The following is a 144,179-nucleotide window of genomic DNA, read 5'->3' as shown; positions in this document are numbered from 1 at the left end:
CCCCCCCATCCCCTCCCTTTCCCCCCCCCCCCCTGCTTTTCCCCTCTTCCCTTTTATCCCTTCACTTCCCTTTTTTCCCTTTTTTTCCCTTTTTTCCCCCCCTCCCCCCCCCTTTTCCTTCCCCCCTTTTTTTTCCCACTCCTTTCCCCTTTCCTTTTCCTCCCCTTTATATTTCCCTTTCCCTCCCATTTTTTTCTTCTTTTTCCTCCCTTCCCCTCCCCCCCCCCTTTTTCCCCCTTTCCCCCCCCCTAACCTCCCTTGCCCCCTATTTTTCTTGCCCCCTTGTTTTTCCCCCCCCCTCCCTTTTTTTCCCCCCCTTCCCTCCCTCTCCCACCCCTTTTTTTACCCCCTCCTTTTTTCCCCATCCTTCCCCCCCCTGATCCCCTTTTCCCCCCTTCCCCATAAATTATTCAAAAATTTATTTAAAAATCCTTTTTATACACTAATAACTATTATTTTCAAGTATCTTTCTGGTAAAGGAAATGCAAAATAAAACTAGGCTCAAGGTGAAGTGACTTTTTCAACTTTCACCCAGTATGGGATAGTTCCAGGACTCTATTGCACCACAGTAAACTATCTTCTAGCTGAATGAAGAAAATATTTACAAAGTACTAGGGTCACCATAAATTGGGAAATATTGCTTCATATGATGTTCAGTGCATTACCCAATAAAGCTGACTGAAAGGTCTTGATGATTCAGTGGGTGGAAACCAATTCCAGAATAAAGACCTCTTATCTTGAAGAGGAACTTGAGGATATTCTGAAAGTTCAACTGGAGGAAGTTGCCAAAGGTGAACAGAGGAGCTGGACTTGGAGGATTTTTTTCCCCATTCTGCCTCTGTCTCTCCACCCAAACAGAATGATGAGGGAAAAAAAAAACACAAGTCACTAGATGAGAGATGGCAAATCCCCACAGGCCCATGGCCCCATGGGTGGATCCCAGAGCAGATAGTTTCCAGCTCATCTGCCCAAATTTATTATGTCTTATAGAAAAAGAGTGAGAATGAGGAGTCAATGATAAATCTGGTATTTTGAAGGAAGCTGAAAATGGAATCTTATCATTTTAACTAAGTTAAAAAGTGAATAAATATTTTGAAAAGCATGTTGTTGTTGTTGTTTTTTAATCTACTACATATGGTTTTTATTTTATTTAACTGACCAAGAATAGTTAATAGCAAAGTTCATCTCTTTCTATTTATTATTTGTTTATGTGTATTTGACTCTTTGGGGGGTTTTCTTGGCACAGAGACTGGATTAGTTTGTCCTTCCAGCTCATTTTACAGATGAGAAAACTTGTACCTTAAAATTTTTTTTATAAAACTGATTGTTTATTTTTGTAATGCCTCCATTTCAAAATAAATTCTTCCTTGCTTCCTTGTCCAGCAAATCATCTTTCTTTTTGAATTTTTTTATTCTTCTTGAACTTAAATACCAAAAGATAAAAAAATTTCTATCTACACAGCACAACATGAGAGGATTCAGTATAAAACCATAAATTTTCATTACTTTATTATTTTCTTAAGAACCTCATTTATGGCTTGTCCAATTTCTTTTTTCTAAAATTACAATTACACAATGTCCATTTCCTTCTCCCCTTCATCAATTTATGTAATGTTTGGGCTAGCTTTCTGTAGGAGCTCAGGAACAGCCTTGATCTTAGTGAAGGAGGGCAGGAGAGCCACCAGGAGGATGGTCAAAATGGAATGTCTCATTTCCAGTCCTTCTCAGCCCTTAAATGTCTTGATATGATTACATCATTACAGTATACACTATGAATGTGTGAACTAGAGAACCATTACATCACCATGCTAAGTACTAAGTATATATGTGAACTAGAGAACCATCATCTCATCAGTTCCACTGAGTTAACACCTTGTTGTAAGTATCCTTGTTTCAAGTATACTTCTCTAGAATTCTGGTCCTCTACATCTCCCATTTTTTTTTTAGAACACAGGTGGTCACGCCCTCCCTGACTTCTCAGGAAGAGAGGTGAAAAAAACAAAAAAGGAGGTGATAACACCCTCCCTGACTTCTCAGGAAGGTGAGAACACCAAACCAGATATTGTTAGTAGGGTTCCTCTGGACTGAAGGGTCTTACTTGAACAGGTATACATAAATCCATCAGCATGGGAGGTATTACACAAGTACATAGTATTATAACACGGGGTAATAGTGGTGTAACAAACAACATAATACATGTCCATATGTCCTAGAAGGAGGATATATAAATAACAATCACACATGCATCTCGTTCAGCAGCCAAGAGATAGTCCAAAACCATTCTATTGTGCATTACTTCATTTGTCAGGGAATCCAATTATTCCTGTGGGTTCTGAAATCCTACAACAGTCTCATCATGTCTCAGGGAATTCAATGATTCCTGTGGGTTTTGGTGTCCTGCAACAGTCTTATCAACAATTTTTGATGTTCATGAGTCATGATTTTTCAGTGGCAAACATAGTCAGAGATGGAACCATCTGATGTTTCTTGGGTCCTCTCCTTTGCCCCCAGGGTCCTTTTCCTTTCTGTCTCTCTGATGGATGAGGTGAATATGGCTCGTTGGCACCCATCTGATTCCTTCCTCATCTGTAGAGATACAAGCAAACCCTCTCCCCCAAGCAGTTAATTTATCTGGTCCCTTCCATTCACCACTTTCTGGATCTCTTCATATTGCCTGGAATTATCTAAAGATAGTGGAGCTGCTCGCACTGGACACTGCCCTTCAGGTAGGTTATAAAACCTGTCTGCCGGAGCCAGTCCATCTTTGTCAAAAATCAAGAAGTTAATTGTTTAAAGAGCTAAATTTAGAAGTTCTCTAAGGTTATCTGTGGCTCCCCCTTTCTTTTGTTTTTAGAGGAGCATCTTGATGTCTCTGTTTCTCCTCACTACTATTTCCTGACCTTGAGGATTAAAAGGTATGCTCGTGGTGTGTAAAATCTTATACTGTGCACAAAAGGATGCAAAATGTTTAGAAGTATATGCAGGTCCATTATCTGTTTTTTATTGCTTGTGGCACACCCATAATTGCAAAAGCTTGTATAAAGAATTCAGTGATCACTCGGGCTGTCTCTTTTGCTGCTGGTATTGCAAAAGTAAATCCTGAGAAGGTGTCTACTACAACATGGATAAAAGACGACCAAAAGATTTAAAATAGGTCACATCCTTTTGCCAAATTTAATCGGGTTTCAAACCACGAGGGTTGTTCCCTGGAGGGAGTGTAGAAGTGTGGAAAGGAAGGCAAGCTGTATAGGCTTTTACTATGATCCTAGCTTCCTCTTGTTATTTCAAATTGCAAATGTAAAGCTCGAGCAGCCTGATGATATTTAGAATGAGATTCTTGAGCTTCCTGAAATAAAGGAGTATTGACCAACATAATTAGAAGGCTATCTGCCTTGGAATTACCATCAAACATAGGACCTGGAAGTCTTCTATGAGAGTAGATTTGGTACTTCTGTCCTTGATACCAGAATTGCTAATGATGGTTCTATTTCTATGAGATAAGTAGCACAGCTAAAAAGTATTTGTCACAGCTGCTTTTCTTACTCATCTCCCAACCTTTACTCACCATAAAGTTCTAAACTTGTTAATAAATCATACTCTTCTGTTTCAAGGAATCTTAGGTATTATAGATTAGATAGGAAGGAGGAAGAGAACTAGAAGAGAGGTACAGTGTCAAGAAAATCCAGGGAAGAGAACTATTGACCCAGAAGGAAAAGGTAATGAATATATAAAAAAGGTCACTCAAGTCAAAAGAAGACAGATAAAAGGCAACAGAACTCCATGGGGCAAGGGAATGAATGAGGTATTTTGATGTGGAGGTCAATTTAAAGTGGACCTGGTTGGCTCTTGAGTTAAGATGCTCAAAGGAAGAAAGGGAGAAAGAGATGGAATGAAACAAAGACATGAAGTGAAAGGGAAAGAGTAGATGCAGAAGGTGTGAGCCACAGGAAGAGATGTGTTATAGTGGATATAATTCTGTAAGTGGTGTGAAAAATATAGATCCGACATCTGCTTAAAATTCTTTAGAGCTGTGTGGTTATGGGGTAAGTCCCATAATGTCTAAGAACTTTAGGCAACTCTCTCAGATTTAGCCACTCAACTATAGTTGAGTTCTGACTTGCTCTGGGATTGTACCAATGAAATGATAGATGCTTGAAACATTGATGTATCATGTTGTATTGTAGAATGAAACTGATTTTAGGTGATTAGGACCTAAACTTTAGAAGATTTACAAAACTAGAAATGTATGGGTTCATCAATGGATAGTGACTTAATCACCTTTTGCCAATCATCTAGCCAATAACAGAACCACAATGGTGTGGCTGTCACCAGGGAGTGGTTCTTTTTTGTATATAATCTTAGAAAAGGATTCACTAAAGCAAAACTTCTTAACCTGTGTATTGGGACTCACTATGGGGTCCCATAGCTGAATGTGGAAGTTTCACAAAATTTGGTGAAAATAAAAAGATATCAAATATTCTGCCAAGATTTAATTCTTTATGTGAAAGTAAGCAAGCATATACATCTCATTAGTATGCAAATTTACTTTTGTCTTTGATAAATGGCAAAATTATATGTATACCAAAGAAAAATTTTAAAATAAATTTCTTTTGATTTATCATTTTTATTTTTAAATATTTGATTTTATTAATTTTATGTACCTATCTGTTCAAAGTTGTGAAAAAATTCTTGAGCAAAAAAGAGGTCATGAGTGGAAAAAGTTTAAGAAACACTAGACTAAAGCATGGATGAATGGATTATTTCTAATGATCAAAATATTATTAATAGAGAATCAGTAGGAAACTCTGATCTCTTGTAATCCAACCCATTCATTGTTGAGATGAAGAATCTGATGTGAGAATAGTTATTAGCATTAGAAGCAAGATTGGTTCCAAGTTCTTGTAATCTCAAGGTCAAGGCTCCTTCCATATTATGCCGATTCTGAAATCATGAATCCCTAATGTATAGAAATGCGGGCGCTCATTTGCATATTAGGTGTTATTAACAATTCATCTAGGTTTATTTTACCCCAACTTCATGAACAAGATTGATGTAATACAAAATAAGATGATCATTGAAATTATTTGAAAAGTAGAAATTAATATGAATTTTCTGGGGTATATTTTCTAATCTTCCTCCATACCCCAACACTAAAATTGAAGGTATGAAGTAGAGCATAATTGAAGAATGTTGAGAGGTTTGCACACGAATGTCTATAAAGCTGCCCCTATTACAAAATGACATCAAAGGTACTCTGCCTACCTGTCTTCCCTGGAAATTAATACCCATTTTAATCAATAGGTGAGAATTTTTTTTTCCTCAAGGGGATTTCAGTACAAAATATGAGAGTATTTTTTGTCTTCTTCTTTAGAGAGGAAGAACGGATAGTTGGTAAGGTATGGGACAGGGAAGACTCTTACCCAAAATGACTACTCAGAGATCACTCAAAGTAGAAAGCAGAAAAGATTGTTTATTAAATTCTCATGAGAATGAGCAGTCCCACCACAAGACAAAGGGAAAGTGCTCATGGCAGGAGGGCTAAAGAATTAGTAAAGATACACAGCTTTTGTAGATTTGTTACAAGAGATTACATCACAAGAAAGAGAGCATTGTGGGGGGGCATCTAATTGATTGTTGCTATCTGGAGAGATTGGAATGGAAGGTTTGTTTCCCCAAAATCACTTGATTTCTAGGAAACAGAAAATCAGGTCTTCAGGCTTTAGGTAATCAAGCAGACAGTATTTAAACTAATAGTCTAAATATCGATAAATGTCAAATACTGGTAAATGTCATCAGGTCAGGTTAAGTAAATATGTCTATAGCTGGCCAAGGTTCAAGTAAATATAGACCTACACATATTGTACTTATGCAGGTCACGGAGACACAGAAATAATGAAAATAAAATACAGAAAAAGAATTCACACATTCCTGTAAGTTCTTCACCTTATCTCTCTATTCCACACAGTAATGTGTTAGAACATTGGTGAACCCAATATGATTGGTTTTCATGCTAATTTCCAAGGATGGATGTCCCTAGGAGAAAATGGGTCATTGCTAATGCTAAGATTCTCTTCCTTAGCATCCTCCTTGAGACATAAGCTGATATACATATCTGATGAATGGTTTAAATCAAGATGATAATATCATCACCAACACTATCAGATTCAAATGAAGACATCTTTATTTGACAATGATAGCTGAAATAAATATAAAAGATGTAAGGTCTGCAAATCACTTGACATTTTTTCATCTGATGCCATCTAAGGGAGATGTAGTTATTATTTCCATTTTACAAATCATAGGATAATAGATTTAGAGATCCATTTTATAAATCATAAGATAATAGATTTAGAGGTGGAAACCTCTAGAAGACACATAATTTATGATCCGCATTTTTCAGGTGAGGAAAATGAGGCTTAATGACTTGACTGAACATATACAGATAGTGTCTAAAGAGAAATGTAAACACAATTTTTCTTCTTTCCTATCTATTAAGCAATAGAGAATTATCCCATTACTCCTGCTGAAGACTTTGTGTTCTTGACTGAGATGAAGGACACTGAGCACATCTGAGAGTCATGTTAGGTAATAATATCAGGCAGATACTCCACACAGGTGTATTGGACAATCCCAGGAGACCAAGAAGTTAAGTGGTTATTCCTATTTTTGTTCCTACAGCAAAAATTCATGAAGAAATTTATTGTGTGATTGACATAATTGAGTTCCTTTCATAAAGGACAGACAAGACATGCCCCATATGGATACTGTGGGATATGAGGTGCATTGATCCCATACCTCTCATTATGAGAGAAATTTTGACATAAAATGGTAACAAAATGGGAAGAAAATGTTGATTGTATATAAGCCAAAATGATTTCTGAATTCATTTGTGGGTTTGGGGGAGGCTTCTGTAAGTTTTTCAATTTTCTCCAGGAGCAAAATTCAAGCTATCCTCTTCCTGATTAATTAATCAAAATTTATTTTGATTTGCAGTGCTGTTAAGGGAGATAGTTATAGCTAGCATTTATGACAATAGCTAGTATTCATATAAAATTTTAAAATTAACAACTTGCTTTAGAAACATAGTATTTTATCTTTATAACTATCTTGGGAGAAAAATAATATCGTCCCCATTTTGCAAATGAGGAAACTGGGGCAGACACTGATAATAGCACTTGTCCAGAGTTACACAACTAGGTTATGAAGTTAGCTTTGAGCTTTTTGACTCTAAGTTCTGCTCTGCACTCCATTTCTCCTGATTAGAATTGATTTTGTTTGGATTTGTTTGCATATTACTTCCCCATTAGATTGTAAGCTCCTTGAGGACAGGGGCTATCTTTTACTTCCTTTTATGTCTTTGACACTCAGCAAAGTGCCTGGCACATAATAGATACTTGATAAATGTTTAACAATTGATTACTATCATCATTCTAAAATATGCTATCCTTTTCCAAACAGAGAATCCTAGATCAGCAACTCATCACTCAGCAAAGCAGAACTCTCCCAATCTCAGATAAAGAACAGGGTCAGACTAAACAAAGCCCAATTATTAGAATATCAATGATTTCCAGAGAGGACACAGTCAGACTCTATTTGATGTTTCTTCCTGTGCTTAGAAGAGAGTGGCCTGTAAGAAACCTTCTAATATAAATTTTACTCAATAATCCAGAGTTTTTCATATATATATATATATATATTTCCCTGTATCCTACCTGGTGCATTTGTAGTCTTGAAGGTTGCTGGGGTCCAGTGTCTTGATGCTTCTTCACTCTTTCCAAAATGAAATATTTCATTTCCTCAACATTTTAAAAAATCACTTATATTCTCTAGGAAGGTACATTTGAATGTTGGTAAAAATTTGAAGAGATATACTCCAAAACCCAAACCCAAACAAACACACGAGTTTATTGTCATAAAAACTTTAAATCTCTAACTATTCACTAAGTGGGATGGGGTGCTAGACCCCCCCCTTACCCAAATTGACTGCTTGGAGGCATCTCTAGATACAAACAGAAAGCATTTGTTTGGTCCTTGCAAAGAGAGGTCCAAGCACATCAACTGGACAGTCCAGTATGGTGTGTGGGATATGGCAGAAATAGAAAATGGATTATATTCCAGAAAACATGTGAGTACAAATTCCCCTTCGACTGATTTTTAAATTCATTGGATGGAATGAAAAATAAGTAGCAAATGACCAATGGTCAATAATGCTGTCAACTTTCTGAGGGTCATGGGACTTCCTGAAATTTAGGCCTAAGGTCTGGCCTACTTTACCTATAGTCTCTGAGAAATTTTCACCTGGTCCCATTCACTCTCTCTTTTTTATTTCATACCTTTGAAAATTCCTCATACCAATCCTGATACATTTCTCCTACTAGGACATCCTTATCATCTAAGCCTTCAGGCTCTTCAGCATCAATTGTAACTGCTCTCTAGCATTCAGAGCCAACACCTGTACATTAGTGGAAGCTTTCAGGAACCAGAGATCTTGCTTCCACCAACTCTTACTATTTGTCTAGGATTTGGCAGCCAGTGTCCCCAAATTCCTGCTTTTGTTTCCTCAAAGGAGTAGGGGCAATGGATGGAACAGTGTGGTCTTAAGTGAGTATGATCTCCTTTAGCAAAAATTCCCTTTTCAGTCTTATAAGGGAAGATTTTTACCAATTAGTACAGGTGTTAACAAAATCCAAAAGCCCAAAGCCCTGCCAGGGAGCATATGTGCAAAACCCATCTGCCAATCCTTCCCTAAGTATGTAATCCTCCTCTAGGAAGGGCCCAGAATGGCGGGGGGAGAGGAGGAGGTAACAGCCCTTAGAGATTTTACTTGCCTGAGAGCTATATGAGGAAATATAAGAGTCAGTAGTTGGGGAATTAAAAATGCCATGGTCAGGGGCAAACAGGCAGTAGCACAGGCAGCTGAATCTGTAAGCCTGTTTCCTTTGACCTGAAGTGAATCCTTTTTCTGTTGTCCTTTATAAACCATAACAGAAACCTCTTTAAAAGTCTAGGGACAATTTGCAATAATTGTTCCCCTGCATATTTAATGGGGGACTATTTGGCTGTCAAAAAATCTCCTTTCTTTCTTTATAGCCTTCATGAGCATGCAAAACATAAAAAGACATACTTGGAGTCAGTATAGATATTTATTCTGATTTCTCTGCCCAATTCTAAAGCTCTGTTAGAGGTAATTATGCTCTCAGCCTGATGGGGAGTTAGAATCTCCAATAATTGGCCTAGGGTAAAGCTAGAGGCTTCTTCAGTTAGGAAAACCATGACAGTCACTGCTCAGTGAGGGATCTGGTCCCTCATTTCCTCAATATACAGAGTAAAAGGCTTTAAGTAGGGCTAAAGTGGGGTAGAGGTCAGTTTAACTTTCAAGGTCTTAAAAAGCCTTGATCTTATTAGGGCCTTGAGTAGAATCATGGAGGGGCATGGCAATAACAAGTTAGGTATCCAGATTCTACAAAATCTAGCCAAGCTCAGGATGTATACAGCTGTTTCTTAGAGAAAGGTTCAGGGACTGATAAGATTGTCTGCTTCCTCTCCACAGTGAGGAAGGTGGGGAATTAATTCCTGGCCCCCAAACTTAATAGACTGATAGGCAAAGTGGATCTTTAGACAAAGAAACTATCCCCCCATGAAGCCAGAAAGTTAAGGGTTTTTATGGCAGCTGCTAGAGAAGCCTCTTGGGTTGGGCAGCAGATCAAGATATTATCTACATACTTGTATTGTGATCATGGATTCTATTGACCAGTTGCTCTGATTATAGAAATTTGCTGTAAGAGGAAACAGTAGGAACATGATTATAATAGTGTTAAAAATGATCCTTCAGGCTTCAGCCTGAGAGCACATACATAATAGGATAAAGCATCCTTAGCTCTGTTTGACAACCCATCATGCAATAACAATTCCACCCCATAGCCAGACTCAGGAATAATCAGGTGGGAAATAAAAAAACAGAACTGAGAAACTGAGTCAGAAGGAAATCACCTTAAGCAGAGGCTAAGGTTGTACTCCAAGCTCTTGCCCAGATAAGACATCCACCTGTAACAGTTCAGAAAGGCATCCCTCTGAGTAACTTATGGCATTTCTCCTAAAATGGTGGGCTACTGATTTAATGAACCATCAGGCAATCAGATCAAAATTCAAAACTCAAAACAATATTAGTTAACAGTCCCAAGAGAGTTCATCTCAATAGCAAGTTTGACCAATCAGAGAATTTAGGTCTATATATTAAAAAACCTTACAAACCATTGAGCATAACCTATCACATGTGCCTACAAGACACAGTCTAAACTAATGCAGGGATATCAAGTTAAAATCCTGCTTAAGATACTTCAAGAAAGCTATAGGTATTTATTAAATTAGGAGACCATTATGCACTTAAATAAATATTAAATAATTTTGCTGAAGACAGATGATGACTTTAGTAGAAATAATCATTTTCAGAGAATTTACAGGTCTAACAAACCTCTTACAAGTTTCTTGCATTGCTAAGTAGTAGAAAATGACTTTGCCTTAAAACAGCCATGAACTTGAGAAATAAAAAAAAGTTCAGTTTTTAACACTATGCAAACATAGGTCATTCTGTTAGACAATAGAAGCAATTAATGTTAAGGAATCTAATTTAACCCACAGTTAAATTTGGTCCAGGGCAGGGTTTATATTCTTGGCTATTTCCCCTATTTTGTAAAGGGTTAAGGAGAAAGGGCTCAAATCAGGGCATAATTATTTCCTCATATTCCAACTGATCCAAAGTAAAACCATGAAATCATGCAATTTTCAATCCCCAATTCCGGATAACTTACAAAAAGAAATTTATTCAAAAATTTTTTAGAAGTGATAGCCAAATTCTCACTTGTATTTTATTTCAAGTATGGAAATTTCATATTCTCTATCAAGCTTACAATCTGATACACATTAGTTGCACTACTTTTGTTTTAAAATTAACTTCACAAAACAAAACTTACAAATTGCACAGAATGCAATAGAATACTTTATGCAAACAGGTGACCTCATTAGGTTGAGTAAGTTATCGGAGAATAAACAGAGATTTAAATTTCCAGTAGTAATGCTTCAATATTTGCTCACAAATTTCTAAGATCTTGTACTTAAACAAATTCACAATTCTAGCACATACCAATAAATTGTGATAGTCTCATAATTATATGATTATATGATCATATATATCATATAATCACATAATTATATGAGATTGTTTCATATAATTATAATAATAAGAGAATCGTTATATAAAATTTACAACTCATCTGGATATCTAAGGAGGGTGGCCTTAAGTTCAACATTCCTGGTTTAAAAGCCAATCATTTGAAATTGTTTCTACTAAACAAAGTTGTAGATTATCAGTAAAATCATTCCTTTATTTGAACCTATGTAACTCAAACAAGTCATTTATCAGAGATAATCTTACTCACAAGATAGTTTTAAGAAACTTAAAATTTAAGAGCAATTCCACAAAAACTTTTTTCACTTCCTATCTGTTTACTTTCTTTGACTGACATCCTCTTTCTTTGTTTTCTTTTATTTCCCTCCAGTTCAGAGCTACATACTCTCAGGTCTCTATGCTTTTAAAGTGCAAACCTGATCCAGATAAGGTTTTTTTTCCTTAGATACCAACTTTTCATTACAAGCTAAATTTCAGTTCTAAAATTTTGAAAAGAAACCTTTACCTTTTGATTGTTTTTGCCAGTCCACAGAATTTCTCTTTCCTCTATGAATCAGAAAAGGCTAAGTGCCTGATGATGTGAACTAGGCTGTTTGCTGCCAAGTTTTAAAAGCAACCAACTGCTTTTCTGTTTTTCCTAAAATTTTCACATTCTCAAATCTTCTGTTAACACAGGTAGTACAAAGAAATTACAATTTACATATCTCTTTAGTGAACTTTGATTAAGCTCCTTTAAAACTGCTTTTACTATTATTATCTCAAATAATAAATTTTGTTGAACTTTTCTTTCTCTCCCTCTCACCCCTTTGTCTATGTATTCCTGATACAGTCAGGGAATAGGGGAAGGGAGAAGAAAGAGAAAGAGACTCTCTTTACTCTATTCACTATCCTCTTCACCTTAGGAGATCTTAATTTAGTTAAATTTGCTCCCAAATTATTCTATACACAAACACAAAAAATCATTTATATCAACATTAGCTTTGTATGTTGGTAACATCTAAAAACTCATATAAAGTTATCAATTAGGATGCAATTAAATTCAACGCAAAAAATCATTTATATCAACATTAGCATTGCCAAGCTCCCCAATCATTGCTCTCATAAATGAGCTAACTTTATTTTTATAGCCCACAGCTTTGCCAGAGCTGGGGTCCATGAGAAAAAAGTCAGGCTTTTTTTTTTCCTCCTAAGGTGGGAGCCAAGGATGTTAAGAAATCTTTCCCAAGAGTATAACTACAGTGTAGAATTTTTTCTTCTTGCTGGATGCATTTTAAATCTTTCCATGTAACAAAATCTAGCTCACAGAACAGACACAACATAGACATTCTGCAGAAAGACAGACACAGACACATACAAAAATGACATCAAAGGACTGTCCCATTCCCACACAAAACAGCAATATCTCATCATTTTATTGCAAGGCGACATCCAAGCACATCAACTAAACAATCCAGTTTGATGTGTGGCACATGACAGAAACAGAGAATGGATTATATAGTAGAAAAGACACTGGTACAACCCCACTTCCTGTTAATTTTTAAATTCATTGGATGAATTGAAATTCATTGATGAATTGGAAGTAACCATTGACCAATGGTCAACAGTGCTGTCAACTTCCTGGGGGTTACATGACTTCCTGAAGCTTAAACTTAGGGTTTGACCTTTTCTGCCCTACAGTCCTGAGAATAGAGATCACATAACTCCTTGAAATTTAGACCTAAGATCAACCTACTTTATCTACAATCTCCGATGAGACTTCAACTGGTCCCTTTCATATACTCTGATGCTTTATTAAAGTGTTGCATTTTAAAAAAAATTCATTAAATTTTTCATTAGCATAATGTTGTTTTTTGTTTTTGTTCTGTTGTTTTTGTTATTGTACACATTGGTTCTGCTCAGTTTGTTGGAGTTCAGTTTTTTTTTCAGCTGTGTCTGACTCATTGTGACCTGGGATTTTCTTGGCAAAGATACTGGGGTGATATGTTATTTCCTTTTCCAATTCATTTTAGATAGACAGCAGGATTAACCCACTTGGCCAAGATCACACAGCTAGTAAGTTCTGGGTCCAAATTTGAACCAAGGAAGAGGAGTTCAGAGAAACCTGGGAAGAAATGTGTCCACACAACTATAAGCCCTCTCTCCCATTTAATGCCTTTAATGTCTTTTCTTCCTTTGCACTTCATTTGTATAAATCTTTCTTTTGAGCTACCCAATTACTAATGTCTTAAACATATGGTATATGTTTCCATGTAAAAACATATATAATTTGTCCATGTTATGTTCCTTGAAATTAATATTGGACATTTGTCTCTTATATGTTAAATTTTCTATTGAATTCAGATTTAGTTGACAGAAAGTCCTGAAAATCTGCAAGTTCATTTAATGTCCATTTTTTTCATTGAATATTATGGACAATTTTTCTGGATATAATATTTTTGGCCATAGGCCTAATTCTTTTGATTGCCAATATATATGATCCTACCTTGTGGTCTTTTATTGTGACCGCTGATAAGTCCTGTACAATTCTAACTGTAGCTGCAGCATATTTAAATTTTTTTCTTATTTCTTGCAAAAGTTTCTCTTTGATTTAGCAATTTGGAAATGTTGCAATAATATTCCTAATTTTTTTTCCACAAAGGATCTCTTTAAGTTGGTAACTGGTAGATATTTTTCTATTTCTACTTTTTCCACATGTTCTATTACTCCAGGACAATTTTTTTAGATTTCTTCTGGTATTATTTTGTCAAGGTTCTTTTTATAGTCATAGCTTTCAGGTAGTACAATTATTCTTATATTTTCTCTTTTTTTGATCTGTTCTGCAGATCTGCAGAAATATAAGAGATATTTCACATTCTGTTCTATTTTTCATTCTTTATATTGTTTTGTTATTTCTTGGTCTCATAGCTTCTCTGGATTCCCCTTGCCCAATTCTAATTTTCAAAGAATTATTTTTGTCTTTACAACTCTGCATCTCCTTTTTTAGTTGGATGACTTTTTCATAATTTTCTTATTTTTCTTATTTGGTTTTTACTTTTATCTTTTAGATTTTCCTCAATATCTCTCATATGATTTTTAAATTTTTTTTTGAATTCTTCTATAAATTTTTTTCTGGGCAGGGATCCATTTAACATTATTCTTTTAGATAGAAGAAGTTTCCTCTGAAGATGAACCCCATCATTCTTATTTCCGTAGCAAGTTTCTATGGTTAGGTTCTTTCTTTTTTGCAGGTTCATTTTTTTAAAAATGAGAAGTATAAGTAGCTCTAATCTTGGGAGGGGGAGGTGCTTCTGCCTTCATTTCAGCTTTCCTCTCTGACCTAGAACTCCAAACCAGGAGTTCCACCCTCCTGTAAGTGTCTGCAGCCAGCAGTGATACTACTCCACTGCATCTGCACTCCTGGTGTGCTAGTTCTTTTTCTCCCAGGCTGCCTTATTTCTGCATCATAGCTGATCATGCCATTCCTGATCAGCCAAGGTTCCTTCAGTCTGTCCAGATTCAGACCCTTGACTCCTCATACTATCCAGGAGGAGAAAGTTTTTGTGGTTCTTGTTGAGGCTCCAGCCAAATCCATCTAGTCCCAGGCTTCCCCACTTGGTGTTTGTGCAGAGCTGGTCTAGAGTGTTTGCACTTCACAGTGAATTATTCCCGGCTTGGAGTCTTTCTTTGGATCTTCTTGGGTTGTGCCAGGAGGATCCTGTTCTGCCCCAAGTCTTTTTTTTATTATAGCTTTTTATTTACAAGATATATGCATGGGTAATTTTTCAGCGTTGACAATTGCAAAACCTTTTTGTTCCAATTTTTCCCCTCCTTCTCCCGACTCCCTCCCCCAGATGGAAAGTAGACCAATACATGTTAAATATGTTAAAGTATAAGTTAAATACAATATATGTATACATATCCATACAATTATTTTGCTGCACAAGAAGAATGGAATTTGAAATAATGTACAATTAATCTGTGAAGGAAATCAAAAATGAAGGCAGACAAAAACAGAGGAATTGGAAATACTATGCAGTGGTTCACACTGATTTCCCAGAATTCTCTCACTGGGTGTAGCTGGTTCTATTTATTATTGAACAAATGGAACTGATTTAGTTCATCTCCTTGTTGAAGATAGCCACGTCCATCAGAATTGATCATCATACAGTATTGTTGTTGAAATATATAATGATCTCCTGGTCCTGCTCATTTCACTCAGCATCAGTTCATGTAAGTCTCTCCAGGACTTTCTGAAATCATCCTTCTGGTCATTTCTTACAGAACAATAATATTCCATAACATTCATATACCACAAGTTATTCAGCCATTCTCCAATTGATGGGCATCCACTTAGTTTCCTGTTTCTGGCCTCTACAAAGAGGGCTGCCACAAACATTTTTGCATATACAGGTTCCTTTCCCTTCTTTAAATCTCTTTGGGATATAATCCCAGTAGTAACACGGCTGGATCAAAGGATATGCACAGTTTGATAACTTTTTGAGCATAGTTCCAAATCGCTCTTCAGAACAGCCGGCTGGATGTATTCATAATTCCACCAATATATCAGTGTCCCAGTTTTCCCACATCCCCACCAACATTCAGCACTATCTTTTCCTGTCATCCTAGCCAATCTGACAGGTGTGTAGTGGTATCTCAGCTGTCTTAATTTTCATTTCTCTGAATGATAATGACTTGGGGCATCTTTTCATATGACTATAAATAGCTTTAATTTCTTCATCTAAGAATTGTCTGTTCATATCCTTTGACCATTTATCAATTGGACAATGGCTTGATTTCTTATAAATTAGAGTCAGTTCTCTATATATTTTGGAAATGAGGCCTTTATCAGAACCTTTGACTGTAAAAATGTTTTCCCAGTTTATTGCTTCCCTTCTAATCTTGTTTGCATTAGTTTTGTTTGTACAAAAGCTTTTCAATTTGATATAATCAAAATTTACTATTTTGTGATCAATAATGATGTCTAGTTCTTTTTTGATCACAAATTCCTTCCTCCTCCACAGGTCTGAGAGCTAAACTATCCTATGTTCTTCTAATTTATTTATAATCTCATTCTTTATGCTTAGATCATGAACCCATTTTGAGCTTATCTTGGTGTATGGTGTTAAGTGTAGTTCATTCCCTAGTTTCTGCCATACTAATTTCCAATTTTCCCTGCAGTTTTTGTCAATGAATCCTTATCCCAAAAGCTGGGGTCTTTGGGTTTGTCAAACACTAGATTATTAAAGTTATTGACGATTTCGTCCTGTGAACCTAACCTATTCCACTGATCAACTAGTCTATTTCTTAGCCAATACCAAATGGTTTTGATAACTGCTGCTTTATAATATAGTTTTAGATCTGGTACAGCTAGGCCACCTTCATTTGATTTTTTTTTCATTAGTTCCCTTGAAAGTCTTGACCTTTTGTTCTTCCAGATGAATTTTGTTGTTATTTTTTCTAGGTCATTAAAATAGTTTTTTGGGAGTCTGATTGGTATACCACTAAATAAATAGGTTAGTTTAGGTAGTATTGTCATTTTTATTATATTTGCTCCACCTATCCAAGAACATTTAATATTTTTCCAACTGGTTAGATCTGTCTTTATTTGTGTGGAAAGTGTTTTGTAGTTTTGCTCATATAATTCCTGACTTTCCCTTGACATTAACATCTTTTAGTAAAAAAATTCTGTGACTTTAATCTGTCTTTATCTTTTGACTTCCTTGAAATATTTGATATTATTGGCCATAATCTCCTTCTGAGTCAGTAGTTCTCTCTGGATTTTCTTGGCACTCTACCTCTTTTCTAGATCTCTTCCTCCTCATCCCTGCCTTCCCATTGTGATGAAGATCACTTGAAACAGAAGTCTATGCTCTAGGATCAAGTTTAGAATTTTATGACCTGCCAGGGTGGGAGATGTATGGGAGCAGTAGCCATGAAAACACTACTTTAGCTGTGTTAGTTATGTCATAGAAACACTCAGAGCCATCATTCACAATTCTGATATAAGAGACAGAAATGCTTTGAATTGCCAAGGAAATTGCATTTTAATGAGAAGACAGAGTCCTTGGGAAACTGCAAAAGACATTACTGGAGTAGACAAGAGATAGAGATCAAAATGAAGAGTAATAAAAAGTGATTAAATTATTCCTAAACATTGACATCTGTTTTGGATCTTATAGTTTTAGGCCATGTTATTTGGGCAGCTAAGAGGTTAAGGGATCTCCCTAGGGTCACATAGAGGGAACATGCACCCAACTTTCTCATGACCAAGGTCAACTGTGAATCCATTATATTATGCTGCCTTCCTCTTTTTCAATTTCCTTTACTGGGTCTTCATCCAGGTGATCCCTACCAACCATAGGTTCCCTCCCCCCAAATTCTGTTACAAGCCTTCTTCTTTTTTCTTTATATACTTCCTTGGCCCAAGGACCAAGGAAGAAGGCCCATGGATAAATTCAGGGTGTCTGTGGATTTGGTTGAGGACAGTTTCACAATACCCACTATTTATTGAATATATTTCAACCTGGATGTCCTATACACATTTCAAACTTAACATGTCCATAACTGATACATTTTATCCTTAAGCCTTCCCTCCTGAACTTCCCAAATAATGTCTAGATCAGCACCATCTTTTTAGATACCCAGATTTACAATCATCCTCAAGTCCCCTCTCCTATTAATCCCCAATAGCTAATTGTTTCAATCTTCATGACCTTTATATATATATATATCTATATATATCTACTCACACAGCTACCACTCTCCTTCAGGCCTTTTTTAGCTCATGTCTGATATCATACAATAGCTTTCTAATTGGTTACCCTAACTTACCTTTCTCCCCACTTCAATCCATGTTACCAAGTCCCATTGACAAATAGATTTCCTAAATTCCAAGTCTGATCATTTGTATAAAGAACCCTAATTTAAACATAAAATGTTCTGTTTGACTTTTAAGATGCATCACTACCTCACCTTTTCTTATATTTCCAATCTTCTCATTTTTCATTCCCCTCTCTAGTCAGTTATTCAGTCAATAAACATTGTACTAGGTACTGTGCTAAGCGCTGAAGATACAAAAGTAAATAAAATACAATTCCTATCTACCCTGAAAGAACTTACACACACACATACACACACACACACACACACCCCACACACACTCAAACACACACACACACAGAGCCTATCTTTAGTATAAACTGGAAAAATTGTCATAGCCCTAGAGCTAAGAGAAATTTGGAAATCTTTCTTTAGCAGCTAGGATTTTAGCTAGGACCTAAAGGAAGAAAAAAGACAATAGATGGAGATGAGAAAGGAGAACATTGCCTGGAGCTGAGATAGTGTCAGCTGTGTTGAAAATCAGTGTCACTGGATCAAAGAATATGTGTTAAGGGAGTATGGTATAAGAAGACTGGAAAATCAGAAGAAGCTAGATATTGATGGGCTTTGAATGGTAAAGATATTAGTCTGTATTTAATCATAGAGGTCATAGGAAGCCAATGAAATTCATTGAGTGGTGTGCATGTGTGTGTGTGTGTGTGTGTGTGTGTGTGTGTTTGTGTGTGTGTGACCTGATTAGACCAAGATTTTAGGAAAATTACTTTAGGAAAATCTCTCCCATTGAGTGGAGGATGAATTGAAGAGGGGAGAGAGTTGAGGCAGGCAGACCCAACAGCAATCTACATGCAATTTTCCAGGAATGAAGTACCTGCCTCTGCATGATGGGAATGTCAGAGGAGAGAAAGGGCTGTTTATGAGAGAGGTTACAATGGTGTGAAGTAGAGGCAGCATTCCCCAATGAACACTTCAATAGGCCCCTCCAAACAACTTAAAAATAATGTGTCAAATTGAATTCTGGAATAGCAAAGCTGAGAAAAACTTGAACTGATGCAGAATAAACAGATGAGGAAAACTATATGAATAGTGACTGTGACATATCTCCTAAATGGAGAAGACTCATGGTGGATAAAAGACTTCAGAGAAATTATAAATTGTCAAAGTATTGAAGTGTCATGCATCGATGGGGAGGCAGAGACATTCTAGGTACCAGAAGACAATCCCTATTTGCCCCAAACCACTAAATCTTCAACTATTTGTCCACCTCTTCTCTGTATAAAAACATCTCCTTGATCAACTAGAGCTTCCTTGAGGATGTAATACCCATATAGCATCACAACCTGCTGAGTTCCCATTTAAAGAGTATAGATGGGGCCATAATTTCTAGCCAGCTGTGAAAAGAATATCAATAAATAGGATGAAGTTCAATGTGAAACTTTAGAAAGTTGAAATTTATACACACAACTGCTTCATAATATATGTCATTGCTAATGGAGATATCACTTATAGAGCCCTTAAATCTATCCATGACTTAGTACTCTAAATCACTTTGAGTTCTGATTGAATTTGAAACCTTTGGGTTTATACCCAAATACAACTCCTTGACCTGTGAGAATGATGCAGTCACGGTCTTCAAATCTAATTGCAAAATATTTCCAAGAAACAGAATAGGAGTTGGACCTGGTGGGAGCTTCTTGTTTTTGAATACTTGGTTCCACAGAGGCAAGAATATCATGCACGTTTACATGTGTATATCTATGTGTTCATAAGAGCATATGCAGGAAATGAATTCTAAGTATAAAAAGCATAATGTATTAGACAGCAAAGTACTATTTTCATTCCTTTTAGGTTTCTCTTTGGGAATCCCTATCATAAAGCACAGTACTTTTCTCAAGTAGATCGTGCTTCATTGGTACCTATCTAGTGTAAAGATATCTAGCTCAGGTGTCTCTCCTCCTTGAAACTTGTTTGGGGTCCAATAATTATAAGTGCTTTCTCTCTCCTTTAATTACTTTCCACTTGAGTGCCTATGATTGTATCCCTCTGATAGAACATAAGCTTCTAGAGGACAGGAAATATTACCTTTCAAGGAAAAATTGTTTCATTCCCCATAGGTTTCTCTCATGCCTGAAACAATGCCTGGCACACAGGAGGTACTACAGTAGGTTTCATTAATTGAATGATTTATTTTTTCTTTATATCCCCAGAACTGAGTATGATGCATTACACATAATTCATATTTGGTCATATTGTTGAATTTCTTCTGCTGCTACCAGTTCTGACAAAACAATCAATGTGCTCCTGACGTCATTGCTAATGGAGATATCACTCAGAGTCCTCAAATCCCATCCATGACTTAGTACTCTAAATCACTTTGAGTTCTGATTGAGTTTGAAATCTTTGTGTCTCCACTTACAAACCCACAGCTAGGATCCAAACCCCAAATACAGCCCCTGAACCTGTGAGAATGAAGCAGTCATGTTCTTCAAATCTAATTGCAAAATATTTTCAAGAAATGGAATAGGAGTTGGACCTGGTGGGAGCTTCTTGCCTTTGAATACTTGGTTCCACAAAGACAAGAATATCAGGAAAAGAAATTCACTACCATCTTCTTATCTCCTAAGCTACATAGTTTAACTAGTTTCTTAGCTATCCTTGTTCTTTTTTCACCTTGAAGAGCAGTCTTGAGATAGAATAGGGCAATGATTAGATACTGATATGCTCTGTGTTCTTTCTGTCGCGTTAAATAGTGATCTATTTGTTTTAGGTGCCCTCCCCAATATCTATCCTTTCTAATTCTTCTGGTTCAGACCTTTGGTGTTCCCATCATTTTTACATCCCTGAATGTTTTTGAGCTTTAATCTTCCTAACCCTGAACTTTCATATTAGTGCCTTTTCTAGGCTATATCAATATTTTATTATACTCAATTTCTGACCATGCTTGATGCCCTCATATACTAAGGACACTTCAAGCAGAGCAGGAATAAGCCATTCTCATTCTCTCTCTTTTTTAAAAATTTTACTTAATAGCCTTTTATTTACAGGTTATATGTATGGGTAACTTTACAGCATTGACAATTGCCAAACCTCTTGTTCCAATTTTTCCCCTCTTTCCCCCACTGCCTCCCCCAGATGTAAGCCATTCTCTCACAGACCTTCATGGATTACCTGCCCCATTCTAGCTTACAGAATAACCAGAGATCTTAAATCAAGGCTGTGACCATAGCTATTATTATTCTTTCTGGTCTTCATACTCGTACTGATATGGAACACATTTCTTTGTTTATACTTGCTTTCATGTCAGGTGCATCGCATTAGAATTTATGCCTTGCCCTATCATTGCTTTGCCTATAGAGCTCTAAGATTCCAAATGAACATAATGTGTCCTCAATGGTCAGCACACAGAAATCAATTTAAGAATGATTCTGTGAAACTAATTAAAATTCATTTATCACTATCTCATCCTTTTACAGAAAGTTTTTACCTGCAAAGTTTGTCTAAAAGTGCTTTTCTGCAATAATCTCTTGCTCTGTTGGGACAAAAGAGATTTTGAGAGTTCTAGAAAGAAAATAAAGAAATAAGATTCCTGTCCAAAAGTATGCTAGAGCCAACTCAATCCATCTCAAGAGACATGGTGGTTACATTCTAAATGTGACCATTTATACGTTGGACTTCTGACAGATGCCACAAATCATAGCTTGATTTATTATTTTAAATGTGATGCAGAAAAAATATTAATAGTGCAAATTCAACTTATAAATGTGACAAATACATGTTAATTGGGAAGTTGACTGTTAAACATTTACCAGTTCACCTCTGACTTCTGCATCTGTAGAGTATTTCTGCTTGAACTATGGACTCACATTAAACTAAGATGACCTTTTTTTTTTTCTCTTTATAGGAAACATGGATCCTGGTGAAATTGCATGGACTCTCTTGAACTTGACATGGACTTTTGAGCAGATTTAAATTTCTTTAAAACTTATCTATGTACCTAACCCAGCACTGTTATTACTCAATTCTTTCTAATTAGTTTCCCACTGATGGAAGTTTCCCATGCTTGCTTGATGCATGGAAAAGAAAATTACATGAATTCTGGAGAGAAAACTTATTTTAAATGAACTTTTTGATCATTATTATCAGGGAGACACATACTCATGAATAGCCAGAAGGATTCCATTTGATTGATGAGGTTCTCCAGGGGTTAACCTAGTTTGGAGATAAAATGGCACTGGATATATTATACACTCAAACTTTATGGAGTGTATTGAAGAAGATACAATTCTACTTCAATTTCTATACTGAGGTGCAGTTTGGAGGCAATAATGAAAAAAGCTACATCAATATGAGATCTTTATATAGATTTTAAACTCATACAAAGTCATAATTATAGTACTTTATTGAGTAAAATGCATCTCCTTTGATCATTACAAGTCTCCAATGAAACCAGCAGTGAACATAATGAGGGGAGTTGGTATCCTGGCAAGGTACTTAGATTTGGAATCAGGGGATCTGTTTTCAAATCCTAGCTTTGCTAATTACTACTTAGGGAATCTTGGTCAAGTCACTTGCCCCAACTAGGGCTTCATATCCTCATAATTCAAATGAAGCCAGTAAACTCAATGATTTTCATGCTTCCATCCAGCTCTAAATCTCTACTCTCTGACTCTCTTTAGCACTTTATGGTTTACCAAACACTTTACAGACTTCATTTTCCTTAATACCCTTGAGAATAAATTAGGTGAGGTGCATAAGTATTATTCATCTTGTTTAAATGCAAAAACTCAGATATTGAGTGGTTTGGTGACTTAGACAAATATATGTTTATATATTTGTGTAATATATTTACACAATTTGTAATTTGTGTACACATACACACAGGGACTTGTAGGGCAGGATTCGATCACATCTTTTTAAACTCCATATAAAGCTTCTCTGCCATCATGGTTGGAGTATGACCCACTGAAGATCCAGCAAAGGAAACTCAGGAGGAATCAGACAGATAAGAGAAGCACCTCAGGAAGCAGCCCAATATAGTGAAGTCAGGAAAAACTTGGCTTCAAGTTTTATGCATCCTTTTAATGCATATTTTCCATGTGACCTTGAAAAATCAATTAGCCTCTCCATGTCTTAAGAAACTTGAAATAAAACTATAACATGCAGATCAGATGTGAAATTTAAGTATTTTATTTATACAGGTTATACATGTGCAAAGTAAATTATAAATACAGGTTATACATGTGCAATTATATAAAGCATATTTTCATATTAGTCTTGTGGTGATTGAAAACACAGACCAAAAAAAAAAACAAATAAGAAAGATAAAAAAGTTTTTAAAATATACTTTGGGAGACAGCTAGATGGCACAGTGGAGAGAGTACCAGCTTTGAAGTCAGGAGGACCTGAGTTCAAATCTGGTGTCAGACACTTAAAATTTACTAGCTTTGTGACTCTGGGAAAGTCACTTAACCCCTATTACTTCAGCAAAAACAAAAATGCTTTTGGTCTCCATAAAATCACTTCTTTCTCTGGAAATAGATGATATTTTTCATCATGAATCTTTTGGAATTTTGGCGGATCATTTTATTTCTGAGAAAAATTAATTACAATTGATCACTGTAGAATATTGCCTTTATTGTGTCATATATTTCATTTTTGATCATTTCATTTCAAATCAGTTCATGTAAATCATTCCAAGTTTTTTGAAAAGCATCCTGCTTTTCATTTCTTATAACACAGTAGTATTCTATCATGATCATAAACCACAACTTGTTCAGCCTTTCCCCAATTGCTGGGCATTTCCCCAATTTCCAGCTCTTTGACACCACAAAAAGAGTTGTTATAATTATTTTTGTACAAATAGGTCCCTTTCCCTTTTTCAGTCTCTTTGGGATATAGACTTAGTAGAATTATTACTGAGTAAGCAAAGAGTTTTAGTCTTTCGTATATAGTTATAAGTTGCTTTTTAGGATGATTGGATCAGTTATGAACTGCACCCACGATTCATTATGGTCTCAATTTTCCCATGTGTCTTCAACATTTATTAACCAATATGACAGATATAATGTGGTACCTCAGGGGTGCATTTTGCTTTTTCTTATCAATAGTCATATAGAGCATTTTTTCATATGACTATATATAGCTTTGAATGCTTCAACTGAAAACTTGATAGTCATATTCTTTGACCATTTATCAACTGGGAATTGGTTTGTATTCCTATAAATTCGACTCACATCTTTATATATTTGAGAAATGAGGTCTTTATCACAAACACTTTCTGCAAAAATTTCCCTCAAATTTCTACTTTTCTGCTAATTTTGCATTTTATTCATTTTCTAACATTTTGATTTTTAATTTAATAAAATAAAAATATGAATTTTATATCTTATAAAGCTCTTTATTTCTTGTTTTGTTGTTTCTGCCAAACAATTTTTCCAGTATTTCCATAAGTTTTTTTTTTGGTCAAATTGTGAGTTCCTCTCCCCAAAGCTTGGCTATTTTAGTTTATAAAACATTTAGATTATTGTGGTCAGTTGCCACTGTGTATTGTATACTTATGATCTGATTCATCACTATATTTCTTAGCCAATACCATATTGTTTTCTTGAATACCACTCTGTAATACAGTTTGAAGTTTGGTATCATTAGGTCTCCTTTCTTAACATGTTTTCATCAATTCCCTTGATATTCTTGGCTTTTTGCTCTTTTGGATGAATTTTGTTGTGATGTTTTTCTAGCTTTAAATTTTTGTCATTATTTGATTGGGATAGCACTGAATAAGTAAATTAATTTCAACAGGGTTGTACTTTTTATTATATTAACTCAATCATAAGCATTTAATATTTTTCATTTCTTCAGACATAAATTTATTTTTGTGGTAAGTGTTTTATAATTGTGTTCTTATAGTTCCCGGGTTTGTTTTTATCAGGTAGACTTCCTAGCATTTTCTTTTACCTAATTATTTTAAATGGAGTTTTTGTTTTCATCTCTTGTGGCAAAGAGTGACAGTTTTGTTTTCCCATTGGGGGAGGATGTATAACCAGCCTAGAAAAAAAAGGGTGAAGCCAGACTGTGAATGACTTTAAGCGCAGAGGAATTTATATTTTATCTTAAAAATAATGTGATGCCACTGAAGCTTCTTGAGTAGGGCAATGATCTGGTAAGTCTTGTATTTTACATGTGTTAATTTTGCATGTTTTTGAAGGCTTATTGAAAGACTGAATTCAGATAGAGCTGTTAGGAGAGAATTGTCATTATCCATGTGAGAAGAGATGAGAAATTGAATTATAAGAGCTGTGGTACATGAATGGAGAGAAGAAAGAGTTAAGGATTATTGTCATGATGAGGCTGGAGGTGGGGAAAGAAAACTAAAATGGATGCAAATAGAGTTAAATGATTTGCCCAGAAAACATAGCCAGTAAGTGTCCCAGATTGATTTTGAACTCTAGTCTTCCTAACTTCAGCCCCAGTACAACCTATGTACCACCACCACCTAGCTGCCTCTAATCTGCACTACTAACATGTCCTGATTGGATATATATAAGGCTGAAGGACCAATAATACTTCACTGGAATGTTGCACTGATGTTCTGACGGCAGCTCTGTGTAAATTCTCATTACTTGTGGATATGGGATATGATAAATTCTATGTTTTCTGAATTGGCTTATGGACTTTTAGTTTCTGAATCTGCCATTCACTGCAATTAATTATTCTGGGTCTAGTGAGTATTTACAATAATAGTTATATAATGCTTTGATGTGCCTTACAAATATCATCTCATCTCCACAACAACAGATGCTATTGTTAGCATTTTATAAGTGTGGAAACTGACACAGGCAAAAGGAAGAATTCTGAGATGGCAGTGCTACAAACTGTTTATCAGTTTGTGTTCCTCTGACAACAATGATAATGATAATCAGAAAATTTATTCAAAACTTCCTCTAGAATCCACGTTATGCTTTTTCTGTCCTTGCATCATGTATCTTCCATCCGTGTGAAACCAATTAGCAGGAATTAAATAATAACCGTGTTGGATTAGATACACAGATCAATTGTAAAGAAATTCAAATTTGCCCAGAAATTCATGCCAACTTCAAAAGAGAAGTCACCAGGATTCATGTCTTCTATAAACAACAAAAAAAGAAGTTCATTTCAGTTTTAGTGAGTCCATAGTTCAGGCAAGATCTCAGCTCTGCCTGCCATTCATTGGGTCTATGGCCTTGTGTAAATACCTTCAGATCTCTGCTCAAATTTCTAGATCCTTAAAATGGATGAGAAGGATTTATTAAGGAGTGAAGGGAATCACAGGACACAAGGGTTCATCATTTGAGAACAAGAACTTTTAGTTCAACACTGTCAGTGATCAGGGAAGGAAAATGAGATCTAGGGATAGGAAAGAACTTGACCAAGATCAGCATAGTAACAGGGGTGATGGCATTTCTGCTGTTATCCTCAAATTACTTAACCACCATTTGGTTCAGCTTCCAGAGCTGTTAAATTGAGATAATAATAGCCCCTAATTAGATGGATGCTGTGAGCATTAAATGAGACATAGCTCATGAAGCTTTTTAGCAAAGAGTCTGGACATAGTGTCAAATTTATTATTATTATTATTGGACACATCAAGAGTCATGTAATTGTTTCAATGAAGGAACTCTTAACAATGGAAAAGGCAGTTCTTATTTAAGTAGTCTTCCATGGAGGCAGGATGTAGGATGGTAATTGTTTAACAGCCAGCTTCCTAGAGAAAATATATCTGTTACAATATTACATTTAATCTACACATTTTCTTTACTACCTTTTAAGATCTAAAAATAAAACAATAAATCAGATTATGATTCTGGTATCTATCAGATGTCCAAGGTGTAAATGGTCACATCTAGAATTTAATAACAAGTTCCATTGATATGGACAGAGTTAGTTCTAGTGCACCTTTGGGAAAGTATCTTGTTTCTTTATGTTCTTTTTTCTGAATTTATCAATCTCCTTTGTTCCAAAAGAGTAAAAAGTTTTTGTAAAAATAACACATTTAGACAAACTTTCCAGGCAATAGTCTTTCTGTGAATGGAAGTCAGAGAGCAATCAGTGAATGATGATTAGCTGAGAGCCTGCCTCTCTGTCCACTGTCCATTGATGACACACTAAGCTATCTTTGAAAATTTAAAGATATGTGAGCAATTCAAACATAGGGCAAGACATACATTCTGATGTGATGCTCAGAGTCTTGCACATGAGATGAAAGCAGAGGTCAATATGAAAAAATAGGCTCCATATCAATTCAAGTGAGAAAACTAGAAGGAATAAAAGTACCTATAGTCATAATCAACCTGAGGTCTGTGTTTGTCTCCAAGCTAGGATAGGGAGGTCTGAGAGAGATGGGTTCATGTTCTGCATGACATGTTATTAGTAGATGAGAGCATGTATCATGGATGGGCAGAGGGCTAGTCTTATCAAGGACTGATACTAGAAAAGACATTAATCTGAAAGATCAGGGTCAGGAAGATTAAAAGCTCAGAAGACATTGAGGAATGAAAAAATGTTGGGGACACCAAAGGTTTGATCAAGAAGAATAAGAAAGGAATAAATATTGGCCAGGACTACTAAGGCTACAGGGTCACTACTTAAAGAGATAGAAAGGAGATAGGATATATCAATACTTATTTGGTTGCCCCTTTCTTTCTCAAGCAGAATGTTCTTCAAGGTGTACAAAGAACAAGCATGGCAATTAAGCCCAGTGTAGTTTAGGAGATAAGAAAATATCATCTGACCTTTAATATGAGGTCAAGTTTGCAGACTTTTGGAATCTGGATTCTTGAACTACCTCCTCCAAGACTGAATTTGGATATTTGCTCTTTCCTTAGCTCAACAAAGCCCCATAAACCAACAGAAATTTGATTGTTGATAGTCCATGAACCTCCAAAAGATAAGACAAAATCCTTCCCTATACCAACTTTCCCTGTGTGATTTAAGTACCAGGTTTGTTCCAGAAACAGATTCCAAAGCAACAATTATCTAGATATTTCCTTAATCACCTCTTGGTGGCTTGGTTAATGGAAAACTAATTGTAATGCCTGCAAAACTCTCCAGTTATTGGCTGGACATTCCCACCCCTTGTTTTCTATCAATGATTATAAAAATCCAATACTTGAGCTGATACCTCTTAGAGCTGTAGGACCATCTCTCAGGGCAATGGATCCTTGGGGACTCACCACTTCTGTCCTCCTGGCTTGTGTTCTTTTGCTGATCTTCTTGTCTCTATGGAACCAGAGACTCAAAAGTGGAAAGCTCCCACCAGGTCCTACTCCTCTTCCATTGCTTGGCAATATCCTGCAATTGGATTTCAAGAACATGATTGCATCATTCTCGCAGGTAAAAAGACTGGATTTGGGGTTTGAATTCCAGCTTATTGGGTTGTAGAGGGAGACACAAAGCCTTCAAATGTATCTTTAAATCAGGACTCATGGAGATTTAGAGTCCTAGTTAATGAATGCTCTGAGTGATCTCTCCGTTAGCAATGATGTTAGGCATTAATTGATTGTTTTGTCAAAATATTGGTAGCAGCAGAAGAAATTCATTATTTACTATGTGTAATGCATTACACTTTATATACAAAGGTAAAAATTAATCACTCTATTAATGAGAACTTCTTTGGCACTTCCTGTATGTCAGCACTGTGACAGGAGAGAAACTTATGGAGAATAAAACAATCTCTCCATAAAAGAAAATAGTTCTTGTCCTCCAGAACATAAGGAGGGATTCTCCATGAGGGATACAATAAATTCATAGACAAGTAAATGGAAGGCAATTAGGGGACAGATTATGAATCTGGGACCCCCAAAAAGTTTCAAGTAGGAGAGAACATGTGAACTAAACCTTGAAGGAAGTAACAAATTCTTATCAGAAGAGAGGGTGGGAATGAATTCCAGGTATGGGAGACAGGCTAGATGAAGACAAGAAGTTGGGAAATAATATAGCTAGCAGGGTTGGTTAGTACAATTTGAGATGGGGAGGAATATAGGATAAATCTGTACACTTAAGTTAAAGCCAGCTGTGGAGACATTTAAGTGCCAAGTCAGGGAGGCAGTAGGAAACCCTTGCAGGCTTTTGAGTGGAGGAATGTAGTCAGAAAAGTATCATGAAAATATTAAGTTGTTAGCTATGTGGATTATTCATTTCAGAGGTGAAATATTAGAAGAAAGGAACTGATCTTGGAGGCCAATGAAAGTAGGGATAAAAATATCATTTATGAAGTGCCTACGATTTGCTCAGCAATGTGCAGACAACAGAGTAAGAGATTTCAGCTGGAAAAATCTTGTGCTCTTTAAAGCACATTAATAAAACATATGGTAAATCAGCATATTTAAAGTCAATTCTATGATACAAACCATATCTTTACCACCAGCCTTGAAGTCAGGAGAACCTGAGTTCAAATATAATCTCATATACTTAACACTTTCTAGCTCTGTGACCTTGGGCAAGTCACTTGATGCCAATTGCCTCAGCAAAACAAAACAAATATATATATCTTTTCTGATATTGAACCATGCAACAGTGACACTGTTTTTTTCTCTAAGTGTTCAGTAACTGAGGATTCAGCACTTACAGAAGTTGTCAGGGTTTTCTTTCCAGGACTAATGTGAAAAAGGTGGGATCAAGTAGCAATAGTTATATGAAAGGCAGAGTTGCCCAATCCTGGGAATTTTGGAATTATGTTCCTGCTAGAATCAATTGTTTAATAGCTGGTAGTTGTGGTGGTGAGAAAAGTGGCTCCCTTCTCCCTAATGATCCCTCCTCATTTTAAGGATGCCTGTTTGGCCTGTGCTGAAAGCAAATTCAGTGGTCTTGGGGCAGGAGTCATTGACATGAAAAGATTGATCACAAAGGCTCTTGAGTAACAGTTCTGGACTATATCTATTTTCAAGGGAACCTGATGGTGATTTGACTTTCCTATCATATTCCATGTTCTCTTTCTCATAGGGTGACTTATTGGTTTAACTAGTTTAGATGCCTGTCTCATCAATCTATTACAGTAGTCTAAACAAGGTGGGGGTCAGCAAACATGTAACGAAGCAAGATGAAATAGATTTGGGGGACCTGAAGATAGAATCTATTATACTTGACCATAGATTATTGTAAGCATTATAGATATAAGTAAGAATTAAGTCAACTATAAATCCATGACTGTAATTCAGGGTTAATGGAATTATATTCAAGAGAAGTCCACCTCCTGGGTTCTCAAGGGAAATGGGTAAGTTTGGAGAAAGAAGTTTTATGGGGCAACTAGTTAGTTGATTTATGGATGTATTATTTGCAATGCCAATAGGATATCCATTTTGAGTACTTCTAAGCCACTGGTTTATGTGGAGTTCAAAAATTATAAAGTCTATTCAGAGAAATGAGAGTCTTCTGCTTAGAAATAATCACTGAGGCCATAGGTGCTGAGATAATCTAGTTAGAAAGTGTTTGGCATTTCATGAGATCTCTAAGGAAGTAGAGAGAAAAGAGAAACCATAAAACGGTCTTTGTAGTCAGGAGAGATATGATGATCCAGCAATGAGGATTGACAATAAGCAGCCAGACATGAAGCAGAAGAAACAGAAGAGACAAGTGTCATGGAAACCAAGAAGAAAAAGATCTCCAAATATTTCTTGGTTGTCCAAGCTCCTACTTCTTCCTCCCTCCATTTTTTGGGGGATATTTTGACACTTGTTTCATTATTTCTTGATGTCTTATAGAGTCATTAGCTTCAAATCACTCCAAACTAAATGGTAAAAAAAGAAAAAATACTTTGTAAAATAAAGGCAAATGAAATTTACATCAAAAGATGTTTGGAAACATCGAGGAAAGGACACAGTGATGACAGTGAGTCATCCTATCTTCATCAAGTACAGAAAATTCTAGGTTAACTTCATGTCCTTAGACAAAGTTAGGAAAGTGACACCTCAACTGCACAAATTGCACAACTACATAGGATATGGAATATGGGGATATCTTTTACATAGGAATAAAGAGAAGTTGCAATGTTTGTTGTTGGAAACCATAGTTTAAGCTTCAAAAATATCTCCATTGCAAATGTATATGAGAATGTAGATCTCCTCCTCCTCCTCTTCTTTCTCCTCCTTCTCTTGTTCCTGTTCCTCTTCTTTTTTTTCAGAAACTTTTTACCTGAAGGGCTAGATAGTAAATATTTTAGGCTTTGCAGGTGAAAAGGATAACATGGACATTATGTAAGGACTTATGTAACAAGCAAAAAAATTCCACAAGTTTTTATTGATGGAATTCAAAATATAATAATGCTAATTAAGTAAGTTATGTTTTTGTGATTCCATAGACAAGCTCAAGCTCAAGCTCAAAAAGGGACATAGGTGAACAGGACAGTTTTGCTGCAATCATATTAATTCACATAGATTGAAAGAGAGAGAGAGAGAGAGAGAGAGAGAAAGAGAGAGAGAGTGTGACAGAGAGACAGAGACAGAGAGACAGGGACAGAGAGAGTGAGTCTATGTAGAAGTGTGCTCTAGAAAACACATTTGGCAAGGGGAAATGTTGGAATCTTTACAAAGTGTTAAGCCATTAGAGTTGATAGAGACAATAATTATCTAATTTAGCATGGTTCAATATGATTGATTTGATCTTAGGAGATATTTTGGGCCAGAACTTGAAACAAGGTACTAAGTACAACTGATAGAAACGATGCTTGTGTTCACACCTTTAGACAGCTCATAGAAGCAAGAAATATTTAAGTACTCATTGGAGTTCACATGTTTGGGAGATTTCAGGGTTTAGAAAGAGATCTGAATTCACACCTTCCTTGAAGCTCTTAGGGCCAGAGAGCACGCTGGGAAATATCCCACAATCCCACTCTCGGAGAAGCAGCATAAATACAGCTCCAGTGAGCCACTTGAGAGAGTTACTTGGGAACATTCCCAGGGGTTGGAGAGGAGCACTCTAGGAGGAAGCCCACAAGCCCTCTGTCTGAGGCAAGAGAGATTCATTACAACTTTCACCTTGGTGCTGGCTGGAGGCTAAAGATAGCAGAGGCAGGAGCAAAGGACAAAGCTGCAAGAGCTCTTAGAACCAAGCAGAGAGATAGGCCTCTGAGCTGGTTAGCTATATTGAAGGACACAATAAAAGATTTGAACTTTTACCAGCTGGCTGTGATTTTGGGTGATTATTTACTTGTACCTGAAACTAAAGCTGCCTCCAGAAAACCTCCCCAAGAAACCTCTCTCCCAGAGAAAACCATCTTATTATTATATTATATTTAAAGAAGAAAAAACACCAACAGGGAAACTCACATTCTAGGATAAAAAAAGGATTCTTGGAGAGTTTTTAAGTTTTTTTTCTTCAAGAATTGTGAAGTTTTTCTGGTGGACTCCTTATAAAGCCTTGAAATTGCCTTTCTTTATCAAGTCATGTCCATGAGTCAAGAAGTAGACACTACCATCATTATTCCAATAATGTTTCTAGGATACTTATGGAAAGTTCCAATATTTTTTATACTTTTAGAAGTTCAAGAGGTCATCTTCTGACCCAGGAAGAAAGGGAAGGAAACTGTAACCATTGCTTACCGAAGACCCTTCTAACTCTAAGGAAATACTTTTTAAGGACTTAGATATATATATACATATACATAGGAGAAAGAGAGAAGAGAGAGACAGAGAGACAGACCCAGAGAGAGAGAGAGAGAAAGAAAGAGACAGAGAGACAGAGAGAAAGAGAGAGAGAGAGAGAGACAGAGACAGAGAGAGAGACACAGAGAGAGAGACAGAGAGTCTCAATATGGAAGTGGGCTCAAAAAAAATTTAGCAAGTTCAAATCCACATTTTGAAAAAGACATTATTATGCAAGTTCATTCTCTCTCTCTTTTTAAATTAAAATTTATTTATAAAACATATGCATTGATAATTTTTCAACATTAACCCTTGCAAAACCTTCTGTTTCAAATTTCTCCCTCCTTCCCCCACGCCATCGCCTAGATGGCAGGTAGTCCAATACATGTTAAATATGTTAAAGTATATGTTAAATCCAATATATGTATACATATTTGTACAGTTATCTTGTTGCAGAAGAAAAATCGAATCAAGAAAGGAAAAAAAAACTGAGAGAGAAACCAAAATGCAAGCGAACAACAACAGAAAGAGTGAAAATGCTATTTTGTAGTCCACACCTGGTTTCCACAATCCTCTCTATGGGTGTAGATGGCTTTCTTTGTCACTGAACAATTGGAATTGGTTTGAATCATCTCATTGTTGAAGAGAGCCATGTCCATAAGATTTGATCATTGTATAGTCTCATTGTTGCCATGCATAATGATCTCCTGGTTCTGTTCATTTCACTCAGCATCGGTTCATGTAAGTCTCTTCAGGCCTCTCTGAAATCATCCTCTGGTCATTTCTTACAGAACAATAATATTCCATAATATTCAGAGACCACAATTTATTCAGCCATTCTCCAATTGATGGGCATCCATTCAGTTTCCAGTTTCTTGCTACTACAAAAAGGGCTGCCACAAACATTTTTGCATATGTGGGTCCCTTTCCTTCCTTTAAGATCTTCTTGGGATATAAGCCCAGTAGTAACACTGCTGGGTTAGAGGGTATGCACAGTTTGATAACTTTTTGAGCATATTTCCAGATTGCTCTCCAGAATGGTTGGATCCACAAACCATTGTTCCACAAACAATGCATCAGTGTCCAAATTTTCCCACATTCCCCCCAACATTCAGCATTATCTTTTCCTGTCATCTTAGCCAATCTGACAGGTGTATAGTGCTATCTTAGAATAAGTTTAATTTGCATTTCTCTGATCAGTAGTGATTTGGAACAAATTTTCATAAGAAATTTCATAGAAATAGTTTCAATTTTTTCATCTGAAAATTATCTCTTCATATCCTTTGACCATTTATCAATTGGAGAATGGCTTGATTTCTTATAAATTTGAGAGAATTCTTTATATATTTTGGAAATGAGGCCTTTATCAGAATCTTTGACTATAAAAATGTTTTTCCAGTTTATTGCTTCCCTTCTAATCTTATCTGTATTCGTTTTCTTTAAACAAAAGCTTTTCAATTTGATATAATCAAAATTTTCTATTCTGTGATCACTAATGATCTCTAGTTCTTCTTTGATCGCAAATTCCTTCCTCCTCCACAGGTCTGAGAGGTAAAATAGCCTATGTTCTTCTAATTTATTTATAATATCATTCTTTATGCATAGATCATGAACCCATTTTGGACTTATCTTGGTGTATGATGTTAAGTGTGAGTTGATGCCTAGTTTCTGCCATACTAATTTCCAATTTTCCCAGAAGTTTTTGTCAAATAGTGAATTCCTATCCCAAAAGTTGTAGTTTTTGGGTTCGTCAAACATTAAATTGCTATAGTTATTGACTATTTTGTCCTGAGAACCTAACCTATTCCACTGATCAACTAGTCTATTTCTTAGCCAGTACCAAATTGTTTTTATGACCATTGCTTTATAATGTAGTTTTAGATCTGGGAAAGCCAGGCTACCTTCATTTGCTTTTTTCCCATGAATTCCCTTGAAATTCTTGACCATTAATAAGGGGAAATTTTATATCTCTAGATGCTTACTTGCATAAAATAGAGAAAGAGAAGATCGATGGATTGGGCTTGAATTCAAACTAAAAAAATTAGAAAAAGAGCAAATTAAACCCCAAATGAAATATCAAACTTGAAATTCTAAACATAAAAGGAGAATTTAGTAAAATTGAAAGTAAAAAACTATTGAATTAATAAATAAAACTAAGAGTTGGTTTTATGAAAAAAAAACAACAAAATAGATAAATCTTTAGTTAATTTGATTAGAAAAAGGAAAGAGGAAAACTTCATTGTTAGTCTCAATAATAAAAAGGAAGAATTTTCCACCAATAAAGAGGAAAGTAGAGCAATAATTAGGAGTTACTTTGCCCAACTTCATGCCAATAAATTGATAATCAATGTGAAATTGAAGAATACCTACAAAAATATAGATTTCCCAGATTAACAGAAGACGAAATAAATAAATTTGATTGGTAGCACTAAATAAATAAATTAATTTAGATAGTATTGTTATCTTCATTATATTTGCTCAAAGTACCCAAAAGCACTTGATATTTTTTCCCCTTATTACCCCTTTGGCTGCATCCCACAAATTTTAGTATGTTGTCCGATTATTGTCATTCCCTTGGTTGAAATTATTAATTGTATCTATGATTTGCTGTTTCATCCATTCATTCTTTAGAATGACATTATTTAGGTTCCAATTGCTTTTTGGTCTCTTTTCCCTGGCCTTTTATTGAATGTAATTTTTATTGCATTATAATCTGAAAAAAATTCACTTACTATTTCTGCCTTTCTGCATTTGATTTTGAGGTCTTTATTTTTTAATATATGGTCAATTTTTGTAGAGGTTCCATGAACTGCCAAGAAGAAAGTGTATCCTCTCTGTCTCCATTCAATTATCTTCTGCTGGTAATTTGTTACACTCCCGATATAGGTGGATTCTGCCAGTCCAGAATTAGAGGCTGGATTTTGTAATTAGTGTAAGGGTAGCAGAAGGTCAGAAAGAAATGTGTGTCCTCTCCACCATCTTGTCTCCACACTAGAAGTCCCCATTATGAGAGTTTTAAAGTTTTTTTCCTCAAGTATTGTACAGTTTTTCTGCTGCACTCCTTGAAGGTGCCTTTCTTTATCAAGTCATGTCCATGAGTCAAGAGGTAGACACTACCATCATTAATCCAACAATGCTGCTAGGATGCTTATGGAAAGTCCCAATATTTTTTATACCTTTAGAAGTTCAAGAGGTCATCTTCTGAGCAAGGAAGTAAAGGAAGGAAACTATAACTAAGTAGAACCTCCTAATTCCAGGAAATACCTTTCAAGGGCTGGGATGAAAGTCTTTTACCATTACTTTGATGTTAAAATTAAACAGATGTTCAAATCAGATCTTCCCATTCTTAATTGGCTTCCGATTTTCCAGAGAATTTATGGGCTTTTACAGTAAAATGGTCAAAAGAAGTAGAAGCATTGCATGTTGACAGGTTTTTTTTTATCTGACTTAAGTTAAATCCTAAGAAAGATTTGTGCTACAGTGGATGGAACACTAGGTCTAGTATCAGAAGTCCTCTGTATTTTGCTACTTTTAGAACTTTGGCACCATCCCTTTACATCACTGGGTTTTAGCACCTTCTTTTGTGAAACAAGATGACTTCCAAGGTTTCTTTTCTCATTAGATCTGTTCCTATAGTTTGAGCTACCCATGCCTCCCTCCACATTCTCCCCATTTTTGGGTAACAGTTGTCTCTATTCCAATTTCCCTACATAAAAGGGATATAATTTTTAATTTTCAATTGTGTTTTCAGTAATTTTCCCAATTGTTAGGAAAACACTTCACATAGGAAAAAAAGGCAATGCTGAATCATCTATGATTTCACTATTTTCCCTTTGGTGAGTCACCATTCCATAATCATCACCTCACCTTATCTGTTCTCCTGGGTCTTTTCTGCAAGGTCCACAAGTCTAACATTTTTAGGACTAGATGTTAGCTTAGGCTTTTTTTATATATAAGTGTACTATTTGTTTTCTAAATGGTATAGCTTTCTTAGCCTTTCTCACTCTATTTCCCTTACACTTAATTCCAGATTAGTATCAGATATTCACAAGGAAGATTCCTTTTTTCTATTATCTTTCTCTGAAGACATCCAAATTTATGAAAATATGAGATTCTAGACTGATGGAAATATATTTTGATCATGGCTGTAGGAAAGATTTTACTGATTTTTAGACCCATGACTGAACTTTAATCACTCTAATATCCCAAAATTTATCCCCTAGTGTTAGAGAGTGTCAAATGTGCATCCAATCTGCAGTGGGGGAGCAGTCTGGCTTAGCAGTGGGATAGTATGATAGTACAATGATCCAGGGAAGCTTACTCAGAATAACTCAGCTCACCAATAGATCCACCCTGTAATTTGTGATTTGTGAACCTTTTTGAGGGTAAATGCCAAATGGTTCCAGAGTTGTAAGTTGTCCTAAGGACATATTTCCTTACATATAGGTCTCACTGCAATGCTACAGTAATTTTGTGTTCATTCTCTTCTTGTAGAACTCAAAGAATTTTAGCAGCCACCCCTTTGAGGCTCCAAACTTCTGATTTAGCTACAGAATGGGGAAATGAACCAATAAATGAATGAAACAATTTGTAAAGTAAGCTTATAAAAATGTGTTGAAAATAAATATAAGGTAATATCTGGGGAGGGGAAGGCACTAACAATTTGGGGAAAGGTTAGGAAAAACATGCAAAGAAAGTGTCATTTGAGCTAAGCTTTGTGAAGATTAGGAATTCTAAGAGGCAAGGAAGAAATGGATCCTAGACATAGGAACTACAAAAGCCTTGTAGCATAAAGAATGTTGTGTGAGAAACATCAAGACTACCATTTAGCCTAAACCATAAAACAGATGAAGAAGGATAAGGACACTGGACAGGGTGGGTTCTAACTGGGTTGTAAAGCATTTTAAATGTTTATAAAAGATACATTTTATCCCAAATGTAACAGGGAACCACTGAAGTTTGTTAATTATGAGGTCAAACCTATTCTTATATACCTGTACTTTAGCCATAAGTAAAGAAATTTGAACGATTTTTAGTGAAAGGATAAAGTATTTTATTTTATATTTTTTTGGTATAGGATTCCTAAGTATACCTAAGGATGATATTAGTTCAAGATGTATAGATCTGTGAGCTATGGACATAGTAGTTATGAGATGACCAAACATAAAAATATGGAAAGAGAAGAGAAGATGGCCCAGAACAATACTATGGGGAAAACTAATGGATGTGTGGTCAAATATGGACTATAATTCAGCAAAGGAGCTTGATAAGTGGAAATGAGAAAGGGAAAGGGAATGGGAAAGGATACAGACAGAGACAGAGAAAGAGGGACAGGGAGGCAAAGAAGGATTGTAGAAACCCAGAGAGAAGAGAGTAAAGAGAAAAGAAGGTAGTCAAAAGAGTAAAATATTGTAAAGAAGTGTAGAAATATGTGAATTGAGGTAAGGCCACCAAATTTAGCTAACCTGAGACCTTTAGTAACTGGAGAGGTCGGTTGAAAGTGAGTGTTGACTGAAAAATTACTACAAATATTTCAGGAAGGTGAGGAGAGACAACAATAGTAGACAGCTTTTGTTAGAATTTTCCATAGGTCAACTACTCAAAATCAAATGCAGGTCTTTTTACAATATTTTTACCTAAGATAGGTACCAATGGAGCAAATGCTACCTGAAAAAAATTCTTTGCCATTTAATGACAGGGATTTCCAAAAAGCAAACTAAAAAAGAATGAGAATAAAAATTTGTTATCCCACAGCTTATGTCCTTTTATACTCAGGATTCATATACTTGGGATATGACACATAGTGTCCTATGCATGTATAACTACACATACATATACATGCATATGGACTATCATGAGGTAGTTGTGGGGGTAAATTCCAACTCTCTTTCTTGGCATTCTTTTCACAGCTGGCTGAAAAATATGGCCCCATCTATACTCTTTATTTTGGAAGTCAGCGTATTGTGGTGCTACATGATTATAAAATTATGAAAGAAGCTTTAATTGATCAAGGAGATGGTTTTGTAGACAGAGGAAATATTGCCATATTTGATGATATAATGAAAAGAAAAGGTAAGTTTAGTTTATTCAAAAGAGTAACTGAAAAGCAAAAAGATATATCAGAATTATATCATGTAATATCTTTGGCTATGAAATGACATTTTCCCAGTAGAATGGAATACTTTAATCCTGAGCATAGATATTGGTTTCATTTTTAATGTTCTGTTTTCAGCACCTAAGACAAAGCCTTCATGTGGCAGCAGCATTGCATTTTGGTTTGAATTGCAAAAATTAAATTTGATCAATGAATTAGGCCAAAATCCCATGGCCATCATGTACACTGTACTCTCCACCACATTCAGTGTTAGAATGATCCATGTCCTGTTCTTCTCTTATATCTAGGAATTATTTTCAATGATGGAGAGAGTTGGAAACAAATCCGTAGATTTTCCCTTATGACCTTAAGGAACTTTGGGATGGGAAAAAGAAGCATTGAAGAAAGAGTTCAAGAAGAAGCCCAATGTCTGGTGGAGGAACTCAGGAAAACAAAGAGTTGGTTTTCTTTTCTTTCCTCCTGAGGATGTGGGGTCCAATTACCCATCCCCAGGCCTAAATACTATTTGCTTTGGGAATCATTGTATAAGGTGGTCTTTTATCACTGACAAGGTAATCACTGTGCTTGAAAACTCCAGAAAACTCCCTTCTCTCTTCTCATACTCTAATACCACAAGTTAATTTAGTTTTCTGTAAGAGTAAAGGAAATTGTTCAGGAGAATAAAATCTTCTAATCTTAGAGGAAATAAAAACATAGCATGGGCAGAAGAAATGTCTGGGTTCTACATAATTGGAAACATTTCTGTTAAAATTGTTTCTTTTTTTCCTTTTGTTCACTTTTCTCTACATTAGGTCAGCCCACTGATCCCACTTTCATCCTTGGCTGTGCCCCATGCAATGTGATCTGTTCTATCCTCTTCCGTGATCGATTCAAGTACAATGATGAAAAATTTCTATATCTGATGAAATTGTTAAATGAAAACTTTCAGCTCCTTAATTCACGATGGGCACAGGTAAGACCAAAGCTATCTTCATATTTTGTGATTGTTTGCTCAGTTTCAGCAACAGGACTAATGTACCATAGATTTTCAACACTTAGCAAATTCTCCAACACACAGGAACACACACCCTTTATATATTATGTACTCAAGGACAATAACATCATGTAATATCTTTAACTCTGAAATGAGATATTCCTTTCCCAGTATTATCTGAATTACTTTAAGGTTGTATAAATATTTGAGGTATAGAGATTAGATTTTAGGATATTTCAAGTATGATGATGCTCATACATGTGGGCAAGTACAATAGTTATTAACAAAGAGCCTGTCCAAATCATTCTGAAGGATTAGGGTGGACAACTGGCCAAAACTTAGGCAAGTAACCTACAGATTCTGGAAGTGTTATGGGTTAGTCTCCACAATGGATGGACATGTAAGATCAAAACTGTCATTCACTGAAACCAGAACTAAGGATCCTCATTCCTCCTCTTTCTACCCACTAACGGTGCCTTCCTCTCACTTCAAATACTGAGCTTCCCTGACATTTTCTGGTCTCTAATTAGTTGCCCCTCTCCCCAGTCCTAATCACCAGTCCTACTAGAATTTAGCTGCATTATACTTTACTAATGTCGCATTACTGGAAGACAAGGAAGCATTGTCTCCTATTCATGTTTCTCTCTCTGTTCCATTCAGTCAGAGAAATGAGATTATTACCACCTGAAATTGAATAGCTTCTGACTTCCCTAGTTCTATTGTATCTTATCCTGAAATTTGTTTTGTCCAATTAGGATGTTTTGTTTGCTGATGGCTGGTACAAATTCTCCCTTTATTCAAATCAGTACCAAGTCCTCTCTGAATGGATGCCTTCAACACACATACACACACACACACAAACACGCATGCACCACATGCGTGCATACACACACACACACACACACACACACACTGCTGTTTTCCTGTAAAGATTGTTTGAAAAATTGGTCCCAAATAGCATTCTCAAAAAAAGTAGAGAAGTCCTGATTTTTCCTCACAAATATTTCAAAATGTATTTAAACAAAGGTAAATGTCATACATTAGAGGGATTGTGGGAAAATCAGCATATTGACAAACTGTTGGTGTAGCTGTGACACCTGAAAAGTAATTACGATCTATCATTCTCAAATTAGTATATGTATCTGTTCTATGAACTAGCAATATCATTATTTAGCCTGTATGCCAAAAAAAAAAAAAGGAAGAAAGTATATAAAATTGAAAGTTATATGCAAAAAAATTGAACAGGTTTTTTTTGGGAGCTTCAAAATACTGGAAACTAAGGGCTTTCATTAATTGGGAATAACTGAATAAATTCTGGTATATTCATATAATAGAATTTTATATTTTGAGAAATGATGAAAAGCACAGCTGTACACATGGGAAGACTTTATGCATGGATAGCAAAAAAGTCAATAGAACCAATTTGTACAATGACAATAACAATGGAAAGCTAAATATGATGCAAGGCTCATGTACTTTGATTGATATAAGAACACACCATGATTCCAGAGGAACCACAATGAAACTTGCTACCCTCCTTTTGACAGAGAGGTGATGGACTCAAGATATAGAATGTGAAATGTGGATTTGTTTTACTTGACTATGTATACAGGTTTCAAGGAATTTATTTTCCTTTTTTCTCCAAAATGTGGGGAACATAAGAGAGAAAACATTTTTTGTCAATAAAAATGAATAGCATAGAATAGTTTATAAATAGAAATACAAAGTTGTTTCTTTATGATCGAAAACTCACATATTTTTGCTTGGGTTTTTTTTTTTGGGGGGGTGGGTATAGCTCTACAACTTTTTACCGGGATTCAGAGTGTATCTCCCTGGAAAGCATAATAGAATTTTTAAAAACGTGGAAGAACTGAAACATTTTATTTTGGAAAGAGTGAAAGAGCATGAAAAAATACTAGACCCCAACAATCCTCAAGACTTCATTGACTGCTACCTCTCCAAAATACAGCAGGTAAAATACATTGGGGAACAGCTTGTTCATTGAACATTGCTCATATTCCAAGATTCTTTCAGGCCACACTCTTCAAACTATGTGGGACAGTATCTATCATTAAAAAAAAATCTGAGACTCTCAGAGTAAGAAAAAGCAAAAAGGCTTTATTATGATCTCATGAGAAAGGGAATCTCCACCTGACAAGATGTTTGTCAGCAAAGGGAGTGCAAAGCATAAACAGCAAAACACCAGAATGAATACCCTGAATGCAGAACCCTTCCCCCAAGACCCTAACCACTTCCCAGCCTGGCCTTTTCCCATTGTTTGGAGGAGTCTGGGATTACCTTCTAATCTTGGAAATCTAATCCAGAAACAAAAGAATAAATTGCCTTTAAAAGAGATACTTAAATACTAGTTAATAAGAGGTGGTGGGAAACAGGTGGGGACAGACACCTGCAACTTTTTAGCTTATAATTATATTTGTTATTATAAAGGGTCAAGTCACAATTAAGGTATAATTTAAGCCTATATTCGTTCACATAATTCCAAATCATTGGAAGGGACATCAGAAAATATCAAAGAATCCATTTTCCCTAAGTTGTTCATTGGTTTTCTAGTAACTGGTCTCTTTGGTATATTCCTGTCCTTTCTATCAACTTTGTAAGAGAAATTGGAAGAGTTCTGAATTGCTAGGACATGAGCTAATGATCTAGGCTTTTTTGTTTGGAAGAAGGATATTGTATTAGAGAATAATAATGGGAATCAATTAAGCAATATTTAGTAAGAGCCTACTATATGTGCCAGATACTTTATTAAGGGCTGAAAACAAAAAGCTTACAATTAAATGAAAGAGACAATATACAAAAAAAACATAACAAAGCAAGCTCTAAATAGGAGAAATGAGTTGACTTTAGATCCCAGTCAACTTCAGATACTTCCTAGCTATGTAGTCCTGGGCAAGTTATATTACCACTGACTCCCTCAGTTTCTTGTGAGGATAAGATGATATATTTGTAAAGCATATTGTTAACTTTAAAATAAAGGTAGCAGATGGCTCAGTGAATTAAACACTGGCCTGGAGTAAGAAAGACCTAAATTCAAATCCAGCTCAAACACTTGCAAGTTGTTAAGTCACTTAACCTCTCATTGCCTGAACATAGTTCCACTGGAAAAGGAAAGACCAACCACCCCAGTATCTTTGCCCAGAAAAGATGAAATGGCTTTAGAAAAGAAACAGACCACAAAACTGAAATAATACAAATGCTAGCTACTATTATAAATGCTAGTTATAACTAGCAGCCACAAAACCATTCATAATTAATTATTTTCAGGAATAGGATGGTCTTTAGCTTGCTCCACAGAAAAATGAAAAAGATACAAAAGCCTCCAAAAAAATGTGCAACTAAATTCAGAAAACAAATAAAGCACTTATAGTATCCCATTCTTTCCCTGATGATAAAAATTTTCTCAGATTTTCCAGGACATCAGTCCAACATTCCATTTAATCCTCAAACTATCTTCCCATCTTACATAGTTCCACTCAGACTGATAGAGGAGCTAGAAGATAAGATGGATAGAGTATTGAGCCTGAAATCAGACCCTTAGCTTCATAACATTCAATTAGTTGTTCTCCCACTAGTTTCCACATATTTGGCTCCAATTTTTCTTCTTAGAGAATCAAGGAGACATGCACTCTGATATAAATATATATATGTATATATATATATTTTAAAAATAGCTTTTTATTTACAAGATATATGCATGGGTAATTTTCAGCATTGACAATTGCAAGGCCTTTTGTTCCAACTTTCCCCCTTCTTCCCCCCACCCCTTCCCCCAGATGGCAGGTTGACCAATACATGTTAAATATGTTAAAGTATAAGTTAAATACAATATTTGTATACATGTCCAAACAGTTATTTTGCTGTACAAAAAGAATTGGACTTTGAAATAGTGTACAATTAGCCTGTGAAGGAAATCAAAAATGCAGGTGGACAAAAATAGAGGGATTGGAAATTCTATGTAGTGGTTCATAGTCATCTCCCAGAGTTCTTTCACTGAGTGTATCTGGTTCAGTTTATTACTGCTCTATTGGAACTGATTTGGTTCATCTCATTGTTGAATAGGGCCACATGCATCAGAATTGATCATCATATAGTACTGTTGTTGAAGTATATAATGATCTTCTGGTCCTGCTCATTTCACTTAGCATCAGTTCATGCAAGTCTCTCCAGGCCTTTCTAAAATCATCCTGCTGGTCATTTCTTACAGACCAATAATATTCCATAATATTCATATACCACAATTTATTCAGCCATTCTCCAATTGATAGGCATCCACTTATTTTCCAGTTTCTGGCCACTACAAAGAGGGCTGCCACAAATATTCTTGCACATACAGGTCCCTTTCTCTTCTGTAAATCTCTTTGGGATATAAGCCCAGTAGTAACACTGCTGGATCAAAGGGTATGCACAGTTTGATAACTTTTTGAGCATAGTTCCAAATTGCTCTCCAGAATGGCTGAATGTATTCACAATTCCACCAACAATGTATCAGGGTCCCAGTTTTCTCACATCCTCTCCAACATTCCCCATTATCTTTCCCTGTCTTTCTAGCCAATCTCACAGGTGTATAGTGGTATCTCAGAGTTGTTTTAATTTGCATTTCTCTGATTAATAATGACTTGGAGGATCTTTTCATATGTTTCAATGTCTTCATCTGAGAATTGTCTATTCATAACCTTTGACCATTTATCAATTGGAGAATGGCTTGATTTCTTATAAATTAGAGTCAGTTCTCTATATATTTTGGAAATGAGGCCTTTATCAGAACCTTTGTAAAAATGTTTTCCCAGTTTATTACTTCCCTTCTAATCTTGTTTGCATTAGTTTTGTTTGTACAAAAATTTTTCTATTTGATATAATCAAAATTTTCTATTTTGTGATCAATAATGATCTCTAGTTCTTCTTTGGTCATAAGTTCCTTCCTCTTCCACAGGTCTGAGAGGTAAACTATCCTGTGTTCTTCTAATTTACTTATAATCTCATTCTTTATGCCTAGATCATGAACGCATTTTGACCTTATCTTGGTGTATGATGTTAAGGGTGGGTCAATGCCTAGTTTCTGTCATACTAATTTCCAATTTTCCCAGCAATTTTTGTCAAATAATGCATTCTTATCCCCAAAACTGGGGTCTTTGGGTTTGTCAAACACTAGATTATTGAAGTTATTAGCTGTTTTGTTTTTTGAACCTAACCTATTCTATTGACCAACTAGTCTATTTCTTAGCCAATACCAGATGGTTTTAGTAACTGCTGCTTTATAATATAATTTTAGATCTGGTATAGCTAGGCCACCTTCATTTAATTTTTTTTTTCATTAATTCCCTTGAAATTCTTGACCTTTTGTTTTTCCATATGAACTTTGTTGTTATTTTTTCTAGGTCATCAAAATAGCTTTTGTGGAGTCTGATTGGTATAGCACTAAATAAATAGATTAGTTTAAGTAGTATTGTCATCTTTATTATATTTGCTCACCCTATCCAAGAACATTTAATATTTTTCCAGTTGGTTAGATCAGACTTAATTTGTGTGGAAAGTGTTTTGTAGTTTTGCTCATAAAGTTTCTGATTTTCCTTTGGCAGATAGATTCCTAAATATTTTATACAATCAGTAGTTACTTTGAATGGAATTTCTCTTTGTAACTCTAACTGTTGGATTTTGTTAATGATATATAAGAATGCTGATGACTTATGTGCGTTTATTTTGTATCTTGCAACTTTGCTAAAGGTGTGGATTATTTCTAATAGCTTTTTAGTAGAATCTTTGGGGTTCTCTAAGTATACCACCATATCATCAGCAAAGAGTGATAATCTGGTTTTCTCATTACCTATTCTCATTCCTTTAATCTCTTTCTCAATTCTTATTGCCAAAGCTAGCATTTCTAATATAATATTGAATAGTAATGGTGATAGTGGGCAACCTTGTTCACTCCTGATTTTATTGGGAATGGTTCCAGTTTATCCCCATTACATATGATGTTTACTGGTGGTTTTAAATAGATGCTACTGATTATTTTAAGGAAAAGTCCATTTATTCCTAGACTCTTGAGTGTTTTTAATAGGAATGGGTGTTGGATTTTATCAAATGCTTTTCTGCATCTATTGAGATGATCATATGGTTTTTCTTAATTTGGTTATTAATATGGTCAATTATACTGATAGTTTTCCTAATATTGAACCAGCCCTGCATTCCTGGTATAAATCCTACTTGATCATGGCGTATTATCCTGGGGATGATTTTCTGTAGTCTTTTTGCTAATATCTTATTTAAGATTTTAGCATCCATATTCATTAGGGAGATTGGTCTACAATTTTCTTTCTCTGTTTTCAACCTACATAATTTAGGTATCAGGTCTGTGTCATAAAAGGAATTTGGTAGGACTCCTTCATTCCCTATTTTTTCAAATAGTTTATATAGCATTGGAGCTAATTGTTCTTTAAGTATTTGGTAGAATTCACATGTAAATCCATCTGGTCCTGAGGATTTTTTCTTAGGGAGTTGATTAATAGCTTGTTCTATTTCTTTTTCTGAAATGGGACTATTTAAGCAATTTACTTCCTCATTTGTTAATAAGCATTTCACTTAGGTTGTCAAATTTATTGGCATAAAGTCTGGCAAAGTAACTCCTTATTATTGCTCTAATTTCCTCTTCATTGGTTGAAAGTTCTCCCTTTTCATTTTTAAGGCTAACAATTTGATTTTCCTCTTTCCTTCTTCTAATCAGATTCACCAAAGATTGATCTATTTTATTGGTTTTTTCATAAAACCAACTCTTAGTATTATTTATTAATTTAATAGTTTTTTACTTTTAATTTTATCAATTTCTCCTTTTAATTTTAGAATTTCAAGTTTAGTATTTAATTGGGTTTTTAATATTTGGTCTTTTTCTAACTTTTTAAGTTGCAAGCCCAATTCATTGATTTTCTCTTTCTCTATTTTATTCAAGTAAGCCTCTAAAGATATAAAAATTTTCCCTTATTACCACTTTGGCTGCATCCCACAAATTTTGGTATGATGTCTCATCATTGTCATTATCTTGAGTGAAATTATTAATTCTGTCTATAATTTGCTGTTTCACCCAATCATTTTTTAAGATGAAATTATTTAGTTTCCAATTACTTTTTGGTCTATTTACCCCTAACTTTTTGTTGAATGTAGTTTTTATTGCCTCATGATCTGAAAAGAAAGCACTTACTATTTCTGTTTTCCTGAACTTAATTTTAAGGTCTTTGTGTCCTAATATATGCTCAATTTTTGTATAAGTTCCATGAACTGCTGAGAAGAAAGTATACTCCTTTCTGTCACCATACAGTTTTCTCCAAATATCTATCATACCTAATTTTTCTAATATTCTGTTTACCTCTTTAGTTTCTTTCTTATTTGTTTTGTGGTTTGATTTATCTAATTCTGAGAGTACAAGGTTGAGATCTTCCACTATTGTAGTTTTGCTCTCTGTTTCTTCTTGCAACTCTCTTAACTTCTCCTTTAGGAAGTTAGATGCTATACCACTTGGTGCATATATGTTTAGTATTGATATTGCTTCATTGTCTATACTACCCTTTAGCAAGATACAGTTTTCTTCCTTGTCTCTTTTAATTAGATCAATTTTTGCTTTTGCTTGATCTTAGATAAGGATGGCTACCCCTGCTTTGTTTTTTTTAAATTCACCTGAAGCATAATAGATTCTGCTCCAACCTTTTACCTTTACTCTGTATGTATCACCCTGCTTTAAATGCGTTTCCTGTAAACAACATATTGTAGGGTTCTGACTTTTGATCCAATTTGCAATCCGTTTCTGCTTTATGGAAGAGTTCATCCCGTTCACATTTATGGTTAAAATTATTAATTCTGTATTTCCTGCCATCTTATTATCCCCAGATTATGCTTTTCTTTTACTTACCCCTGCCTTTCCCGAGTATTAAACTTACACTGATATTTTTAAGAGTTGAATGATCTGCTTCCAAGTTACCAACAAACTTTGCTTCTTTATTAACCTAATCATACTTGCTACATACTTTGATTTTAAAATTTTCTAATCTCTTCTTTGATTTTTCAGAATGGAGTAGTCCTGACCTATTCAAATTTATTTTTCTGAAGAGGTCAAGGACTTTCTTTGCTCAAAAATACTTCTTTAGTGTTGAAGATCAAATGTTTGAGCACTAAAGTTCTTAATGTATTAAACTTGATGCTTCTTTGTCTTGAATAGTCTCGGAATTCTTTCTATCTATCTATCTATTTATCTATACTTTAATCCTCATTTTTTAAACAATTGTGCATTTTCCATTATTTAAGTATTATATACAGGATTAAAATTAATTTTCTATTCCTACACATAGAAGATTCTTAAAATTGTTCATGTCTGATCTTCAACATTCTCTTGGCTTGTAGAGAGCCAATGTGTTCTTCCAACATTGTTATCTCTACATTTTGTGTCAAAATTTCTCTATTTTCTAGTATTAAATCTGCAAGCTTTATCTTAAAAGAATTTATACAGTTTTAGACACATTATCTATTATATGTTCTAAATTGCCTATTCCCTTTTTAATTTTTGAGACATTGTTTAGGCCACTCTTCATCCTTTTTTCTTCTTTTAATTCTTTTTTTCATTGTGAAACATTTTAATAATAATAATAGCTATAGTGTTTATCTCACACTTCAATACCTCTAACAAATTTTATAAATATCATCTCACTTGTGCCTCACAACAATCTCAGGAAGCAGGTGCTATTATTATTTCCATTTTAGAGATGAGAAAATGGAGTCATACAAAGATGAAATAATTGGCTCAGAATCATAAAACTAGAGAAGTTTGCAGCTAAATTTGAACTCAGGATTTGTTAACTCCTGGCTCTAGTGCATTATTCCTTTTTTTCTGAGAGTCCTATAATGCTTACTGCATTGTTTTCTGTTTTATCAGAGATGTTTAAATAGTTGTTCTTGATTACATCATCTAGATTATTTTTGAATATCATGGTCTAAATTATTTGCTAATTTCTCCATTTCATTCCAGTTGAACTGAGTAGAAATTGACTTCTTACTTTATCTCAGCCTTTAAAAAAATTATAATATGGGAGCTTCATTTATATTTCAGGTAACCTAATATTAGGTCTTCTCCTATTTGGGCCATTCCATCTTCCACTCCTTTCCAATTCTTCTGTGATCTTAAAAAAAATCATCTGATTTTTCTAGGCCTCTATTTTCTTTGCTATAAAATTACTGTGATCTCCAAGATTCTTCCAAACTCTAAATCCAATGAACTTGCATATTTCATAGAATTTCACAGCATCTGTGAGTTGGAAAGGATCTCTACAGCCACATAATTGAAAATCTGAAACAGAATAATTTTCCTTCCCCACTGCCAGGTTAAGGATGCATAATAATGCTTTGAAGTTGCAGAGACACATTTCATTTCTACACGAAAGGAGTAATGTCCAAGGCTGAATGAAATTTTTCATTAAATAACAAGTTTCTCACCTGAGAAATAATTCAAGGTGAGTCTAGATAACCACTTAAGGGAGATTGAAAAGGAAATTTCTGATCATTCGCAGGTTGACTGGATGAAATTCACTTTCCTTACAGCATTTGAAATTCTGTATCTCTACCATAAATTTCACATTTTGAAAATTGAAATTTCTTCTGTTGCTTCTTGTTTTATTAAGGTGTTGTCTTGTTTGGGAGTGAAAATAAAAGCATGAGGGCTCTCTTACTAGTTCATTACAGTTTTGCATGAATTATTTGATCAGTGCCTTTCCCTACCTTACATGTCAATGAGATTAAGTAGAGAGCTGAAAAGGATCCAACTCTATCCTGTTACCTACAAGGAAGCTCAGAAGAATGCAATGACTTTCCCATGGCCACATACATGCATCTTAGCTGAGGCTAAATTTAGGTCCAGTTCTTCCTGATTCAAAGTCTTGTGCTCTATCTATTATGTCATATTGTTTGAGGAAAAGAAAGTTCCTTGGAAAGGGCAAACCTATGGCTGGGCAGTGGAAGCCTAAGGACATCAGGCAGGTTCTAGTCTCTTGGAGTTGGCAAAAAGGTGGAAGAAGGTTCCTAGGACATGTATTTATGTACTCACACATTCCATAAGGTTTCTAATGATAGCTTCTCTGCTGCCTCTCATTATTTCATCTGTTTGGACCTCTACCCTAGGAAAAAGATAATCCCCACTCTGAATTTGACTTAGAGAATCTAATAGTAGCTGGAGGAAACTTATTTACGGCTGGAACAGAGACAACCAGCAGCACTCTAAGATATGGCCTGCTGCTCATTCTGAAGCATCCTGAGGTCCAAGGTAAAGTACAAGAATTGCCATGCTTGCAGACCAGGCTTACTTTCCCAGCCCTATACTTTGCTCAGGAGTTAATTCCACTTTCCCACTTTTGAGTTTGTATGACTTCCACACAGAGTAGCAACAGGTTGGATAGTAGCATAGAACACTTGGGCAAGACATAGTTATTTAAATATGTGAAGTTCTGTCAAGGGGAATTCAATTCCCTTTAACTAACATGTATAAATTGTTTACTGTGCACTTTAGCTCTATGCTTAAGACAAAAAGAATCAAATGAAAGACCACCATTCCACAATGACATATTCTAATAGTGCTGGTTCTATGGGAGCAGAATTAGGAACCAAGGAGAGAAATTACAAATTGATAAATGGAAACTTCATTTAGGGAAAGATTTGCAAACTATTAACATTGTCCCAAAACCCATTTAGCTATTTAGCTGCCCTGGAGGTAATGAGTTCTCCTTTACTGAAGGTTCTTAAGCAAAACTTCAGTGACCCTTTGTTCATTTCATTAGAAATCCTGTTTCTAATTAGGAGAATTAGAGAGTCCAATTAACAGGACACTGGCTCTGGAGTGAGGAGAACCTGACATTTAATACTTACTAGCTGTATGGTCCTAGGTAAGTCACTTAAGCCCGATTCCTTTAAAAAATACAGTTATCTATATCTATAGATAAATAACATATAACAGGCTGTTATATAATCTCTATTATATTATAATATATATTACATAATATAATAGAGATAATATAATATCTATTATAGATAGATAACAGCATAACAGGCATGGATGGCCATAGGTAAAAATGAGTCGTTTCAAATACTGAAAGTCCCAGAAACTTAGATGTTGATCAGGAACTGAAATATATATATATGGTGAATGGATTAAATCAAGATGATGATGTCATCTCCAGAACTATCAAATTCAAATGAAGACATTTACTTAAATTGAGAATACTGAATGGCATTAATATAAAGGATGTAGGATTTGCAAAGCACTTGATATATTATTTCATCTGATATCCTCTAAGGGAGATGCAGCTATTATTTCTATTGTACAAATTATAAAATTAGATTTTTGAGGTATAAGGAACCTTGGAAGACACATAATTTATGACCCCCATTTTTCAGATGAGGAAAATCAGGATTAGAAAGGCATAATGATTTGGCTGAATTGACACCGATGATAGTATAAAGAGGAATACGTAGTTATTCCTGATTCCTAATTACTGAGGCACAGAGAATTATCCCATTGCTGCTGTTAAACCCTTTGTCTCCTTGACTAAGGAGAAACAGGACCCTGAGCTCCTCTGAGAATCATTGCAGATCATATCATCAGGCAGATACTCCACACAAGCTCTGTTGGGCATTTTGAGAAGACCTGGGAATCCAGTGATTATTCCTGTTTTTATTCCTGCAGCAAAAATTCATGAGGAAATTGATCATGTGATTGGACATAATCGAGCTCCTTCCATAAAGGACAGACAAGATATGCCCTATATGGATGCAGTGGTACACGAAGTGCAAAGATTTGCTAACATCCTACCTCTCAACCTGTCCCATGCAGTGACTCGGGACATCCAGTTGCAACAATATGTCCTCCCCAAGGTCAGTAATCATGGGGGAATGGGATCTAATGTTGGAAGACATCTCAATTATAATCTGATTCAATGATCTCATTTTAGACATGAGAAAATCAAGTCCCATTGTCATGATCTCATAGGAAGTCTTCTGTTACATATAGCTAACTTAGATGCTGTGCTGAATGAAGAATGAGAAAAAGGTATTTCTTATCTTGTTTCTTCCTGCTTCCCAGTCACCACAGCAACAGCAGAGAAAGCAAATGTACAGGGAAAATAATGGAAAGATTTGCTCAAAACAATTTCCTTTTTTTTTCATTTCTTCTTACTAGACAGTGAAATGGATTGGGGAAATATTATTATCTGTCCCATTTTGCAGGTGGGCACACTGAGTTTCAAGTCAGACGAATTGCTTATGGTCATTTTAAAATGTTGGCATAAAGATTAAATCCTAGTTATAAATTCCCAAATACTGATTTTCAGAGTTACTAAAAACATTGATTGAGTGAACTTGAATCAGATTAAGCTTTCCTAGCATTGGATCAGCAAAATTATTCTTCCTCAAAGATAGAAGAAGGGGACATTCCAGCTACTTTCACATTTAATATACCCCATTGAGTGCATTGTTCAGTTCAAATCTTCAAGGCTTCAGAAAGAATTTCCTGTGTAAGGATTGCTGAGCCACATTCTGCTGACACCAGAAAAGAACTGAAGGTTGTTTGACTGTTGAGGACCTTGACTTCTCTTGGAGAAAGTATGATTTAGCACAAAAAGTTCCAGTCAAAGTATCAATTCTCTTCTTCAGATCCAAGTTGTGACTTGATTGACAGAATGATTTTCTGTTGAAGAAACTCCCTCAGCAGGAAGTCTGGTCTGTTCCTGCTTTCCTTAATCATTGCCAGGGACACGGACATTTCTCTTATTTTGCCCATAGTTGCACAGGCATTAGGTATATACACAGTGCATAGATCATGGAATTGACAGGAGTGGGAGCACAAAGAGTTCAATGTCTTAATCAAGGCTTCCTTGGTGGTACCCAAAGTCAATATGTGAGGAAAATTAGGAATTCTAAAAGGATGAAGTGAGCAAGGTGTGCCTTCTAGCCATGGGCCACAAGTATTATAAAGGCATGAAGAGCAGAGAGGGAGCATTGTGGATGGGAAATGGCAATTGGATGAGTTTAGGCTAGAATCCCAAAGAAGGTGTGATGAGGACAATAATGCAGATATCAACGTGAAAAGCTCGACTAGAACCTGTGCAAATTCTCAGCAGCTAGATGTCCCAATTGCCACCATACAAGAGGAATGTGTATTTTGTACTAGAGACAGAAGGGTCCTTGGGATTGACATAGCAAGGATATTCATGATTATGATTGACTCGAATTTCTTCTCTTTAGGGCACAACAATCTTCCCACTTCTCTTCCCAATGTTGTTTGACAGCAAAGAGTTTCCCAACCCTGAACGGTTTGACCCCCAACACTTCCTGGATGAGAATGGGAAATTCAAAAAAAGTGACTACTTCATGCCTTTTTCCATTGGTAAAAAAAAACCCTTCCCTTCTGCACCTCTCACTCTAATGGGAGAATCCTGTTCCCTCTCCAACCTTCCTCTGGATGAGCTTCCTCCCAGTGCTCCTTCTGAAGACAGTCCACTATAGCATGTGACACACATTTTTCCTAGTCTTCCTATACCCTGACTTCTTCTGCCAGTCCTTGACAGATGAGCTGAGCCTCTTGGCTGCTCATCTATCCCCTTCTTTATGGAACTATGACTCCATTGCATGATCTCCCCAAAGGGCTCACCGTGGGAAGAATGGTATGAAGAGGGAACTCTTTTTGGCCCCTAGTGAAAGTTAATGATTGAACTATATGTCACAATAATAGATCTCACCATTTCTGCACATCTACCTTCTTCTCTTTTACTTTCCCCCCACAAATGTCTAGGTCCCATGAGTCTGTTTCACTTTGGTTGATACTATGATATCATGTGAAGTTTTCTATGTATAATTTTATTTCTTTTCAGGAAAAAGGTCTTGTCTTGGAGAGGGTCTGGCAAGAATGGAGTTGTTTTTGTTCTTTACCACAATTCTACAGAAATTCACCCTCAAATCAGCTGGAGATCCAAATGAAATTAGCATGAAGACCAAGCAGGTTGGGTTCATCAACCTTCCACCATTTTATGAACTATGCTTTCTTTCTCGCTAAAAAAAAGAAGACAAAATTGATTTGAAAACTTAGCCAGTTGGCATTTCCTTATAGATCGAAAATTCTCATTTTTTTTGCTGGAATCTCCTTGAGAGTGAGAAACATTCTCACTTTTTGATTAAAATGGATCTTAATTTCCAAAGACAAGAGAAGCTAGTAGAATACCTTGTATGTCATTACATAATAGGTGTTGTTTTATAGACATTCATGTTCAATCCCTCTCATTAATGCCTTCTGCCATGCTCTAATTCATACTCTCTGTTCCAGTATTAGGTTTTAGAGGAAGATCGATAAAATATCCTTCTAAAATCCATATTAGTTCATGCTTTTCAAATAATCTCAAGATAATCTTATTTTGTAACATACAGCTTTTCTTTATAAATTTGGAGTACAATAAACATGGTTAGATTGCTAATAACTCTATGATATGAAACCATGTCCCTGTACTTGCACACATTGAGGATTCATAACTTCAGAGGCAGCATGGTAATATGAAAAGAGACCTAAGCTTTGGGGCAGAGGACCTGGGTCCTTTCCTGCATCTAATGTTATCATAGGAGAATACACTGGGGATCGACTTCTATGGCTAGGATGGTCAGTAGGTGACTAAGTCACTATCCATTGATGGATCCATAAATTTCTAGTTTTGCAGAATCTTCCACAGTTTAGAGTCCAACCAACCAAGATTATCCTTCTACAACTCAACATAACACATCAATGTGCCAAGGAACTATGTATTCATGAAGTTGCAGAGCTAGTCAGAATGAAGCTAAACATAATTCAAATGCAAAATCTGTGGTATTTACCTAATTTTCTTGGGCATCATGTGACTTGCCTGTGCCCACACAGCTTTACAGCATGCTAAGCAGAATTCAGACCTATATTTCTGAGACTCTGAGTTCAGTATTCTATCCACTATAACACATTGCCTCCTTTTCCTATGACTCACATCCTCTGCACCCATGCTTTTCTCTTGGTTTCATACCTCCACCTTTTCCCAGATCATCACTCTATCTCTTTGGTCTTTCTTTCAGACTCTTAATCCAAGAGATAAGCTGCTCCATCTTAAATTGATCTCCCTGCCAAATTTCCTTGTTCCTTTGTCCTATGGAGACATGTATAGTTAACTGAATTCCAACAAGGAATTGCTTCTTCCAATTGCCTTCTCTGTTTCTACAGACTTGCTATTGAAAACAGAATCCTTTTCTGACTCCCAGGCTTTCACTTTTCAGCATCTATTCTAAGATGTCTTTTTTCAACTGATACCTCTTACATCATCCCCAGTCTTCTTACCAGAAAACTGAATTCAGTATTTCATTGAAAAAAAAATGAGATTATTTAATTGTTTTTCCTCAAAAATAATGATTCTTGCTGACATTAAAGTGTCTTTTAGTAAAAAAAATTCTGTACCTTTAATCTGTCTTTATCTTTTGACTTCTATGAAATATTTCATATTATTGGCCATACTCTCCTTCTGACTCAGTAGTTCTCTTGGATTTTCTTGGCACTCCATCTCTCTTCTAAATCTCTTCCTCCTCATTCCTGCCTTCCCATTGTGGTGAAGATCACTTGAAACTGAAGTCTATGCTCTATGAACAAGTTTAGAATTTCATGGTCAGCAAGGATGGGAGATGAGTGGGAGCAGTAGCCATGAAAATACTACTTGGAGTTTGGAGCAATAATTAGGAATTACTTTGCCCAACTTTATGTCAATAAATTCGACAATTTAAATGAAATGGAAGAATACCTTCAAAAATATAGCTTGCCCAGATTAACAGAAGAAGAAGTAAATATCCTAAACAGTCCCATCTTAGAAAAAGAAATAGAACAAGCTATTAACCAACTCCCTAAGAAAAAATCCCCAGATTCAGATGGATTCAAATATAGGCTCCTGACAATTTTAAGAAAAAGTCCATTTATTCCTATGCTCTCAAGTGTTTTTCTTGGGAATGGATGTTGGATTTTATTAAATGCTTTTTCTGCATCTATTGAGATGATCATAAGGTTTTTGTTAGTTTGGTTATTGATATAGTCGATTATGCGAATAGTTTTCCTAATATTGAACCAGCCCTGCAATCCTGGTATAAATCCTACTTGGATTCTACCAAACATTTAAAGAACAATTAACTCCAATGCTATATAAACTATTTGAAAAAATAGGGATTGAAGGAGTCCTACCAAACTCCTTTTACAACACAGACATGGTACTGATAGCTAAACCAGGTAGGCTGAAAACAGAAAGAAAATTATAGACCAATCTCCCTAATGAATATTGATGCTAAAATCTTAAATAAAATATTAGCAAAAAGATTACAGAAAATCATCCCCAGGATGACTATGACCAAGTAGGATATCATAGCATATGATCATATGAGCATATCAGTAGCATAATCAACTATATTTAAAACCATCAGTAAGCATCATATACAATGGGGAAAAACTGGAACCTTTCCCAGTAAGATCTGGAGTGAAGCAAGGTTGCCCACTATCACCATTATTATTCAATATATCTTGCTAAAGGGTAGCATAGATAATGAAGCAATATCAATATTAAACATATATGCACCAAGTGGCGTAGCATCTAAATTCTTAAATTTAGATTTAAGATGGAAACTGTGAGGGAATTTAGGAGGAAACTAGCCTCAGCAATAAGAGTCGAGAAAGAGATTAAAGGAATTAGAGTAGGCAATGAGGAAACCAAACTATCACTCTTTGCAGATGATATGATGGTATACTTAGAGAACCCCAGAGATTCTACTAAAAAGCTATTAGAAATAATTCATAACTTTAGCAAAGTTGCAGGATATAAAATAAATCCCCATAAATCCTCAGCATTTTTATTCATCACCAACAAAATCCAACAGCAAGATATACAAAGAGAAATTCCATTCAAAATAACTGTCGACAGCATAAAATATTTGGGAATCTATCTACCAAAGGAAAGTCAGGAGTTGTATGAGCAAAATTACAAAAAAACTTTCCACACAAATAAAGTCAGACTTAAATACTTGGAAAAATATTAAGTATTCTTGGATAGGCCGAACGAATATAATAAAGATGACAATACTCCCTAAACTAATCTATTTATTTAGTGCTATACCAATCAGACTTCCAAGAAAATATTTTAATGATCTAGAAAAAATAACAACAAAATTCATATGGAATAATAAAAGGTCGAGAATCTCAAGGGAATTAATGGGAAAAAAATCAAATCAAGGTGGCCTACCTGTACCTGATCTAAAACTATATTATAAAGCAGCAGTCACCAAAACCATTTGAAATTGGCTAAGAAATAGATTAGTTGATCAGTGGAATAGGTTAGGTTCACAAGACAAAATAGTTAATGATAGCAATCTAGTGTTTGACAAACCCAAAGATCCTAACTTTTGGGATAAGAATTCATTATTTGACAAAAACTGCTGGGATAACTGGAAATTAGTATGGCAGAAATTAGGCATGGAACCACACTTAACACTGTATACCAAGATAAGATCAAAATGGGTCCATGATTTAGGCATAAAGAGCGAGATTATAAATAAATTAGAGGAACATAGGATAGTTTATCTCTCAGATTTGTGGAGGAGGAAGAACTTTGTGACCAAACATGAACTAGAGACCATTATTGATCACAACATAGAAAATTTTGATTACATCAAATTAAAAAGCTTTTGTACAAACAAAACTAATGCAAACAAGATTAGAAGGGAAGCAACAAACTGGGAAAACATCTTCACAGTTAAAGGTTCTGATAAAGACTTCATTTCCAAAATATATAGAAAACTGACATTAATTTATAAGAAACCAACCCATTCTCCAATTGATAAATGGTCAAAGGATATGAACAGACAATTTTCAGATAATGAAATTGAAACTATTACCACTTATATGAAAGTGTTCCAAATCACTATTAATCAGAGAAATGCAAATTAAGACAACTCTGAGATACCACTACACACCTATCAGATTGGCTAAGATGACAGGAAAAAAATAATGATGAATGTTGGAGGGGATGCGGGAAAACTGGGACACTGATGCATTGTTGGTGGAGTTGTGAACAAATCCAACCATTCTGGAGAGCAATTTGGAATTATGCCCAAGAAATTATCAAACTCTGCATACCCTTTGACCCAGCAGTGTTACTACTGGGCTTATACCTCAAGCAGATACTAAAGAAGGGAAAGGGACCTGTATGTGCCAAAATGTTTGTGGCAGCTCTTTTTGTGGTAGTTAGAAACTGGAAAATGAATGGATGCCCATACATTGGAGAATGGTTGGGTAAATTGTGGTATATGAATGTTATGGAATATTATTGTTCTGTAAGAAATGACCAGCAGGATGAATACAGAGAGGCTTGGAGAGACTTACATGAATTGATGCTAAGTGAAATGAGCAGAACCAGGAAATCATTATATACTTCAACAATGATACTGTATGAAGATGTATTCTGATGGAAGTGGATTTCTTTGACAAAGAGACCTAACTCAGTTTCAATTGATCAATGATGGACAGAAGCAGCTACACCCAAAGAAAGAACACTGGGAAATGAATATAAACTGCTTGCATTTTTGTTTTTCTTCCCAGGTTATTTTTACCTTCTGAATCCAATTCTCCCTGTGCAACAAGAGAACTGTTTAGTTCTGCACACATATATTGTATCTAGGATATACTGCAACATATTCAACCTATATAGGACTGCTTGCCATCTAGGGGAGGGGGTGGAAGGAGAGAGGGGGAAAATAGGAACAGAAGTGAGTGCAAGGGATAATGTTGTAAAAAAATTACCCTGGCATGGGTTCTGTCAATAAAAAGTTATTATAATTAAAAAATATCTCTCTCATTGAGTGGAGCATGGATTTAAGAGGAGAGAGAGTTGAACCAGGCAGATCCAACAGCAATCTACATGCAATTTCCCAAGTATGAAGTGCTGAAGGCCTGCCTCTGCATGATGGAATGTCAGAGGAGAGAAGGGGATGTGTATGAGGGAGGTTAAAAAGGTAAGGTGGAGTGGAAGCATGATTGCCCAATGAACACTTCAATAGGTCCCTCCAAACAACTTAAAAATAATGTGTCAAATTGAATTCTGGAATAGCAAAGCTGAGAAAAACTTGAACTGATGCAGAATAAATAGAAGAGGAAAACCGTATGAACAGTAAATGTGACATATCTACTACACGGAGAAGACTCATGGTGATGTTAGTAATTTCTGCTGGATGAAAAGACTTCAGACAAATTATAAATTGGAAAAGTACTGAAGTGTCATGCACTGATGGGGTAGTGGAGGCATTCCAGGTACCAGAAGACAATCCATATTTATCCCAAATCACTAAATCTTCAACTGTTAGTCCATCTCTTCTCTGTATAAAAACATCCCCTTGATCAACTAGAGCTTACTTGATGATGTAATACCCATAGAGCAACACAACCTGATGAGTTCCCATTTAAAGAGTATAGATGGGTCCAAAATTTTTAGCCAGCTGTGAAAAGAATATCAATAAATAGGATGAAATTCAATGTGAAACTTTAGAAAGTTGGAATTTATCCCCACAACTGTTTCATAATATGCCATATGCATGTTTACATGTATATACCTATGTGTTCATAGAGAATATGCAGGGAATTAAGTCTAAGTATACAAAAGCATAAGCTGTTGGACAGAAAAGTACTATTTTCATTACTTTTAATTTTCTCTTTGGGAATGCTAGTATTTTTTCTCAAGTAGATCATGCTTCATTGGTACCTATCTAGTCTTAGAAAGAAAATAAAGAAATGAGATTCCTGCCCCAAAGTATGCTAGAGCCAACTCAATCCATCTCAAGAGACATGGTCATTACATTTTAAGTGTGACCATTTATACCTTGGACTTTTGAGAAATGCCACCAATTATAGTTTGATTTATTGTTAATGTGATGAAGAAAATGTTAAGAGTGCAGGTTCCACTTATAAATGTGAGCTATATATTTTTTTGATAAGTTGACTCTTAAACATTTACCAGTTCACCCCTGAATTCTGCACCTGTAGATGACTTCTGCCCAAACTATGGACTCACATGAGACATGGATCCTGGTGAAATCTCATGGAATCTCTTGAACTTGATGTTGACTTTTGAGTAGATTTAAATTTCTTTAAAATGTAGCTATGTTGCAGCACTGTTCTTGCTAACAGTAATTCTTGCTAATTAGTTTTTCACAGATAGAATATGCTTGATGAATGGACAAGAAAGTCGTGTGAATTCTGGAGAGAGAGAATTCACTTTCTTTTTTTTAAATAACTTTTATTGACAGTACATATGCATGGGTAATTTTTTACATTGTCCTTTGCACTCACTTCTATTCCAACTTTTCCCTTCCTTCCCTCCACCCCCTCCTCTAGATGGCAGGCAGGCTTATACATGTTAAATATGTTATAGTATATCCTAGATTCAATATATGTGTGCAGAATCTAACAGTTCTCTTGTTGCACAGGAAGACAGTGACATTGAGGAATGAATAAAAAATTATAATAATAGTTATATAATTGTGCTTTACAAATATCATCTCATCTCCCCAACAACAGATGCTATTGTTAGCATTTTATAAGTGTGGAAACTGACACAGGCAAAGGGAAGAATTCTGAGATGGCAGTGCTACAAACTATTTATCAATTTGTGCCCCCCAAACAACAATGACATTGATGATCAGAAGGTTCATTCAAAGCTCCCTCCAGAATCCACATTATGCTTTTTCTGTCCTTGCATCATGCATCTTCCATCTGCGTGAAACCAATTAGAAGGAATTAAATAATAACCATGTTGGATTAGATACCCAGATAAGTTGTAAAGAAATTCAAACTTGCCCAGAAATTCGTGGCAACTTCAAAAGAGATGTCAGCAGGGTCTGTGTGTTCTATAAACAAAGAAAGAAGTTCATTTCAGTTTGAGTGAGTCCATAGTTCAGGCGGGATCTCAGCTCTGCTTGCTATTCACTGGGGGGTGACCTTGTATAAATACCTTCAGATCTTTGCTCAAATTTCCAAATCTTTGAAATGGATAGAGATGATTTATTAGGGATTGGAGGGAATCACAGGACATAGGGGTTCTCCATTTGAGAACAAGATCTTTTAGTTCAACATTGTCAGTAATCAGGGAAGGAAAATGAGACCTAGGGATAGGAAGGAACCTCACCAAGATCACAGATGTAACAGGGGGAGAGCCAGGATGACATTGCTACTATTCTCAATTTACTTAACCACCATTTGGTTCAGTTTCGTAACTGTTAAATTGAGCTAATAATAGTACCTACTTAGATGGGTGGCAGTGAGCATTAAATGAGACAGAGATCTTGAAGTTTTTTTTTGAATAGCAAAAAGCCTAGACATAGAAAGTGTCAAACTTTATTATTATTAATATTATTATTGTACACATCAAGAGTCCTGTGATTATATCAGCAAAGGAACTGACTCTAACAATGGAAAAGGCAAACCAGTCACACTTTTGAAGAATAGGTAGTTCTTGTTTAAGTATTCATCCACAGAGGCAGGATGCAGGATGGTAACTGCTTAACAGCAAGCTTCCTAGAAGAAAAATATATCTGTTATACTGTTACATTGAATCTGCACTAGTAATATTTTCTTTGTCACCTTTTAAGGTCTAGCAATAAAAAAATAAATCAAACCATGGTTTGTGGTACTTGTCAGATGTCCAAAATGCGAATTGTCACATCTAGAATTTAATAGCAAGTTCCCTTGAGAGGGGCTTAGTTAGCTTTAGCAAACTTTTGGGTTTTTATTTTCTTTCTGAACATGTCAATCTCCTTTGTTCCAAAAGAGCAAAAAGTTTTTGTAAAACAGCATATTTAGACAAAGTTTCCAGGCAATAGCCTTTCTGTGAATAGAAGACAGGGGTCAATAACTGAATAGTGATTAACTGAGATCTTACCTCTCTGTCCACTGACCATTGATGACACACTAAGCTATCTTTGAAAATTTAAAGATACGTGAGCAATTCAAACTTAGGGCAAGACATACATTTTGATATGATGATGCTCTGAGTCTTGCACATGAGATGAAAACAGAGATCATTATGAATAGAGAAATAGGTTCCATATCATTTGAAATGAGAAGACAAGAAAAAAATAAAAGTATCTATAGTCACAATCAACCTGAGGTTTGTGTTTTTTCTCCAAGCTACATTAGGGAGGTCTGAGAGAGATTGGTTCATGGTCTGCATGACATGTCATTAGTAGATGAGAGCATATATCATGGATGGACAAAAGGAGAGTCTTATCAAGGATTGATACCAGAAAAGACATTAATCTGAAAGCTCAGGGTCAGGAAGACTAAAAGCTCATAAGACATTGAGGGATGAAAAAATGTTGGGCACATCAAACATTTGATCAAGAAGAATAAGAAAGGAATAAATATTGGCCAGGACCACTAAGGCTACGGAGTCACTTCTTAAAGAGATAGAAAGGAGATAGGGCATGTCAATATTTATTTGCTTGCCCCTTTCTTTCTCAAACAGAATGTTCTTCAAAGCGTAGAAAGAACAAGCATGTCAATTAAGCCCAGTGTAGTTTAAAAGATAAGAAGATATCATCTGACTTCTACTGTTAGATCAAGTTTGCAGAATTTTAGAATCTGGATTCCTTAACCACCTCCTCTCAGACTGAATTTGGACAAAACCCCACAGGCTGACAGAAATTTCATTGTTGATAGTTGATAAACCTCCAAAAGATGAGACAAAAATCCTTCACTGCCCCAACTGTCTCTGTGATTTAGGACCAGGTTCAGATTAGGAACTGATTCCAAAGGAACAATTATTTAGATATAGCCTTAATCACCTGTTGGTTGCTTGGTTAATGGAAAACTAATTGTAATGCCTGCAAACATATCCAGTTATTGACTAGGCATTGCCACCCCTTGTTTTCTGTCAATGATTATAAAAATATAATACTTGAGCTGGTACCTCTTAGATCTGTAGGACCATCTCTCAGGGCAATGGATCTTTGGGGACTCACCACTTTGATCCTCTTGGCTGGTGTTCTTTTGCTGATCTTTTTATCTCAATGGAGCCAGGGACTCAAAAGGGGAAAGCTCCCACCAGGTCCTACTCCTCTTCCATTTCTTGGCAACATCCTGCAATTGGATTTGAAGGACATGACTGCATCATTCTCACAGGTAAAAAGGCTTGATTTGGGCTTTGAATTCCAGCTTATTGGGTTGTGGAGGAAGACACAAAGGCTTCAAATGCATCTTTAAGACTCATGAAGATTTAGAGTCCTAGCTCATGAGTGGTGAGTTAAGGGCTCTGTGTGATCTCTCCCTTAACAATGATGGTAGTCATTAATTGATTCTTTTGTCAAAACTTTGGCAGCAGGAGAAGAAATTCAATATTTACTATGTGTAACACATTACACTATATATATAAAGATAAAAATCACTCAATTAATGAGAGCTTCTTTGGCACCTACTCTATGCCAGACACTGTGACAGGAGAGAACTTTATGGAGAATAAAATGATTTCTCCATAAAAGAAAATAGTTCCTGTCCTCCAGAAGCTTATGTTCCCCATGAGGAATACAACAAATTCATAGACAAGTAAGTGTAAGGCAGTTAGAGGACAGAGAAATCACTCATAATCTGAGACCCCCAAAAAGTTTCAAGTAAGATAGAATATGTGAACTGGACCTTGAAGGAAGTAACAAATTCTTATTGGAAGAGAGGGTGGGAATGAATTCCAGGTATGGTGGACAGTTGATAAAGACAAGGAGTTGGGAGATAATATAGCTAGCAGGGTAAATTAGAGATGAGGAAGAATATAAAATAAATCTGCACACTTAAATTGGAGCCAGCTTTGGAGGCATTTAAGTGCCAAGTTAGTGCAGACTTTTTGAGTTGAAGTAGTCAGAACTGAACCATGGGAATACTAAGTTGTTAGTTGTGTGGATTATTCATTGCAGAGGTGAAATACTTGAAGGAAGAGATTTATCTTGGAGGTTAAAGAAAAATGGATAAAAATATTCATCAAGTGCTTACTATGTGCTCAGTATTGTGAAGATAACTAAGAGATTTCAGCTGGAAAGACCTTGTGCTCCTTAGGGAACATTAACAAAACACATGGTACTTCAGAGCATTTAATGTCAATACTACAGATAAAATCCATATCTTTCCTGATGTTGAATCATTCAACAATGACCCTGTTTTTCTTTTATAGTGTTCAGTAGCTGAAGTTTCAGCACTTACAGAAGAAGTTGTCAGGCTTTTCCTTCCAGGACTGTGTGAAGGCTAGGATGCAAGTAGGAACAGTTATCTGAAGGGTAGGGCTGCCACTGCTGAGAATTTTGGACTTACCTTCCTGCTCGAGTCAGTTTTTTAGTAATTGGTAGTGGTGGTGGTGAGAAAGGTGGGTCCTTTTTCCCTGATGATTCCTCCTCATTTTAAGGACAACTGTTTGGACTGTGCTGAAAGCAAATTCAGTGATCTTGGGGCAAGAGTAATTGACATGAAAAGATGGATCACAAAGGCTCTTGAGTAACAGTTGTGGACTATATCCATTTTCAAGGGAACTTGATATGCTTTGACTTTCTGGTCATATTCCATCTTCTCTATCTCTTGGAGTGACTTGTTTGTTTAACTTGTTTGGTTTCCTGTCTCACCAATCTATTATAGTAGTTTAAGCAAGGTGGGGGTCAGCAAACATGTCAGGAAGCAAGATGGAATAGATTCGGGGGACCTGAAGATAGAATCTATCAGACTTGACCATAGATTATTGTAAACATTATAGATATAAGTAAGAATTAAGTCAAATATAAATCCATGAATGTAATTCAGGGTTAATGGAATTATATTCAAGGGAAGTCTACCTCTTGGGTGTTCTCAAGGAAAATGGGCAAGTTTGGGGAAAGAATTAGTCTTATGAGAAAAGTAGTTAATTGAATTATTGATGTTTTATTTGCAATGCCAATAGGACATCCATTTTGAGTACTTCTAAGCCACTGGTTTATGTGGAGTTCAAAAATGATAAATTCTAGTTATATAAGCATGGGAGTCTTCTGCTTGGAAATAATCATTGAGGCCATAGGTGCTGAGATAATCTAGTTAGAAAGTGTTTGGTACTTCATATGATCTTCAAGGGAGTAGAGAGAAAAGAGAGCCCATAAAAGAGTCTTTGTAGTCAGGAGAGGTATGATGATCCAGCAATAAGGATTAGCAACAAGCAGCCAGACATGTAGCAGAAGAAACAGAAGAGACAAGTGTCATGGAAACCAAGAAGAAAAAGGAATCCAAATATTTCTTGATTATCCAAGCTCCTACTTCTTCCTCCCTCCACTGTTTTGAGGGGATTTTGACTTTTGTTTCATTACTTCTTGATGTCTTATGGAGCCATTAGCTTCAAGTCATCCCAAACTAAATGTTACAAAAAGGAAAAAATGCTTTGTAAAATAAAGGCAAATGAAATTTATATCAAAAGATGTTTGGCAAACATTGAGGAAGGGACACAGTGATGACAGTGAGTCATTTGATCTTTATCAAGCACAGAACATTCTAGGTTAATCTCATGTTCTTTGACAAAGTTAGGAAAGTGACACCTTTTCAACTGCCACAACTACATAGAATATGCAATAATGTGATATCTTTTACATAGGAAAAAGAGGAGACTCAATGTCAAGTTGTTGGAACCATAGTTTGAGCTTCAAATATATCTCCATTGCAAATGTATATGAGAATGTAGATCTCCTCCCCCTCTTCATCCTCCTCCTGCTCCTCTTCCTCCTCATCCTCATCTTCCTCCTCCTTGTCCTCTTTTGTCCTACTCCTACTCCTCCTACTTCTCTCTTGTTGTTGTTGTTCTTCTTCTTCTTGTTCTACTTATTGTCCTTGTTGTTTTCCTTCCTCCTCCTCCTCCTCCTCTTCCTCCTCCTCCTCCTCCTCCTCCTCCTTCTTCTTTTTCTTGTCATGTCTGTGAGTCAAGAAGTAGACACTATCATCATTATTCCAGTAATGCTGCTAGAATGCTTATAGAAAGTTCCAATATTTTTTATTCTTTTAGAAGGTGAATAGGGAATCTTCTAACCTAGGAAGTTAGGGAAGGAAGGTATAAACAAAGCTTATCAAAGACCCTCCTAATTCCAGGGAAATACTTCTAAAGGGCTTGGATGAAAGTCTTTTTTTTTTTTACCATTAAATTGATGTTAAACAGATGTTCAAATCAGATCATCAAATTCTTAATTGGGTTCAGATTTTACAGAAAACCTATGGGCTTTTATAGTAAAATGGTCAAAAGAAGTGGAAGCATTGCATGTTGATAAATTTTTTATCTGATGTGTTAAATACTGAGGAAGGTTGTGTGCTACAGTAGATGCTACACTAGGTCTAGTGTCAGAAGTCCTCTGTACTTTGGCCCCATCCCTTTATATCACTGAGCTCTAGCTCCTTCTTCTGTGAAACAAAATGACTTCCAAGGTTTCTTCTCTCTTTAGAGCTGTTCCTATAGTTCAAGTTACGCATGACTCCCTCCACTTTCTCCCCCATTTTTGAATAATAGTTGCCTCTATTCTAATTTCCCTACATAAAAGGAATATAATTTTGACTCTTCAATTCTGTTTTCAGTAATTTGTCCAACTGTTAGTGCCTTCACATAGGAAAAAAGCAATGCTGATTCATCTGTGATTTCACTATTTTCCCTTTGGTGAGTCACCATTCCATAACCAACACCTTACCTTATCTGTTCTCCTGGGTCTTTTCTGCAAGGTCCACAAGTCTAACATTTTCAAGCCTAGGTGTTAGGTTAGGCTTTTTTTTTAGATAAAGGGATTTGTTTTCTAAATGGTATAGCTTGCTTAGCCCCTTTCACTCTACTTCCCCTACATTTAATTCCAGGTTAGTATCAGATAGTCATATGGAAGATTCCTTTTCTTTCTATTAGCTTTCTGTTTAAACATCCAAATTTATGACAATATGGAAGGAAAGCTTTTACTGAAATTTAGACCTGTGAACAAACAAATTTACTCACCCTGTTCTCCCCCCAATTTATCCCCTGGTGTTGGAAAGGATCAAATGTGCACCCAACCTGAAGTGGGGAAGCAGTCTGTCTTAGCAATGGGATAGTGTGAAAGTACATTGATTGAGGGAAACTTCCTCAGAGCAACTCAACTTATCAGTAGATGCACCCTCTAACTCATGATTTGGGAACCTATGTGAGGGGAAATTCCAAATGGTTTCAAAGTTGTAAGTTGTTTTAACTACATATTTCCCTGCATATATGTCTCACTGCAATGGTACAGTAATTTTGTGTTCAATCTCTTCTTACAGAACTTAGAGAGATTTGGCACACACTCCTTTGAGGACCCAAACTTCTACTTTGGATACAGAATGGGGAAGTGAGCCAATAGGCCAATAAAACAATTTGCAAAGGAAGCTTATAAAACTATGTTGAAAATAAATGTAAGGTAATATCTGTGGAGGGGAAGGCACCAACAATTGGAAAAGCCTAGAAAAAAACCCGCAAAGAAAGTGTCATTTGAGCTAAGCTTTGTGAAAATTAGGAATTCTAAGAGTCAAGGAAGAAATGGATCCTAGGCATAGGAACTACAAAAGCCCTGTAGTATCAGCTAGCCTGAACCATGAAACAGATGAAGAAGGATAAGGACACTTGACAGATAAATTCTAGCTGGGTTGTAAAGTACTTTAAATGTTAAAAAAAAAAGTTACATTTGATAGCACAGGTAACAGAGAACCATTAAAGTCTGTAAATTATGAGGTCAAATCTATTCTTATATACTGGTACCTTAGCCATAGGTAAGGAAATTTGGAAGATTTTCGTGTAAGGATAAAGAATTTTATTTTATACTTTTTTGTTTTATTATTATTATTATTATATCTTTTTATTTACAAGATATATGCATGGGTAATTTTTCAGCATAAACAATTGCAAAACCTTTTGTAACAATTTTTCCTCTCTTTCCCCCCCACCCCCTCACCAAAATGGCAGGTAGACTAATACATGTTAAATATATTTAAGTATATGTTAAATACCATATATGTATACATATCCATACAATTATTTTGCTTGGTGTATGGTATTAAATGTGGGTCAATGCCTAGTTTTTGCCATACTGATTTCCAATTTTCCCAGCAGTTTTTGTCAAACAGTGAATTTTTATCTCAAAAGCTGGGGTCTTTGGGTTTGTTAAACACTAGATTATTAAAGTTTATTGACTATTTTGTCCTTTGAACCTAACCTATTCCACTGATTAACTAGTCTATTTCTTAACCAATACCAAATGGTTTTGGTAACTGCTGCTTTATAATATAGTTTTAGTTTGGGTACAGCTAGGCCACCTTCATTTGATTTTTTTTTCATCAATTCCCTTGAAAATCTTGACCTTTTATTCTTCTAGATGAATTTTGTTGTTATTTTTTTCTAGATCATTACAGTAGTTTTTTAGGAGTGTGATTGGTATAACACTAAATAAATAGATTAGTTTAGGTAGTATTAGGTTGTTAGGTAGTAGTCATCTTTATTATATTTGCTCAACCTATCCAAGAGCACTTAATATTTTTCCAATTGGCTAGATCTGATTTTATTTGCATGGAAAGTGTTTTGTAGTTTTGCTCATCTAGTTCCTGATTTTCTCTTGGCAGATAGATTCCCAAATATTTTATACTATCGGCAGTTACTTTAAATGGAATTTCTTTTTGTAACTCTAATTGTTGGATTTTGTTAGTAATATATAAGAATGCTGATGACTTATGTAGGTTTGTTTTGTATCTGCAATTTTGCTAAAGGTGTGGATTATTTCTAATAGCTTTTTAGTAGAATCTCTGGGGTTCTCTAAGTATACCATCATGTCATCTGCAAAGAGTGATAAATTGGATTCCTCATTATCTACTCTAATTGCTTTAATCTCTTTCTCAACTTTTATTACCAAAGCTAGCATTTCTAATACAATATTGAATAGTAATAGTGATAGTGGGCAACCTTTTTCACTCCTGATCTTATAGGAAATGGTTCCAGTTTATCCCCATTACATATGATGCTTACTGATGATTTTAAATAGATGCTACTGATTATTTTAAGGAAAAGTCCATTTAGTCATATACTCTCAAGTGTTTTTAATAGGAACGGATGTTGGATTTTATCAAATGCTTTTTCTGCATCTATTGAGATGATCATATGGTTTTTGTTAATTTGGTTATTGATATAGTCAATTATGCTAATAGTTTTCCTAATATTGAACCAGCCCTGCATTCCTGGTATAAATCCTGCTTGATAATGGTGTATTATCCTGGGGATGATTTTCTGTAGTCTTTTTGCTAATATTTTATTTAAGATTTTAGCATCAATATTCATTAGGGAGATTGGTCTGTAATTTTCTTTCTCTGTTTTCAACCTACCTCATTTAAGTATCAGTATCCTGTCTGTGACATAAAAAGAATTTGGTAAGACTCCTTCGTTCCCTACGTTTTCACATAGTTTATATTGCATTGGGGCTAATTGTTCTTTAAATGTTTGGTAGAATTCACATGTAAATCCATCTGGTCCTGAGGATTTTTTCTTAGGGAGTTGATTAATAAATTGTTTTATTTCTTTTTCTGAAATGGGACTATTTAAGCAATTTATTTCTTCCTCTGTTAATCTGGGAAGCCTATATTTTTGGAGGTAGTCATCTATTTTACTTAGGTTATCAAATTTATTGGCATAAAGTTCAGCAAAGTAACTCCTTATTATTGCTCTAATTTCCTCTTCATTGGTTGAAAATTCTCCCTTTTCATTTTTAAGACTAACAATTTGATTTTCCTCTTTCCTTCTTCTAATCAGATTTACCAAAGGTTGATCTATTTTATTGGTTTTTTCATAAAACCAACTCTTAGTTTTTTTTATTAATTCAATACTTTTTTACCTTCAATTTTTATCAATTTCTCCTTTTAATTTTAGAATTTCAAGTTTAGTATTTGATTGTTTTTTTTTAATGTGGTCTTTTTCTAACTTTTTAAGTTGCAAGCCCAATTCATTGATTCTCTCTTTCTATATTTTATTCAAGTAAGCCTTTAAAGATATAAAATTCTCCCTTATTGCCACTTTGGCTGCATCACACAAATATTGGTATGTGGTCTCATTGTTGTCATTCTCTTGTGTGAAATTATTAATTGTGTCTATGATTTGCTGTTTCACCCAGTCATTCTTTAGAATGACATTGTTTAGGTTCCAATTACTTTTTGGTCTATTTACCCCTAGCTTTTTGTTGAATATAGTTTTTATTGCATTGTGATCTGAAAATAATGCATTTACAATTTCTGCCTTTCTGCATTTAATTTTGAGGTCTTTATGTCATAATAAATGGTCAATTTTTGAATAGATTCCATGAACTGCTGAGAAGAAAATGTACTCCTTTCTATATCATTCAGTTTTCTCCAAAGATGTATCATATCTAACTTTTCTAATATTATATTTACCTCTTCATTTCTTTCTTATTTGTTGTGTGGTTTGATTTATCCAATACTGAGAGTGTAAGCCTGAGATCTCTCACTATTACAGTTTTGCTGTCTATTTCATCTTGCAACTCTCTTAACATCTCCTTTAGGAAGTTAGATGCTATAACACTTGGTGCATATATGCTTAGCACTGATATTGCTTCATTGTATATACTACCCTTTAGCAAGATATAGTTTCCTTCCTTATCTCTTTTAAATAGATCAATATTTGCTTTTGCTTGATCTGAGATAAGAATGCTTTTTTGACTTCACCTGAAACATAATCGATTATGCTCCAACCTTTTACCTTTATTCTGTATATATCTCCCTGCTCTAAATGTGTTTCCTATAAATAACATATTGTAGGGTCCTAACTTTTGATCCATTTGCTATTTGTCTCCACTTTATGGGAGAGTTTATTCCCTTCACATTTATGGTTAAAATGACTAATTCTGTATTTCCTGCCATCTTATTATCCCCAGATTATGCTTTTCTTTTTCATTTCCCCCTTATCCCCCTCCCCAGTATTAAACTTATAGGCACCATTTGTCTCACACAGCTCTCCCTCTTTAGAATCCCTCCCACCCCCTTTGAGTCCCTTTTCCTTTCTTATACCTTTGCCTTATTAAGCTTTTCCTTTTCCCTTTCCCTCTCCTACTTTTTAATGAGGTGAGAGAAGTTTCTCTGTAAACCAAATAGGTCTATTATTTTCTGTTTGAGCTGAATCTAATAAGGGTAAGATTCACACAATGTTCCTCCCCCTCCCTAAATTCCCCCAGATATGATAGATTTCCTTTGCCTCTTCATGGGATATAATTTCCCTCTTTTTATCTCCCCTTTTCCCTTTTTCAGATACTATCCCCTTTCAATTTCTACTTCCTTTTTTATATCAGTAAAATCAAATTATGCATGCATTCTTTATGTATGCCCATAACATAAATACAGTTCTCAGTTGTTCTTTTTACCTTTTTCTGCTTCTCTTGAGTCCTATAGTTGGAGGTTAAAATTATTGTTTAGCTCTGGTTTTTTCTTTTCTTTTTAAAAAAATAATTATAACTTTTTATTGACAGTACATATGCATGGGTAATTTTTTTTACAACATTATCCCTTGCACTCACTTCTGTTTCAATTTTTCCCTTCCCTCCCTCTAACCCCTTCCCTAGATGGCAGGCAGTTAAATATGTTATAGTATATCCTAGATACAATATATGTGTGCAGAACTGAACAGTTCTCTTTTTGCACAGGAAGAATTGGATTCAGAAGGTAAAAATAACCTGGGAAGAAAAACAAAAACGCAAACAGTTTACACGCATTTCCCAGTGTTCCTTCTCTGGATGTAGCTGATTCTGTCCATCACTGATCAATTGGAACAGAATTAGATCTTCTCTCTGTTGAAGATATACTTCCATCAGAATACTTCCTCATACAGTATTGTTGTTGAAGTGTATAATGCTCTTCTGGTTCTGCTCTTTTCACTCAGCATCAGTTTATGTAAAGCTCTCCAAGCCTCTCTGTATTCATCCTGCTGGTCATTTCTTAGTGAAAAATAATATTCCATAACATTCATATGCCACAATTTGCCCAATCATTCTCCAATTGATGGGCATCCATTAATTTTCCAGTTTCTAGCCTCTACAAAAAGGGCTGCTACAAATGTTTTGGTACATACAAGTCCCTTTCCCTTTTTTAGTATTTCTTTGGAATATAAGCCCAGTAGTTAACTCTGGTTTTTTCATTAGAAACAAATAAAATTCACCTATTTCATTAAATGCCCATTTTTTTCCCTGGAAGAAAATGCTCAGCTTAGCTGGGTAGTTTATTTTTGGCTGCATTACAAATTCTTTTACCTTTTGGGATATCTGATTCCAGGCCCTTTGATCCTTTAATGTAAAAGCAGCTAGATCCTGAAAGTTCCTTATTTTGCTCCTCGGTATTTGAATTGTTTTTTTTTTCTTATTGCTTGTAATATTTTTTTTTCCTTAGTCTGATAGTTCTGAAATTTAGCCACAATATTCTTTGGAGTTTTTAATTTTAGGATCTTTTTCAGAGGGTGTTTGATGAATTCTTTCAATGCCTATTTTATCTTCTGATTCTATTACATTTGGGCAGATCTCTTTGATGATTTCTTGTAAAATAGTGTCTAGACTCTTTTTTTCATTGTAATTTTCAGGAAGGACAACAATCCTCAGATTATCTCTTCTAGATGTATTTTCCAGGTGTTGTTTTTCCAAGTAGATATTTAACATTTTTTCTATTTTTTTCATTTTTTGAATTTGCTTGATGATTTTTGATGTTTCAATGAATCATTCATTTCTATTTGTTCAGTTCTGATTTTAATGAGTTATTCATGAACTATTTTAAACTTCTTTTTGTATATATCTAATTGAGTTTTGCTCAAAACAATTTTGCTCAAAACATGCTCTATGGAATTTTTTTCCATTTCAGTAAATTTTTTTTTTACTGAGCTATTTTCTTTTTCCAATTCACAAATCCTACTTTCCTGGGAGTTCTTTATCTTTTCCAATTCACAAATTCTGTTTCCCTGGGGGTTCTCAAACTTTTCCGATTCACATTTCGGGAAGTTGTTTTCTTTTTCCACTTTATCAAAATTTTTTTTAAGTGAGTTATATGCTTTTTTGTACTCTCCTTGTATAGCTTCTCTTTGTTTTCCCCATTTTTCGTCTAGCTTTCTTTTAAGATTTTTTCTAATTTCTTCTAGGAGAGCCTTTGTGTTGGAGATCAGGTTACATAACTTTTGGGGTTTTGTCTGGAAATTGTCTGCTATTAGTCTCCTTGTGGTTGAAAAACCTGCTCTTTCCATATAGAAATTATCAATGGTTAGAGTTCACTTGCCTTTTTTACTCATTTTTTAAAAGCCCTTAGGATCTGCCCTCAGGGCAAGGAAGTTACCAGCTTCCTTTACAGAACAGGGATAAATAAATGGACAGTAGCTGTTCGGCAAAATGGGTTCCAAAGAGAGGCTGAGCTGCAGAAGTGCCCTGGGAAGAGACCTATAGCAGAATTTTCTCTGCCCTGGGAAGCGAGGCTGCACTGCAGAAGTTCCACTGCCCCGGGCAGAGTGGCCCCCACCCTGCAGATTTGTGCCTGCCCCAGGCAGAGCTCCAGTGATGTGCAGATTTGTGGCTACCATGGGCAAAAGCCTTGAGCTGCAGAATGCAGCTTCACAGCTGTGCTGTGGTCCGTGCTGAGTCACTTCAGGTGCTGGGTGTGTGTAGCCATATCCTGTTAGATTCTGATGTTTTTTGGAGTACACTCTACCTTTGGCCTTTTTGTAACTTCCCTACTGATCTACTGCTTTGCAACCAAAGCAGAGCAGCAAACTTGTGGTAGAGTCTTCCCTGCAAAATCTCCACCTGACCCCTTCTGCTCAGTGTGCTAGTTTCTGTGTTCTACCTCCCTGCCTGCACTGGCCTCCTCTTGCCGATCTGGATAAACCTGTTCTGGCAATCTTCCAGATTATTTTCAGCTGATGATTTGTTGTACTCCCAGTATTCGTGGATTTTACCAGTCAAGCACTATTTCAAGGCTGAATTTGGTAATTAGTAGTAAGGGTAAAATGAGATCTTAGAATGATGCTTGTGTCTTCTCCACCATCTTGGCTCCGCCCTATGTTATACTTTTTTAGTGTAGAATTCCTATATATACTCAAGGATGATATACTCAAGATGTATAGATCTGTGAGCTATGGACACAATAATTATGGGATGGCCAAGTATAAGAGTACAGAAAGGGAAGAGAAGATGGCCCAGAACAATACTATGGGGAAAACTAATGGATGTGTAGTTAAATATAGACTTTAATCCAGCAAAGGAGATTGATAAATGGAAATGAGAAAGGGAAAGGGAATGGGAAAAGATACAGACAGAGACAGAGAAAGTGGAACAAGGAGGTAAAGAGAGAAGAATTATAGAAACCCAGAGAGAAGAGAGTAAAGAGAAAAGAAGGTAATCAAAAGAGTAAAATGTTGTAAAGAGGTGTAGAAGAATAGGAATTGAGGAAAGGCCATCAAATTTGGGTAAACTAAGACCATTAATCATTGGTGAGGGTAGTTGGAAGTAAGTGTTGATGACTACAGAATTACTACAAATATTTCAAAAGGAGAGGAGAGGCAACAATAATAGATAGTTTTTGTGAGGAGATGGCAATTCCCTCTCCATGTTGGATGGCATTTTGCCATGTCTTGCTATAAATCTTCCATAGGCAAACTACCCCAAATCAAATGCAGGCCTTTTTACAACATTTTTACCCAAGATAGGTACCAATGGATCAAACTCTGAAAAAAATTCTGTGCCATGTAATAAAAAGGATTCCCAAAAAGCAAACTAAAAAGAATGAGAATAAAATTTTGTTATCCCACAGCTTAGGTCCTTTTATACTGGGGATTAATTTACGATATACTATCCCATGTATGTATAGGTACACATATATACACATGCATATGAAACATCATAAGGTAGTTGTGGGGAAAAATTCCAACTCTCTAAAAATTTACACTGAATTTTTCTTCTTTCTTGGCATTCTTTTCACAGCTGGCTGAAAAATATGGCCCCATCTATACTCTTTATTTTGGAAGTCAGCGTATTGTGGTGCTACATGGATATAAAATTGTGAAAGAAGCTCTAATTGATCAAGGAGATGCTTTTGCAGACAGAGGAAGTATTCCCATTTTTGATGATGTAATTAAAAAAAAAGGTAAGATTAGTTTATTCAAAAGAGTGACTGAAAAGCAAAAGGGTATATCAGAATATTTCTAGTAGAATGGAATACTCCAATCCTGAGCATAGTTATTGGTTTCAGGACTTCTGGCCAAGATGGCGGCGAGGAGGCACACAGCTGTGTAAGCTCTGTGCTTTCTCTCAGAATTCATTTCATGACAAGCCTCTGAATTAATGCTTGACTGAAAAAACCCCACAAATAGTTACCAAAAGAAGACATCCTTGACATTTGCCAAGAAAGGTCTGTTTTTGTTCAAGGGTGGGGACGGTTTTAGATCGGGCACAGGCTGAGGGCAGGCAGTGGCAGGCAGGCAGCTCACAACCAAGCAGACCAGAGTGGGGTGGGGTGTGATCTCAGCTGTCTCTGTGGGGAGAGTTTTGCTACAGGATTGGATACTATGCCCTGGCAGCAAGTCAGTAGCCCAGCAGAGAAGCTAAAAACATTGGGGGGTGAAGAATACAGCCCCAAACAGCTGGAGTCTCTCCAAGACCTGGCCACTCCTCCCCCACAGTGTCTCAGCATGCTCTCAGGGTCTCAGAGTGCAGGCACAGCACAGTCCTACTAGTGCCTCTCTGCTGCCCCCCGCAGTCTGTAGAGGAAGCTTGGTAACACCACCCAGCTCCTCCCCTCAAAAAAGCAGATTCCATTTGGGTTTTTTTTTTCTTTCTTTCATTGCTAGTTTGCCTTTGATTCTTTTCTGACAAAATAAGCAAAAAATTGAAAAGAACTGTAACCAATGACAGCTTCTATATGGATAGAGAGCAGACTCTACACCCTGAGGAGACTAAAAACAGACTGTCTCCAGGTGAAACCCCAAAGAAGGAGATCATCTGTTCCTCAGCACAGATGAATCTCATAGAAGACATTAAAAAGGCTCTCACAAGAGAGCTAGAAGAAAAGTGGGGAAAGGAGAGAGAGGCTTGGGAAGAGAGTCTGGAGAAGTCATCCCACTCATTTAAAGACAGAGTGGATAAAGAAATCAAATCCTTGAAAAATAGGATTAGTGAACTGGAAACAGAAAATAGCTCTCTAAAAAATAAAATTGGCAAAATGGAAAAAAATTCCATAGAACAAAACAACTCAATTGGACAATTAGAAAAAGATATAAAAAAAGTGAGTGAAGAAAATACTTCATTGAAAATCAGAATCGAACAAATGGAATTGAATGACTTGAGGAGACAATAAGAATCAGTCAAGCAAGACCCAAAAAAAATCAAACAATGGAAAAAATGTGAAATACCTTCTTGGGAAAACAACAGACCTGGAAAATAGGTCTAGGAGAGACAATCTGAGAATTATTGGACTCCCAGAAAAATATGATGAGAAAAAGAGCCTAGACACTATTTTCCAGGAAATTATCAAAGAGAACTGCCCAGAAGTCATAGAAACAGAGGGTAAAATAGACATTGAAAGAATTCATTGATCACCTCCTGAAAGGGATCCTAAAATCAAAACACCAAGAAATATAGTGGCCAGAACCCTCAAACGAAGGAAAAAAATACTGTAAGCAGCTAGAAAAACCCAATTCAACTATAGAGAAACCACAATAAAGATTACCCAGTATCTAGAGCATCCACATTAAAAGATCAAAGGGTCTGGAATATGATATTATGAAAGGCTAAGGAACTCGGTATGCAACCCAAAATAACCTACCCAGCCAGAATGAGCATCTTTTTCCAGGGAAGAAGATGGACATTCAACGAAATAAGCGAATTTCATATATTTTTGATGAAAAAACCACAACTTAACAAAAAGTTTGATCTACAAATATAGAACTCAAGAGAAACCTCAAAAGGTAAAAAGAAATCTTGGGAACTATATTTCTGCTATAAAGATGTATAAAGAATACATGTATATCTTGTTCTAGAAATTAGGTGAAAAGGACATTGTACCAGAAAAAAGGTAAAGTGGGGGTACTACATCTCATGAAGAGGCATAGGAAACCTATTATATCTGAGAGAAAGAATAGAGGGGGATGAATATAGTGGGTATTTTACTGCCATCAGAATTGGCTTTAAGAGAAAAACTTTAGACATATTCAATTTATGATGAAACTTCTCCCACCTCATTAAAAAGTAAGAAGGGAAAAGTGAAAAGGGAAGGAATAAGCTAAGCCAAAGGGAATATGGAAACTGTGAGGGCAAGGAGTAAAATAGGGGGAGGAACACTAAGACAGGGTGGGAGGAGGGATACTAAAAAGGGAGGACTGTGAGAAGTAAGTGGTGCTCACAAGTTTAATGCTGGCAAGGGAGGTAAGGGGGAAAGAAGGGAGAAAAGCATAAACAGGGGTTAACAAGATGACAAGCAATACAGAATTGGTAATTTTAACCATAAATATGAATGGGGTAAACTCCCCCACAAAGAGGAAGCGGTTAGCAGAATGGATTAAATGCCAGAATTCTACAATATGTTGTTTACAGGAAACACACCTGAAGCAGGGAGATACATGCAGAGTAAAGGTAAAAGGTTGGAGCAAAATCTACTATGCTTCAGGTGAAGTCAAAAAAGCAGGGGTAGCCATGCTGATCTCAGATCAAGCAAAAGCAAACATTGATCTAATTAAAAGAGATAAGGAAGGGCACTATATCTTGCTAAAGGGTAGCATAGATAATGAAGCAATATCAATATTAAACATACATGCACCAAGTGGTGTAGCATCTAAATTCTTAAAAGAGAAATTAAGAGAGCTGCAAGAAGAAATAGACAGCAAAGCAATAATAGTGGGAGATCTCAACCTTGCACTCTCAGAATTAGATAAATCAAACCGCAAAATAAATACGAAAGAAGTCAAAGAGGTAAATAGAATACTAGAAAAGTTATTGGTTTCATTTTTAATGTCTATTTTCAGCAGCTAAGACAAAGCCTTCCCGTGGTAGTACTTGTACTAAATGCAGTAGCATCGGATTTTGGTTTCAATTGAATAAAATTAAACTTGATCAATAAATTAGACCAAAATCCCATGGCCACCATATATACTGTGCTCTCCACCACCTTCAATATTAGAATGACTAATGTCCTGTTCTTCTCTTTTGTCTAGGAGTTGCTTTCGGTGATGGAGAGAGTTGGAAACAAGTCCGTAGATTTTCCCTTATGACCCTAAGGAACTTCGGGATGGGAAAAAGAAGCATTGAAGAAAGAGTTCAAGAAGAAGCCCAATGTCTGGTGGAGGAACTCAGGAAAACAAAGTGTTGGTTTTCTTTTCTTTCCTCCTGAGGATGTGGGGTCCAGATACCCATCCCCAGGCCTAAATACTATTTGCTTTAGCAATCATTCTATATGTCAGCCTCTGTCCACTGAAAAGACAATCACTGTGCTGGGCCAGAAAACTCCCTTCTCTCTTCTCATACTCTAATATCACAAGTTAATTTAGTTTTCTATAAGGGTAAAGGAAATTGTTCAGGAGAACATCTTCTAACCTTAGGGGAAATAAATGTGGCATGGGGAGAAGAAATGTGTGGATTCTACATAACTGGAAACATTTCTGTTAAACTTGTTTTTTTTCCCTTTTGTTCACTTTTCTCTACATTAGGTAAGCCCACTGATCCCATCTCCATTCTTGCCTGTGCCCCATGCAATGTGATCTGCTCTATTCTCTTCCATGATCGATTCAAGTACAATGATGAGAAATTTATGCATCTGCTGAAATTGTTAAATGAAAACTTTCAGCTCCTTAATTCACGATGGGCACAGGTAAGACCAATGCTGTCTTAATATTATGTGGCTGTTCACTCAGTTTCAACAACAGAACCAATCTTCCATAGACTCTCATCTCTTAACAAGGTCTCCAACACACAGGAACCCACACACACTTCATATATTATGCACTCAAGGACAATAACATCATGCAATATCTTTGACTCTGAAATGAGATATTCTTTTCCCAGTATTCTCTGAATTACTTCTAGATCGTATAAATATTTAAGGTATAGAGAGAATTGTCCAATTAGATCTTAGGATATTTCAAGTATGATAATGCTCATAGATGTGGGCAAGTACAATAGTTATTAACAAAGAGCCTGTCTAAACCATTGTGAAAGGATTAGGGAGGATAGCTGGCCAAAGCTTAGTCAAGAAACCTACAGATTCTGGAAGTGTTATGGGTTAGTCTCTACAATGGATGGACATGTAGGATCAAAGCTTCATTCACTGAAACCAGAACTAAGGATCCTCATTCCTCCTCCTTCTACCCACTAAGGGTGCCTTTTCCTCTCACTTCAAGTACTGAGCTTCCATGACATTTTCTGGTCTCTAATTAATTGCCCTTCTCCCCAGTCTTCATCAACAATCCTATTCGAATTTAAGTGCATCATACTTTGCTAATTATAACTGGAGGCATCCCATAACTGAAGGACAAAGAAACATTGTCTCCTATCCAGGTTTCTCTCTCTAGTCCATGCTCCTTTCAGTCAGAAAAATGAGATGGAAATCACCTGAAATTGAATGGCTGCTGACTTCTCTAGTTCTATTGTATATTATCCTGAAATTTGTTCTGTCCAATAGAACTAAGGATCCTCATTCCTCCTCCTTCTACCCACTAAGGGTGCCTTTTCCTCTCACTTCAAGTACTGAGCTTCCATGACATTTTCTGGTCTCTAATTAATTGCCCTTCTCCCCAGTCTTCATCAACAATCCTATTCGAATTTAAGTGCATCATACTTTGCTAATTATAACTGGAGGCATCCCATAACTGAAGGACAAAGAAACATTGTCTCCTATCCAGGTTTCTCTCTCTAGTCCATGCTCCTTTCAGTCAGAAAAATGAGATGGAAATCACCTGAAATTGAATGGCTTCTGACTTCTCTAGTTCTATTGTATATTATCCTGAAATTTGTTCTGTCCAATTAGGATAAGATGTTTTGTTTGCTGATGGCTGGTAGAATTCTCCCTTTTTTCAAATCAATACCAAGTCCTCTCTGAATGGATGCCTTCAAACCTACCCCCCTACACACACATATACTCACACACTCACAACACACACACACACACACACACACACACACACACACACAACTATTTTACTGAAAAGATTGTGTGAAAAATTGGTCTCAAATAATATTCTCAAAAAAGTAGGGAAGACCTAATTTTTCCTCATTAAGTATTTCAAAATGTATGTAAATAAAGGTAAATGTCAAAAAAAATTGTTGTGGGAAAACTAGCATATTGACAAACTGTTGATGTAGCTTTGAATTGTTCAGGTAACCTGGAAAGCAATTTAGATGTGTCACTTCCAAATTAGTAAATCATATCTGTCTTATGAACTAGGTAAATCATATCTGTCTTATGAAGTAGCAATACCATTATTTGGCCAGTATGCAAAAAAAAAAAATTTAAAAAGAAGTAAGTGTGTAAAACTGAAAGTTATATGCAAAGAAATAAAGAGGGTTTTTTAGGGGGCTTCAAAGTACTGGAAACTAAGGGGCTTTTCATTAATTGGGAATAACTGAATAAATTCTGGTATATGAATATAACAGAATTTTATGTTTTGAGAAATGATGAAAGGTACAGTTGTACACATGTGAAGACTTTATGAATGGTTGCCAAAAAAGTGAGTAGAACCAATTTATACAATGAGAAAAACAATAGGAGGATAAATATCATGCAAGGCTAATGTACTTTAATTGATATAAACACCCACCATGATTCCAGAGGAACCAAAATGAAACATGCTATTCTCCTTCTGACAGAGAGATGATGGACTTCATATATAAAATGTGATGCATGTTTCTGGCTATTGCCAAAGAGGGATTTTGTTTTGCTTGACTATCTATATATGTTTCAAGGGGTTTGTTTTTCTTTTTGTTCAGTGTGTGGAGAAGACAAGAGAAAACACTCTTTGTCAATAAAAACAAATAGAATAGAATAATTTATAATTAGAGATATAGAGATAACTCTTTATGACAGTAAACTCACATTGTATTTGCTTGGGTTTGGGGGGGGGGTGTAGCTCTACAACTTTTTACCAGGATTCAGATTGTTCCTCCCTGGAATATATAAAATGCATTTTAAAATTGTGGAAGAACTGAAACATTTCATTTTGGAAAGAGTAAAGGAGCATCAAAAAGTACTACATCCCACCAACCCTCAAGACTTCATTGACTGCTACCTCTCCAAAATGCAGCAGGTAGGATGCATGGGGGAAGCACCTTGCTCATTAAACAAAGCTGATATTCCAAGATACTTATAGGTCACACTCTTCAAACTATGTTGGACAGTATCAATCATAAAAATAATCAAACTCTCAGAGTAAGAAAAAGCAAAAAGGAAATTATTGTATTCTCATGAGAAAGGGCATCTGCACTTGACAAGGTGTTTGTCAGCAAAAAGAGTGCAAAGCATAAATTGCAAAACACCTGATTAAACAGCCTGAATGCAGAAATCTCCTAAGCCCCCCACACCTCTAACCCACCCCCCAGCATGGCCTTTTTTTGCCATTGTTTGGGGGAGTCTGGGTTACAGTCTAATTGTGAAAATCTAACCCAGAATCAAAAGAATAAATTGCCTTTAAAAGAGATACTTAAATGCTACTTAACAAGAGGAGGTGGGAAACAGGTGGGGACAAATACTTCGACTTTTCAGCTATAACTATTTATTATTATAAAGTGTCACATCACAATTGAGGTATAGTTTAAGGCTAATATATATCCCCACTGAGTGTCTTCACTCATATAATTCCACAGAAAACCATTGGAAGGGACATTAGAAAATATCAATGCATCCATTTTCCCTAAGGTATCCATTGGATTTCTACTGATCCCTTTTGTATATGCCTGCGCCTTAGATGAACACTGTAAGGGAAATTAGAAGAATTCTGAATTTCTAGAAGATGAGCTCATGATCTAGGCTTTCCTATTTGGAAGAAGATATTATATTGGAGAATAATAATAGGAATCAATTAATAATCATTTATCAAGACCCTACTATGTGCCAGATAGTGCTGAAGACACAAAAGAGGCAAAAGATAGTCCCTGAGCATAAGGAACTTACAATTAAATGGGAGAGATAATATGCAAAAAATACGTAACAAAGCAAGCGCTAAATAGGAAAAAATGATATGAGATCAAATTCAACTTCAGATACTAGCTATGTAGTCCTGGGCAAGTTATATTATTATTGACTCCATCAGTTTCCTCATCTTTAAGTTGAGGATAATAGCATTTATTTCCCAGGGTGATTGTGAGGATAAACTGATGTGTTTGTAAAGTATATTGTTAACTTTAAAATACAAGTAGTGGATGTCTCAGTGAATTGAACACTAGACCTGGAGTAAGAAAGATCCAAATGCAAATCCATTCTCAGCCACTTCCAATCTGAGTGATTATGTGTAAATCCTTTAACCTCTGATTGCCTGAAAATGGATCCACTGGAGAAGGAAAGACCAACCACTCCAATGTCTTTGCCAGGAAAAGATGAAATGGATTTAGGAAGGATCAGACATGACTGAAATACCTGAACAGCAACAGACCACAAACCTGTAAGCATATAAATGCTAACTAATATTATGAATGATAGTTATAACTAGCTACCACAAAAGCACTCATAGTTAATTATTTTCCGGCAATAGGATGACCTTTAGCTTGCTCCACAGAAAAATGAAAAAGATACAAAAGCCTCCAAAAAATGTGCAAATAAATGCAGAAAACAAATAAAGCACTTATAGTATCCTATTATTTCTCCTGATAATAAAAAGTTATGCATATTGTCCCAGGATATCAGTCCAACCTTGCATTTAGTCCTCAAACTACATTCCCATCATACATAGTTCCACTCAGACTGCTAGAGGTAGCTAGGGGATGACATGGATAGAGTAGTGAGCCTGAAATCAGAAAGACTTATGTCCAAATAAGGAGTCAGACACTTTATAACAGTATAATCCTGACTAAGTGACTTCATATCAGTCTGCCTCTATTCCTTCAACTCTATAATGAAAATAATAATACCCTCTACTTCCCAGTGTCATTGTATAGATCAAATGATATATTTGTACAGGACATGGCACATAGCATATGCCTGATAATGCTTATTTCCTTCATTCCTTCCTAATTTCTCTCAATAGATTAAACTTCCCTAGAAGGAACGATCATTTGGGGAGTATTGAGCAAACAATGCTTTTTCCCACTGGATCTGAGCTGTCCAATAACACATGCCATTGGGGAAGGGGAGTGCAGTAGGGAAGAGTAGAAAGTAAATGTCTTCTTCCCTTCCCTCCCCAATCTTCCTGTCATGTCAGTAATCATTAACTCTATTCTGCCCTTTTATTCATAGCACAGCCATCCTATTTCAGTTCAGCATCATCTCTCACCCAGAAAATAACTCCCTCTTAACAGTTCTCCAAGCATCAAGACTCTCAGTCCATTTTTCACAAATCTTCGAATTTAACATGCATAAAGTGTGGGAATCATTGAATCCTTCCCATGAGCAAGATGCTTTAGGGCTTTCAGATACAATGCACCTACATCTGTTTGCCTTTTGACTCCTTTCACTCTGTAGCTGCAGCCTTTCTTTATAGATTGGCGATGCATTTCCCCCTTTGCAGCCTCTGTTTGAGCCAAAATGGCCTGCTTGCTGGTTCCAATAAAATGTATTCCATTTTTTCCCTCTTTGCCTTTATGCAGTTTGGCTCCCATGCATGGAATTCTCTCATTCTCTTTCCTCAACACTTAGTAGCCATAATATTCTTCTACACTTACCTGCTAACTCCTTTAAGGAGCCTTCCCTTATTTGTCCCCCTCTTCCTGTCCCACCCAGAAATCTCTGTGTATTTATTTTGTATAGATCCCACACATACTTATCTCTAAATGTGTTCTAGACTTATTTTTGTCCTTTGTCTTTATGTCACTACTACCTAGTACTCTGCCTCACATTTAGTGGAGATATCTTACATATTTGTCGACTGAGTGATATAATATATGGATTAATATATTAAACAGCACAGAATTAAATATATTTTATTAAAATGTTCACTAGAAACTTTATTCCACAGTTGATACCAAGACTCCTTTAACTCCCTACCTAGATACAATGTTACTTTGTTCCTTCTGCCTCTTTATTTTTTACCTTTCTTTCAGTGGCTCAGAGCCAATGGGTTTTTTTAAATAGTGAATCGACATAAAAGCATAAGAGTATTGATTCCATTACTTACTCTTTCTTATAAATGTATTTACTTTATGCTTGTATAGTTTGAAGTTTTCCAAGTCAAATATCTGACTCACTTTGAGATTCCTTTTAGGAAACGCTTGAAAAACACCTTTTCTCCCTTTTAAGACACTCTTTTTAAAAATCAAATGGGTATTTCCTCCCACCCAGGAAAGATGAGATAGAATCCTCATTATCACATAATCATAATCAAGAAGAGTTAAATTCCATACAAAATAAATATCAAAAAATATGTGTCTCATTTTGCATAGTAATCCAACAACTGTCTCTCTCTGAAGGCAGGCAGCATTCTTTATCATCTGTATTTGAATCGATGAGTTGATTATTCTTTCAAAATTCTTCATTTTTACCACATTGATGTATATAAGCATATCTTATTTTATATATGATCAAGCTCATATTTATAGGATTACTTATTTATGACTATAACCTAATTTACTTTGATTTTGATGTCTTCTAATCTCTTTGATTTTTCAGAGAGGAGTAGTTCTGACCTATTTAAATTTATTTTCCTGAAGAGGTGAAGGACTTTCTTTGTCCCAAAACACTCCTTTAGTGTTGAACATATGTGTTAAACTTCATTCTTCTTTCTCTTGGATAGTCTCTGAATTCTATCTATCTATCTATCTATATCTATATCTATATACTTTGTCCTCAATGTTTTAACAACTGTGCATGTTCTGTTATTTAAGTATTATGTACTTAATTTCCTATTTTAATTTTCCATTAATTTTATGTTCCTAAGATATAGAAAATTCTTAAAATTGTTCAGGTCTGATCTTCAACATCCGTTTGGCTTGTAGAGCTAATGTGTTCTTCCAGGATTGTTATATCTTTATGTCAAAATTACTTGATTTTCTAGTACCAAATCTGTAAGTTTCATCTTTAAAGAATTTATACACTTTAAAACATTGTCTATTATATGTTCCAAATTGGCTATTCACTTTTTAATTTTTGAGACATGTCGTTTAGCCCACTCTTCATCCTTTTTTGTCTTTTAATTCTTTTTTGTCATCACTTTAATAATAATAATAATAGCTATAGTATTTATGTCATGCTTCAATACTTCTAAAATATTTTACAAATATCATCTCACTTGTGCTTCACAACCACCTCAGGAGGTAGGTGCTATTATTATTGTTATTTTAGAAATGAGACAATGGAGTCATACAAAAATGAAATAACTGGCTCAGACTCACAAAATAGAGAAGTTTGCAGTTAGATTTGAACTCAGATCTTCCTATTCCAAGTCCAGTGCTCCATCTATTGTGTCATCCAGCTCTTTCTAGGGTATCGGGCCTTTATTTCTGAGAGGCTTATAATATTTACTGCATTGTTTTCTGTTTCATCAGAGATATTTGAATAGTTTTTCTTGATTAAATCATCTAGATTCATTTTTTAATATCCGAGTCTAAATAATTTGCTCATTTCTCCACTTCATGCCACTTGAGTTGAGTAGAAATTGATTTCTGCCCAAACATTGTCTCACCCTTTAAAAAAATTACACTTTGGGAGTTTCATTTATATTTCAGGTAACTTGATATCAAATCTTCTTCTATTTGGGCCATTCCATCATGCACCCCATTTCATTTTCTCCTGGGTGATCTTGAAAAAAAACCACTTGATTTTTCTTGGCCTCTATTTCCTTCGTATAAAATTTTGGTGATCTCCAAGATTCTTCCAAACTCTAAATCCAATGAGCTTGTATATTTCATAGAATTTCACAGCATCTGTGAGTTGGAAAAGACTTCTGCAGCTGCATAATTTAAAATCTGATCCATTAGAATACTTTTGCTTCCCCACTGCCAGGTCAAGGATGCATAATAATGCTTTGAAATTGCAAAGACACATTTCATTTCTGCATGAAAGGGATAATGATCAAGGCTGAATGAACTTCTAGGTGAGACTGGATGACCACTTAAGGTGATTGTAAAAAGGAAATTTCTGCTCACTCATAGGTTGATTGGATGAAATTCACTTTCCTTACAGAATGTGAAATTCTGTATTCTCTGCCATAAACATTTTCTCACAATTTCACATTTTGAAAATCTGAATTTTTTTCTTCTTCTTGTTTTATTAAGATGTTGTCCTGTTTGGGAGTAAAAATATCTGCATGAGGGGTCACTTACCAGCTCATTAAAGTTTTGTATGAATTACTTGATTAGGCCATTTCCACACCTTATACATTATGGATATTAAATAGAGAACTGAAAAGGATCCAACTCTTTCCTGTTACACATAAGCAATTAAGTGACTTTCCCATGGTCATATTCATGCATCTTAGCTGAGGCTAAATTTAGATCCAGTTCTTCCTGATTCAAAGTCTAATGCTCTATCCATTATGCTGTATTGTTTGAGAGGGAGAAGGTTTCCTGCAAAGGACAGATCTGTGGCTGAGCAGTGGAAGCCTAAGGGCATTAAGCAGGTTCTAGTCTCTTGGAGTTGGCAATGGAGTTGGAGTTGGAGGTGGGTGAGGGCTCCTAGGACATATCTTTAGGTACTCATATATTTCATATGGTTACTAATGAGTTTTCCTGCTGTTTCTCATTTATTTCATTGATTTGTACCTCTGTTCTAGGAAAAAGATAATCCCCACTCTGAATTTGACTTAGAGAATCTAGTAATGACTGGAGTAAACTTATTTGTTGCTGGAACAGAGACAACCAGCAGCACTCTAAGATATGGCCTGCTGTTCATTCTGAAGCATCCTGAGATCCAAGGTAAAGTACAAGAATTGCCATGCTCATAGACCAGGCTTACTTTCCCAGCCCTGTACCTTGCTCAGGGGCTAGCCCCGCTTTCCTGCTCTTTGTGTTTGTATGACTTCCACATAGAGCAGCAACAGATCACACAGTTCCATACAACACTTGGGTAAGATTTAAATATGTGAAGTTCTATCATGGGGAATTCATTTTACTTTAACAAACGTATAAAGTTCCTTCTGTGCACTTTGGCTCTATGCTTAAGACAAAAAGAATAAAATGAAAGATCCCATTTCCTCAAATGACTTATATTCTACCAGCTCTACTTCTGCAGGAGCAGAACTAGGTACCAGGGGGAGAAGTTACAAATTGACAGATGGAAACCTCATTTAGGGAAAGATTTGCTAATTATGAAAGTTCTCCCAAAGTTGGTTAGCTGCCCTGGAGGTAATGAATTCTTCTTCACAGGAGGTTCTCAAGCATAATCTTGGTGACCCTTTGTTCATTCCATTAGAAAAAAGATAACTGGGGATTTAGATGGGGCAATTCGTAGGACACTGGCTCTGGAGTCAGGAGGACCTGAGTTCAAATCCAGACTCTAATACTTAACACTTACTAGCTGTATGGCCCTAGGTATTTCACTTAACCCCAATTTCTTTAAAAGTGTAGTTATCAATATCTATAGATAGATAACAGCATAACAGGCATGATTGCCATAGGGAAAATGAGCCATTTCAAATGCTGAAATTCTGTGTCTCAGAAACTTAGATGTTGAGTCAGGAACGGAAATATCTATAACTATCTATCTATTTATCTGGTGAATGGGTTAAATAAAGATGATAATGTCATCTCCAAAACTATCAAGTTCAAATGTAGACATTTACTTTCATTGAGAATACTAAATGGCATTAATATAAAGGATGTAAAGTTTGCAAATCACTTGATATATTATTTCATCTGATGTTCTCTAAGGGAGATGCAGCTATTAGCTCCATTGCACAAATCATAAAATGAGAGAATTTGAGGTATAAGGAACCTTGGAAGACACATAATTTATGATCCCCATTTTTCAGATGAGGAAAGTCAGTCTTAGAAAGACTTAATGATGTGGCTGAATTGACACAGATGATGTATAAAGAGGAATGCAAACAGTTCTTCCTGATTCCTATCTACTGAGCCACAGAAAATTATCTCATTGCTGCTGCTAAAGCCTTTGTTTCCTTTGCTGAGGAGAAACAGGACCCTGAGCCCCTCTAAGAATCATTGCAGAGCATATCATCAGGCAGATACTCCACACAAGCTCTGTTGGGCATTCCAAGAAGACCCGAGAGTCCAGTGATTATTCCTGTTTTTATTCCTGCAGCAAAAATTCATGAGGAAATTGATCGTATGATTGGACATAATCGAGCTCCTTCCATAAAGGACAGACAAGATATGCCCTATATGGATGCCGTGGTACACGAAGTGCAAAGATTTGCTAACATTGCACCTCTCAACCTGGCCCATGCAGTGACTCGGGACATTCACTTACAACAATATTTCCTCCCCAAGGTCAGTAATCATGGGGAAATGGGAACTAGTGTTGGAAGACATCTCAATTATAATCTGATTTAATGATCTCATTTTAGACATGAGAAAATCAAGTCCCATTGTCATGATCTCATAGGAAGTCTTCTGTTACATATAGCTAACTTAGATGCTGTGCTGAATGAGGAATGAGAAAAAGATATTTCTTATCTTGTTTCTTCCTGCTTCCCAATCACCACAGCAACAGCAGAGAAAGCAAATATACAGGGAAAATAATGGAAAGATTGCTCAAAATAATTTCCATTTTTTTTCATTTCTTCTTACTAGACAGCTAAGTGGATTGGGGAAATATTATTATCTGTCCCACTGTCAGGTGGGCACACTGAGTTTCAACTCAAATGAATTGCCTATGGTCATTTTAAAATGTTGAAGTAAAGATTAAATCCTAGATCTAAATTCCCAAAAACTGCTTTTCAGGGTTACTAAAAATATTGATTGAGTGAATTTGAATTAGACTGAGCTTTTGTAGCATTGGATCAGCAGAATTATTCATCCTTAAAGAAAGAAGGGAGCGTTCCAGCTACTTTCACATTTAATATACCCCCTGAGTGCATTGTTCAATTCAAATCCTCAAGGCTTCAGAAAGAATCTCCTGTGTAAGGATTGCTGGGCCACATTCTGCTGACACCAGACAAGAATTGAAGGTTGTTTGACTATTGAGGACCTTGACTTCTCTTGGAGAAAGCATAATTTAGCACAAAAAGTTCCAGTCAAAGTATCGATTCTCTTCTTCACATCCAAGTTATGACTTGATTGACAGAGTGATTTTCTGTTGAAGAAACTCCCTCAGCAGGAAGTCTGGTCTGTTCCTACTTTCCTTAATCATTGCCAGGGACACAGGCATTTCTCGCACGGGCATTAGGTGTACACACAGTGCATAGATCATGGAAGTAAGGGGAGAGGGAGCACAAAGAGTTTAAGTCTTAGTCAAAGCTTCCTTGGTGGAACCCAAAGTCAATCTGTGAGGAAAACTAGGGATTTTCAAAGGATGAAGTGAGCAAGGTGTGCCTTCTAAGCATGGGCCACAACTATTATAAAGGCAAGAAGGGCAGAGAGGAAGCATTGTGGATGGGAAATAGCAGTTAGACCAGTTTAGGCTAGAATCCCAAAGAAGGTGTGATGGGGACAATAATGCAGATATCAATGTGAAAAGCTAGACTAGAACCTGTGCAAGTTCTCAGTAGCTAGATGTCCCAATTGCCACCATACAAGAGGAGTGTGTATTTTGTACTAGAGACAGGAGGGAGCCACTGAAGGTCTTTGGGATTGACATAGCAAGAGTATTCATGATTATAATTGACTCTAATTTCTTCCCTTTAGGGCACAACAATCTTCCCACTCCTCTTCCCAATCTTGTTTGACAGCAAAGAGTTTCCCAACCCTGAACGGTTTGACCCCAAACACTTCCTGGATAAGAATGGGAAATTCAAAAAAAGTGACTACTTCATGCCTTTTTCCATTGGTAAAAAGAAACCTTTCTCACCTGCACGTCTCACTCTAATGGGAGAATCCTGTTCCCTATCTAACCCTCCTCTCACTGAGCTTTCTCCCAGTGCTCCTTCTGAGGACAGCCCACTATGGCATGTGACTCACTTTGTTTTCTAGTCTTCCTATGCCCTGACTTCTTCTGCCAGTCCTCGCCAGATGAGCTGAGCTTCATGGCTGCTCATCTATCCCCTTCTTTATGGATCTATGACTCCATTGCACGATCTTCTGCACAAGGGCTCACCGTGGGAAGAACGATGTGAAGAGGGAATTCCTTTCTGCCCCTAGTGACCATTAATGATTGAACTATATGTCACAATAATAGATTTCACCATTTCTGCACATCTACATCCTTCTCTTTTACTCCCCCCCCAAAAAATATCTAGGTCTAATGAGTATGTTTTACCTTGGCTGACACTATGATATCGTGTGAAGTTTTCTATTTATAATTTTATTTCTTTCCAGGAAAAAGGTCTTGTCTAGGAGAGGGCCTGGCAAGAATGGAGTTGTTTTTGTTCTTTACCACAATTCTACAGAACTTCACCCTCAAATCAGTTGGAGATCCAAATGAAATCAGAATCAACTCCAAGGAGGTTCGGATCACTAACATTCCACCATTTTATGAACTATGCTTTCTTCCTCGCTAAAAAAAAAAAAAGAAAGAAAAGAAAAGAAAGACAAAATTGATTTGGGAAACTAGCCAGTTGGCATTTCCTTCTGGATTCAAAATTCTCATATTTTTTGCTGGAATGTCCTTGAAGGAAAAAACATTCCCTTCTATTGTTTAAAATGGATCTTAATTTCCAAAAACAAGAGAAGCTAGTAGAATACCTTGTATGTCATTACATATTAGGAATTGCTTTACAGATATTCATGTGCAACATTCTCATTAATGCCTGTAACCATGCTCTAATTCATATCCTCAATTCCAATGTTAGGTTTCAGAGGAAGATCTATAAAATATCCTTCCAAAACCCGTATTAGTTTGTTCTCTTCAAATAGCCTCAAGGATAATCTTATTCTGTATCATATAGCTTTTTTGTGAATTTGGGATACATGGGTTATATGATTGTGTTGCTAATAACTCTGTGATATGAAAACGTGTGCCTCCACTTGCACACATTGAGGATCATAACTTCAGAAGCAGCATGGCAACATGAAAAGAGATCTAACTTTTGGGGCAGAGGACCTGAGTCCTTTCCTGCATCTAATGTTATCAACTTGGGTGAGTTTTGACAAGTCACTTTCCCATCCATGGTCAGTGGAGATAATCAGTTTAACTATCTGTGCTTAGTAGACAATTCCTGTCTACTCTGAAAGAACTTACAAATACACACACACACACACACACACACACACACACACATGGCCTGTCTTTAGTATAAATAGGAAAAATTGTCATAGGAAAGTCCCTAGAGATAAGAGAAATCTGGAAAAGCTTTCTGTAGCAGATAAGATTTTAGCTAGGACCTCAAGGAAGAAAAAAGATAATAGATGGAGATGGGAAAGGAGAACATTGCGGTATAGCCAGAAAAATTGCCTGGAGCTGATATAGTGACATCTTTGTTGAATATCCAGAAAGCCAGTGTCACTAGATCAAAGAATATGTGTTTAGGGAGTGTGGTATAAGAGGGCTGGAAAGTCAAGAGAAGCTAGATTTCAATGGGCTTTGAATGGCAAAGATATTAGACTGTATTTAATCATAGAGGCCCTAGGAAGCCACTGAAATTTATTGAGGGGTGTGTGTGTGTGTGTGTGTGTGTGAGAGAGAGAGAGAGAGAGAGAGAGAGAGAGAGAGAGAGAGAGAGAGGGTATGACCTGATCAGACCAACATTTTAGGAAAATTATTTTAGGAAAATCTCTCCCATGGAGGGGAACATGGATTGAAGAGGGGAGAGAATGGAGGCAGGCAGAGCCAACAGCATTTTACATGCAATTTCCCAGTTATGAAGTGCTGAAGGCCTGCCTCTGCACGATAGAATGTCAGAGGAGAGAAAGGGATGTGTATGAGGGAGGTTACAAAGGTGAGTGGAGTAGAGGCAGCATTCCCCAATGAATACTTCAATAGGCCCCTCCAAACAACTTAAAAATAATGTGTCAAATTGAATTCTGGAATAGCAAAGCTGAGAAAAACTTGAACTGATGCAAAATAACTGGATGAGGAAAACCGTATGAACAGTGACTGTGACATGTCTACTAAATGGAGAAGACTCATGGTGCATAAAAGACTTCAGAGAAATTATAAATTGGCAAAGTATTATAGTGTCATGCACTGATAGGGAGGCAGAGACATTCTAGGTACCAGAAGACAATCCATATTTGCCCCAAATCACTAAATCTTTAACTTTTTGTCCATTTCTTCTCTGTATAAAAACATTTCCTTGATCAACTAGAGCTTCCTTGAGGATGTAATACACATAGAGGATCATAATCTGCTGAGTTCCCATTTAAAGAGTATAGATGGAGCCATAATTTTTAGCCAGCTGTGAAAAGAATATCAATACATAGGATGAAACCTATTCCAAGTGCTTTCTCTCTCCTTTAATTACTTTCCACTTGTGTGCCTATGATTGTATCCCTCCGGTAGAACATAAGCTCCTGGAGGACAGGAAATATTACCTTAAAAGGTTCAAAGATTTCTCTCATTCCTGGAACAATGCAGGGCACACACTAGGTACTAAAGTAGGTTTCATTAATTGAATGATTTATTTTTGTTTTTATATCCCCAGAGCTGAGTATGATACATTACACATAGTTCAGATTTGGTCATAATGATAATTTTCTTCTGCTGCTACCAGTTTTGACAAAACAATCAATGTATTCCTGACATCATTGCTAATGGAGATTTCACTTATAGAGCCCTTATGTCCCGTCCATGACCTAGCACTCTAAATCACTTTGAGTTCTGATTGAATTTGAAACCTTTGTGTCTCCTTATAAATCCACAGCTAGAATCCAAACCCCAAATACAACCTCTGGACCTATGAGAATGAAGCAGTCATGTTCTTCAAATCTAATTGCAAAATATTTTCAAGAAATGGAATAGGAGTTGGACCTGGTGGGAACTTCTTGCTTTTGAATACAAATTCCACAAAGACAAGACTATCAGGAAAAGAAGTTCACTACCATCTTCTTATCTCCTAAGCTATATTGTTTAATTAATTTCTTAGCTATCCTTGCTCTTTTTCCACCTTGAAGTGCAGTCTTGAGATAGAATTGGGCGATAAAATAGACACTGACATGCCCTGTGTTCTTTCTGTCTCATTAAATAGTGGTCTACTGGTTTTAGCTACCCTCCCTACTATCTATCCCTTTTTAATTCTTAATTTTTAATTCTTCTGTTTCAGACCTTTGGTGTGCCCATAATTTTTACATCCTTGAATGTTTTTTGAGCTTTAATCTTCCTAATCCTGAACTTTCATATTAATGCCTTTTCTAGGCTAGTATCAATATTAATCAGTCAATTTCTGACCACATTTGATGCTCTCATATACTAACGACACTTCAATCTAAGTAGGAATAAGCCATCTTTCTCAGAGACCTCCATGGATTACAAGTTTACAAAATAACCAGAGATTTTAGAGCAAGGCTGTGACCATAATTACTGTTATTCTTTCTGGTCTTCCTACTTGCACTGATATGGAACACATTACTTTGTTTATACTTTTTTTCATGTCAGGTGCATCTCATTAGAATTTATGCCTTGCCCTATCTTTGCCTTACCCATAGAGCTCTAAGATTCCAAATTAACATAATGTGTCCTCAATGGTCAGCACACAGAAATCAATTTAAGAATGAGTCTGTGCAACTAATTAGAATTCATTTATCATCATCTTGTCCTTTTAGAGAAAGTGTGTCTAAAGGTGCTATTCTACGATAATCTCTTGCTCTCTTGGGACAAAAGAGATTTTGAGAACTTTAGGAAGCAATAAAGAAATGAGATTCCTGCCCAAAAGTATGCTAGAGCCAACTCAATCCATCTCAAGAGACATGGTGGTTACATTCAAATGTTAACGTTTATACCTTGGACTTCTGACAAATGCCACAAATCATAGTTTGATTTATTGTTTTAAATATGATGAAGAAAATGTTAATAGTGCAGGTTCCACTTATAAATGTGAGAGATATATGTTTTTTGGGAATTTGACTCTTAAATATTTACCTGTTCACCCCCAAATTCTGCATCTGTAGACAATTTCTGCCTGAACTATGGCCTCATATCAAACTATGAACTTTTATTTTTCTCTTTATGGGAGACATGTATTCTGGTGGAATCTCATGGCCTCTGTTGAACTTGACATGGACTTTTGAGCAGATTCAAATTTCTTTAAAATTTCTCTGTGTACCTAATTCAGCACTGTTACTATTCATTCTTGGTAATTAGTTTCTCACACACGGATGGAAGATGGAAGATGCTTGGTGCATGGGCAAGATGCATGGGCATATGAATTCTGGAGAGAGAGAATTAACTTTCAGTGAACCTTTTTTCATTATTATCAGGGTGACACATGTTCATGAGCAGCTAGAAGGATTCCATTTCATTGATGAGGTCCTCCAGGGGTTAATCTGGTTTGGGGATAAAATGGCACTGGATGCATTACACAATCAAACTTTACAGAGTGTATTGAAGAAGAAAGAATTCTATTTCAATTTCTATGCTGGGGGCCAGTTTGGAGGCAATAATGAGAAGAGCTACATCGACCTGAGATCTTTATATAGATTTTAAACTCATACAAAGTTGTAATTAGAGTGTGTTATAATTTAAAATCCAATTTTGGTTAAACATCTCCTTTGACCATTACAAGGCTCCAAGAAACCAGTAGTGAACATAATAAGGGGAGGGGGGATTGGTATCCTGGGAAGGTACTTAGATTTGGAATCAGGGCATCTGGTTTCAAATCCCAGCTTTGCTAATTATTACTTAGGTAACCTTGGTCAAGTCACTTGCCCCAACTAGGGCTTCATATCCTTATAATTCAAATGAAGCTGGTGACTCAATGATTTTCATACTTCCATCCAGCTCTAGATCTATGATCCTCTAAATCTCTTTAATACTTTATAGTTTACCAAGCTCTTTCCAGACTTCATTTTCCTTAATTCTCTTCAGAATAAATTAGGCGAGGTACAATTATTACTCATCTTGTTTAAATGCAAAAAACCCAGATATTTAGGGGTTCGGTGACTTAAAACAAATATATATAACACATCTTTTTAAACTCCATATAAAGCTTTTCTACTATCATGGCTGGAGTATGATCCACATGAAGATCCAGCAAAGGAAACTCAGGAGGGTTCAGACAGATAAGAGAAGCACCTCAGGAAGCAGCCCAATATAGTGAAGTCAGGAAAAACTTGGCTTCAAGTTTTATGCATCCTTTTAATGCATATTTTCCATGAGACCCGGACAAATCAATTAGTCTTTTTATGTCCCAAGAAACTTGACATAAAACTATAAGATGCAGGCCAGATGTCAAAATTTAAATATTTTTGAAGAATATTTATTTTTCCAATTATTTTAATGACATTTGTTTCAAATCAGTTTTAAAACTGAATTGCAGCTTCCCTTCCTCCCCAACCCCGTGACAGAAAACAATTTGATACAAGTTATACATGCGCAATTATACAAAGCACATTTTCAGATTAGTCTTGTGATAATTGAAAGTGCACACTAAAAAAAAATCCCAAACAAGAAAAATAAAGCTTTTAAAATATGCTTTGGTCTGCATTTATAGTCCATCACTTCTCAGTAAGAAATGACCAACAGGATGATTTCAGCAAAGCCTGGAGAGACTTACACGAACTGATGCTGAGTGAAATGAGCAGGGCCAAGAGATCCTTATATACTTCAACAACAATACTATATGATGACCAACTCTGATGGATGTGGCCATCTCCAGCAATGAGATGAACCAAATCAGTTCCAATGGAGCAGTAATGAAATGAACCAGCTACGCCCAGCAAAAGAACTCTGGGAGATGTTTAAGAACCATTACATTGAATTCTCAATTCCTATATTTTTCTCTGCCGGCATTTTGGATTTCCTTCACAGGCTAATTGTACAATATTTCAGAGTCTGATTCTTTTTGTACAGCAAAATAACGGTTTGGTCATGTAAGCTTATTGGGTATCTAATTTATACTCTAATATATTTAACATCTACTGGTCATCCTGCCATCTAGGGGAAGGGGTGGAGGGAAGGAAGGGAAAAATTGGAACAAAAGGTTGGCAATTGTCAATGTTGTAAAATTACCCATGCATGTAACTTGTAAATAAAAAGTTATGAAAAAAAAAAGAAAAAGAAAATAAACATAGTATATTCTTATATATATATGCATATGAATATATATATGATTATACATACATGTATGTATAAATACATATGTTTATATATGTATATGTGCAGGAACATATACATATGCATACACACATACATATAGGCTTCCAGATTGGGGAGGTAGGAAGAGGAAAAATGAATTTTAAAATGTACAGCAGAGAATAAAAGAAAATCTATAAGGAAGCAAAGATGACTAGTTCTGAACAGGATTTGTAGTATTTATTGTAAAGTTTTTCTTTACATGAAAATTTATTGGTTTACATTTGAAATTATCTCTTATGTTCTATTATGCACATGGCAATGCTTTGTTCTTCTTTTCTTATTTTCCATCTGTTTAAAATAAAGTAAATAAATGAAAAAATCAAATATAGTCCATCACTTCTTTTTCTGGAAGTGGATGATATTTTTCATCGTGAGTTTTTTAGAATTATGTTGGATCATTGTATTGCTAAGAAATGTTAAGTCAATTACAATTGATCATTGTAGAATATTGCCATTATTGTGTCATATATTTCACTTGTTCTTATCGTTTCATTTCAAATCAGTTCATGTAAATCATTCCAGTGAGACATTGAGGAATGAATAAAAAAATTATAATAATATTTATGTAATGCTTGGATGTGCTTTACAAATATCATCTCATCTCCCCAATAACAGATGCTATTGTTGGCATTTTATAAGTGTGGAAACTGACACAGGCAAAGGGAAGAATTCTGAGAAGGCAGTGGTACACACTATTTATCAATTTGTGTCATTCCAACAAGAATGATAATGCTGATCAGAAGGTTCATTCAAAGCTCCCTTCAGAATCCACGTTATGCTTTTTTTGTCCTTGCATCATGCATCTTCCATCTGTGTGAAGCCAATTAGAAGGAATTAAATAATAACCATGTTGGATTAGATACCCAGTTAAGTTGTAAAGAAATTCAAACTTGCCCAGAAATTCATGGCAACTTCAAAAGAGATGTCAGCAGGATCTGAGTGTTCTATAAACAAAGAAAGAAGTTCATTTCAGTTTGAGGAGTCAGTTGAGTTCAGGCAGGATCTCAGCTCTGCCTGCTATTCATTGGGGTGTGGCCGTGTATAAATACCTTCAGATCTCTGCTCAAATTTACAGGTCATTGAAATGGGTAGGGATGATTTATTAGGGGGTGGAGAGAATCACAGGACACAGGTTTTCACCATTTGAGAACAAGATCTTTTAGTTCAACATTGTCAGTGATCAGGGAAGGAAAATGAGATCTAGGGATAGGAAGGAACCTCACCAAGATCAGAAATGTAACAGGGGGAGGGCCAGGATGATATTTCTGCTATTATTCTCAAATTATTTAACCACCATTTGGTTCAGTTTCAATAACTGTTAAATTGAGCTAATAATAGTACCTATTTAGATGGGTGGCAGTGAGGATTAAATGAGACAGGGCTCATGAAGTTTTTTTTAGCAAAAAGCCTGGACAATAGAAAGTGTCAAACTTTATTATTATTAATATTATTATTGCACACATCAAGAGTCCTGTGATTATATCAATGAAGGAACTGACTCTAACAATGGAAAAGGCAAGCCACTCACACTTTTGAAGGACAGACAGTTCTTGTTTACATATTCATCTACAGAGGTAGAATGCAGGACAGCAATTGGTTAATAGCCAGCTGCCTAGGGAAAAAAAATATCTGTTATACTGTAAAGTTGAATCTGCACTAGTAACATTTTCTTTGCTACCTTTTAAGGTCTGGCAATGAAACAAAAAATCAGACCTTGATTTGTAATATTTATGACATGTCCAAGGAGAAAATAGTCACATCTAGAATTTAATGGCAAGTTCCCTTGAGAGGGGTTTAGTTAGCTCTAGCAAACCTTTGGGTAAGGATCTTATTTCCTTATGTTTTATTTTCTTTCAGAATTTATCGATCTCCTTTGTTCCAAAAAAGCAAAAAAGTTTTTTTATAAAATAGCACATTTAGACAAACTTTCCAGGCAATAGCCTTTCTGTGAATAGAAGACAGGGGCCAATAACTGAATAGTGATTGGCTGAGATCCTACCTCTCTGTCCACTGACCACTGATGACACACTAAGCTATCTTTGAAAATTTAAAGATATGTGAGCAATTCAAACATAGGGCAAGACATACATTCTGAATGTGATGCTCCGAGTCTTGCACATGAGATGAAAGCAGAGGTCATTATGAATAGAAAAATAGGCTCCATTTCAATTCAAGTGAGAGGACTAGAAAGAATAAAAGTACCTACAGACATAATCAACCTGAGGTCTGTTTTTTCTCTAAGCTAGGATAGGGAGGTCTGAGAGAAATGGGTTCATGCTCTGAATGAAGTATCATTAGTAGATAAGAGCATGTATCACGGATGGACAGAGGGATAGTCTTATCAAGGACTGATATCAGAAAACACATTAATCTGAAAGATCAGGGTCAGGAAGACTAAAAGCTCAGAAGAAATTGAGAAATGAAAAAATGTTGGGGAAACCAAAGGTTTGATCAAGAAGAATAAGAAAGAAATAAACATTGGCCAGGACCACTAAGGCTACAGAGTCACTGCTTAAAGAGATAGAAAGGAGATAGGGCATGTCAATGTTACTTGGTTGCCCCTTTCTTTCTCAAACAGAATGTTCTTCAAGGTGTAGAAAGAACAAGCATAGCAATTAAGCCCAGTGTAGTTTAGAAGACAAGAAGACATCATCTGACCTCTACTGTGAGATCAAGTTTGCAGAATTGTAGATTCTGGATTCCTTAACCACCTCCTCTCAGACTGAATTTGGATATTTGCTCTTTCCTTAACTGAACAAAGTCCCACAGGCTGGCAGAAATTTGATTGTTGATAGCCCATGAACCTCCAAAAGATGAGACAAAATCCTTCCCTGCCCCAACTGTCCCTGTATGATTTAGGACCAGGTAAAGATTCCAAAGTAACAGACATGTAGACATTTCCTTAATTATGTCTTGATTTCTTGGTTAATGGAAAACTAACCATATCTGCCTGCAAAACTATCCAGTTATTGCCTGGGCATTGCCACCCCATGTTTTCTATCAATGATTATAAAAATCTAATACTTGAGCTGGAACCTCTGAGAAGTGTAGGACCACCTCTCAGGGCAATGGATCTTTGGGGACTCACCACTTCTGTCCTCCTGGGTTGTGTTCTTTTGCTAATCTTCTTATCTCAATGGAGCCAAAGACTCAAAAAGGGAAAGCTCCCACCGGGTCCTACTCCTCTTCCATTTCTTGGCAACATCCTGCAACTGGATTTCAAGAACATGATTGCATCATTCTCACAGGTAAAAGTGCTGGTTTTGGGGTTTGAATTCCAGCTGATTGGGTTGTGGAGGGAGACACAAAGGCTTCAAATGTATCTTGAAATCAGGACTCATGGACATTTAGAGTCCTAGCTCATGCATGGTGAGTTGAGGGCATTGAGTGATATCTCCATTAACAATGATAGTAGGCATTAATTGATTGTTTTGTCAAAACATTGGTAGCAGCAGAAGAAATTCAATATTTACTATGTGTAATGAATTATACTGTATATATATATATATATATATATATATATGTAAAGATTAATTACTCTATTAATGAAAACTTCTTTGGCACCTACTGTATACCAGGCATTGTGACAGGAGAGAAACTTATAGAGAATAAAATGATCTCTCCATAAAAGAAAATAGTTTCTGTTGACCAGAAGCTTATGTTCCCCATGAACCTAAGGAGGAATTCTCCATGAAGGATACAATAAATTCATAGACATGTAAGTGGAATGTAATTAGAAGACAGAGAAAGCTGTCTTCTCATAATCTCATAATCTGGGACCCCAAAAAAATTTCAAGTAGGAGAGAGCACATGTACTGGACCTTGAAGGAAGTAACAAATTCTTATTGGAAGAGAGGGTGGGAATGAATTCCAGATATGGGAGACAGTCTGGATAAAGACAAGGAGTTGGGAGATAACATAGTTAGCAGGGTCAGTTTTGGGGATGAAGAGGACTATAAAATAAATCTTCAACACTTAAGGTCGAGCCAGCTGTGGAGGCATTTAAGTGCCAAGTTAGTGCAGACTTTTTGAGTTGAAGTAGTCAGAACTGAACCATGGGAATACTAAGTTGTTAGTTGTGTGGATTATTCATTGCAGAGATGAAATACTTGAAGGAAGAGATTGATCTTGGAGGTTAATGAAAGAATGGATAAAAATATCAATTATCAGTTGGTCACTGTGTGCTCAGTAGTGGGAAGATAGCAGATAAAGCCATTTCAGCTGGAAAGACCTTGTGCTCTTTAGGGGACATTAACAAAACAATGGTAATTCAGAGCATTTCAAGTCAATTCTACTGATAAAATCTATATCTTTTCTGATACCATGACCCTGTTTTTCATTTGTAGTGTTTAGTAGCTGAGGTTTCAGCACTTACAGAAGAAATTGTCAGGTTTTTCCTTCGAGGACTAATGTATGAAAGATTGGGATGCAAGTAGGAATAAGTTATCTTATATTAGGTAGGGCTGCCACTCCTGGGAATTTTGGACTTAATTTCCTGCTGGAGTCAGTTGTTTATTAATTGATAGTGGTGGTTGTGAGAAAGGTGGTTCCCTTCTCCCTCATGATTCCTCCTCATTTTGAGGATTGTTGTTTGGACTGGGCTGAAAGCAAATTCAGTGGTATTTGGGGCAGGAGTCATTGGTATGAAAAGATCGATCACAAAGGCTCTTGAGTAACAGTTCTGGACTATATCCATTTCCAAAGGAACTTGATGGTGGTTTGGCTTTCCTGTATATTTCATCTTCTCTTTCTCTTGGATAACTTATTGGTTTAACTAGTTTGGATGCCTGTCTCACCAATTTATTACAGTAGTTTAAACTTGGTAGGGGTCAACAAACATGTCAGGAAGCAAGATGGAATAGATGTGGGGGACCTGAAGATAGAATCTATCAGACTTGACCATAGATTATTGTAAGTATATAGATATAAGTGAAAATTAAGTCCAATATAAATCCATGGCTGTAATTCAGAGTTAATGGAATTATATTCAAGACAAGTCCACTGTAATGGACCAGAACTCTGGAGAAATATACTTAAAACAAGGATTCTTAAAACAAAGTGTTAACTCAATGGAATTGATAAGACAATGGTTATCTAGTTCAGCAGGGTGATTAATAGATCTCGAGTTCAGTATGATTGAATTAATTTTACAACAAATAATGGTTTCTTAGTGATATAATGAGTAGTTTATAGTCAGTATACTGCATATAAACTGGGACAAATTCAGCCAGAGAAGGGACTGAAACAAACTTGGAAAAGATAGACTGGAGGTGGGAGCTCAAGCTCTCAGAGCTAAGGAGAGACATTTGTTCCATCTCCCACCTTTGTGGTGGCTGGAGGCTGGAGCACAAGCTTTTGAACTGAGACAGACTTCAAGACATAGACTGTAATGGTGGTCCTCCTCCCTCCCCCAAAGAAACAATGATACATACTGGAGGGCCTCCAGAAAGCTAGCCCGGGCCCCAGGCAAGGACAAAAGACTGTGAAGGAGGCAATAAAGCATTTGGACTTTATCCCTGGCTATTCTCATGGTGATTATTCTGCTGAAACAAAAACTGGTGCAAAGACCTCCAGAAAACCAACCAGAACATTACAATCCATCTTTTGGATTCTCAAGGGAAATGAGTAAGTTTGGAGAAAGAAGTAGTTTTGTGGGAAAATTAGGTAGTTGAATTATGGATGTATTATTTGCAATGTGAATAGGACATCCATTTTGAGCACTTCTCAGCCATTGGCTATGTGGAGTTTAAAAATGACAAAGTCTAGTTATATAAACATGGGAATCTTCTGCTTGTAAATAATCACTGAAGCCATAGGTGCTGAAAGTATGAGATCTCTAAGGGAGTAGAGAGAAAAGAGAGCCCACAAAAGTCATTGTAGTTAGGAGAGATATGATGACCCAGCAGAAGAAACAGAAGAGACAAGTGCTATGGAAAGGTCTCCAAATACTTGATTATACAAGCTCCTAGTTCTTCCTCCCTCCATTTTTTGGGGGGAATTTTGAGTTTTGTTTCATTACTTCTTGTGATCTTATAGAGCCATTAGCTTCAAGTCACTCCAAACTAAATGTTAAAAAAAAGAAAAAAATACTTTGTAAAATAAAGGCAAATGAAATTTACATCAAAAGATGTTTGGCAAACATCCAGAAAGGGACACAGTGATGATAGTGAGTCATCCTAGCTTCATCAAGCACAGATAAATCCAGCTTAACTTTATGTCCTGAGACAAAGTTAGGAAAGTGACAGCTTTTCAACTGTACAATTACATAGGATATGGAATATGGGGTATCTTCTACATATGAACAAAGAGGAAACGCAATGTTAGTTGTTGGAGCCATAGTTTGAACTTCAAATATGTCTCCACTGGAAATGTATATGGGAATATAGATCTCTTCCTCCTCTTCCTTCTCCTCCTGCTTCTCTTCCTCCTCTTCCTCGGTCCTTCTCCTTCTCCTCCGAATTCTCTCTTGTTCATGTTGTTGTTGTTGTTGTTGTTGTTGTTGTTGTTGTTGTTGTTGTTGTTGTTGTTGTTGTTGTTCTTCTTCTTCTTCTTCTTCTTCTTCTTCTTCTTCTTCTTCTTCTTCTTCTTCTTCTTCTTCTTCTTCTTCTTCTTCTTCTTCTTCTTCTTCTTCTTCTTCTTCTTCTTCTCATGTCCGTGAGCCAAGAGGTAGACACTACCATAATTATTCCAATAATGCTGCTAGGATGGTTATAGAAACTTGTAATATTTTTTATTCTTTTAGAAAGTCTAGAGGTCATCCTCTAACCCAGGAGGTTAGGGAAGGAAGCTACAAACAGGGCTTACCAAAGTACCAAAGACCCTGCTAACTCCAAGGAAATACTTTTCAAGGACTTGGATCAAAGTTTTTTTTACCCTTAAATTGATGTGAAAATTAAACAGATGTTCAAATCAGATCATCAAATTCTTAATTGGGTTCAGATTTTACAGAAAACTTATGGGGATTTATATAGTAAAATGGTCAAAAGAAGTGGAAGCATTGCATGTTAATAATTTTTTTAATCTGACATGTGTAAATACTGAGGAAGGTTGTGTGCTACAGTGGATAGAACACTAGGTCTAGTGTCCAAAGTCCTCTGTTCTTGCTACTTTTGGGAACTTTGGCCCAATTTCTTTATGTCACTGGACTCTAGCTCCTTCTTCTGTGAAACAACATGACTACCAAGATTTCTTCTCTCTTTTGAGCTGTTCCTATAGTTCGAGTTACCCATGCCTCCCTCCACTTTCTCCCCCATTTTTGAACAATAGTTGCCTCTATTCTAATTTCCCTACATAAAAGGAATATCGTTTTGACTCTTCAATTCTGTTTTCAATTATGTGTCCCACTGTTAGTGTCTTCACATAGGAAAAAGACAATGCTGATTCATCTATGATTTTACAGTTTTCCCTTTGGTGAGTCACCATTCCATAACCATCACCTTACCTTATCCGTTCTCCTGGGTCTTTTCTGCAAAGTCCATAAGTCTAACATTTTCAGGACTAGGTGTCAGGTTAGGTTTTTTTAGATAAAGGGATTTGTTTTTTAAATGGAATATTTACTTTAGCCCTTTTCACTCTACTTCCCCTATACTTAATTCCAGGTTGGTATCAGATAGTCAAATGGAAGATTGCTTCTTTCTATTATCTATCTCTGAATCCATCCAAATTTATGAAAATATGGGATTCTACACTTGTAGAAATATGTTTGGATCATGGATTTTAGGAAAACTTTTACCGATCTTTAGACCTCTGAACAAACAAATTTATGCACCCTGTTCTCCCCCAAATTTATCCCCTGGTGTTAGGGAGGATCAAATGTGCATCCAACCTCCAGTGGAGAAGCAGTCTACCTTAGCAACGGGATAGTGTGATATTTCAATGATTCAGGGAAACTTTCTCAGAGCAACTCAATTTATTAATAGATCAGCCATCTAACTCATGATTTGTAAACCTTCATGAGGGTAAATTCCAAATGGTTCCAGAGTTTAATTTGTTCAAAGTACATATTTCCCTGCATATATATATCTCACTGCAATGGTTCATTCTCTTCTTATAGAATTTAGAGAAATTTAGCAGCCACCCCTTTGAGGACACAAACTTCTAGTGGGGATACAGAATGGGGAACTGAGTCAATAGGCCAATGAAACAATTTGCAAAGTAAACTTATTTGTAGTTCTTGTAAAGGTTTGTAAGGGTAAGGTTGTAAAGGTTGTAAAGGGTTGTAAAGGACATTAAAGTTTTAAAAAGTTACATTTGACCACATAGGAAATGGAACCATTGAAGTCTGTTGATTATGAGGTCAAACCTATTCTTATATACTGGGATCTTAGCCATAGGTAAGGAAATTTGGATGATTTTTACTGTAGGAATAACGAATTTTATTTTATGCTTCAAGAATGGTATTAGTCCAAGATGTATAGATCTGTGAACTATGGACATAGTAATTATGAGATGACCAAGCATAAGAGTACAGAAAGAGAAGAGAAGATGGCCCAGAATAATATTATGGGGAAAACAAATGGATGTGTGGTTCAATATGGACTATGATTCAGCACAGGATATTGATAAGTGGAAATGAGAAAATGAAAGGGAATGGGAAAGGATAAAGACAAAGACAGAGAAAGAGGAACAGGGAGGCAAAGAGAGAAGGATTAGAGAAAACCAGAGAGAAGAGAGTAAAGAGAAAAGAAGGTAGTCAAAAGAGTAAAAGCTTGTAAAGAGGTGTAAAAGAATGTGAATTAAGGTAAGGCCACCAAATTTGGCTAAACTGAGACCATTAGAGGTTTGTTCGAAGTGAGTGTTGATGACTGAAGAATTACTACAAATATTTCAAAAGGAGAAGAGAGGCAATAATAATAAATAGCTTTTGTTAGGAGATGGCAATTCCCTCTCCATTTTGGATGGCATTTTGCCATGTCTTGCTATAAATCTTCCATGGGTAAACTACACAAAATCAAATACAGGCCTTTTCAGAATGTTTTTACCCAACATAGATACCAATAGAGCAAACTCTACATGAAAAAAATTCTGGGCCATGTAATAACACGGATTTCCACAAAGCAAACTAAAAGTAATGGGAACACAGTTGTGTTATACCACAGCTTATGTCTTTTTATATTCTGGATTCATTTACAACATATTGCCCCATGCATGTATAGGTACATGTATGTACACATGCATATGGAACATCATGAGGTAATTGTGGGGATAAATTCCAACACTCTAAAGGTTTAAACTGAATGTTTCTTTTTTCTTGGCATTCTTTTCACAGCTGGCTGACAAATATGGCCCCATCTATACTCTCTATTTTGGAAGTAAGCGTATTGTGGTGCTATATGGATATAAAATTATGAAAGAACCTCTAATTGACCAAGGAGATGGTTTTGTAGACAGAGGAAGTGTTCCTTTATTTGTTGATGCAATCAAAAAAAAAAAGGTAAGTTTAGTTTATTCAAAAGAGTGATTGAAAAGCAAAAGAGTATATCAGAATATATCTAGTAGAATCAAATAATTCAATGCTGAACCTAATTATTGGTTTCATTTTTAATGTCTATTTTCAGCACCTAAGACAAAGCCTAAATGTGGTAGTACTTGTGCTAAATGCAGTAGCATCGCATTTTGGTTTCAATTGAATAAAATTAAATTTGATCGATGAATTAGGCCAAAATCCCACAGCTACCATGCACACTGTGCTCTCTGCCACCTTCAGAATGGCCAATGTCCTGTTCTTCTTTTTTGTCTAGGAATTGTTTTCAGTAATGGAGAGAGTTGGAAACAAATGCGTAGATTTTCCCTTATGACCCTAAGGAACTTTGGGATGGGGAAAAGAAGCACTGAAGAAAGAGTTCAAGAAGAAGCCCAATGTCTAGTGGAAGAATTCAGGAAAACAAAGGGTTGGTTTTCTTTTCTTTCCTCCTGGGGATGGGTGGTTCAATTACCCATCCAAAGGCTTATATAATATTTACTCTGGCAATCGTTCTATATGTTGGCCTCTGTCCACTGAAAAGGGAATTACTGTGCTGGGCCAGAAAACTCCCTTCTCTCTTCTTATACTCTAATATCATAAGTTAATCTAGTTTTCTATAAGGGTAAAGGAAATTATCCAGGAGAACAACATCTTCTAACCTTAGAGGAAATAAACATGACATGGGGAAAAGATATGTCCAGTTTCTACATAAGTGGAATATTTTTGTTAAACGTGTTTTTTTTCTTTTGTTCACTTTTCTCTACATTAGGTCAGCCCACTGATCCCACCTTCATCCTTGGCTGTGCCCCATGCAATGTGATCTGTTCTATCCTCTTCCGTGATCGATTCAAGTACAATGATGAGAAATTTCTATATCTGATGAAATTGTTAAATGAAAACTTTCAGCTCCTTAATTCACGATGGATACAGGTAAGAACAAAGCTGTCTTCATATTTTGTGGCTGTTTGCTCTGTTTCAGCAACAGGACCGATGTACCATAGATTCTCAACTCTTAGCAAAATCTTCAACACACAGGAACACACACCTTTCATATATTATGCACTCAAGGACAATAATATCATGTAATATATTTGGCTCTGAAATGAGATATTCTTTTCCCAGTATTCTGTGAACTACTTCTAGGTCATACAAATATTTAAGAAATAGAGAAAACTGTCTGATTAGACCTTAAGATATTCCAAGTATGATAATGCTCATAGATGTGGGCAAGTAAAATAAGTATTTACAGAGAGCCTTTCCAACCCATTCTTAAAGGATTAGGGAGGACAGCTGGCCAGAACTTAAGAAAGTCATCTACAGATTACATCAGTGTTATGGCTTAGTCTCTACAATGGATGGACATGTAGGATCACAGCAGTCATTCACTGCAATCAGAACCAAGGATCCTCATTCCTTTTCCTTTTCCTACTAAGGGTGCCTGTTCCTCTCACTTCAGGTGCTGAGCTTCCGGGATATGTTCTAATCTCTAATTAGTTGCCCCTCTCCCCAGTCTTAATCACCAGTCCTACTAGAATTTAACTGCATTATACTTTATTAATTATAACGGGAGGCATCCCATATCTGGAGGTCAAAGAAGCATTGTCTCCTACCCAGGTTTCTGTCTCTGCTCCATGTTCCTTTCTGTCAGAGAAATGAGACTGCTACCACCTAAAACTGAATAACTTCTGACTTCCCTCGTTCCATTGTATATTATCGTGAAATTTGTTCTGTCCAATTAGGATAAGATGTTTTGTTTGCTGATGGCTGGTAGAATTCTCCCTTTTTTTCAAATCAATACTAAATCTTTTTTGAGTGGATGTTTTCAAAATACACACACACACACACACACACACACACACACACACACTGCTATTTTACTGTATAGATTGTATGAAAAAATTGGTCTCAAATAGCATTCTCAAAAAAGTAGGGAGGTCTTAATAAATCCTCACAAGTATTTCAAAATGTATTTAAATGATGCTAAATGTCAAAAAATGTTGTTGTGGGAAAATTAGCACGTTGAAAAACTGTTGGTGTTTGGATTGTTTAGGTAACCTGGAAAGCAATTTAGATCTGTCCCTCCCAAATTAGTAAATCATATCTGTTTTATGAACTAGCAATACCGTTATTTGGCCAGTATGCTCCCAAAAAATCAAAAAAAGAAGAAAGTGTGTAAAACTGAAAGCTATATGCAAAAAAAAATTGAACTGAGGTTTTTTAGGGGGCTTCAAAGTACTGGAAACTAAGGGGCTTTTCATCTATTGGAAATAACTGAATAAATTCTGGGATATGAATATAACTGAATTTTATATTTTGAGAAATGATGAAAGGTACAGCTGTACACATGGGAAGACTTTATGAATGGTTGCCAAAAAAGTGAGTAGAACTAATTTGTACAATGAGAAAAACAATGGGAAGATAAATATCATGCAAGGCTAATGTACTTTAATTGATATAAAAATTCACCATGATTCCAGAGGAACCAAAATGAAACATGCTATTCTCCTTCTGACAGAGATGATGGACTTGATATATAAAATGTGATGCATGTTTCTGGCTATTGCCAAGGAGGGGCTTTGTTTTGCTTGACTATGTATACATGTTTCAAGGGTTTATTTTTCTTTTTTGTTCAGTGTATGGAGAGGACAATAGAAAACACTCTTTGTCAATAAAAACAAATAGAATAGAAGAGTTTATAATTAGAGATATAGAGGTGACTCTTTATGACAGTAAACTCACATGTGTTTGCTTGGGTTTGGGGGGGGCGATGTAGCTCTACAACTTTTTACCAGGATTCAGAGTGTACCTCCCTGGAAAACATAAAATATTTTTTAAAAAATGTTAAAGAACTGAGACATTTCATTTTGGAAAGAGTGAAGGAGCATCAAACAGTACTAGATCCCAGCAACCCTCAAGACTTCATTGACTGCTACCTCTCCAAAATGCAGCAGGTAGGAGGCATGGGGGGGAAGCACCTTGCTCATTGAGCAAAGCTGATATTCCAAAATTCTTACAGGTCACACTCTTCAAAATATATGGGACAGTATTGATCATAAAAAAATCAGAGACTCTTTATAAGAAAAATTTTGGATTAATCTTCAAGGGAAAAGGGAAATTTTGACAAGGTATTTATCAGCAAAAGGAGTACAATGCATGAATTGCAAAACACCTGATTAAATAGTCTGAATGCAGAAATCCCCAAAGTCCCCCCCTAACGCCCCCCAGCATGGCCTTTTCCCCATTGTTTGGGGGAGTCTGGGGTTACATTCTAGTTGTGGAAATCTAACCCAGAATCAAAAGAATAAATTGCCTTTAAAAGAGATACTTAAATGCTACTTAACAATAGGAGGTGGGAAACAGGTGGGGACAAATACCTGCAACTTTTCAGTTATAACTATTATTATAAAGTGTCAAGTCATAATTGCGGTATAGTTTAAGGCTAATATATATTCCCATGAGAGAGTCTTCACTCATATATTTCCACGAAAACCCTTGGAAGGGACATTAGAAAATATCAATGCATCCATTTTTCCTAAGGTGTCAATTGGCTTTCTACTGATCTCTTACATGAAAATTGCGAGGGAAATTAGAAGAGTTCTGAATTGCTAGAAGATGAGCTCATGATCTAGGCTTCCCTAGAAGCCTAGGAAGAAGATAGTATATTGTAGAATCAATTAATAATTATTTAGCAAGACCCTACTATGTGCCAGATAGTGCTGAAGACACAAAAGAGGCAAAAGATAGTCCCTGAGCACAAGGAGTTTAAAAAATGGGAGATAATATGCAAAAAATTAAAAAGAAGCCAAATAGGAAAAAAAATAGAGATCCAATTCAACTTCAGACATTAGCTATGTAGCCCTGGGAAAGTTATATCACCATTGACTCCCTCAGTTTCCTCATTTTTAAGTTGAGGATAATAGCATTTATTTTCTAGGGTGATTGTGAGGATAAAATAATATGATTGTAAAGCATATTGTTAACTTTAAAATACAGGTAGTGGATGGCTCAGTGAAATGAACACTGGGCCTGGATTAAGAAAGACCCAAATGCAAATCCATTCTCAGACATTTCCAATCTGAGTGATCATGTATAAGTCCTTTAACCTCTGCTTTCCTGAAAGTAGATCTGCTGGAGGAAGAAAGGCCAACCTCTCCAATGTCTTTTACCAGCAAATGATTAAATGAATTTAGGAAGATCAGACATGATTGAAATAACTGAACAGCAACAGATCACAAACCTGAAAGCATTAAATAAATGCTAACTAATATTATAAATCCTAGTTATAACTAGCTGCCACAAAAGCACTCATAATTAATTATTTTCCGGCAATAGGATGATCTTCAGTTTGCTCCACAGAAAAATGAAAAAGATACAAAAGCCTCCAAAAAATGTGCAAATAAATTTAGAAATAAAGCACTTATAGCGTCCTATTCGTTCCCCTGATGATACAAATCTACTCACATTTTTCCAGGATATCAGTCCAACATTCTATTTAATCCTCAAACTATATTCCCATCGTACATACTTCCACTCAGATTGATAGAGGTAGCTAGGGGATGACATGGATAGAGTAGTGAGCCTGAAATCAGAAAGACTTATGTTCAAATAAGGAGTCAGACACTTTATAACAGTATAATCCTGCTACATCACTTCATATTGGTCTGCCTCTATTCCTTCAACTGTATAATGAAAATAATAATACCCTCTACTTCCCAGGGTCATTGTAAAGATCAAATGATATATTTGTACAGGACATGGCCCATAGCATATGCCTGATAAATGCTTATTTCATTCATTCCTTCATAGAAGGAGACTCACCCAAGAGACTAAACTTCCCTAGAAGGAATGATCATTTGGGGAATGTTGAGCAAGCAATGCTGTTTCCCACTGGATCTGAGCTGTCCAATAATACATGTCATAGGGGAAGGGGAGTGCCAGAGGGAAAGAAAGAAAACCCTTAGCCTTCCCTCCCTTTAACCCTCCCAGTCAAGGCAGCAATAGTCCACCTGCCCCTCTTAGCACAGCCATCCTATTTCAGTTCAGCATCAGCACCATCCCAGAAAATAACCCCTCTTAAAGTTCTCCAAGAACAAAGATTCTCAGTCCATTCTTCACAAATCTGTGAATTTAAGATGCATAAAGTATGAGAATCATTGAAACCTTTCCCTGAGCAAGATGCTTTAGGGCTTTCAGATACAATGCAAATTCATGTATTTGGCTTTTAGCACCCTTCACTATTTGGCTACAGTCTTTCTTTCTAGACTGGTGATGCATTTCCCCCCTCACAGCCTCTATGCTACAGCTAAACTGGCCTGCTTGCTGGTTCCAATAAAATATATTCCATTTTTTCCCTCTTTGCCTTTATGCAGTTTGGCTTCCCATGCCTGGAATTCTCCTGTTTCTTTCCCAACACTTAGTAGCCATAATATTCCTTCTACACTGACCTCCAATTCCTTTAGGAGCCTTCCTTTATTCCTCCCACCTTCCTGTCCTACCCAGAAATTCTCGATTTTTTGTAGATCCCACACATGCTTATCTCTAATGTGTTCTAGACCCCAATAGGATGAAACTCTGTCTTATTTTTTGTCCTTTTGCCTTATGTTACCACTACCTAGCACTTTGCCCCTTCATTTAGTGATATCTTACATTGTGTCAACTGAGGATGGACATGGATAAACAGTGGAAAACATCACAGAATTAAATATTTTTATTAAATGTTCACTAAAAATTTTATTCCAAGGTTATACCAAGGCCCAATTCCTCACCTAGATATAATGGTACTTTTGTTCCTTCTGCCCTTTATTTTTACCTTTCTTTCAGTGGCTCAAGTCAAGGGTTTTTTTTCAGTAGTGAATTACAAAAGCATGGAGTATTGATTCCATTGCTTAATTTTTCAATTAATGATTTATTTACTTGTCTAGTTTGAAGTTTTCCAAGCCAAATATCTGACTCACTTTGAAATTCTTTTTAGGAAATGCCTGAAAAACACCTTTTCTCTCCTCCAAGGCACCCTTTTAAAAAGTCAAATGTTTATTTCCTCCCACCCAGTGAAGATGAGATAAAATCCTCATTATCATGTAATCATAATCAAGAAGAATAAATTTCCATATAAAATAAATATCAAAAAATGTGTCCCATTTTGCACAGTAATCCAACAATTGTCTCTCTCTGAAGGCAGGTAGCATTCTTTATCATCTGCACTTGAATCGATGAGTTGATTATTTTTTCACAATTGTTCATTTTTATAACATTGATGTATATAAGCCAATCTTATTTCATATATGATCAAGGTCATATTTAAAAGATAACTTATTTCTGACTATAACCTAATCTACTTTAATTTTGATGTTTTCTAATCTCTTTGATTTTTCAGAGAGGAGTAGTCCTGAAGAGTTGAAAGACTTTCTTTGCCCAAAAATACTTCTTTAATGTTGAATATCTAATTTTTGAGCACTAAACTTCTTAATGTGTTAAATTTGATGCTTCTTTCTCTTGGATAGCCTCTGAATTCTATCTATCTATCTATCTATCTATCTATACTTTGTCCTCTTTTTTTTTTAGCAATTATGCATTTTCCATTATTTAAATATTAGGTACTTAATTTCCTATTTTATTTTAGTTTTCTATTACTTTTCCATCCTTTTGGCTTCTATAGAGCCAATGTGTTCTTCCAATATTGTTATCTTTAAATTTTATGTCAAAATTTCTCTATTTTCTAGTACCAAACCTGTGTTTCATCTTAAAAGAATTTATTTTAGACACATTATCTATTATATGTTCTAAATTGTTTATTCAGTTTTTAATTTTTGAGACATGTGTTTAGCTCACTCTTCATCCTTTTTTCTTCTTTTGATTCTTTTTTCTTTGTGAAATACAATAATAATAATTATAATAGCTATAGTATTGGCATCACACTTCAATACTTCTAAAATATTTTACAAATATCATCTTACTTATACCTCACAACAACCCTAGGGGGTAGTTGCTATTATTATTGCCATTTTAGAGATGAGAAAATGGATTCATATAAAAATGAAATAATTGGCTCAGTCATAAAACTAGAGAAGTTTGCATTAGATTTGAACTCAGATTTTGGTAACTCCACGTCCAATGCTCCATCCATTGTGCCGTCTAGCTGTCTCTATGGTATTGTGCCTTTATATCTGAGATTCCTATAATGCTTACTGCATTGTTTTCTGTTTTCTTAGAGATGTTTGTATAGTTATTCTTGAATCTATATTCATTTTTTAATATCCGGGTCTAAATAATTTGCTCATTTCTCCGCTTCATGCCAGTTGAGTTGGGTAGAAATTGACTTCTGCCCAAACTTTGTCTCAGCCTTTAAAAAAAAATTATACTTTGGGAGCTTCATTTACATTTCAGATAACCTGCTGTTAAGTCTTCTCCTATATCCACCTGTTTCCATTTTCTCCTGTGTGATCTTGAAGAAAAATAATTTGATTTTTCTAGGCTTCTATTTCCTTTGTGTAAATTATTGTGATCTCCAAGATACTTCCAAACTCTAAATCCAACCAGCTTTCATATTTCATAGAATTTCACAGCATCTGTGAGTTGGAAGGACTTCTGAAGCTCCATAATTTAAAATCTGATCCATTAGAATACTTTTGCTTCCATATTCCCAGGAGAAAAGATGCATAATAATGCTTTGAAATTACAGAGAAACATTCATTTCTGCATAAAAAGGATAATGTCCAGGGCTGAATGAACTTCAAGGTGCAGCTAGATGACCACTTAAGGAAGATTGTAAAAAGGAAATTTCTGTTCACTCACAGGTTGATTGGATGAAATTCACTTTCCTTACAACATTTGAAATTCTGTATTCTATGCCAAAAAAATTTTCTCTCAATTTCACAGTTTGAAAATCTGAAATTTCTGCTGCTGTTGATTATGTTATTAAGATGTTGTCCTGTTTGGGAGTGAAAATATCAGCATGAGGGGTCTCTTACCAGTTCATTACACTTTTGCATGAATTACTTGATTAGGCCCTTTCTGCATCTTTTACATCATTGATATTAAATAGAGAACCAAAAAGAACCCAGCTCTTTCCTGTTACATATAAGGAATTAAGAAACTTTCCCATGGCTATATATGCACGCATCTTAGCTCGGGCTAATTTTAGATCTTCCTGATTCAAAGTCTAGTACTCTATCCATTATGCCATATTGTTTGAGGGAAAGAAGGTTCCCTGGAAAGGGTAAACTATGGCTGGATAGTAGAAGCCTAAGGGTGGTAGGCAAGTTCTAGTCTCTTGGAGTTGGCAATTGTAGCATGCTTTCTAGAGCCCCCAAGTTGAGGTGCCAAAATATACTGTCTTAGTGGAGGAGTGAAGAAGGCAGATGACCCACAAGGATGGTAAAAATCTGGAGTCCATATTCCATATTCCAAGGTCTTTCCCCTTTGTATACCTTAATACCCATGTGCCAAGCACATACTAGCTTCTCAGGAAGCCCGAGAGCCCTTAGAGCAGATGGGGAGCCAAAGCAGACATTGTGAACAAGGCTCCCTCTGGGCTGAAGGGTCTTAAACCTCACCCAGAATTCCCCCACTATCTCTGACCCTCTACTGGTAATAAAGGTAAGGGAGGGTTCCTAGGACATGTACTTATGTACTCACATATTTCTTGTTTGCTAATGACTTTCCCTGCTGTCTCTCATTATTTCATTGATTTGTGCCTCTGTTCTAGGAAAAAGATAATCCCCACTCTGAATTTGACTTAGAGAATCTAGTAATGACTGGAGGAAATTTATTTGCTGCTGGAACAGAGACAACCAGCAACACTCTAAGATACGGCCTGCTGCTCATTCTGAAGCATCCCGAGGTCCAAGGTAAAGTAAAAGAATTCCCATGGTTGCAGAGGAGGCTTACATTCCCAGCCCTGTACCTTGCTCAGGGGCTAGCCCCGCTTTCCTAATTTTGTGTTTGCATGACTTCCACACAGAGCAGCAACAGGTTAGACAGTTCCATACAACACTTGGGCAAGACTTAGTTATTTAAATATAAGAAGTTCTGTCATACAGAATTAAATTCACTTTAACTAATATGTATAAAGTTCCTACTGTGCACGTTATGCTTATGACAAAAAAAAAGTCAACTGAAAAACCGCTTTTCCTGAAAAGACTTATATTCTACCAGTACTGGTTTTGCAGGAGTAGAACTAGGTACCAGGGAGAGAAGTTACAAACTGACAAATGGAAACTTCATTTAGGGAAAGACTTGCAAACTAGGAAAAAGCCCATTTAGCCATAGAGCTTCCCTGGAGGTAATGAGTTCTCCTTTACAGGAGGTTCTCAAGCCTAATCTTGGTGAACCTTTGTCCATTCCATTAGAAATAGGATTACCGAAGAATTAGATGGTGCAATTAATAGGACACTGGCCTGGAGTCTGGAGGAACTGAATTCACATCCAGCCTCTAATACTTAACGTTTAGTGGCTGTATGACCCTAGGTAAGTCACTTAACCCCCATGTATACCTCGCCCCAAAACTATGCACTTATCTATATCTATAGATAGATAACTATGTAACAATCAGATAGAGTGTCTATTATAATATATATTACACATATTATGTGATAATAGACATAATAGAATATCTCTATTATACAAAGATAACGGCATAACCAGCATAGATGGCCATAGGTAAAAATGAGGCATTTCAAATGCTGAAACTTGGTGTCCCAGAAGCTTAGATGTTGATTCGGGAACTGAAATATATATATATCTGGTGAAGGGTTTAAATCAAAATGATAATGTCATCTCCAGCACTATCAAATTCAAATGAAGAAATCTACTTTCTTTGAGAATACTAAATGGCATTATATATAAATGATGCAAGGTTTGCAAATCAGTTGACATATTATTTTATCTGATGTCCTCTAAGGGAGATGCAGCTATTATATGCATTGCAGAAATCATAAAATAACAGGTTTTGAAGTATAGGGAATCTTGGAAGACACATAGTTTATGATCCCCATTTTTCACCTGAGGAAAATCAGGCTTAGAAAGGCTTAATGACTTGGCTGAATTGACACCGATGATGGTATAAAGAGGAGTATAAACATAGTTCTTCCTGATTCCTATCCACTGAGCCCCAGAGAATTATCCCATTGTTGCTGCTAAAGCCTGAGGAGAAACAGGACCCTGAGCCCCTCTGAGAATCATTGCAGATCCTATCATCAGGCAGATACTCCACACAAGCTCTGTTGGGCATTCTGAGAAGGCCCAGGATTCCAGTGATTATTCCTGTTTTTATTCCTGCAGCAAAAATTCATGAGGAAATTGATTGTGTGATTGGACACAATCGAGCTCCTTCCATAAAGGACAGACAAGATATGCCCTATATGGATGCTGAGGTACACGAAGTGCAAAGATTTATTAACATCCTGCCTTTCAACATAGCCCATGCAGCGACTCGGGACATCCAGTTGCAACAATATGTCCTCCCCAAGGTCAGTAATCATGGGGGAATGGGATCTAGTGTTGGAAGACACTCAAATATAATCTGATTCAATGATCTCATTTTAGACATGAGAAAATCCAGTCCCATTGTCATGATCTCATAGGAAATCTTCTGTTACATATAGCTAACTTAGATGTCGTGCTGAATGAGGAATGAGAAAAAGGTATTTCTTATCTTGTTTCTTCCTGCTTCCCAATCACCACAGAAACAGCAGAGAAAGCAAATGTACAGGGAAAATAATGGAAAGATTGCTCAAAATGATTTTCTTTTTTTTTCATTTCTTCTTATTAGACAGTAAAGTGGATTGGAGAAATATTATTATCTATCCCACTGTGCAGGTGGGCACACTGAGTTTCAAGTCAGATGAATTGCCTATGGTCATTTTAAAATGTTTCAGTAAAGATTAATTCCTATATCTAAATTACCGAATACTACTTTTCAGGGTTACTAAAAACATTGATTGAGCGAATTTGAATTAGATTAAGCTTTCCTAGCACTGAATCAGCAGAATTATTCTCCCTCAAAGAAAGGATGGAGCATTCCAGCTACTTTCACATTTAACATACCCCCTGAGTGCATTGTTTAATTCAAATCCTCAAGGCTTCAGAAAGAATCTCCTGTGTAAGGATTGCTGGGCCACATTCTGCTGACACCAAACAAGAATTGAAGGTTGTTTGACTATTGAGGACCTTGACTTCTCTTGGAGAAAGCATGATTTAGCACAGAAAGTTCCAGTCAAAGTATCAATTCTCTTCTTCACATCCAAGTTGTGATTTGATTAACAGAGTGACTTTCTGTTGAAGAAACTCCCTCGGCAGAAAGTCTGCTCTGTTCCTACTTTCTTTCATCATTGCCAGGGACACGGGCATTTCTCTTATTTTGCCCAGAGTTGCACAGGCATTAGGTGTACACATAGTGCATAGAACTGAGGGGACAGGGAGCACAAAGAGTTTTAGTCTTTGCCAAAGCTTCCTTGGTGGAACCCAAAGTCAATCTGGGAAGAAAACTAGGGATTCTCAAAGAACGAAATGAGCAAGGTGTGCCTTCTAGCCATGGGCCACAACTATTATAAAGGCAAGAAGGGCAGAGAGGGAGCTTTGTGGATGGGAAATAGCAGTTGGACCAGTTTAGGCAAGAACCCCAAGGAAGGTGTGATCAGGACAATAATGCAGATATCAATGTGAAAAGCTAGACTAGAACCTGTGCAAGTTATCAGTAGCTAGATGTCCCAATTGCCGCCATACAAGAGGAGTGTGGATTTTGTACTAGAGAAAGGAGGGAGCCACTAAAGATCCTTGGAATTGACATAGCAAAGCTTTTCATGATTATAACTGACTCGAATTTCTTCCCTTTAGGGCACAACAATCTTCCCGCTTCTCTTCCCAGTCTTGTTTGACAGCAAAGAGTTTCCCAACCCTGAACGGTTTGACCCCCAACACTTCCTGGATAAGAATGGGAAATTCAAAAAAAGTGACTACTTCATGCCTTTTTCCATTGGTAAAAAGAAACCCTTCGCACCTGTACCTCTCACTCTAATGGGAGAATCCGGTTCCCTCTCTAACCCTCCTCTCACTGAACTTCCTCCCAGTGGTCCTTCTGAGGACAGCCCACTATGGCATGTGACACACTTTGTTTTCTAGTCGTCCTGTGCCCTGGCTTCTTCTGTCAGTCCTCACAAGATGAGCTGAGCCTCTTGGCTGCTCACCTTTCGCTTTCTTTATGACTCCATTGCATGATCTCCTCCACAAAGGGCTCACTGGGGGAAGAATGGTGTGAAGAGGGAATTCCTTTTGTCCCCTAGTGAAAGTTAATGATTGACCTCTATGTCACAATAATAGATTTCACCATTTCTGCCCATCTACTTCCTTCTCTTTTACTTTCCCCCTACAAATGTCTAGGTCCAATGAGACTGTTTCACTTTGGCTGACACTATGATATTGTGTGAAGATTTCTATGTATAATTTTATTTCTTTTCAGGAAAAAGGTCTTGTCTTGGAGAGGGCCTGGCAAGAATGGAGTTGTTTTTGTTCTTTACCACAATTCTACAGAACTTCACCCTCAAATCAGTTGGAGATCCAAATGAAATTAGCATCAAGACCAAGCCGGTTGTGATCACCAACATTATACCATTTTATGAACTATGCTTTCTTCCTCGCTAAAAACAAAAAAAGAAGACAAAATTGATTGGGAAATTAGCCAGTTGGCATTTCCTTCTGGATTCAAAATTCTCATATTTTTTACTGGAATCTCCATGAAGGAAAGAAACACTCACTTCTATTGTTTAAAATGGATCTTAATTTCCAAAAATAAAAGAAGCTAGTAGAATACTTTGTATGTCATTGCATATTAGGAGTTGCTTTACAGACATTCATGTGCATCCTTCTTATTAATGCCTGCAACCATGCTCTAATTCATATACTCAATTCCAATGTTGGGTTTCAGAGGAAGATTAATAAAATATCCTTCCAAAACCGGTATTAGTTTGTTCTTTTCAAATAACCTCAAGGATAATCTTATTCTATATCGTACAACTTTTTTTGTGAATTTGGGGTACAATAAACACGGTTGTGTTGCTAATAACTCTGTGATAGGAAAATGTGTGCCTGCACTTGCACACATTGAGAATCATGAATTCAGAAGCAGCATGGTAACATGAAAAGAGACCTAACTTTTGGGGCAGAGGACCTGGGTCCTTTCTTGCAGCTAATGTTATCAACTTGGGTGACTTTGGACAAGTCACTTCACATGGGTGCATCGTTCCCTACTGACTCCCCTTCCATGATCAGTGGAGATAATCAGTGCAATTAACTGTGCTTAGTGGACCATTTTCAAGGGTGATATTCAAAGGAGAACACGAGGTGAAAGATTTCTATGACCGGAATGGTCACTAAGTGACTAAGTCACTTTCCTTTGATGGATCTATCCATTTCTAGTTTTGCAGAATCTTCTACAGTTTAGGGCCCAACAAACTAAGATCAAATTCCTTCTACAACTCAACATAATTCCTCAATCTGCCAAGGAACTATGATTGTATTCATGAAGTCACAGAGCTGGTCAGAATGCAGCTAAACATAATTTAATTGCAAAATCTGTGATAGTTACCTATTCTTCTTGGGCATCATGCGACTTGCCTGTGGCCACACAGCTTTACCTCATGCTAAGCAGAATTCAGACCTATATTTCTGAGACTCTGAGTTCAGTATTCTATCCACTATAACACATTGCCATCTCTTCCTATGGCTCACACCTTCTGCCTACACACTTTTCTCTTAATTTTATATCTCCATGTTTTCCCAGATTCTCACTGCAGTTCTTATCACTTTCTTTCTTTCAGCTTCTTGATTTAAGAGAGAAGCTGCTCTATCTTAAATTGACCTCTTTGCCAACCTTCCTTGTTCCCTTGCTCTATGGAGACACTTGACTTCTCTGTTTCTACATTCTTACTACAAGAACAGAATCCTTCTCTTTCTCCCAGCCTCCCTCTCTTCAGCATCTATTCCAAGATGTTTTTTTACTGCTGATATCTCTCACATCATCCCCAGTCTTCTTACCAGAAAACTGAACTCAGTATTTCACTGAAAAACTTGAAATGATTTAATTTTCTTTCCTCAAAAATAACTGTTCTCACTGACATTAAAGTGTCTTTTAGTAAAAAATTTCTGTGCCTTTAATCTGTCTTTATCTTTTGACTTCTATGAAATATATCATATTATTGGCCATATTCTCCTTCTGACTCAGTAGTTCTCTCTGGATTTTCTTGGCACTCTACCTCTCTTCTAGATCTCTTCCTCCTCATCCCTGCCTTCCCATTGTGGTGAAGATCACTTGAAAGAGAAGTCTGTGCTCTAGGAACAAGTTTAGAATTTCATGATCAGCAAGGGTGGGAGATGAGTGGGAGAAGTAGCCATGAAAATACTACTTTAGCTGTGTTGGTTATATCATAGAAATACTCAGAACCATCATTCACAATTCTGATATGAGACAGAAGTGTCAAATGTCTTCAAAGCCATTTTGAATTGACCAGGACATTGCATTTTTAAAGAGAAACCAGAGTCCTTGGGAAACTGCAAAAGACATCACTGGAGTAGGCAAGAGATAAAGATCAAAGCTAAAACCAATGTGCTGGAGTCATTTTGTCAAGAGACAGATGGCAGCTCCTAGCTGCCCAATTAGTCATTTGGATTTGAGAACTAATGTCTAAGATCCATTACTTCCATTTGCTGAAAGAATACAAATGTTCTCACTCTCTCTAAGTTGGAGTCTTGAAATCAAGCCCTCTCTGGCACACGTTAGCCACAATATTGCTACTCGATTCATGACTATTTCATCAAGAAGCTATAGTCATGTAGCTTCTAAAAACTAAGATTGCTAATGCTTGTAAGTCATTCTGTGGGGTCACCTTTCCCAATTATCCCACGAAGCAATCTTTCTCTAGAGCTGTGATCATTTCCAAGTAATGGCCAGAATAAGACAAGTGACTGTTTGGAAAGTGAAGATATTTTAGAACATCTAACTTGCCTAATGTTCTATTCACCAATCCTCTTTCCTCTTTCTAAGACCCCTATTATGTTCAGCAGAAAATTGCTGAGAAAACAGGAAAGTAAGATCATCTCCTCTCCAGTGTAAGTTACCCAGAATTTGCATCAAACACTTTAAGTTCCAAAAGATCAATGATCTAAATATTCAAATTCACATGAAAATGAAATATTTGCTCTCTTTATAATGTGGAGAATAATAAAAAGTGATTAAAATGTTCCTAAACATTGACATCTATTCTGGATCTTAGTTTCAGACCATGTTATTTCGGCTGCTAAGAAGTTAAGTGACTTTCCCAGTGTCACATAGAGGGATTTCCCTTGAATTAGGCCAGCTGTGATTCCAATACATTATGCTGCCTGGGTCCTTTTCAGTTTCCTTTGCTGGATCTTCTACCAAGCATGGGTACCCCCCTCCCCAAAATTCTGTTTCAAGTCTTTTTCTTTTTTCTCTATATACTTCCGTGGCTCAAGGACCCAGGAAGAAGACCCATGCATAAATTTCAGCGTGTCTGTGGATTTGGTTGAGGAGAATTTCACAATATGAACTACTTACTGCATATATTTCAAGCTGGATGTCCTATGGACATTTCAAATTTAACATGTCCATAAGTGACATCTTTTTCCCGAAACCTTCCCTCCTGAAGTTCCCTATTAATGTCAAGATCAGCACCACCTTTTTAGATACCCAGACTTGCAATCCCAATATCATCCTCATGCTCCCTTTCCTACTGATCTCCAATAGCCAATGTTTCAATTTTCATGACATTTTTATACACATCTTCTCTCTACTCACACAGCTACCACTCTGCTTCAGGCCTTTGTTAGCTTATGTCTGTCATCATACAATATCCTTCTAATTGGTCACCCTGACTTACCTTCTCCCCACTTCAGTCCATGTTGCCAAGTCCCACTGACAAATAGATTTCTTAAATTCCAAGTCTGGTCATGTGTATAAAGAACCCCAATTCAAATATAAAAATGTTCTGTTTGACTTTTAAGATCCATCACTTCCTCACCTTTTCCTATATTTCTAATCTTCGCATTTTCATTCCCCTCTCTATACTCAGTTATTCAGTCAATAAACATTTCTTAAGCACCTAGTATATGCCAGGTACTGTGCTAAGTGCTGAAGATACAAAAGTAAATAAAAGACAATTCCTGTCTACCCTGAAAGAACTTACAAATACACACACACACACACACACACACACACACACACACACACAGCTTGTCTTTAACATCAATAGGAAAAATTGTCATAGGGAAATCCCTAGAGATAAGAGAAATTTGGAAAAGCTTTCTGTAGCAGATAGGATTTTAGCTAGGACCTCAAGAAAGAAAAAAAAAAAAACAATAGCTGGAGATAAGAAAGAAGAACATTATGATTAGCCAGAAAAGTTACCTGGACCTGAGATAGTGACATCTTTGTTGAATATCCAGAAAACCAGTGTCACTGGATCAAAGAATATGTGTTTAGGGAGTGTGGTATAAGAAGACTGGAAAGTCAAGAGAAGCTAGATTTTGATGGGCTTTGAATGGTAAAGAGATTAGACTGTGTTTAATCACAGAGGCCCTAGGAAGCCACTGAAATTCATTGAATGGTATAAGTGTGTGTGTGTGAGAGGGGTAGGCAGGGGAGCAGAGAGACAGAGAGAAACAGAAGAGAGAGATAGACAGAGAGACAGAGAAAGAGAGAGAGAGAGAGAGAGAGAGAGAGAGAGAGAGAGAGAGAGAGAAAGAGAGAGACAGACAGACAACAGAGAGACAGAGAGAGAGAGTGACCTGATGAGACCAACATTTTAGGAGAATTACTTTAGGAAAATCTCTCCCATGGAGGGGAGCATGGATTGAAGAGGGGAGAGAATGGAGGCAGGCAGAGCCAACAGCAATCTACATGCAATTTCCCAGGTATGAAGTGCTGAAGGCCTGCCTCTGCACGATAGAATGTCAGAGGAGAGAAAGGGATGTGTATGAGGGAGGTTACAAAGGTGACGTGGAGTAGAGGCAGCATTCCCCAATGAACACTTCAATAGGCCCCTCCAAACAACTTAAAAATAATGTGTCAAATTGAATTCTGGAATAGCAAAGCTGAGAAAAACTTGAACTGATGCAGAATAACCAGATGAGGAAAACCGTATGAACAGTGAATGTGACATATCTACTAAATGGAGAAGACTCATGGTGCATGAAAGACTTCAGAGAAATTATAAATTGGCAAAGTATTGAAGCGTCATGCACTGATGGGGAGGAAGACAATCCATTCTTACCCCAAATCACTAAATCTTCAACTGTATGTCCATCTCTTCTCTGTATAAAAACATCTCCTTGATCAACTAGAGCTTCCTTGAGGCTGTAATACTTATAGAGCACCACAACCTGCTGATTCCCCATTTAAAGAATATAGATGGGACCATAATTTTAAGCCAGCTGTGAAAAGAATATCAATAAATAGGATAAAATTCAATGTGAAACTTTAGAAAGTTGGAATTTATCCCCACAACTGCTTCATAATATGCCATATGCATGTTTACATGTGTATATCTATGTGTTCATAAGAGAATGTGCAGGAAATGAATTCCAAGTATAAAAAGCATAAGTTGTTGGACAGCAAAGTACTATTTTCATTCCTTTTAGGTTTCTCTTTGGGAATCCCTAGCATTATAAAACAGTATTTTTTCTCAAGTACATCGTGCTTAATTGGTACCTATCTAGTGTAAAGATATCTAGCTCAGGTGTCTCTCCTCCTTGTAACTTGTTTGGAGTCCAATAATTACAAGTGTTTTCTCTCTCCTTTAATTACTTTCCACTCGAGTGCCTATGATTGTATCCCTCTGATAGAACATAATCTCCTGGAGGACAGGAAATATTACCTTTCAAGGAAAAATTGTTTTATTCTCCAAAGGTTTCTCTCATGCCTGGAACAATGGCTGGCACATAGTAGATATTAAAATAGGTTTCATTAATTGAATGATTCATTTTTGTTTTTAGATACCCAGAGCTGAGTATGATGTATTACACATAGTTCATATTTGGTCATGTTGTTGAATTTCTTCTGCTGCTACTAAAGATTTGACAAAACAATCAATGTGTTCCTGACGTCATTGCTAATGAAGATATCACTCATAAAGCCCTTAAATCCCATCCATGACTTAGTACTCTAAATCACTTTGAGTTCTGATTGAGTTGAAACCCTTTGTGTCTCTCCTTATAACCCCATAGCTAGGATCCAAACCCCAAATATATCCCCTTTACTTGTGAGAAGGATGCAGTCATGTTCTTCAAATCCAATTATAAAATGTTGCCAAGAAAAAGAATAACAGTTGGACCTGGTGGGAGCGTCTTGTTTTTGAATACTTGGTTTCCAAAAGACAAGAATATCAGGAAAAGAAGTTCACTACCATCTTCTTATCTCCTCAGCTACATGGTTTAATGGATTTCTTAGCTATCCTTGTTCTTTTTCCACCTTGCAGAGCAATCTTGAGATAGAATGGGGCAATAAAATAGACACTGATATGCCCTGTGTTCTTTCTGTCTCCTTAAATAGTGGTCTACTGGTTTTAGGTGCCCTCCCCAATATCTATCCCTTTCTAATTTTTCTGGTTCAGAACTTTGGTGTTCCCATCATTTTTACATCGCTGAATGTTTTATGAACTTTACTCTTCCTAACCCTGAACTTTCATGTTAGTGCCTTTTCTAGGCTAGTATCAATATTTGATTATACTCAATTCCTGACCATGCTTGACACCCTCATATACTAAGGACACTTCAAGCAGAGCAAAAATAATCCATCTCTGTCACAGACCTTCATGGATTACCTGGCCCATTCTAGTTTATGGAATAACCAGAGACTTTAAAGCAAGGCTGCGACCATAGCTACTGTTATTCTTTCTGGTCTTCCTACTTGCACTGATATGGAACACATTTCTTTGTTTACACTGGCTTTCATGTCAGTTACTTCTCATTAGAATTTATGCCTTGCCCTATCTTTGCCTTGCCCATAGATCTCTAAGATTCCAAATGAACATAATGTGTCTTCAATGGTCAGCACACAGAAATCAATTTAAGAATGATTCTGTGCAACTAATTAGAATTCACTTATCACCATCTTGTCCTTTTATAGAAAGTGTGTCTAAAGGTGCTATTCTACGATAATCTCTTGCTCTGTTGGAACAAAAGAAATTTTGAGAACTTTAGGAAGAAAACAAAGAAATGAGATTCCTGCCCAAAAGTATGCTAGAGCCAACTCAATCCATCTCAAGAGATATGGTCGTTACATTTTAAATTTGACCATTCACACCTTGGACTTCTTACAAATGCCACAAATCATAGCTTGATTTATTGTTTTAAATGTGATGAAGAAAATGTTAAGATGCAGGTTCCACTTATAAATGTGAGAGACATATGTTTTTTGGGAAGTTGGCTCTTAAATATTTACCAGTGCACCCCTGAATTCTGCACCTGTGGACATTTTCTGCCCGAACTATGGACTCACATCAAACTATGAACTTTTTTTTCTGTGTTTATAGTCGACATGAACCCTGATGAAATCTCATGGACTCTGTTGAACTTGACATGGACTTTTGAACAGATTCAAATTTCTTTAAAATTTCACTGTGTACCTAATTCAGCACTGTTACTATTCATTCTTGGTAACTAATTTCTCACACACGGATGGAAGATGAAAGACGTTTGGTGCATGGACAAGAAAGTCACATGAATTCTGGAGAGAGAGAATTCACTTTCAACGAACCTTTTAGTCATTATTATCAGGGAGACACATGTTCAGGAATAGACAGAAGGATCCCATTTCATTGATGAGATCCTCCAGGGGTTAATCTGGTTTGGGGATAAAATGGCACTGGATGCATTACACAATCAAACTTTACAGAGTGTATTGAAGAAGATAGAATTCCACTCAATTTCTATGCTATGATCATTGTAGAATATTGCCATTATTGTGTCATATATTTCACTTGTTGTTGTCATTTCATTTCAAATCAGTTCATTGTAAATCATTCCAGTGACACATTGAGAGATGAATAAAATAAAATTTATAATAATAGTTATATAATGCTTGGATGTGCTTTACAAATATCATCTCATCTCCCCAACAACAGATGCTATTGTTAGCATTTTATAAGTGTGGAAACTGACACAGGCAAAGGGAAGAATTCTGAGAAGGCAGTGCTACACACTATTTATCAATTTGTGTCATTCCGACAAGAATGATAATGCTGATCAGAAGGTTCATTCAAAGCTCCCTTCAGAATCCACGTTATGCTTTTTTTGTCCTTGCATCATGTATCTTCCATCTGTGTGAAGCCAATTAGAAGGAATTAAATAATAACCATGTTGGATTAGATACACAGATAAGTTGTAAAGAAATTCAAACTTGCCCAGAAATTCATGGCAACTTCAAAAGAGATGTCAGCAGGATCTGAGTGTTCTATAAACAAAGAAAGAAGTTCATTTCAGTTTGAGTGAGTCCATAGTTCGGGCAGAATCTCAGCTCTGCTTGCTATTCATTGGGGAGTGGCCTTGTATAAATACCTTAAAATCTCTGCTCAAATTTCCAAATCTTTGAAATGGGTAGGGATGATTTATTAGATGTGGGGGGAATCACAGGACATATGGGCTCACCATTTGAGAACAAGATCTTTTAGTTCAACATTGTCAGTGATCAGGGAAGGAAAATGAGATCTAGGGATAGGAAGGAACGTCACCAAGATCAGAAATGTAACAGGGGGAGGGCCAGGATGACATTTCTGCTATTATTCTCAAATTACTAAACTACCATTTGGTTCAGTTTCAATAACTGTTAAATTGAGCTAATAATAGTACCTATTTAGATGGGTGGCAGTGAGGATTAAATGAGACAGGGCTCATGAAATTTTTTTTAGCAAAAAGCCTGGACAATAGAAAGTGTCAAACTTTATTATTATTAATATTATTATTGCACACATCAAGAGTCCTGTGATTATATCAGTGAAGGGACTGACTAACAATGGAAAAGGCAAATTAGTCACATTTTTGAAGCATAGACAGTTATTTTTTAAGTATTCATCCAATGAGGCAGGATGCAAGACATCTGTTGGCTAACAGGCAGCTTCCTGGGTTGGGGGGGGGGCGGGGAAGGGAAGATACATAGAGACAGATATATATATCTGTTACATTATTAAGTTGAATCTGCACTAGTAACATTTTCTTTGCTACCTTTTAAGGTCTGGCAATGAAACAAAAAATCAGACCATGATTTGCGATATTTATGACATGTCCAAGGAGAAAATGGTCACATCTAGAATTTAATGGCAAGTTCCCTTGAGAGGGGTTTAGTTAGCTCTAGCAAACCTTTGGGTAAGGATCTTATTTCCTTATGTTTTATTTTCTTTCAGAATTTATCGATCTCCTTTGTTCCAAAAAAGCAAAAAGCTTTTGTAAAATAGCACATTTAGACAAGCTTTCCAGGCAATAGCCTTTCTGTGAATAGAAGACGGGCCAATAATTGAATAGTGATTGGCTGAGATCCTACCTCTCTGCCACTGACCACTGATGACACACTAAGCTATCTTTGAAAATTTAAAGATATGTGAGCAATTCAAACATAGGGCAAGATATACATTCTGATGTGATGCTCAGGATCTTTTTTGCACATGAGATAAAAGCAGAGGTCATTATGAATAGAAAAATAGGCTCCATTTCAATTCAAGTGAGAGGACTAGAAAGAATAAAAGTGCCTACAGTCATAATCAACCTGAGGTCTCTTTTTTCTCTAAGCTAGGATAGGGAGGTCTGAGAGAGATGGCTTCGTGCTCTGAATGAAGTATCATTAGTAGATAAGAGCATGTTTCACGGATGGACAGAGGGATAGTCTTATCAAGGACTGATATCAGAAAACACATTAATCTGAAAGATCAGGGTCAGGAAGACTAAAAGCTCAGAAGAAATTGAGAAATGAAAAAATGTTGGGGAAACCAAAGGTTTGATCAAGAAGAATAAGAAAGAAATAAACATTGGCAAGGACCCACTAAGGCTACAGAGTCATTGCTTAAAGAGATAGAAAGGAGATAGGGCATGTCAATACTTGTTTGCCCCTTTCTTTCTCAAAGAGAATGTTCTTCAAGGTGTAGAAAGAACAAGCATAACAATTAAGCCCAGTATAGTTTAGAAGACAAGAAGATATCATCTGACCTCTACTGTGAGATCAAGTTTGCAGAATTGTAGATTCTGGATTCCTTAATCACCTCCTCTCAGACTGAATTTGGATATTTGCTCTTTCCTTAGCTGAACAAAGCCCCACAGGTGGACAGAAATTTGATTGTTGATAACCCATGAATCTCCAAAAGATGAGACAAAATCCTTCCCTGCCCCAACTGTCCCTGTGTGATTTAGGACCAGGTTCAGATTAGGAACAGATTGCAAAGCAACAGACATGTAGACATTTCCTTAATTACCTCTTGCTGGCTTGGTTAATGGAAAACTAACCGTATCTGCCTGCAAAACTATCCAGTTATTGGCTGGGCATTGCCACCCCTTGTTTTCTATCAATGATTATAAAAATCTAATACTTGAGCTGGAACCTCTGAGAGGTGTAGGACCATCTCTCAGGACAATGGATCTTTGGGGACTCACCACTTCTGTCCTTGTGGGTTGTGTTCTTTTGCTAATCTTCTTGTCTCAATGGATCCAGAGACTCAAAAGGGGAAAGCTCCCACCAGGTCCTACTCCTCTTCCATTTCTTGGCAACATCCTTCAACTGGATTTCAAGAACATGATTGCATCATTCTCACAGGTAAAAGTACTGCTTTTGGGGTATGAATTCCAGCTGATTGGGTTGTGGAGGGAGACACAAAGGCTTCAGAAGAATCGGACTCATGGACATTTAGAGTCCTAACTCATGCATGATGAATTAAGGGCATTGAGTGATATCTCCATTAACAATGATAGTAGGCATTAATTGATTGTTTTGTCAAAACATTGGTAGCAGCAAAAGAAATTCAATATTTACTATGTGTAATGAATTACACTATATATATATATATATATATATATATATATATAGGTAAAGATTAATCACTTGATTAATGAGAACTTCTTTGGCACCTACTGTTTGCCAGGCACTGTGACAGGAGAGAATCTTATAGAGAATAAAACGATCTCTTCATAAAAGAAAATAGTTTCTGTTGTCCAGAAGCTTATGTTCCCCATGAACCTAAGGAGGAATTCTCCATGAAGGATACAATAAATTCATAGACATGTAAGTGGAATGTAATTAGAAGACAGAGAAAGCTGTCTTCTCATAATCTCATAATCTGGGACCCCAAAAAAATTTCAAGTAGGAGAGAGCACATGTACTGGACCTTGAAGGAAGTAACAAATTCTTATTGGAAGAGAGGGTGGGAATGAATTCCAGATATGGGAGACAGTCTGGATAAAGACAAGGAGTTGGGAGATAACATAGTTAGCAGGGTCAGTTTTGGGGATGAAGAGGACTATAAAATAAATCTTCAACACTTAAGTGGTCGAAGCTGTGGAGGCATTTAAGTGCCAAGTTAGTGCAGACTTTTTGAGTTGAAGTAGTCAGAACTGAACCATGGGAATACTAAATTGTTAGTTGTGTGGATTATTCATTGTAGAGGTGAAATACTTAAAGGAAAAGATTGATCTTGGAGGTTAATGAAAGAATGGATAAAAATATCACTTATGAATTGCTCACTATGTGCTCAGTAGTGGGAAGATAACAGAGTAAGCGATTTCAGCTGGAAAGACCTTGTGCTCTTTAGGGGACATTAACAAAACACATAGTAATTCAGAGCATTTCAAGTCAATTCTACTGATAAAATCTATATTTTTTCTGATACAATGACCCTGTTTTTCTTTTGTAATGTTCAGTAGCTAAGGATTCAGCACTTACAGAAGAAGTTGTCAGGCTTTTCCTTCCAGGACTAATGTGTGAACAACTGGGATGCAAGTAGGAATAAGTTATCTTATATTAGGTACGGCTGCCACTCCTGGGAATTTTGGACTTACCTTCCTGCTGGAGTCAGTTGTTTAGTAATTGCTAGTGGTGGTCGTGAGAAATGTGGTTCCCTTCTCCCTCATGATTCCTCCTCATTTTGAGGATTGTAGTTTGGACTGTGCTGAAAGCAAATTCAGTGGTATTTGGAGTAGGAGTCATTGACATGAAAAGATGGATCACAAAGGTTCTTGAGTAACAGTTCTGGACTATATCCATTTCCAAAGGAACTTAATGGTGGTTTGACTTTCCTGTATATTTCATCTTCTCTTTCTCTTGGATAACTTATTGGTTTAACTAGTTCGGATGCCTGTCTCACCAATCTATTACAGTAGTCTAAACATGGTAGGGGTCAGCAAACATGTCAGGAAGCAAGATGGAATAGATGTGGGGGACCTGAAGATAGAATGTATCAGACTTGACTATAGATTATTGTAAGTATATAAATATAAGTGAGAATTAAGTCAAATATAAAGCCATGACTGTAATTCAGGGGAAATGGAATTATATTCAAAAGAAGTACACTATAATACACCAGAACTCTAGAGAAGTGTAGTTAAAACAAGGATTCTTAAAACAAGATGTTAATTCAGTGGAACTGATAAGACAATGGTTATCTAGTTTAGCAGGGTGATTAATAGATCTCGAGTTCAGTATGATTAAATTAATCTTACAACAAATAATGGTTTCCTAGTGATATAATGAATAGTTTATACTCAATATACTGCATATAAACTGGGACAAATTCAGCCAGAGAAGGGACTGAAACAGACTCGGAGAAGATAGAGGACTGGAGGCAGGAGCTCAAGCTCTCAGAGCTAAGGAGAGACATTCCTTCCATCTCCCACCTTTGTGGTGACTGGAGGCTGGAGCACAAGCTTTTGAACTGAGACAGACTTCAAAACAGAGACTGTAATGGTGGTCCTCCTCCCTCCCCCACAGAAACAAAGACACATAGTGGAGGACTTCCAGAAAGCTAGCCTAGGCCCCAGGCAACGACACAAGACTGGGAAGGAGACAATAAAGCATTTGGACTTTATCCCTGGCAATTCTCATGGTGATTATTCTGCTGAAACAAAAACTGGTGCAAAGACCTCCAGAAAACCAACCAGAATATTACAGTCCATCTCTTGGATTCTCAAGGGAAATGAATAAGTTTGGAGAAAGAAGTAGTTTTGTGGGAAAATTAGTTAGTTGAATTATGGATGTATTATTTGCAATGTGAATGGGACATCCATTTTGAGCACTTCTCAGCCATTGGCTATGTGGAGTTTAAAAATGACAAAGTCTAGTTATATAAACATGGGAATCTTCTGCTTGGAAATAATCACTGAGGCCATAAGTGCTGAGATAATCTAGTTAGAAAGAGTTTGGCTGTTCATGAGATCTCTAAGGGAGTAGAGAGAAAAGAGAGCCCACAAAAGTCTTTGTAGTTAGGAGAGATATGATGATCCAGCAGAAGAAACAGAAGAGACAAGTGTTATGGAAAGGCCTCCAAATACTTGATTATCCAAGCTCCTAGTTCTTCCTCCCTCCATTTTTTGGGGGGAATTTTGAGTTTTGTTTCATTACTTCTTGTGGTCTTATAGAGTCATTAGCTTCAAGTCACTCCAAACTAAATGTTAAAAAAAAAAGAAAAAAATACTTTGTAAAATAAAGGGAAATGAAATTTACATCAAAAGATGTTTGGCAAACATCCAGAAAGGGACACAGTGATGATAATGAGTCATCCTAGCTCCATCAAGCACAGAAAATTCCAGGTTAAATTTATGTCCTTAAACAAAGTTAGGAAAGTGACACCTTTTCAACTGCACAATTATATAGGATATGGAATATGGGGTATCTTCTACATATGAACAAATGTTAGTTGTTGGAGCCATAGTTTGAACTTCAAATATGTCTCCACTGGAAATGTATATGGGAATATAGATATCTTCCTCCTAAATTCCTTCTCCTCCTGCTCCTCTTCTTCCTCCTCCTCCTCCTCCTCAGTCTTACTCCTTCTCCTCCGACTTCTCTCTTGTTCATGTTGTTGTTGTTGTTGTTGCTCTTCTTCTTCTTCTTCTTCTTCTTCTTCTTCTTCTTCTTCTTCTTCTTCTTCTTCTTCTTCTTCTTCTTCTTCTTCTTCTTCTTCTTCTTCTTCTTCTTCTTCTTCTTCTTCTCATGTCTGTGAGTTAAGAGGTAGACATTACCAGCATTATTCCAATAATGCTGCTAGGATTGTTATAGAAACTTCTAATATTTTTTATTCTTTTAGAAGGTCTAGAGGTCATCCTCTAACCCAGGAGGTTAGGGAAGGAAGCTACAAACAGGGCTTACCAAAGACCCTGCTAACTCCAAGGAAATACTTCTCAAAGGCTTGGATGAAAGTTTTTTTTACCCTTAAATTGATGTGAAAATCAAACAGATGTTCAAATGAGATCATCAAATTCTTAATTGGGTTCAGATTTTACAGAAAACTTTATATAGTAAAATGGTCAAAGGAAGTGGAAGCTCTGTTTTCAGTAACGTGTTCCAAAGTTAGTGTCTTCATATAGAAAAAAGACAATGCTGGTTCATCTATGATTTTACAGTTTTCCTTTTGGTGAGTCACCATTCCATAACCATCACCTCACCTTATCTGTTCTCGTGGGTCTTTTCTGCAAGGTCCACAAGTCTAACATTTTCAGGACTAGGTGTCAGGTTAGGCTTTTTTTAGATAAAGGGATTTGTTTTCTAAATGGAATAGCTTGCTTAGCCCTTTTCACTCTACTTCCCCTATACTTAATTCTAGGTTAGTATCAGATAGTAATATGGAAGATTCCTTCTTTCTATTATCTATCTCTGAATCCATCCAAATTTATGAAAATATGGGATTCTACACTTGTGGAAAAATGTTTTGATCATGGATTTTTGGAACGCTTTTACTGATCTTTAGACCTGTGAACAAAAAAATTCATCCATCCTGTTCTCTCCCAAATTTATCCCCTGGTGTTAGGGAGGATCAAATGGGCATCCAACCTCCAGTGGAGGAGCAATCTACTTTAGCATTGGGATAGTGTGATATTTCGATGATTCAGGGAAACTTTCTCAGGGCAACTTAACTTATCCACCTTCTAACTCATGATTTGTAAACCTTTATGAGGGTAAATTCCAAATGGTTCCAGAGTTTAAGTTGTTCAAAGTACATGTTTTCCTGCATATATATATATATATATATATATATATATATATATATATCTCACTGCAATGGTTCATTCTCTTCTTATAGAACTTAGAGAAATTTAGCAGCCACCCCTTTGAGGACGCAAACTTCTAGTGGGGATACAGAATGGGGAACAGAGTCAATAGGTCAATGAAACAATTTGCAAAGTAAACTTATAAAAATGTGTTGAAAATAAATGTAAGGTAATACCTGTGGAGGGGAAGACTCTGCAATGGGGGAAAAGCCTAGGAAAAACCTGCAAAGAAAGTGTCATTTGAGCTAAGCTTTGTGAAGATTAGGAATTCTAAGAGGCAAGGAAGAAATGAATCCTAGGCATAGGAACTACAAAAACCTTGTACCATAGAGTGTTGTGTGAGCAACATCAAGAGTATCAGTTAGTGTGAACCATGAAATAGATGAAGTCCACACTGGATAGGTGGGTTCTAGCTGGGTTGTAAAGGACATTAAAGTTTTAAAAAGTTACATTTGACCACATAGATAATGGAACCATTGAAGTCTGTTGATTATGAGGTCAAACCTATTCTTATATACTGGGATCTTAGCCATAGGTAAGGAAATTTGGATGATTTTTACTGTAGGAATAATGAATTTTATTTTATGCTTCAAGAATGGTATTAGTCCAAGATGTATAGATCTGTGAACTATGGACATAGTAATTATGAGATGACCAAGCATAAGAGTACAGAAAGAGAAGAGAAGATGGTCCAGAACAATATTATGGGGAAAACAAATGGATGTGTGGTTCAATATGGACTATAATTCAGCACAGGATATTGATAAGTGGAAATGAGAAAAGGAAAGGGAATGGGAAAGGATAAAGACAAAGACAGAGAAAGAGGGACAGGGAGGCAAAGAGAGAAGGATTAGAGAAAACCAGAGAGAAGAGAGTAAAGAGAAAAGAAGGTAGTCAAAAGAGTAAAAGGTTGTAAAGAGGTGTAAAAGAATGTGAATTAAGGTAAGGCCACCAAATTTGGCTAAACTGAGACCATTAGAGGTTTGTTGGAACTGAGTGTTGATGACTGAAGAATTACTACAAATATTTCAAAAGGAGAAGAGAGGCAATAATAATAAATAGCTTTTGTTAGGAGATGGCAATTCCCTCTCCATTTTGGATGGCATTTTGCCATGTCTTGCTATAAATCTTCCATGGGTAAACTACACAAAATCAAATACAGGCCTTTTCAGAATGTTTTTACCCAACATAGGTACCAATAGATCAAACTCTACATGAAAAAAATTCTGGGCCATGTAATAACACGGATTTCTAAAAAACAAACTAAAAGTAATGGGAACACAACGTTGTTATCCCACAGCTTATGTCTTTTTATACTCTGGATTCATTTACAACATATTGTCCCATGCATGTATAGTACACATATGTACACATGCATATGGAACATCATGAGGTAATTGTGGGGATAAATTCCAACACTCTAAAGGTTTAAACTGAATGTTTCTTCTTTCTTGGCATTCTTTTCACAGCTGGCTGACAAATATGGCCCCATCTATACTCTTTATTTTGGAAGTAAGCGTATTGTGGTGCTATATGGATATAAAATTATGAAAGAAGCTCTAATTGACCAAGGAGATGGTTTTGTAGACAGAGGAAGTGTTCCCATATTTGATGATGTAATCAAAAGAAAAGGTAAGTTTAGTTTATTCAAAAGAGTGATTGAAAGGCAAAAGAGTATATCAGAATATATCTAGTAGAATCAAATAATTCAATGCTGAACCTAATTATTGGTTTCATTTTTAATGTCTATTTTCAGCACCTAAGACAAAGCCTAAATGTGGTAGTACTTGTGCTAAATGCAGTAGCATCACATTTTGGTTTCAATTGAATAAAATTAAATTTGATTAGTGAATTAGGCCTAAATCCCATGTACACTGTGCTTTCTACCACCTTCAGTGTTAGAATGACCAATGTCCTGTTCTTCTCTTTTGTCTAGGAATTGTTTTCAGTAATGGAGAGAGTTGGAAACAAATGCGTAGATTTTCCCTTATGACCCTAAGGGACTTTGGGATGGGGAAAAGAAGTATTGAAGAAAGAGTTCAAGAAGAAGCCCAATGTCTAGTGGAAGAATTCAGGAAAACAAAAGGTTGGTTTTCTTTTCTTTCCTCTTGGGTAGTTCAATTACCCATCCAAAGGTTTATATACTATTTACTTTGGCAATCATTCTATATGTTGGCCTCTGTCCACTGAAAAGGGAATTACTGTGCTGGGCCAGAAAACTCCCTTCTCTCTTCTTATACTCTAATATCATAAGTTAATCTAGTTTTCTATAAGGGTAAAGGAAATTATCCAGGAGAACAACATCTTCTAACCTTAGAGGAAATAAACATGACATGGGGAAAAGATATGTCCAGTTTCTACATAAGTGGAATATTTTTGTTAAACGTGTTTTTTTTCTTTTGTTCACTTTTCTCTACATTAGGTCAGCCCACTGATCCCACCTTCATCCTTGGCTGTGCCCCATGCAATGTGATCTGTTCTATCCTCTTCCGTGATCGATTCAAGTACAATGATGAGAAATTTCTATATCTGATGAAATTGTTAAATGAAAACTTTCAGCTCCTTAATTCACGATGGATACAGGTAAGAGCAAAGCTATCTTCATATTTTGTGGCTGTTTGCTCAGTTTCAGCAACAGGACCGATGTACCATAGATTCTCAACTCTTAGCAAAATCTTCAACACACAGGAACACACACCTTTCATATATTATGCACTCAAGGACAATAATATCATGTAATATTTTTGGCTCTGAAATGAGATATTCTTTTCCCAGTATTCTGTGAACTACTTCTAGGTCATACAAATATTTAAGAAATAGAGAGAACTGTCTGATTAGACCTTAGGATATTCCAAGTATGATAATGCTCATAGATGTGGGCAAGTAAAATAAGTATTTACAGAGAGCCTGTCCAACCCATTCTTAAAGGATTAGGGAGGACAGCTGGCCAAAACTTAAGAAAGTCATCTACAGATTACATCAGTGTTATGGCTTAGTCTCTACAATGGATGGACATGTAGGATCACAGCAGTCATTCACTGCAATCAGAACTAAGGATCCTCATTCCTTTTCCTTTTCCTACTAAGGGTGCCTGTTCCTCTCACTTCAGGTGCTGAGCTTCCCTGATATGTTCTAATCTCTAATTAGTTGCCCCTCTCCCCAGTCTTAATCACTAGCCCTACTAGAATTTAACTGCATTATACTTTACTAATTATAACTGGACACATCCCATAACTGGAGGACAAAGAAGCATTGTCTCCTATCCAGGTTTCTGTCTCTGCTCCATGTTCCTTTCTGTCAGAGAAATGAGACTGCTACCACCTGAAACTGAATGACTTCTGACTTCCCTAGTTCCATTGTATATTATCCTGAAATTTGTTCTGTCCAATTAGGATAAGATGTTTTGTTTGCTGATGACTGGTAGAAATTCTCCCTTTTTTTCAAATCAATACTAAGTCTTTTTTGAGTGGATGTTTTCAAAACACACACACACACACACACACACACACACACACACACACTAAAGATTGTGTGAAAAAATTGGTCTCAAATAGCATTCTCAAGAAAGTAGGAAGGTCATAATTTTTCCTCACAAGTATTTCAAAATGTATTTAAATAATGCTAAATGTCAAAAAATGTTGTTGTGGGAAAATTAGCACGTTGAAAAACTGTTGGTGTTTGGATTGTTCAGGCAACCTGGAAAGCAATTTAGATCTGTCCCTCCCAAATTAGTAAATCATATCTGTCTTATGAACTAGCAATACCATTATTTGGCCAGTATGCCCCCAAAAAATCAAAAAAAGAAGTGTGTAAAACTGAAAGTTGTATGCAAAAAAAAATTGAATCGAGGTTTTTTAGGGGGCTTCAAAGTACTGGAAACTAAGGGGCTTTTCATTAATTGGGAATAACTGAATAAATTCTGGGATGTGAATATAACAGAATTTTATGTTTTGAGAAATGATGAAAGGTACAGCTGTACACATGGGAAGACTTTATGAATGGTTGCCAAAAAAGTGAGTAGAACCAATTTGTACAATGAGAAAAACAATGGGAAGATAAATATCATGCAAGGCTAATGTACTTTAATTGATATAAAAACTCACCATGATTCCAGAGGAACCAAAATGAAACATGCTATTCTCCTTTTGACAGAGAGATGATGGACTTGATATATAAAATGTGATGCATGTTTCTGGCTATTGCCAAGGAGGGGCTTTGTTTTGCTTGACTATGTATACATGTATCAGGGTTTTTTTTTCTTTTTTGTTCAGTGTGTGGAGAAGACAAGATACTCTTTGTCAATAAAAATGAATAGAATAGAAGAGTTTATAATTAGAAATACAGAGTTGTCTCTTTATGATAGTAAACTCACATGTGTTTGCTTGGGTTTGGGGGGGCGATGTAGCTCTACAACTTTTTACCAGGATTCAGAGTGTACCTCCCTGGAAAACATAAAATATTTTTTAAAAATGTTAAAGAACTGAGACATTTCATTTTGGAAAGAGTGAAGGAGCATCAAACAGTACTAGATCCCAGCAACCCTCAAGACTTCATTGACTGCTACCTCTCCAAAATGCAGCAGGTAGGAGGCATGGGGGAAGCACCTTGCTCTTGAACAAAGCTGATATTCCAAAATTCTTACAGGTCACACTCTTCAAACTATATGGGACAGTATTGATCATAAAAAAATCAGAGACTCTCTGAGTAAGAAAAAGCCTTGGTTTATTACATTCTCATGGGAAAAGGCATTTGTACCTGACAAGGTATTTATCAGCAAAAGGAGTACAATGCATAAATTGCAAAACACCTGATTAAATAGTCTGAATGCAGAAATCCCCAAAGTCCCCCCCTTAAGCCCCCCAGCATGGCCTTTTCCCCATTGTTTGGGGGAGTCTGGGGTTACATTCTAGTTGTGGAAATCTAACCCAGAATCAAAAGAATAAATTGCCTTTAAAAGAGATACTTAAATGCTACTTAACAAGAGGAGGTGGGAAACAGGTTGGGACAAATACCTGCAACTTTTCAGTTATAACTATTTATTATTATAAAGTGTCAAGTCATAATTGCGGTATAGTTTAAGGCTAATATATATTCCCATGAGAGAGTCTTCACTCATATATTTCCACGAAAAACCATTGGATGGGACATTAGAAAATATCAATGCATCCATTTTTCCTAAGGTGTCCATTGGCTTTCTACTGATCTCTTACATGAACATTGTGAGGGAAATTAGAAGAGTTCTGAATTGCTAGAAGATGAGCTCATGATCTAGGCTTTCCTGTTTGGAAGAAGATATTATATTGTAGAATCAATTAATAATTATTTAGCAAGACCCTACTATGTGCCAGATAGTGCTGAAGACACAAAAGAGGCAAAAGATAGTCCCTGAGCACAAGGAGTTTACAATAAAATGGGAGAGATAATATGCAAAAAAATACAAAACAAAGGAAGCTCTAAATAGGAAAAAATGACATGAGATCAAATTCAACTTCAGACACTAGCTATGTAGTCCTGGGAAAGTTATATCACCATTGACTCCCTCAGTTTCCTCATTTTTAAGTTGAGGATAATAGCATTTATTTTCTAGGGTGATTGTGAGGATAAAATAATATGATTGTAAATCATATTGTTAACTTTAAAATACAGGTAGTGGATGGCTCAGTGAAATGAACACTGGGCCTGGATTAAGAAAGACCCAAATGCAAATCCATTCTCAGACATTTCCAATCTGAGTGATCATGTGTAAGTCCTTTAACCTCTGATTGCCTGAAAATGGATCCACTGGAGAAGGAAAGACCAACCACTCCAATGTCTTTACCAGCAAATGATTAAATGAATTTAGGAAGATCAGACATGACTGAAATACCTGAACAGCAACAGATCACAAACCTGTAAGCATATAAATGCTAACTAATATTATGAATGCTAGTTATAACTAGCTGCCACAAAAGCACTCATAATTAATTATTTTCCGGCAATAGGATGATCTTCAGTTTGCTCCACAGAAAAATGAAAAAGATACAAAAGCCTCCAAAAAATGTGCAAATAAATTTAGAAAACAAATAAAGCACTTATAGTATCCTATTCTTTCCCCTGATAATAAAAATTTACTCAGATTTTTCCAGGATATCAGTCCAACATTCCATTTAATTTTCAAACTATATTCCCATCGTACATACTTCCACTCAGATTGATAGAGGTAGCTAGGGGATGACATGGATAGAGTAGTGAGCCTGAAATCAGAAAGACTTATGTTCAAATAAGGAGTCAGACCTTATAGCAGTATAATCCTGCTAAGTCACTTCATATTGGTCTGCCTCTATTCCTTCAACTGTATAATGAAAATAATAATACCCTCTACTTCCCAGGGTCATTGTAAAGATCAAATGATATATTTGTACAGGACATGGCCCATAGCATATGCCTGATAAATGCTTATTTCATTCATTCCTTCATAGAAGGAGACTCACCCAAGAGACTAAACTTCCCTAGAAGGAATGATCATTTGGGGAATGTTGAGCAAGCAATGCTGTTTCCCACTGGATCTGAGCTGTCCAATAATACATGTCATAGGGGAAGGGGAGTGCAGTAGGGAAGAGTAGAAAGTAAATGTCTTCTAGCCTTCCCTCCCTAACCTCCCAGTCATGGCAGCAATCATTAACTCTATTCTGCCCTCTTTCATAGCACAGCCCTCCTATTTCAGTTCAGCATCATCACTCACCCAGAAAATAACTCCCTCTTAACAGTTCTCCAGGCAGCAAGATTTTCAGTCCATTCTTCACAAATCTGCAAATTTAAGATGCATAAAGTATGAGAATCATTGAAACCTTTCCCTGAGCAAGATGCTTTAGGGCTTTCAGATACAATGCAAATTCATGTATTTGGCTTTTAGCACCCTTCACTATTTGGCTGCAGTCTTTCTTTCTAGACTGGTGATGCATTTCCCCCCTCACAGCCTCTATGCTCCAGCTAAACTGGCCTGCTTGCTGGTTTCAATAAAATATATTCCATTTTTTCCCTCTTTGCCTTCATGCAGTTTAGCTCCCATGCCTAGAATTCTCTCGTTCTCTTTCCTCAACACTTAGTAGCCATAATATTCTTCTACACTGACCTACTAATTCCTTTAGGAGCCTTCCTTTATTCCTCCCACTCTTCCTGTCCTACCCAGAAATCTCTGTGTATTTATTTTGTGTAGATCCCACACATGCTTATCTCTAAATGTGTTCTAGACCTCCAATAGGATGTAAACTCTGTCTTATTTTTGTCCTTTGCCTTTATGTCACTACTACCTAGCACTTTGCCTCACATTTAGTGGAGATATCTTACATATTTTGTCAACTGAGTGATGTGACATACGGATAAACAGGTTAAACATCACAGAATTAAATATATTTTATTAAAATGTTCACTAAAAATTTTATTCCAAGGTTGATACCAAGGCTCCTTTAACTCCCTACCTAGATATAATGGTACTTTGTTCCTTCTGCCTCTTTATTTTTTACCTTTCTTTCAGTGGCTCAGAGTCAATGGGTTTTTTTTCAGTAGTGAATTGACATAAAAGCATGAGTATTGATTCCATTGCTTAATCTTTCTCATTAATGTATTTACTTCATGCTTGTCTAGTTTGAAGTTTTCCAAGTCAAATATCTGACTCACTTTGAAATTCTTTTTAGGAAATGCCTGAAAAACACCTTTTCTCTCCTCCAAGACACTCTTTTAAAAAGTCAAATGTTTATTTCCTCCCACCCAGTGAAGATGAGATAAAATCCTCATTATCATGTAATCATAATCAAGAAGAATAAATTTCCATATAAAATAAATATCAAAAAATGTGTCCCATTTTGCACAGTAATCCAACAATTGTCTCTCTCTGAAGGCAGGTAGCATTCTTTATCATCTGCACTTGAATCGATGAGTTGATTATTTTTTCACAATTGTTCATTTTTATAACATTGATGTATATAAGCCAATCTTATTTCATATATGATCAAGGTCATATTTAAAGTATAACTTATTTATGACTATAACTTAATCTACTTTAATTTTGATGTTTTCTAATCTCTTTAATTTTTTAGAGAGGAGTAGTCCTGACCTATTTAAATTTATTTTCCTGAAGAGGTGAAGGACTTTCTTTGCCCAAAAATACTTCTTTAATGTTGAATATCTAATTTTTGAGCACTAAACTTCTTAATGTGTTAAATTTGATGCTTCTTTCTCTTGGATAGCCTCTGAATTCTATCTATCTATCTATCTATCTATACTTTGTCCTCAATTATTTTTAGCAATTATGCATTTTCCATTATTTAAATATTAGTTACTTAATTTCCTATTTTAATTTTCTATTACTTTTACCTCCTTTTGGCTTGTAGAGAGCCAGTGTTCTTCCAATATTGTTATCTTTAAATTTTATGTTAAAATTTCTCTATTTTCTAGTACCAAATCTGTAAGTTTCATCTTAAAAGAATTTATTTTAGACACACTATCTATTATATGTTCTAAATTGTTTATTCAGTTTTTAATTTTTGAGACATGTTGTTTAGCTCATTATTCGTCCTTTTTTCTTCTTTTGATTTTTTTTCTTTTGAAATACAATAATAATAATAATAATAACTATAGTATTTGCATCACACTTCAAATATCATCTTACTTATACCTCACAACAACCCCAGGAGGTAGTTGCTATTATTATTGCCATTTTAGAGATGAGAAAATGGATTCATATAAAAATGAAATAATTGGCTCAAAGTCATAAAACTAGAAAAGTTTTGCACTTAGATTCGAACTCAGACCTTCCTAACTCCACGTCCAATGCTCCATCCATTGTGCCGTCTAGCTGTCTCTATGGTATTGTGCCTTTATATCTGAGATTCCTATAATGCTTACTGCATTGTTTTCTGTTTTCTTAGAGATGTTTGTATAGTTATTCTTGATTATATCCTCTATATTCATTTTTTTAATATCCGGGTCTAAATAATTTGCTCATTTCTCTGCTTCATGCCAGTTGAGTTGGGTAGAAATTGACTTCTGCCCAAACTTTGTCTCAGCCTTTAAAAAAAAAATTACACTTTGGGAGCTTCATTTACATTTCAGATAACCTGCTATTAAGTCTTCTCCTATATTCCATCATTCACCTGTTTCCATTTTCTCCTGTGTGATCTTGAAAAAAATTCAGTCATTGTCAGCAGGTTCACTCTGGGCTGAAGGGCCTTAAACCTCACCCAGAATTCCCCCACTGTCTGTGACCTTCTACTGGTAATGAAGGTAGGGGAGGGTTCCTAGGACATGTACTTATGTACTCACTTATTTCTTGTTTGCTAATGACTTTCCCTGCTGTCTCTCATTATTTCATTGATTTGTGCCTCTGTTCTAGGAAAAAGATAATCCCCACTCTGAATTTGACTTAGAGAATCTAGTAATGACTGGAGGAAATTTATTTGCTGCTGGAACAGAGACAACCAGCAGCACTCTAAGATACGGCCTGCTGCTCATGCTGAAGCATCCTGAGGTCCAAGGTAAAGTACAAGAATTGCCATGCTTGCAGACGAGGCTTACTTTCCCAGCCCTGTACCTTGCTCAGGGGCTAGCCCTGCTTTCCTAATTTTGTGTTTGCATGACTTCCACACAGAGCAGCAACAGGTCAGACAGTTCCATACAACACTTGGGCAAGACTTAGTTATTTAAATATGTGAAGTTCTATCATACAGAATTACATTCACTTTAACTAATATGTATAAAGTTCCTACTGTGCACGTTATGCTTATGACAAAAAAAAAAGAGTCAACTGAAAAACCGCTTCTCCTGAAAAGACATATTCTACCAGTGCTGGTTCTGCAGGAGCAGAACTAGGTACCAGGGAGAGAAGTTACAAACTGACAAATGGAAACTTCATTTAGGGAAAGACTTGCAAACTAGGAAAGTTCTCCCAAAGCCCATTTAGCTATATAACTTCCCTGGAGGTAATGAGTTCTCCTTTACAGGAGGTTCTCAAGCCTAATCTTGATGAACTTTTGTTCATTCCATTAGAAATAGAATTATTGCGGAATTAAATGGTGCAATTAATAGGACACTGGCCTGAAGTCTGGAGAAACTGAATTCAAATCCAGCCTCTGATACTTAACACTTAGGGTCTGTATGGCCCTAGGTAAGTCACTTAACCCCCTATATACCCTGCCCAAAAACTATGCACTTATCTATATCTATAGATAGATAACCATATAACAATCAGATAGAGCCTCTATTATAATATATATTACATATATAATGTTATAATAGACATAATATCGCTATTATACAAAGATAATGGCACAACTAGCATAGATGGCCATTGGTAAAAATGAGGCATTTCAAATGCCGAAAGTCACTGTCCCAGAAGATTAGATGTTGATTCGGGAACTGAAATATATATATCTGGTAAAGGGTTTAAATCAAGATGATAATGTCATCTCCAGCACTATCAAATTCAAATGAAGAAATCTTCTTTCTTTGAGAATACTAAATAGCATTAAATACAAAGGATGTAAAATTTGCAAAGCAGTTGACATATTATTTCATCTGATGTCCTCTAAGGGAGATGCAGCTATTATATGCATTGTAGAAATCATAAAATAACAGGTTTTGAAGTATGGGGAATCTTGAAAGACACATAGTTTATGATCCCCATTTTTCACCTGAGGAAAATCAGGCTTAGAAAGGCTTAATGACTTGGCTGAATTGACACTGATGATGTATAAAGAGGAATATAAATGTAGTTCTTCCTGATTCCTATCCCCTGAGCCCCAGAGAATTATCCCATTGCTGCTGCTAAAGCCTGAGGAGAAACAGGACCCTGAGCCCCTCTGAGAATCATTGCAGATCCTATCATCAGGCAGATACTCCACACAAGCTCTGTTGGGCATTCTGAGAAAGCCTCCAGGACTGATTGATCTCCCAAGGTCAGTAATCATGGGGGAATGGGATTTAGTGTTGGAAGACACTCAAATATAATCTGATTCAATGATCTCATTTTAGACATGAGAAAATCAAGTCCCATTGTCATGATCTCATAGGAAATCTTCTGTTACATATAGCTAACTTAGATGCTGTGCTGAATGAAGAATGAGAAAAAGGTATTTGTTATATTGTTTCTTCCTGCTTCCCAGTCACCAGCAACAGCACAGAAAGCAAATGTACAAGGAAAATAATGGAAACA

At 36.2% G+C, this 144,179-nt stretch overlaps 3 protein-coding genes, 2 long non-coding RNA genes and 1 pseudogene across 6 annotated transcripts; 4 read left to right on the top strand and 2 right to left on the bottom strand.

Annotated features, from left to right (window-relative positions):
• Positions 1-28,146: 28,146 nt before the first annotated feature.
• On the top strand, positions 28,147-54,216 carry LOC100919120 (cytochrome P450 2C23-like). The gene is made up of 9 exons (XM_031956750.1): positions 28,147-28,369; positions 38,523-38,685; positions 39,016-39,165; positions 39,520-39,680; positions 41,497-41,673; positions 49,872-50,013; positions 51,430-51,617; positions 52,986-53,127; positions 53,612-54,216. The coding sequence occupies exons 1-9, from the start codon at positions 28,190-28,192 to the stop codon at positions 53,791-53,793; spliced, it is 1,485 nt and encodes a 494-aa protein (XP_031812610.1). The 5' UTR covers positions 28,147-28,189; the 3' UTR covers positions 53,794-54,216.
• A 6,929-nt stretch (positions 54,217-61,145) lies between these two features.
• LOC116421971 lies at positions 61,146-62,873 on the bottom strand. The gene is made up of 2 exons (XR_004232568.1): positions 62,787-62,873; positions 61,146-61,341 (listed from the first exon to the last, which is right to left on the bottom strand). It is a non-coding gene; the product is annotated as an uncharacterized LOC116421971 (long non-coding RNA).
• On the top strand, positions 62,767-90,950 carry LOC100918856 (cytochrome P450 2C23-like). Its single transcript, XM_031956751.1, has 9 exons — positions 62,767-62,946; positions 74,793-74,955; positions 78,017-78,166; positions 78,509-78,669; positions 80,924-81,100; positions 86,711-86,852; positions 88,198-88,385; positions 89,742-89,883; positions 90,372-90,950. The coding sequence occupies exons 1-9, from the start codon at positions 62,767-62,769 to the stop codon at positions 90,551-90,553; spliced, it is 1,485 nt and encodes a 494-aa protein (XP_031812611.1). The 3' UTR covers positions 90,554-90,950.
• Positions 90,951-96,294: 5,344 nt separating this feature from the next.
• On the bottom strand, positions 96,295-99,456 carry LOC116421970. Its single transcript, XR_004232567.1, has 3 exons — positions 99,371-99,456; positions 97,811-97,894; positions 96,295-97,226 (listed from the first exon to the last, which is right to left on the bottom strand). It is a non-coding gene; the product is annotated as an uncharacterized LOC116421970 (long non-coding RNA).
• Positions 99,310-118,697, top strand: LOC111718924 (annotated as a pseudogene).
• A 9,582-nt stretch (positions 118,698-128,279) lies between these two features.
• Positions 128,280-143,216, top strand: LOC116421969 (cytochrome P450 2C23-like). Of its 2 annotated transcripts, XM_031956752.1 has the most exons (6): positions 128,295-128,549; positions 134,461-134,623; positions 134,928-135,077; positions 135,414-135,574; positions 137,397-137,573; positions 142,362-142,958. In XM_031956752.1, the coding sequence occupies exons 1-6, from the start codon at positions 128,370-128,372 to the stop codon at positions 142,587-142,589; spliced, it is 1,059 nt and encodes a 352-aa protein (XP_031812612.1). In that variant the 5' UTR covers positions 128,295-128,369; the 3' UTR covers positions 142,590-142,958. The 2 variants fall into 2 exon arrangements, with proteins under 2 accessions (XP_031812613.1, XP_031812612.1); XM_031956753.1 differs by lacking the exon at positions 137,397-137,573 and having other exon boundaries at positions 128,280-128,549; positions 142,362-143,216.
• The last annotated feature ends 963 nt before the right edge of the window (positions 143,217-144,179 follow it).

The sequence above is a fragment of the Sarcophilus harrisii genome, chromosome 2 (genome assembly GCF_902635505.1).
Source record: "Sarcophilus harrisii chromosome 2, mSarHar1.11, whole genome shotgun sequence".
NCBI lineage: Eukaryota > Metazoa > Chordata > Mammalia > Dasyuromorphia > Dasyuridae > Sarcophilus > Sarcophilus harrisii.
The sequence above is the reverse complement of the archived record's forward strand: the minus strand, read 5'-3'. Positions and strand labels throughout refer to the sequence as shown.

What these genes read in the sequence shown, in the direction of transcription:
- LOC116421969 (XM_031956752.1), top strand. Translation starts at nt 128,370, where the DNA reads ATGGATCTTTGGGGACTCACCACTTCTGTCCTTGTGGGTTGTGTTCTT. An exon ending in TGATGTAATCAAAAGAAAAG is followed by an intron (nt 134,624 to 134,927) that starts GTAAGTTTAGTT and finishes TCTTTTGTCTAG; the next exon opens with GAATTGTTTTCAGTAATGGA. An exon ending in AGAATTCAGGAAAACAAAAG is followed by an intron (nt 135,078 to 135,413) that starts GTTGGTTTTCTT and finishes TCTCTACATTAG; the next exon opens with GTCAGCCCACTGATCCCACC.
- LOC100918856 (XM_031956751.1), top strand. Translation starts at nt 62,767, where the DNA reads ATGGATCTTTGGGGACTCACCACTTTGATCCTCTTGGCTGGTGTTCTT. An exon ending in TGATGTAATTAAAAAAAAAG is followed by an intron (nt 74,956 to 78,016) that starts GTAAGATTAGTT and finishes TCTTTTGTCTAG; the next exon opens with GAGTTGCTTTCGGTGATGGA. An exon ending in GGAACTCAGGAAAACAAAGT is followed by an intron (nt 78,167 to 78,508) that starts GTTGGTTTTCTT and finishes TCTCTACATTAG; the next exon opens with GTAAGCCCACTGATCCCATC.
- LOC100919120 (XM_031956750.1), top strand. Translation starts at nt 28,190, where the DNA reads ATGGATCCTTGGGGACTCACCACTTCTGTCCTCCTGGCTTGTGTTCTT. An exon ending in TGATATAATGAAAAGAAAAG is followed by an intron (nt 38,686 to 39,015) that starts GTAAGTTTAGTT and finishes TCTTATATCTAG; the next exon opens with GAATTATTTTCAATGATGGA. An exon ending in CTTCATGCCTTTTTCCATTG is followed by an intron (nt 53,128 to 53,611) that starts GTAAAAAAAAAC and finishes ATTTCTTTTCAG; the next exon opens with GAAAAAGGTCTTGTCTTGGA.